This window comes from Quercus lobata, chromosome 12 (assembly GCF_001633185.2).
Source record: "Quercus lobata isolate SW786 chromosome 12, ValleyOak3.0 Primary Assembly, whole genome shotgun sequence".
NCBI lineage: Eukaryota > Viridiplantae > Streptophyta > Magnoliopsida > Fagales > Fagaceae > Quercus > Quercus lobata.
In genome coordinates this window covers 12,516,514-12,660,692 of record NC_044915.1, presented here as the reverse complement: position 1 = coordinate 12,660,692, position 144,179 = coordinate 12,516,514, and the positions used below count along the sequence as shown (strand labels likewise).

The 144,179-nt window shown below is 35.2% G+C and overlaps 7 protein-coding genes, 1 long non-coding RNA gene and 1 other non-coding gene across 13 annotated transcripts; 6 read left to right on the top strand and 3 right to left on the bottom strand.

Annotated features, from left to right (window-relative positions):
* Positions 1-35,921: 35,921 nt before the first annotated feature.
* Positions 35,922-42,930, top strand: LOC115971120 (scarecrow-like protein 22). Of its 4 annotated transcripts, none has more exons than XR_004087238.1 (3): positions 35,922-36,342; positions 36,445-38,923; positions 42,913-42,930. XR_004087238.1 is itself a non-coding variant. In XM_031090815.1 (3 exons), exons 1-3 carry the CDS (start codon positions 36,297-36,299, stop codon positions 38,862-38,864), a joined length of 2,250 nt encoding a protein of 749 aa, XP_030946675.1. In that variant the 5' UTR covers positions 35,926-36,296; the 3' UTR covers positions 38,865-39,268. The 4 variants fall into 4 exon arrangements, 2 of the variants coding, with proteins under 2 accessions (XP_030946674.1, XP_030946675.1); XR_004087237.1 differs by lacking the exon at positions 42,913-42,930 and adding an exon at positions 40,194-40,333; XM_031090815.1 differs by lacking the exon at positions 42,913-42,930 and having other exon boundaries at positions 35,926-36,342; positions 36,445-37,083; positions 37,300-39,268.
* Positions 42,931-88,384: 45,454 nt separating this feature from the next.
* Positions 88,385-88,891, top strand: LOC115972207. The gene has a single exon (XM_031092410.1). It carries the CDS (start codon positions 88,558-88,560, stop codon positions 88,726-88,728), a length of 171 nt encoding a protein of 56 aa, XP_030948270.1. The 5' UTR covers positions 88,385-88,557; the 3' UTR covers positions 88,729-88,891.
* A 2,713-nt stretch (positions 88,892-91,604) lies between these two features.
* LOC115971004 lies at positions 91,605-94,289 on the bottom strand. The gene has a single exon (XM_031090668.1). It carries the CDS (start codon positions 94,122-94,124, stop codon positions 91,860-91,862), a length of 2,265 nt encoding a protein of 754 aa, XP_030946528.1. The 5' UTR covers positions 94,125-94,289; the 3' UTR covers positions 91,605-91,859.
* Positions 94,290-103,747: 9,458 nt separating this feature from the next.
* Positions 103,748-111,135, top strand: LOC115971445. Its single transcript, XM_031091369.1, has 15 exons — positions 103,748-103,940; positions 104,046-104,226; positions 104,347-104,398; positions 104,487-104,526; positions 105,258-105,311; positions 105,615-105,727; positions 105,832-105,897; positions 105,983-106,125; positions 106,416-106,458; positions 106,594-106,655; positions 106,985-107,089; positions 107,647-107,722; positions 108,412-108,524; positions 110,015-110,074; positions 110,162-111,135. Exons 1-15 carry the CDS (start codon positions 103,781-103,783, stop codon positions 110,265-110,267), a joined length of 1,374 nt encoding a protein of 457 aa, XP_030947229.1. The 5' UTR covers positions 103,748-103,780; the 3' UTR covers positions 110,268-111,135.
* Positions 111,136-112,022: 887 nt separating this feature from the next.
* On the top strand, positions 112,023-116,749 carry LOC115971444 (leukocyte receptor cluster member 1). Its single transcript, XM_031091367.1, has 2 exons — positions 112,023-113,000; positions 116,256-116,749. The coding sequence occupies exons 1-2, from the start codon at positions 112,321-112,323 to the stop codon at positions 116,260-116,262; spliced, it is 687 nt and encodes a 228-aa protein (XP_030947227.1). The 5' UTR covers positions 112,023-112,320; the 3' UTR covers positions 116,263-116,749.
* A 1,502-nt stretch (positions 116,750-118,251) lies between these two features.
* LOC115969795 lies at positions 118,252-120,822 on the bottom strand. Its single transcript, XR_004087076.1, has 4 exons — positions 120,530-120,822; positions 120,096-120,163; positions 119,151-119,230; positions 118,252-118,542 (listed from the first exon to the last, which is right to left on the bottom strand). It is a non-coding gene; the product is annotated as an uncharacterized LOC115969795 (long non-coding RNA).
* Positions 120,823-124,244: 3,422 nt separating this feature from the next.
* LOC115970247 lies at positions 124,245-128,970 on the top strand. Its single transcript, XM_031089910.1, has 8 exons — positions 124,245-124,299; positions 124,391-124,459; positions 126,544-126,550; positions 126,634-126,853; positions 127,181-127,797; positions 127,986-128,129; positions 128,289-128,430; positions 128,491-128,970. The coding sequence occupies exons 1-8, from the start codon at positions 124,245-124,247 to the stop codon at positions 128,968-128,970; spliced, it is 1,734 nt and encodes a 577-aa protein (XP_030945770.1).
* A 2,263-nt stretch (positions 128,971-131,233) lies between these two features.
* On the top strand, positions 131,234-133,882 carry LOC115972162. 2 transcript variants are annotated; one of them, XM_031092343.1, is made up of 3 exons: positions 131,234-131,791; positions 132,230-132,305; positions 133,419-133,882. In XM_031092343.1, the coding sequence occupies exons 1-3, from the start codon at positions 131,732-131,734 to the stop codon at positions 133,607-133,609; spliced, it is 327 nt and encodes a 108-aa protein (XP_030948203.1). In that variant the 5' UTR covers positions 131,234-131,731; the 3' UTR covers positions 133,610-133,882. The 2 variants fall into 2 exon arrangements, with proteins under 2 accessions (XP_030948203.1, XP_030948201.1); XM_031092341.1 differs by having other exon boundaries at positions 131,240-131,791; positions 132,224-132,305.
* Positions 133,883-134,130: 248 nt separating this feature from the next.
* TRNAD-GUC lies at positions 134,131-134,202 on the bottom strand. The gene has a single exon. It is a non-coding gene; the product is annotated as a tRNA-Asp (tRNA).
* Between the last annotated feature and the right edge of the window lie 9,977 nt (positions 134,203-144,179).

The following is a 144,179-nucleotide window of genomic DNA, read 5'->3' as shown; positions in this document are numbered from 1 at the left end:
ACTTGGTTTCCCCATAGGCTTGAGTCCGAGGACCATGCAAGGCCTTGGTTCTGTCCCTGGGCCCATATGCTGAACGGGCCTGGGCCGCGAATTTACTGGGCCCATAAATTAAGAGGTATTTCCATAGTCTTTGATCACGCGGTACTTTTTGGCGTCCCAGTGTTCGAGGTGCGCTTTCTCGAGACTTCTTTAACCTCAAGGCTGCAGAAGGCGTTGGAAATCGAGCCTGAGACGTTTTGTCTGTAGCGTTCCTTGGGACGCTGCGTGAATTAAATGCCACCGGTTTATTTCTGGGTATAAATGGGATAGGGGGTCACTTCACTTGCACATGAACTCTCATGTTCCCTTCAGAACCATACTTCTTCCATATCCGCGATCTCTCTTTCTAGTGCCACTGCCTCAAAGCAAGATGTTTGAGGCGTGGATGGGGATGAAAGGTCTCCACCCGCTTCAGAGGCACCGAATCCTCAAGGTGATGTGGTATGGACAAGGATGGCACAGATCCAAGCCAGTCCTCCGCCTTGACAGGAGGAAGATAGTATTCCTCCTTCTTTTAGCCAAAATCCGAAGCAGGTTCTGGTCATGCCAGATTTTTGGTATGTCAGAAAAAAGAATTTCCGCCATCAGCGCCGTCTGCCTTGTAGCAGGCAAATTTTTGTGGGGGCTCCCCAACTTCCGGCTCCCTGCACCTTTCCTGTAGATGGTGTTAGCCTGAGGTCAGGTTCCCTGCACATTTTCTTCACCGGTGCAGGCCTCAAGTTGGGTTCTTTTGCTGCCTGAGTTATGGGCGCGCAGAAGCATTGAGGAGAAATAAGGTCTCGAGGCAGCAGTCAACCTCTCCTCTTTGCTACCTCCACGGCTTTATCTTCACTCTCTTGTATTTTTCGTTACTTACGTAGTTAGCTTCAATATAGGCTTTGTCTCGGCTTTTCATTGTACACTGTACTGTTCCTTTGTCTTAATAAAATATGTGTCTATTTCTCTATACATATCTTTCTTCTCCGTAACCACTACTTTGTGCATGAATGTTAAATATAAGCTTGCCCTTAATGACATTCTAGGCAGAAAAATGTCTTAACACAGATTCATACTAGTTTAAACTTACAAATATTATCAAGCATAACAAGGTTAATCATTAATAAATTAAACTCTTGGAACTAACCGGGATAACCGCTGAGTGCTGCGCGATGCATACTAGAGCGATGTCCGAGAACGATAAACTCTAAATCATTCGTCCGAGAGGGTAGCCGAGTATCGAGGGGCTTTGGTTGTGCTTTTGGGTAATATGTTGCGCCGTATCGCATCAACCCCTTTGATACTGGGGATCTGAGGGTAGACCGAGGAATCCGCGCAATCAAGGTATTAACCCATCTGTTAACGCGGAGTTCTCTTTGGATGGATTTCGAGATTTATGTGCCATAGTTTTTTTTTCTAGATAGTTGGTTCCTCATCCAGGTAGTTGGTTTCCCCATAGGCTTGAGTCCGAGGACTATGCAATGCCTTGGTTCTGTCCAAAACTTAGTTTTCCTCATCCAGGTAGTTGGTTTCCCCATAGGCTTGAGTCCGAGGACTATGCAATGCCTTGGTTCTGTCCAAAACCTAGTTTTCCTCATCCAGGTAGTTGGTTTCCCCATAGGCTTGAGTCCGAGGACTATGCAATGCCTTGGTTCTGTCCAAAACCTAGTTTTCCTCATCAGGTAGTTGGTTTCCCCATAGGCTTGAGTCCGAGGACTATGCAATGCCTTGGTTCTGTCCAAAACCTAGTTTTCCTCATCCAGGTAGTTGGTTTCCCCATAGGCTTGAGTCCGTGGACCATGCAATGCCTTGGTTCTGTCCAAAACCTAGTTTTCCTCATCTAGGTAGTTGGTTTCCCCATAGGCTTGAGTCCGAGGACTATACAATGCCTTGGTTCTGTCCAAAACCTAGTTTTCCTCATCCAGGTAGTTGGTTTCCCCATAGGCTTGAGTCCGAGGACCTATGCAATGCCCTGGTTCTGTCCAAAACCTAGTTTTCCTCATCCAGGTAGTTGGTTTCCCCATAGGCTTGAGTCCGTGGACCATGCAATGCCTTGGTTCTGTCCAAAACCTAGTTTTCCTCATCCAAGTAGTTGGTTTCCCCATAGGCTTGAGTCCGAGGACTATGCAATGCCCTGGTTCTGTCCAAAACCTAGTTTTCCTCATCCAGGTAGTTGGTTTCCCCATAGGCTTGAGTCCGAGGACCATGCAATGCCTTGGTTCTGTCCAAAACCTAGTTTTCCTCATCCAGGTAGTTGGTTTCCCCATAGGCTTGAGTCCGAGGACTATGCAATGCCTTGGTTCTGTCCAAAACCTAGTTTTCCTCATCCAGGTAGTTGGTTTCCCCATAGGCTTGAGTCCGTGGACCATGCAATGCCCTGGTTCTGTCCAAGACCTAGTTTTCCTCATCCAGGTAGTTGGTTTCCCCATAGGCTTGAGTCCGTGGACCATGCAATGCCCTGGTTCTGTCCAAAACCTAGTTTCCTCATCCAGGTAGTTGGTTTCCCCATAGGCTTGAGTCCGTGGACCATGCAATGCCCTGGTTCTGTCCAAAACCTAGTTTTCCTCATCCAGGTAGTTGGTTTCCCCATAGGCTTGAGTCCGTGGACCATGCAATGCCCTGGTTCTGTCCAAAACCTAGTTTTCCTCATCCAGGTAATTGGTTTCCCCATAGGCTTGAGTCCGTGGACCATACAATGCCCTGGTTCTGTCCAAAACCTAGTTTTCCACATCCAGGTAGTTGGTTTCCCCAGAGACTTGAGTCCGGTGGACTACGCAATGCCTTGGTTCTGTCCAAAACCTAGTTTTCTCTTTGTGTGGGATCTTGGCTTTAGGGGAGTTAGCTCCTCAGCCAAGCCCCTAGAGTTTATCCATACGGTTAACGTTACCAAGTGCCTAGTTTACTCTTTACGGGGGACCTTGGCTTTAAGGGAGTTAGCTCCTCAACCCAGCCCCTAGTCAAGAAACGCAGTCCCTAACAGAGCTTTATACTAGAACTCTATAACCAACGATTAGATATATCGAAGAGACTCTATCGACCCACCTCCTATACCAACACACAAGCCTTTCCCACAGACGGCGCCAATTGTAAGGACGCGATTTGGTGACGAACCTAAACAATGTCGGGTTCGCACGTGAAAAGACCCCTAACAATATCATTTGTAGAGCGTGGGTTTGGAAGGCTAGGCCTTGGTGGAAAGGCGGTGGGCTTTTTGTGGTATTCATACAAGTTTCGGTTTTCCTTCACCCCTGGAGTCTTTCTCCTAGAGGTGGGCTGGGAGGCTCTGGTTTTTGGCCATTTTTCCTAACCCTCCTTTTAGGTTACTTGTTTTTTCCTTTTATATTCGCCTGCGTTCATTGTCCTTCGTCCACGTATAGGGTCAACCTTTCCAAGATTGATACTTGTCCCATCAACCCATATTCAAAGTCGTTGGGGGTGGTTGTAAAAGCCAAAGAATGCGGCTCTGTCAGGTTCAGAGCATTGAATGGCAGTAAGGGCAGCTTTCCCTGGATATTTTAGATCTTTCTTCCTAGTTTCAGTCCTATACCGTTTTTACCCTTCTTTCAGGGGGGACTTTGGGTCTGCCGAGGACTGAGCTGTCCTCGGCGGTATCCATAGGCTATTTTGTCGAGCTTGGGCCGTAGCCCTCCTCGGCTTGGGCCTTCGGATTCTCCCCAGGTAGATGGGCCTGGCCCATAAATCATTTGGGCCCCACATAAATTTTTTAAAAGAAGTCTCACAAAAGAGATGAAAATATTCCAATTAACGTACTAAATTATATAAGAAGACTAGATTCTATTTCTGATGCATGTATCGCTTACAAAATATTACTAACAGTACATGTTATAGTTGTGTCTATAAAAAGGAGTTTTCCAAAATTAAGGTTGATAAAATTATATTTAAGATTGACTGTCTCAAAATAAAAATTAAGTGGATTACCTATATTACCAATTAAAAATGAAATTTTAATAGAACTTGTACAAAAAAAACCTAATTAGTAGTAATTTTCCCTCTCAAAAAGTAGGAAAGAAATATTTTTAAATGAAAAATATCAAAATATAAATATTATTCAATTAATATTTAAAAAATAAGAGAAGCCCCCACTTTAAATTGTCACCTTAGTCCTAAAATATATTGAATCAGTCCTAGATTCAACCTCAATAGTAAGCCCATGGTGGATTTGTTTAGTAGAATGGGGGATGTCTTCTGAGTGGCTGGATGTTTGCCACAGGCTTTGATTATTGTGTGTATTAGGGGATGCTTGCACCAAGCAGCAAAGCTCAATTCAGCCAAAGAGGACATATGTTGTTCCTTATATTTTTCTTAAAAACTTTTCTATCTGCTTGACCCTCCTTACCCTGCTTCATTCCATGCAAATTTCCCCCACCCCAAAGAGGAGATTGGACAATGATAAGTTTTGCTCCGCCCACCCTGAATATATATATATATATATATATATTTATATATAAATTTAAACTTTTCTATACATATCTAAGTTAAAATTTATTTTATACATATTCTATTACCATTTCTAAAATACTTGTCTCATAGTCATCATTTTTCCTTATGCTTCATTTTTATCTTATCACTCTCACTAGGATTAGTAATACATCTCCAACCTACTCCAAACTCGATATGTTCCACTCCTACCCTATGCAGGTTTTTCCCAACTCGAAGAAGAGATGGGGTGAGGACTAGGCATCCATGATCTGACCCACCCCACCCCATTGTCATCCTTTTGTGAACCTACTGACTTGAATATTTTCTGCAAATTGAAGTCTATACAAAGATAAACATGCTAACGCCCACCAAATCTCAGAGGGAACCATCTTCTTTCTGTTTAGAATGTCTAAAATTGTTAATTGTGAGCATCCAAGGAATATTTTGAGGACACGAAAAAATGAGCAGGTTGATAAAGTGTGGTTTTTAGCTATGATTTCTACATCTGTCGTCTTTCCAACCAAAACACAAACCACTTGTAGCTGTAGGCATACCATATATATAACGTTCAATTAAAAAAAATACAGGTATCTGATGCTCTAATTGAGTAATTGTAATTTTAGGCTTTTAGCAAAATCATCTTCTAAAATGACTTTCTTTTTAAATTGCACAAAATTAATTTAAGGCAAAAATGAATGTAAAGGAGAAGAGAAAGGCAAAAGTGTAACATATTTTATACTTTTATCACTTTAAGTTATGAAGTAATAAGGATATAAAAGTAATTTCATAAAAATAGTCCAAACTTTTTAAGAGTATGAGAGTAATTTTTAAGATTTGAAAGGAAAGTATAAAATAAAAAATTGGAGAGAGTTTTAAAAACATACATTCAGATAGTTAGATTAAACTAGAGTAGCATTTTTCTTCCCTCTTTCTTTCTCTCCTCATTTTCCTTTTAACCAAACAAAGGAATTTGAATCTATTCTCTTCCCTTCTCACTCAGAGCATCTCCAGCAACTTCTTTATATTTTTGTACTGTTTGGATAGTGAATAGTGATATTTACCTTTTACATACCTATTTTTTCAAATACATCTTCCAACAGATTCTCTATCATTTTTCTATCTCATTTAAATATTATTTCTTCATTCATTATTTATTCATATTTTAACACACATATTCCCCATACCCTATCCCCACTCCTTTCTTTGCTAATTTTTTATTCTGTTTTATTTTTTTGCTAATAAATAGTAACACATAAGGTTCGGAGAATGACTATTCATTAACAAATATTTTTTTTTGAGTTTTAAAGAAGCTGTTAAAGGACTATTTTTTGGCTTCATTCTCCATTATAGAGATTATTTTGCTTTTACATAGGTTATTGAAGATGCTCTCATGCCTTCTAACCAAACATAATATAAGAGAACAAATTATTGAGTAGAGCTTTATGAAATCAAGCATGAACAAACCGAGATGTTACATGTCAATCAACTTTTGAGAGCTCGTACATCTGCACGTGAAACTAACCATATCAGCCTACAAGGCCAAAACCACCCTACCTAGGTGAGTTGAATGGTAAGGTTAATATGTTTTTTTTTTTTTTTTGATAAGAAGGTTAATATGTTATAGTCAATGAAATTCCTAGTGACATAGTCGTACACCCACATGAGAGCATAGGATGATAATCTAACTGAGACCACTTTTACAAGCACATGATAAGACCAGTTACTTGATCTTGTCATTATGTGAATCATTCGTTGCCGCATTTGAAAGGAAAATCTCTCTCCACACCTTCAAATTTCTTTTATTTTTAATGGATTGTATTTTTTTTTATTATATCTTTCATATTTACAAAATTTCAAAAAAATAAAAAATCAATAGTTATGTCATCAATAAAATATTTAAATTTCAAGTTTTGTGATCTAAAATTATGCAAAAAATACAAGTTTATTGATTGAAAAGTAAATGATATATGTTTTGAACAAAATTTGAAATGCGTGTTAAAAACATAAAAAACATGAAATCCAATGATTAGATTTTCAAATTTTTCATCAAATAAAAAAAATATATGACGAGTTTGAAGAGTTTCTTTCCAAACTAGTTTAAAGAAAAACCTTGTCCCATTTGAAAGTAAGAACAACCGATGAATTTGAATATTAGAATGGCCGGCGAGGAGATTTAAACATTAAAGGGGTGTTTGTTTGAGGAAGCAAATACCCAGTAGAGTCCCTTTATCAGTATCAGAGTAGATTTGAAAAATAAGAGAAAATAGGGTAGAGAACATAATGGTACTGAAACCTTATGTGATACTGATACCTATTGTTTGAGGTTCCAATCTCACCCTCTATTCTCCCTACTATTTACCTAATTAGAAATTAAAAGAAAAAGTATAGATAGTAATTTTGCTTAAATCGTTCATGTTACATCTTTTACCTCAACAAATATATATCATCCAGATGGATCTAGTGCAACTAAACACTAGACCTAATCCTTAGTCCTTACCGAAAATTGATATATCAATTTTAAAAGGGAGGATCATAGACATAGTCACACCAAGGCCAAGGGAGTTGGGCCCACTAAGTTGCAAATTTTTTTTTCGTAAATATATTAGGGTCTAATTCAAATTGAGACGAGGGAAAATAAAATTTGATCCTCCTTTCACAAATCAATCCAAAAAAAATCACAAATTAGCCCAAGCGCCACATATCAACCCACATTTTATTTCAAAATTGACAAAAAATTCAAAAAGAAAAAAAAAATCAAATACCACATTGTACGGCCCCTAACATCCAAGTCCATTTGGGCCTTGGGCCATGGATCAATAGTATGGCCCAAGGGCCCAACCTCCGTTCCGCTTGGGATCCTGGCCCGAGCCCACAAAAACTACGAGCCTAAATTGGGTGTTGTTCAAATGCCTGATAAGCGAACAACGGATTCCAGCTCACATATTGCTCGGCAAGACATCCCCGAACAATATGCAAATGTTCGGTTACATTGCCCTATGAGTGCCCGGCAATGCCTTAGGAAACTTCGCTGCTAAGCACACTTACTGCAGTGGGAACCATTTTCAAAGCCACTCACACCTAAACATCCATTTAAAATTAACGACATTGGACCTCTCATTACACTAGTTTAAAGGTAATGATAATCCCCCCACTAATAATTGGCTATGAATAGGAGAAGCTAAAGAATGGAAGGGGGATGCAATTTTGTGGAGAGAAAAGAGAAAGAGAGAAAAGTGATCTCATTGAGTCTTAAAATCTAGAACAACCCAAAGTAGGATACCCAAACCCACCATAAAAATAAGTTGTAAGCCCAAGTGGAGTTTAGCCCAGTAACCCTGTCTTTGGTGCGCACACACATAATCGTTCAATTTTTGTTCATGCTAAATATATGCTTATTTCAGTTGGGGAAATGTTAACAAGATCGTAAGGTACTCGTTAAAGATGATTTATTGTGGGATCCACCTAATAAAAAAATTTTATAAATTGATAAGATGATTGAAAATAGTACTGAATTGACAAATGAAACTAAAAAAATCAACTTTATTGGCTCTACACCCTATAAAATTAGTAAAAATCTAACATAAAGCAAAATAAATTGACATAAAGGTCTTTCTCAACAGGCACCATTAACACTACCCTTTGAATTTTTATGATTTTATTTTATTTTTATACTTCAGTTCTCCTAACTCGAAATCCTAGTTTCGTTACGTGTCATTTGCTGCTAGTTTTTATCCAATGGCGGCGCCACCTTTGTTGGGACCACCTTGGCCTAAAAAAAAAATTATATATAATAATTTAAAATTTTATATTTATTTACCTTTAAAAAAAAATTGGGACCACCCTGAATTTTTTTTATGCCAATAAAATTAAATTTTGGTCCATAATTTGAGCAACTTAACAATATGTTGGGGTCTTTTAAGGAAAAAGGAAAAACTCAAAAAAAAAAAAAAAAAGAACTAAACTTTGAAAAAAAAATTATAATAAAACTACTACAGGCTGGACAGTGGCTTGATTCCTTCAACTAAGTACACTGCCCAATACAACACCATTTTCAACCTTTTATTATTTTTTATTACAGTATTATTTTTTCTCACTAGACATATATTACTTACTTCTCATTTTTAATTATTTTTTCTTGTTTATTCTTAACCACACATGTCTTCTGTCTCTTCGATTTTTACACTTCATATTTTTAAATTTTATCACATCTTCATCTACACTTTTACGTCTACGTTTTGCCTTCCTCATTGTTCGTAATTTCTGTGTCTTCTACCAGTAACAGTGCGACAATGTTTCTTCTCAAGTTTTGAGTCTCAAATTTCTCAATACGATTTTTTTTTAAGCTGTACACGTACCTTTGTTCATTTCTTTTCTTTTCATTTTTTTTCCTTTTGAGGTTTTTTGGTTTATCGAATGCAAATTTGTTTTGGTTTTAAGAACAAATTTTTTTTTTCAAGCACAAACTTCATGCCGATGGTATTTACTGAAACACCCAAAATAGACCAAAATGACTCGAAATTTTTTCTGAAGTAGAATAGGGTAGGTTACTGTTCCGGCTTGTTTACCGGCACAGTATTTCCGGCCATTACGGCCAAAATGGAATGAAATTAATAACATTAAATCAAACCTAATTATCTAAAGACTAAAAAAATAAGATTGTATAATTTATACTTTCTAAAAAACACTTTGAACAAAATTTCTGAAACCGTCACTGCTTTTATTCCATCAAAGCTAGTCCAACACGCCAATGCCGTCCAAAAGAAAAGAATGATCCATGACATAAATGAGATAGAAAATGGAGTGAGAAAATGGGAAACAAGACTCACACAAAGTGATAGTCTTTCTAGCTTTCAAAGTCTTCAACTCGGACATTTTGTCGCGTTGAAAAGCTACTGATTCTAACTACTAACAGCTTCGCAGAAAGCTCTTAAATACAGTATCTCTTCATGGGAGGTATGATCGGCTACTTCAATGTGAGATATATAAATCTCCAAAGTCCAATAAAGTAATAAAGTAATAAACTGCTTAGAGTTTTATTGCCTATACAAGGAAAATGGCTTCCTCAAGATAATATTATGTTTACTTTTCTTTTACATATTTTTTCTCAAAGTAAAGAAACTAATATCATAATTAAATAGTGATAAATAATAAAAGGTTGAAATTCAAGTATTTTGAAATATTTTTTATAAGTATAATACGAAAAACTTTTAATTGCTTAATAACAGAATATGTGTGTTTTTTAGAGTATTCTTGTTTTGTGCAGTAAAAGCATGTTTTATTAGAAACTATGTACGTACAATATATATATATATATATATATATATATGGTGTAGTACGCGTACTTTATTAACTATACTCAAAAGCAGAATAAGTATTAAATTCTAATACTTACAAAATAAAAAAATAAAAAAATAAAAACTTATAATGTATTACTATTTACTAATAATTTCGTAATATTCAACTCTCAATATTCTTCAAATAAAAATTTTTAAATAAAAAAAATCACATAAGGGAAGTATATAAATAAATAAATATATATATATATATTCTTTAAGGCAAAAATACTATTTTTGTTACTATATTTTGGACTTACTTTCAATTTGGTCCCTAAATTTTCTCAACATTTAATTTAGTCTTTAAATTTTCAAACTTGTAGTCAATTTTATTATTGTCATCATCTCACTTATGAAGGGGAAATTATTGTGTACTCCTGAAATACCATAAATGCATATTCTCTCCTCTCATATAAATGATAAGTCTCACTAATTAAATTTATGGTGAGACCCACCATTTATGTAAGAGGAGGGAGTACACAATTATGATACTTTGGGAGTATCTAATAATTTTCTCTTAAAAAAAGGGAGGAAAGGTATACCAAATTCATGATATATTTTCTCACAAACTAAACTACTAGCTTGCTCACTTCATATTAAAAGATTACACGTGATGTTGACTTGCCGAAATTTTAGTGGCCATACATTAGATGGTGAAAGAACACATCAACGTTTAAAAATATTTTTCTTTTTTCTTTTTTCAATTTTTTTTAGAAGTGATACTTTTACGATATTTTCACAACACTTTCATAACAAATTACAGGTAATTAGTTGTTATTCGTTATAATTTTAATCTACCACTTAAATGAAATTTCTTGCTCCACCAATAACAACTCATAACCAAGGGAGTCGATTTTGTACCGTACCGGCCGGTACAGTCAGAATATATCGTATCGGCCAGCAATCCGGTACGTTCGACCCCCCTGTTTCGTACTGGAAAAAATCCCGGCCATACCGGCCTCGTACCGGCCAATTTCTGGCAATACCGGCTGGTACCGGGCATATCAGCCGGTAAAGAAAAAAGTTTTTTTTTTTTTTAAATTTTTTTGTAATTTTTGAATTTTTGTTAGGGCAGAATGATAACTTATTAGTATTGTAGGGGCCCGATTTTTAACGGCCCATGAACGACATTTGGCTCGCATGTAAAAGGCCCCAACAATATGATTTGTAGAGAGTGAGCCTGAAAGGTATGACCTTGGGTACAGGTGAGTGGTTTAGTCGTAGTTCCTACGGGAATTACTGCATGGGCAGACTTGGCTTGACTAGCTAAACCCTCCATTAACAAGGGTTGTAAGACTTAAGCTTCACCGGCCTCCTCCTTTAGCTTTGTTTTCTTCTTTTTTTATACTGGTGTTCCCTTCCCCTTTTTGCGTCCACGTGTTAATTTTACTTGTTGGGGTGCAGGCCTGTCCAGTCAACCCATACCTAGAGTGGTTGGGGGTTGCTGGAAAAGCACAAGGGCATGGTTTTAAGTATGGGCTTGTCAGACGCAGAATTTCGTATTACTGTGTTGGCGGCTTTTTCCCTTGCCTTTCCCCTGTACCAAGTTTGCCTCTTTTTTCCGGGTGTTTTGGGAGGTGCTAAACGTAAGATTGTCCTCGGCCATGTCTTCGTGCCCTTCTTGGGTTTCATCAGGCGTCCTCGGAGACAGCTCTCCTCGGCCCGGGTCTTGGGCCCAAACGAGGAGTGGGCTTGGGCCACAAATTATCAGGCCCCACAAGTATTATTTGTTTTCTTAGTATGCAATGGTAACTTTTAAGCTTTCTATTTTTTATATTGTTTTTTTTTCTTTTAATTGATACTAAAGTCTAAAACCATGAATAATTAGTTCTGAATTGAGGAAATGTTTTATGGTAAACTTTTATATTTATTATAATATATATACACACACACACATACATATATATATAGATATATATATATTGTGGGGCCCGAAATTTGAGGTCCCAGCCCACTTTACATTCAAGACCCAAAGCCTAGGCCGAGGAGCCCTATTGCCGAGGACGTATGATGAAAGGCCCACAAAGGCCCAAGGATGTGGCCGAGGACGATCTCACGCTCAACACCTCACAAAACGCCTGAAAAAAAGGACAAACTCAGTACAGGGGCAGGATAAGAGAGAAAGCTGCCAACACCGCAGTATGGAGCCCTACATCTGACAGGCCCATACTCCAAACCATGCTATTTAACATTTCCCAACCACCCCCAACCACTCGGATGTATGGATTGATAGGACGAGTCTATACCTCAAAAAGCAAAACTTACACGTGGACACTAAATGGGAAGTAAACACTAGTATAAAAGGGAAAGAAAGCCAAGGGAGAGAGGGGAGGATAAAAAATCCTACGAAAAGGAGAATGGGAAGGATATGATGCTCCTCGGAAGAAGTCCGAGGACTCAAACCCTCCAAGCTACATCGATGTAAGGCTTAGCTATTCAGGCCAAACCTACCTTCGTATGAGCTTCCATAAAAATCACGTCCAGACCGCTGTCCGGCGACCAAGGTCCAGCCTTTCAAGCCCACTCTCTATAAATTATATTGTTCAAGCCCTTTACATACGAGCCCAATGTCATTCTTGGGTCGTTAAAAATCGTGTCCCTACATATATATATATATTTATAAATATAAAAAATAGCGGTAAACCCGAAACGGTGCACTGGTATTGACTGGTATCCGAAATATATCGTACCGCTGGCCAAACCGGTACAGCCTCCGGTACGATATTGACTTCCTTGCTCATAACAACCTGCCACTTAGGATTTGCTGTGAAAATATTGAGGACATAGCATTTTTTTTTTCTTTTTCATTTTCATTTTCATTTTTTAATTTTCTTATAGCTTCTTGGTAACCAAAAAGAAACCTAGATCAACTAATATACCCGCATCCAAACCTAGACCTACCACCACCAAACCCAAATCAACCAATATAAAAGAAGATTGGAGATTCACAACTTAGAAGGAGACAAATAAACAGACAATGAAAAACATGGAAGCATGATACCACAATGAAGTGCAAATCAAACCCCCTAAAACCTCATTTCCTCTACTAGAAACCCTAGACTCCTTCCTACTACCACCAAAACCAACCACCACCTCCTCCTCTCTCCAAAACCCTAATCCTAGATCAAAACCCCTCCAAAAAATTTTCCCTAAAATACCCTCGATGACAATTCATCTTTTTAGTCAATATCCCCAAACCTTTACTCTTAAAAAATGGCTTGACCAACAACTCCCACAGTGGCACTAGCACCATCGACAAGGACTACTCTATGGTGGAAAAGAAACCATTGGTCACCATAGTTGCAGCCGCAACCAATGGAACCCATAGCCCGATTCTAACAATAATAACAACATCGTAAAATAGAACAAAATGCAAAAGTAAAGACCCCTTATTTTCCATAAAACGTAATCTTGTGACCTTGAATAATATGAAAACAGAGCAATCTTTTTGAAACCCCGAAGAGGAGATGAGTTCTTTTGCATGAAACAAAAAACTCACTTAGTGAAAAAAGCATGGTTCAAGGAAAAGAGGCAGAACCTAAATGGTGAAATTGAAAAAGGAAGTCATTGGTCTTTCTTTCATACTTTGCTGAAAGCCAAAAATAGAGGATTAATTGTTTTCATGAGATAATGACAGAAGTTAAATTTACTGCAAGTTAAAAAATATAAGGTCTAAATTGAATTCTAAAAAATTTGAAGACCAAAATGAAAGTAGATCCAAAATATTGAGACAAAAAAGGTGAAGGAAAAAAGAAAAAAAGAAAAAAAAAAAAAAGAGAAAGAGGCTTCGCAATAATGTTTTTAAATAAAAAAATAATTTGTTTCCTATTAGTTGATTGATTAATTCAACAAATGTTTTATTTTATTTTATTTTATTTTAAGAATCAACAAATGTATTTTTAGTAACAAACTTATAAGGCCACTTTTTTTTTTTTTTTTGAGAGGTAAGGCCACTTTACATAGGTGCAATCATACCAACGCACTATATCTCATAAGACCTTATAAGGTTACATCAATGTCACTAGATTTCGATGTACACGTCAAAATCCATATTAATGATTAATCATAACTTGAGCAACAAGCTTTTCTTTTTTACCTTTTTGAAGTGAGCAACAGGCTTGAGTTAAAGCACTATAGGAACCACTGGGCTTAGTTTTTGAGCCACCGGATCCAAGCTGTAGTTAAGTGAATATTGCGCCTTGGGCCGAAAGACCCGGTAAGGGAGAACGAAACAAATTGAACTTAGAAAGAGCACTCCTTGTTTTCCGAAAATGACAAAAAAAGTTCACTGAAGTCTAAATCATCAGCTTTAAAAGTGAAAAAATAAATCGGTAAATCAACCTTCACCGTCGCCGCCATTTTTAGCTTAACAATGACCTGCATAAACCCACGCGCTCCAATCAGTAAGTAAGAAAATTGTTTAGTTTAAATTGCAATTTACCCCCTTCATCAACCAAATAAAAAAAAAATTGCAATTTACACCCTTATTTTTATTTTGTCTATTAAAATTTCAAAATTTGGATTTGTAGCTCTAATGTTACATATTGTTTGAATTTAAATTAAAGTGACATAATTTTTTGGATCCAAAATTTGAAATTTTAGAAGATAAAATCAAAATTTCTCCAAACTTCAAGTGTATAAATTGCAACTTAGTCAAAATGATTAATTAACATGGCTTTACTAGGGTTTAAAACAAACAACATAGTTTGAATGACAAAAACAATATTTTGAGCGTAATTAATACTTAGCGGACACTCCATCACACGTTGCATTAGTGGACGGATTTAAATTCAAATGATAAGTAATGTTAGGGTCATGTATCCAATTCTTGAAACTTCAAAGGAAAAAATCAAAATTTCCTAAATTTTAAAAATGAAAATTGTAATTTAGTCCAATACTTATTAAAAAATTCAGATCGACTTGGTTAGTATCAATAACTCAGTGAACCTTTATGTTTTATCTAAGCTAGTCCAATTATTTAATTGGGTAATTGAATCGATAAAATCCAGTAAATCCCAACAAACTTTTTATTACCACTTATGCAACTCCGATGAGTTGTTTTCACCCAACCATTTTTGTAATTATGATCAAAATTACATCTATAGGTCCATTACAAATACCATATTCTAAATGAGAAGCGAAAGGACAAAAAGAAGATTATTTAATGAGTTTGATGTAAGACTTTTCAATGAAAATAAAGTTTTAAGTTTTAGATAAGCTCGTAATACACGGGATTGGAGCTTAAAATTGAGCTTTATGCTATAATTCAGACAACAAAATACAGAAATAACTTATATAAGGGGAGGTGGAATTCAAAGATTATGTGAGGAATCTTATTGCCAAAAAGAAAAAAGACGAACATAAATGCATACCATTGGAATGTGTTACGTAAGTGCTTTAGGGAGGGTTGTACTCCATCTTTCTTATCAACTTTCAACTTTCCATTTTTGCTGAATCTTGTCAACTTTCAATTTTAACTGTAAGTTTTTATCTGGTTAATTTTCACAGCTATGAAAAGAGAAAAAGGTTTGGAAAGGAAAAAAACAGAAACAAACAGTCACAATAATATTACATTGGTGACATTCAAATCAACGTTAAACGTTTTTTCACGACGTAAACAAAAAGTGATTCACAAATGTTGCATCAATCTTGTATCTTTGACGTGATGAGTTGCTACTAAAATTCCACTTTTGAACTACTAATTCCCTCTTTAAGTTGATTAGATTACTGTCGGGTTTTTTTTTTTTTTTGGGGGGGGCCGGGGGTGAGATTACTGTCGTTTGTTACTTAGAAATGCTTTAATGTAAATTACAATTCGACCGCTTGTAGTTTGGCAGAAGATCAAGGAGTGTATTGATAATAATTTAAATTAATATTTACTCAATCTAATAACTTTTTATTGAATTTAAATATTGAAAATCAGGCAGTTGGATAATTGGATTACATGTTTATTATGTTTTAAACACATATGTCAAATTTCATGCTAATCAAACATTGTTTACTATTTTATCTATAAACTCATATTTTATACTTAGTGTGCGCTTGAATACAACTTATTTTGCTAAAAACTGAAAACTAAAAACAATAAAAAAATAATTTTTTTTACTGTTTATTATTGTTTGGGATTGTTCATTGGCCTAAATACATTGTTCATGGCCAATGAATAGTGCATAACACACTGGTTTAAAAAAAAAAAAAAAAGGCCTAAAACGCGAACACACAATACAAATAGACCTTTAGTTTTAAAAAACTTTAAATTTTAATATTTGTTAAATGACATAAATTTTTTTTTTATCATCTTGCAATTTTGAAAGTATAAAGAGTATAAGAAGAAAATGTAATCCAATGGTAGATTTGTCAAAATTCAAATCCAATAAAAAAATATTCAGTAATATAATATAGCTTAAAGTTTATGTGTTGAACAAAATTAAATACATTTGTTAAAATACCTGAAATACCAGTGTGCTTGAAATTTGGTTCTGGAAGAACCAAATATGTGTGTATACATGCCACATGGAATCCCAATGTTTAAACATTTGGATTCCAGTTATTTAATTTTTACATCTCTCCGTGTGGTGTCCAAATGTATGTGTTTGGATGACATGATTTGAGCATTTGGATTTAGATTTGAGTGATTAAAATCAAAACAATTTGTTTGGAAAGTTTAAAAAATGTCAAGAATTTGGATTTGAGAAATCCACCAAGGATTTTAAACCTTTGAAATGTTTGGATTTGAAATAACTCCCAAAATCTATGAATATGAAATCCCTTGATTTCAAGTCTATTAATTTCAGATCCAAATCCAAGTTCCCAAACGCAACCTACATTAATTTTAGAATGTTGTGGTTTTTATTTTTTTGAATTTTTGTTATATTCCAAACTTTATAAATTTGGGTTTGGCTTACCACCAGTACTTTTTTAAAAGGAATTTCTTTTTATTTTAATGAGAGACTACCACATCACCTACTAATTAAATAAAATGTGGAGATTAAAACCCACTAGTCCACTACCACTTGTCATTGTATATTTAAAACAAATTTCTCCCACCTTTCTCTCTTAAACATGGCGTGACATCATCATCGTCATTAATGACTTGCTAAAACTCTAGAATTTTAATTCTAGAAATTATTACTATTACACAAATCTAAAGATTTGACACCTTTTTTTTTTTTTTTTTGGTGTTTAAACAGAGACATTTTTTTCTAAATAAAGTCACTGCATATTTGCGCTTTGTTTGTTTCGATGTAAAATATTTGTAAATGTAAAATATTTTTTAGGCTGTGACATTTGTCACTAATTAAACTTCGCCACGTGTCGCTCACCCACCCCCAAACTTCTATAAATAGAAGCTTTCCTAAGACATTTAGAAGGAGGAAGCCATCTATAGTACAAGCAGCATCAGAGAAGATTCAGATGCACTCAGAAGTACAAAAACTCTGTAGGAATCAAGCCTCAAAGCCTTCAAGAACTTCAACCCTAAGATCGAAGAACATTTGAAGTAGAATCATCCAAACTACCTACCTAGATCCTAAAGTTTGCTGGAATCAAGCTCAAAAGCCTCCAGAAACTTGAACAAATCACAAATCAGTGAAGCTGTATGGATTCAAGCCTCTAAAACCCGAAGAACTTCCACCACAAACCTTCGAAGACGAAGAACACACGAAGAACGTGAAGAACAAAGGATTTCTAACAAGCTCATAGCCAGAGATTCATCGTAATTCCGTTTCAGAGATCTTCGATCCATTTCTCAGCCAAATTGAAGGATATCTTGTGTTCGGGTCAAAATCACATTACCACAATTCCAATCAATAAGTCTTGCAAGGAATCAGAGGGTCACTCTTTTGTAATTTCAGAGAATTATACCACATATTCATCAATACAAATTCGCATTTGTGAAACTATTTTACTTGTTTGAATTATTTCAAACTAGAAATTTAGTCGTCTATAGCAATGTACATGAAAATGCTATGTACAATATTTTCCAATGGTTGGCATAAAGTAAAATGAAAAAAAAAAAAAAAAAAAAAAAAAAAAGACGGACGAGAGATCACCAGAGCTAGTAAAAAAAAACTATTTTTTACTTAATTTTGAACAAACTTTCTACCAAGATCTATAAAAGTTTTTGCTCACTTTACAACAAACAAATTCATTTACTTTTCAAAGTAAAGCTGACATTAATTTCTTATTCAAAACGCTGGCAAGTAGCAATATGAAATTAGATTGTCTTCAAAAAGTTGGGCAAGTACTTTACTATGTAACACAAGAATAAGTATACGTTCATCCACCATCCCACGTACAATAAGATGTTCAAAAATCCCAAAATTGGTTTTATTTTCTACACCAAGCTAAGATGATAAATCGTTGACTGTTGCTCCATAATAATAGAGCCATCATGGTAACCTCATCTAGCTCAACATCACTCACTAGCATCAAATTAAAAAATTCCAATGCCTACTTCGAACAATTATGCACCAAATATCCATCAATCATTGAGGTCTAAGTAACCACATCTCTCACAAAACTTTGATCAAACACTTCACGGCGTTCACGCGCAAATCCAAACACCTACGTTCAGCATAAAAATGAACCAACCCATTTCGTACTACCAAATCTGAATCCAAAGATTCAAAATCCATCTTCCAAACCTAACAATGAATCGATACCCCCTCTAAAACTGCACAAAACTGCTCGCACGCCATGAGCGCAAAAATGAAGCTTCGGCGGTCCATTTCGATGCATTCTCGAGCCATTTGACGAAAAAATGAAAACCCAGGGTGAGAATTTAGGCTTTACAGTAGCCCCTAATCATAGTGTTCCACATATAAATATTGGGTCTTTCAATCTGAGAAAAAAGCACACGGGCATATTGAATGTCACCAGAATCAGCTAAAACACAAAATGCTAAGACACGGCGGTGCCTCATACTTGCCAGTGGTGTCTTAGACAATGGAGCCGGTGATTGGTGGGAGAGGGGACCAATGGTGGCTGGATTTTTGGAGAGAAATCTGAGAGGGAGAGTTTGAGCATGACAGTGACTGTGGGAGTGAAGGAGTGATAAGTATCGGGGTGTGAGAGAGTGAGCAAATGTTTTATGTTTTACCAAAATTTTAAGTGTAAAATATTTTACATAAATTTGGTTAGGTTGATTCAAAATGTTTTACTTTTGATTAAATATTTTATTGCAAAACAAATACCGTAAAATTGAAAAATATTTTTCTGAAAATATTTTACATGGAAACAAACGGAGCGTTGATTTCAGGCAGTTCATCAATGCCTTATTTAATGCTTCAGAAGTTCGGAGTAATGGATTGATAGATTATTTGACTTCGTAGATTAGGTATGGGCTTAGAAATGCGTCACTTAAGCAACTTTTTTTTTAAAGAAAATGCAAGTAACAATGAAAAATGTAGGCAGGTAAATAAAATTCTAAGTTATCAAGTGTTTGGATTGAATTCTAAGTTATTTCTAATTGTAGGGGCCTTTTGTGCGTATTGCGTTTTGGGCTGGGCTGCCTTCTGTGGTAATGGGCCCGAATGTTTCTGAGTAAGGGAGTTGGGGCCGGTCCAATTGTAACTCAACTTAAACCGGTTTGTGCACAAACTTATGCCTTGTCTACCAAGAGTAGGCTTACGGCAAGCAGAACTGTTTCAGATGAGTTACGGCAGACAGATATAATAATAATAACCAAAACAGAGTATTATGACTATTTAAATAAATGGCTATGTAATCCCTACTTATAAATCATGATTACAGTTGTGATAATGTCATTCACAGAGAAAGTAAAGGAGGAAAATAATATGAACTAAGCAAGAATGGGCATAAATCAAGTTTTAAATTTAGTCTGCTAAAGCAAAGCCAAAGAGGGGAGAACGCCTCTTTTCAATGCAAATAATCTCCCAGAAAAAGATTCTGCCGTGGAGATTAATGGCTTTGAGGGAGTCGGATCTGAATGGTTATTGCCCACAAAGAATCCTTATTACGTTTTGGAAGAGAGCATGATTTGAAGGGGGAGAGAGGGAAACCGATCTACTGGTGCATGCCCATTGAACTATCTCTCTTTTTTCCTTAGTTTCCTCTCTTTTCTTCTCTGTTTTCTTTCTTATCTTTTTTTCTTTTCTTTTTACTCTGTTTTTCTTTCTTACTCTGTGAATGCTCTGTTTTTTCGGTCCCCCTTTTTAAGGCACGGCAAGGGCTCTTTTATAGTGCCTGTCGTGACCAATGTTTTACCACTTTGCCCCTTAACCGCCTTTGTCTGGTCTGAGCGTACTTGCCGACCACCAAGTCTGTGCGACATTCACCCTTGCCAGACAAAGGTAGGTTTGTTTCGTTCCTCAATCTACCGTAACACTTCTTTCCTGCCACGGTATAAATGCTCTCTCTCTCTACTCTCAAGGCATGCACCCAACGATTCCTCCTCAAACTTGCCTCTTTTAGGTGGTCTGTCATCCTAGTATGACGTACCTCCCAAAAGGGCTTGGGCAGGAGCCGCAAAATAGATCTTTTCCCCTCTTCTTACCACCAAACCATACCCCCTTTACCTTTTACTTCTGGCCCATGGCCCCACCATGTCCTATATTGGCTGGGTACAGGCTAGTGGTGTCTGGGCCTTGCGCGTGCTTTCCTTTCAGATATGTCCAAGAGTCTGTCTGCTGCTCATGCATCTGCCATGATCTAGAGACTCTCCGTCTATGTTTTCTGACCTTTTATGTAGGCTTTTCTTTGGTTTCCCGCTCCATTCAAGAGCTGGGCTTTGTCTGATGATGGGCCTTACATTCCTTTGGTCTACTCTTGATTTTCTTTATTTCTTGCAACGTTGAATTGTTATTCCTGCCGTAACAACTTAATCCTGCTGGACCTCTTTTGGGCCAGCCGTTTATTCCTTCTCAGTGGCTTGTCATGGGCACTGTTTTGCTTTTACTTATGGGCTCCTATGTCCCTTTGGGCTTTCCTTTGGGCATCCACGGCCCGATCACTTTCTTTGGGTTTTCTCGGCCTGTTTGCTTAATTCCACACTCGCATGGGCTTTTTACTAACTTCATTAGGCTTCTCCTACCCAATAACCTTATTCTCATCCTTGGGGTTCATGGGACTGCCATAAACCCCTTACTCTCTTAGTTTGTATTGCCTTGAACCTGTGACGGCTCTTTCTCGCTTTTCTACCTCACACACTGCCCATGGGATGCTATTTCTTTCTTTCCTGACTTCTTTGAGCCCGCTTGCCTCTTCAAGACCCATTCGTTTGTTTGTTAGGCCTGTGATTCATTATTCCTGCCGCTTGGGCCTAATGATTTTTTGCTATCTATTTTATCAATTCTTTATTGCCCTTATTATTGGGCTTTCTTTCTGTCCGCCTGGGCTTTCACAAATGGCCCTCAACACTAATAACATTGGATCTCAAAGAAGTAAATTAGACCACAAAATTAGATTCAAAGTCTAATTCATCTAAACAATGAATGTTTTGAAGGTTCATAGGGAACAAATCAAATCCAATACCAAGTTTTTTTTTTTTTTTTTGAGAGATAATTACAACATGCTGCTAACTCTACAGCTCAAACCCTTTCTTTCCTAGATTCCCAAGCACTTTGTGCATGGAGAGGTGCCAATTCAACTACATGACCTTTGACAAATCCAACACCAAGTTGATTCAATGGAATCCATATTTTAGATTAAATGTGACTAACAACTAAGACTATTCTTGGTGTATTTCTCTTAAAACCAAGCCTCTTATTTATACCCAAGGTTTCAACGGTTACTATATAAGTTACTCCCTCCACTTTTTATTTTTTATTTTTTATTTTTTATTTTTTATCTGTGGGGCTTAAATGACACGTGTTGAATTAGAAGCAAGGTTTTGTAACTTCTCTTTAATAGCTTCGTTTTGAGTTAACGCAATTTGTTTTCATCACAGATGCTACTTTTGGTTTTAAAAACTGTCACAAAGATTACCGCATCAATTTTTTTATTATTTTTTTTTCACAATTGTACACTCCCTATTGCGACACTTTATTGTGCTCTCTTTATAAACCAAGAAAAGTTTAATTAATACCAATACATGCCCCTCGCATGTGATTGGCATAAATCTGGGTCAATCATGCCGTCAATTTTTCTTGGACATGATCAGTTTGACAATTAGGGCAGCATTTCAAAATAATAGCTTTGAGCTTTTGGCATTTATTCCTGACTTTATTTCTTTTTCACTGATATGCTTACGCTTGTCTTCTCGCGCCTCTATTTCCTCTTTAGATCAACATTCTTCTTGATTTGAACTTCGAATCGATGGCTCGAACCGAGAAAACCTCTGAGCAAACGGAAGACAATGACTATCATTTCTAGGCCTACTGTGCCATCAATGACCGAGAAGAAACCATGAACAACCTTAATAGCCTGGATTGTAAGCCTACAACCTTCAACCTTTATTTTGGTCACTGGCAAGAAATGATAAGTGTAGGCTTACAATCCAGCCAATTTATTAGTGATATAGTGATAAGTGTAGGCTTACAATCCAGCCAATTTATTAGTGATATAGTGATAAGTGTAGGCTTACAATCCAGAGCTTTCATGGTTTTCAATCCAGGGTTTTCATGGTCACTGGCAAAAAGTGACAAGTGTAGGCTTACTACAATCCAGAACTTTTTGTGACACTTATCACTTCCCAGAGGACTTTATGACTCCAACCCTTGAGGTTGTCTTATTGTTAATTTGCATATCTCCATATATGGCATTCTGGTTAATAGCAGGCTTTCTTGCTAATCAAAATTCGAATATGCAGCTCTTACGCTCCTTCAGCTCTGGGAGTTTTCTTGCCAATGAGAGGAAAACAAGGTTAGAATCCATTACCTTACCTTCCAAGAGGGGTGTTCCTTCTACTTATATTGGGTACGTAAATATCTGGTGAATGCTTCTTCGAGGAGGGTAGTCACACCTAAATTGGCTTTGCATTGTAAACCTCTTCAAAATTATTATTATTATTATTATTATTTGGGTTATCTATTTAATGTTGTCATTATGTGAGGCAAGAGCTAATTCATCTAAAATAATACATATAAAAATTCAGAGAATGAGTAATCCTAAAGACATATTTGTTTCAAATTCAGAAAAGCGTGTAGTGTAGTAAAGATTAAAGGCTAACTTACAAATCAAATCCTCTAACTTTGCCCAAAATTTAATTCAATCACAAAACTTTCAATTTGATCATTTCAATTTGCTAACTTTAACTTGTGTTTAATGTATCTCTCCATCCACTTCCTTAAGTTCCCCTAAAACAAGGTCATTTTTTTTTTTTAAATTCTTTGAAAAAATCAACAACCTAAATTCAACGAAAAATTCAAATCAATAAAAACTTATCTATACACAATTTTAATTCAACCAAATATACTGCCAAAAAATTCATTCAACCAAACATATGACCGAAATCTATTCAACCCAACCAAAAAAATTAAAACATTTGATCTAGGCCGCAATGGGTGAGTGGCAAGTTTGAACATTGAATTGTGAGTTGGGTTCAATGAAAATCACGATATCTTAGTTCAATGCTAGATCTATATTGAGATCTAAATCCTCTACGAAATCAAAATCCAAGCATGACTCGGCACAGAGAGAGAGAGAGAGAGAACCAAAACTCCTGTCAGTAACTCCAAGTCTAGCTACAACTACCATGGATTGTTAGTGGTAGAGTCACCGTGCAGTGGAGGGAAAGAGGGAATGGAATTGAAAGGAATCAATTTATTGATGACGCTAAATTAAGAGGAATCAATGTTAAATAAAGTGAAATTGAAAGGAGAGAGTGAGAAGAATCTGTGTTGATAATGTTGGCATTTAGGCGAATTGAATGAACCTGTTTTTTCTTTTCTTTTTTTGGTTATTGAAAAAGTTAATGGAATTTTTTTAAGTGTTCTTCCCTTAAGCATGACAAATCTCAGATCTCTCAAAACAATTGAGTGACTTGGAATCAGTTGAGGGACTTGAGAATATATTGTTGCATATATAATGCCTGATCATGTAGGAGTTGAATCATATTTGTTGCATCTAACTCAATAACAAAAAGTTTTAGTCCATCTCTACCACCAAAAACTTAATCCCCATGTTTAACCCAAGTGATTAGCTAATCTATATCTAAAAAAGCCCAAAGTTTGATGATGATGTAGATGTAGGACAAAATTTACTATTTATTTTTGTAATTTATTAATTTGATATTTTTATGTAATTTTCGTTATTTTAAGTTTATGGTATTTATTTCCTTTTTTTAGGTGCTTATAATGTCTTTTTAGGTCAAATTAGGTTCCTATTGTGTTTAGGTATTAATTATGATTTATTTTAGAATATATTTTATTGTCTATCCAGTTTTACAGAGCCTTTAAATAGGTCTCCAATTCTATAAATTGTTTAATAAAATTATAAAGTTTTCTCTATTATTTCTATGGTGGATTCCAAACTATCTTTTCTTGTGGATTTAAGGAACCCTCTTGGATTCAGGGTTATCTTTCATAAATAAATGTGTCATGTTTCTTGTTGCTTCCGCAACTGCATCACATTACCACTTATTAGTGACTTCAACAGCTCTAGAGAGAAATCCTTCAAACTCCTTATATATCTTTATATTGAGTGTGAATTTTGAAAATCTAATTGTTAGATTGCACATTCTTATTATTTCCTTCATGCTTGCAAATCAATTGCTATGTCATCAAGTAAATGTTAAAATTTCAAGTTTTTATGACCCTAAATTGTGTATAAAAAATAAGTTTATTGATCCAATAGTAAATAACATCCGATTTGAACGAAATTTGATATGCATGTTAAGAATATAGGGAACATGAAATTTAACGGTTAGATTTTCAAAATTTACACAAAAAAAAGAAATATATAAGAAGTTTGAAGAGTTTTTCTCCAAACTAGTTTAGAGAGAAATTTTGTTCCTCTAGAGAACCTATTGTTGATGCAGTGGCTATTAGAATCTCTATAATAAACATTTTACCACTAGCTCTCATTTTGGAGAGAAACTTTGTTCCTCTAGAGAACCCACTGTTGATGCAATGGCTATTAGAATCTCTATAATAAACATTTCACCACCAGCTCTCATGGGATTCCTAAGGAACTTGTTTGGCTAAAATCCTCTTTGTTATTCCTGTTCTCAAAATCCACCTACCCACAGTTTACATATTTATTGGTTACAAAGAAAAAGTCAATGGCCTTTTTTATATAAGAGAAGAAAGAGAAGAAATTCTATGTGCTGAAGTCTGTGCATAACATCTAAGCTAGCGATACATCTTGATTTTCAAATTGGTATCAGCACTGAGCCATGAAAAGGGTCATACATGGAGTTTAAAATAGTAAAGAAGTGCAATAATAAAGATAGGTTGGAATGTGGGGAGTAACTCTAGTCTCACATTTGGGAGTGATAATTGGATGAAAGGCAGCTCAGTAAGAGAGCTCATTAAGGGGCCTATAACCCAACATGAAGAAAAATCTAACTGTTGCTAAAGCTTCTCATGAAGGAATATGGGATTGGGGGAAAATCTCATTTGACTTACCAAAGGAGATCAAGGATAAGATTATGGCTATTCCCATACAAATCTTTGGGGAAAAAGAGGATAGTTTAATCTAGAAATTCTCTCGTGATGGGGAGTTTAACATAGCATCGGCCTACAACTTGACCAGACTTGAAGATGTCAATTCCCACACTTTCCTTAGCAACTACATCTGGAAAATTGATATCTTGCCAAAGAGTAAACATTTTTTGTGGCTATGTTTCCATAATAGTGTTCCTGTAAGACAAATAATCAAATCTAGGGGTATTATATGCGATACATTCTGCTCCTTGTGCAAAAATCAAGAGGAATCCATCCTACACCTCCTAAAGGACTGTCCAATCATGGTCAATTTCTGGAGAAGGGTTAGAACGCCTCAAACTTTTACCAATTTTATGCATCTGGACCTATTGGGCTGGCTGGAAGTTAACTGTCTTGGTAGCAACCAAATCCAAGCCAATGGTATCCCATGGAGCTCTCTTTTCCCTTTTGCCATTTGGGGTTTATGGAAACATAGGAACAATGTGGTGTTCCAAAATTCACCCATCAATCCAAGCCTCCATTCCTCATGCATCTAGTAGGCAAATGAGTTCTTCTTCTGTGTGGGGAAAATGGTAGAATTTCAAGAGACATATGGCCATCCTGGTATTTTGGCATAAACCACAGGTGGGGTGGTATAAATTAAACTTTGATGGAGCATCCCTAGGGAACCCCGGGGAAGCAAGTAGGGGTGGACTAATATGTGACTTTCACGGCAGATAGGTCAAGGGTTATATGAGATATATTGGCATTGCCACCAGTATCATTGTTGAATTCTAGGCTCTAAGAGATGGGCTTATCCTTGCCACCTAGTTAGGCATCACCCACTTGGCAGTAGTGCTAGATGCCAAGGTGATTGTTGATCTTGTCCTCTCCAATAAGTCCCTAAATAAATCATATTTCTCGCTTTTGAATGATTGCATGTACCTCTTAGGTTAGTTCCAACAGGTCAAGGTCAGCCATGTGTTCCGGGAGGCGAATAGAGGTGCTGACAATCTTGCTAAAGGAGCCTATTCCTTATCAACTGATTTTGCTATTTTAGATGTACCTCCCAATTCTAAACTAAATGTTATTGTGAACTCTAATGCTCATGGTCTGTATTCCCTAAGGCTTTCAACCATTGCTTCGTCTTTTATGGCTAGTTAATGTTGATGCTTTGTACTCGTTTGGATTGGGCTGAATCTCACGTCTGCGTTTGTGTTGCGTTTTTTTTTTTTTTTTTTGGTCAGCTGCAGCAAGGGACAGCGGCTACTGTTCATGAACAGTAGCCACACTTTTCCTACTTTTTCGTCACTTTTATCAATCCTGTGGGTCCGTGAACAGTATATAGGACCCACAAATATCACTTTTCAGCAATTTTTTCATTAAAAATGGGTCCCACAGCACTATTCACACATTTAAAAATTATTTTGTTACAGTGTTTTCAGTTTCAATTTTCAGTTTCAGCAAAAATAAGCTCAATCCAAACAGACCCTTTATTCTTTCAACCAAAAAAAAGGTAAATAATAATTGTAGGAGACTTGGGCCCGAATGTTTGATACCAGCCCACTAAGCTTAAGCCCGAGATCGGCTTAAGTAGTTAAGGTTAGCCCGGAGGGATTGAGGTTGGCCCGAACTTGTGGGAATGAGTCCAGCCCAACAATAAGTATGACAGGGACTAGACAGTAGTGTTCGGGAATACATTACGTGTTTGGGCAAATCTCGGCCCATTATTGACCTATAAGACAGTGGGAAATCAATGAAGAGATAGATAATTTCAGGTTGTCCCCAAGTACTAGTAGTGCCTTTGTGGAGTGTGTTACCAAATGCAATTTGGTGGCAGGAACAAGTTTCGAGAGAATCTTCAGAGGACATGATGTTTTCTAGGGATTATGGGTGAAAGTGGGAACACATGGGAATTGGTGAAAAATAATAATTTGAGTCCCACTAAGGAAAGTCTATATAAAGGAATGAGGGTAGATAGAGTGGGGGTGGGTTTTTTGGAGTGTAAGAAGAGGAGAGAGAAGGCAATGCAAAGAGAAGCTGAGAAAGACAGAGAGAGGAAGAAAGGAGAAAGAAAAGTGGTAAACACAAAAGGGAAGAAAGCATAAAGATAGTAGAGAAAGTAAGAAGGAGCATCAAAAGGGAAGAGGGTGTTGAGCTTGAAACCACAAGGATTCCAAAGGTTGGGTGGTCTAAGCTATGTTTGAAGCAAAACCTGTAGGATTGTAAGGAAACCCACCAACAAATAAATTGGGAGTCCAAATCCATTGTCCTAAAAAGTAATGTACATAGGTTTGGGGTACCACAATAATCGTTGGGTAAAGTTTAGTTACAAAACTGGTTGTAATCTAAGGTTACAATATAACTCAATAAAATAAACATTACTACATATTTTGAAAATCTAACCGTTAAATTGCATATTTTTTACATTCTTAATACACATGTCAAATTTCGTGTCAATTATATATTATTTACTATATAATCTATAAGCTTATATTTAATACATAATTTTAAATTACAAAAACTTGCAATTTAAACAATTTATTAATGACATAGCTATTAATCTTTAATTTTCTAGATATTTTACAAGTATGGATGATATAATAAGAAGATGTAATTCAATGGTGAATTTGTCAAAATTCACCTCCAATAAAAAAATATTGAATAAGGTTGTAATTTAAGGTTATAATCAATTTTGTAACTAAACTTTACCCATAAACATTGCCCTTTTTCTTTTTCTTAAATTTCCCTTAACACACAGGGAGTGGGATTGAAACCAACTCAAAACTCGTAACATTTGTTGCTTCCTTACAGTGAATATGCTTTAGGAAATTGTGCTTCTGCTTGTGAGGTCCTAATCCTGTATTGACAGCTCCTGCTTAAAGATACATACAGAGCAAACCAAAATCCTGATCCTGTACTAGTGAGAGTTCTAACTTGAAGGTACACGAGAAAATGCATGAGATTGTAGCTTCTTTTTCCAAGCAATTAAATTAGGTACTGCCTCACTATACAGTTTACAGCAATTCAAGATTGTGTATTTGATTTCCTCCAGCCCTTTGGAAATCTGGTTGTAGTAAAGGAATGCGTGCTGCGGGCAAAAACTTAAGTGTAATACCTTAAAAACTAATTAAACACAAGTAATGTTATCTTTTCTAAAAATAATTAAATTAGTGTAATCATATGTTTAGATTTAGGTAATGCCGAATAAAAACAAGTAATGTTAATTTTAAGAATAATGTTATGTCCATAACAATTTCACAACAATTTTATAATAATTTGTAAGTGGCAAACTGTTACTAATTCTAATCTACTCTTATTGCTGAAATTATTTGTTTGCCTACCAATAAAAATAAATAACAACTTGTTATTTAAGATTTTTTATAAAATTATTGAAAAAAAAAAGTTGTGGAAATTACTCAATATCTCAAATTAACAAAAATATCCTATTAAAGTCATACATATCACTATGTCATGCTTAAAGTTGATACGAAAAAAATTCACCAAAGGATAAAAATTGTCTATCACTAACTTGTAATACGATTGTTGTAGGGTTAAGGGCCCAGAATCATGCATTGGGCCTTGGATTTTGTCTGAGGATGTTGGATGATCCGAGGACGTTGGATGATCCGAGGAGAAACAAATAGTTATTAGAAATTCCAATTTAAAGTCTCGTGAATAAGAAACAAATGGAAGGTAGTCCGAGGAGGAACTCCTTCTCGAATATGATGAATGCAGCTCAAGTATGTATTCCAGTAATTAAAGTAACACTCCAAGAAGTTCCAATGATAGGGACATGCCTCATGAACATACGAGAAAGAAGGAAACCTAAAAATATCTAAGAGAAAGCTGCCACCACTGCATTAAATGCACTGCAGCTATTTTTCTGGCCGCATTTATGTGGAGAAGACCTCTGAACAGTACTGCCTTGGCTACCACAACTCACAGAAAACTAAAGAAAGTGTCTAATGGGACAGGTACTCAAATAAGGGCTTATATGATTAACAAGTGTAGGATGAAGATGGTCCAAAGGGAGATATATAATGTGAAAGACCCTCCATAAAAAAGGGATCAAAAAATAGAGAGAGAGAGAGAGAGAGAACACTGTATCAAGCTAAATTGTTCTTGTATTCAATTGTAACCAATTTATATAAGTTTGACCTCCTTGGACGGTGAAGTCGTTCAACTTTACCTTCTTTGTTCTTGCTTGATCATCTTCTGAATCCATACTAGCCGTTGTCAAATTTATTAGGGCCTAATTTTTCAAACCACTCTCTACAAATTTATTGTATTGGGCTCATTGGGCCAAAATCCCACACATTTTGGGCTTGGGCTGTAAACTGTGTCTCTACAATTGTCATCATGGAATTCTCTTTAAAATATGGATAAATTGTTTCCCTCAATCAATTTGGACAAATTTCTTTTAACTTATTGCATGACGATTTAAATGACCATCTATGAGACTATATGTATTATATCATATGATTTAGTCAATTATTTAAATAAGACACATGGTATTAAGAGACGGTAAAAAATCAACACAATCTTTTTTTAAATACGCAAAAACACATTTTTAGTCTCTAGCACTATTTTCAATTTGGCCCTCAGGTTTCACAGTTTTGATTTTGTTCCTTGTATTTTTAATTTTGTTGTCATTTTGGTCTATATTGTTATCTCTTTTACAAAAAAAAAAAAAAAAAAAAATGCATAATATTAAAAATTTAACTATTATTAGCCATTTAGGCATTTTCTATAAGTAAAATGACAATAGGGACCAAAATGACAACAAGTTTAAAAATAAAAGAACCAAAATATAATTTATGAAAACTTTAGAACCAGATTGAAAATAAAACCAAAATATAGAGACAAGAAAGGTTTTTTTTTTTTTTTTTAATTTTTTTTATTTCACAACTTTTTGTCCAAATTGATTGATGGAAATTTTTTGAAAATAGTAGTTAGACTTCACCAGATCATCCCATACAACCCATAAAACGGGTTTTTAGTTACGTATCTCTATCATATTTAAATTATATTTAAATTTTCAATATTATATTTTTGTTATTGAGTTGGATAATTAGATAAAGATAGAATAGATTGTTAGGCTAGTTTTTGAATAAATTTTATATTGTTACAATGGATAAAAATTTGATTTCTTTTCAATTTGAATATTACCTTACCTTGAAAAGTCATTTATATATATAGCTTGAAATTGATTAATAGAGCCGGTTGAAAAATAAATATTATTATTGAGTTTTCACTTTGGAAAATTTTAAACTCCCTTAAAGTTTTGGTTCCCTCGAAACAATCAAAAAATCAATAGGGTTTGGGTCCATTACAATTTCTATTTATATTTGTTTTTTAAAAAGATGCATGTTATTATCAGTTATTTGCACTTTTTCTTTAATAAGGGTGGTGTACCCATGGGCCTTGGCCCTTCCATATGAGCTTATCTTCGAAGGTACGTGGTTAAGTACAGACGAAACAAAAATATCGGACAGAAAATGAATGGACTGCAGAAAAAACATAAAGAACCTAGGAAGGTAAATAAAGAGATAGCTTGTGGGCATTTATGGAATTGTGTGTACAATAGTACAATTCCTTTTCGGCTTTCTGCTTTTAAAAATAGCCCGGTGAAATGGATGGTGTAAAAGGAGAAAAATATTAGTACTTCATAATAAATTTATTATTGATTTGGGCGCCTCCACTGGCCTACTCTTAGGTGTTAGGTCCACTGCCAACATTTTATAAATAGAACATTATAATATGTAATTTTTTTACGAAATGCAATAATATTTCCAACTTATAGTATTTTCTTGATTCTTCTTTATTATCCTATTAAAATATTAATTGATTTTTTTTTGTGTTGACAAAAAATTAATTGTATTAACGGGCACCATTAACAGTAACTTTTTGTTCATTTTTTTTTTTCAGTTTTATGTCATTTTTTTGGTAATTTTATAGACTATAGGGCCAACTTTATAGAGAAAAAAAAATTAAAATAGATTGTAAAACTAGTTTTATGTTTTTTTTAATATTTTATTTATCAATTTTTTTATTAGGTAAGACCTACATTAGTCCAACCTTAACAAACGTTGTACAGTGTTTATTAGCATTTGAGAAAACAATTCCTTATTGGGGTTAGAGATTCGTCCCTCCCACAACATTTACAAAAAATTAAACTCAAATTTTTTTTATTTAACAATAAAATATTTTACTAATTGAACTAACTCTTTTCTACGTGGAACAAAAAGGTCTTTGGGAACGTCCGTTGGAAATTAGCCAAAGTAAGACAAAAATTGGAGAAAGCTGAGGCTCGCTCCATGGTGGGGGTGGAAATGAGAGGCTGGCATCGTTGAATGAGGAGCTTCAGAATCTTATGGTTTTGGAGGAACGTATGTGGAGTCAACGAGCTAAATCAGATTGGTTGCGATATGGAGATCAAAATACTAAATATTTTCACTGTAGAGCTTTTGAGAGGAATAAAAGAAATTACATTTCTGGCATAGAGAATGCTATTGGTGCCTGGACAGAGGATGAGTCTCAGGTTGGGGACATTTTGCTCAGGTTCTATTCAAATCTGTTCTCATTAGCAAACCCTACTCATTTTTATTCCGTCCTATCTGGTGTGGAATCAAGGGTTATTGAAGCCATGAATTCTGACTTGGTGAAGCCTTTTGAAGTTAGTGAAATATATGTAGCCCCTCATCAGATGGACTCTAATACATCTCCTGGACCTGATGGTCTTCCCCTTTTGTTCTACAAACAATTTTGGAGTAAAGTGGGTGGTGAGGTTTTGGAAGCTGTTTTATCAGTCTTAAATTCAGGTATCATTCCTGATAAGCTTAACTATACTTTCCTAGCTCTAATTCCAAAGATTCATAGTCCGCAAAAGGTTTCTGATTTCAGACCTATTAGTTTGAGCAACGTCTTGTATAAGATTATTGCTAAAGTGCTGGCTAATCGGTTAAAACCTCTGCTTCCCCATCTGATCTCCGAGACTCAGGGTGCGTTCTTGTCTGAAAGAATTATTACTGATAATATTTTGATTGCTCATGAGAACCTGCATTATTTGAAACAAAAAAGAACTGGAGAGCTAGGATATATGGCGTTGAAGCTTGATATGAGTAAGACGTATGATCGGGTGGAGTGGGTGTTCTTGGAGAAGATCATGGTTAAAATGGGTTTCTGTAAAAAATGGGTGGACCTAGTTTCGGCTTGCATCAGATCTGTTACGTACTCAATCCTGCTTAATGGGCAACCCCACGGTCTCATCACTCCATCTCGTGGGCTTCACCAAGGTGATCCCCTCTCGCCTTATTTGTTTTTATTGGTCACCGAAGGACTACACGCCCTATTAAAGAAGGCTGAAGAGAATGAAAATATTAAGGGCGTCTCTTTATGTGTTGTTGGCCCTCGGGTGTCTCATCTCCTATTTGCGGATGATAGTTTGGTATTTTGTAAATCAACTATAGCTGAGTGTGTTCAAATCCAATCCTTTCTGTTTCTTTATGAACAAGCATCAGGTCATAGCATAAATAGAGGGAAAACCAGTATTTTTTTCAGCTCAAACACCCCCCACACTCTTCGGAATGCCATCTCTGTCTTTTTAGGTGTTCCAATGTCACAGTGATATGAGCATTACTTGGGCCTCCCATCTCTGGTAGGAAGGGACAAGAAAAGATCATTTAGCCTTATACAAGAGAGAATATGGAAAAAAACTAAAAGGCTGGAAGGAGAAGCTCTTCTCCCAAGCTGGTCGAGAGATTTTCATTAAGGCGGTGATTCAAGCAATCCCCACTTACGTATGTCTTGCTTCAAGCTCCCAAAAGGTTTGATCAAAGAAATTGAGTCTCTAGTTAGAAAATTTTGGTGGGGCTATAGAGGTGAGTAGCGAAAAATCCATTGGGTGAGTTGGGAGAAGATGTGCCATCCCAAGAATGAAGGTGGTTTGGGTTTTCGTGACTTATCCATTTTCAATGATTCTCTCTTAGCGAAGTAGGTCTGGCAACTTCAGACTTGTGAGAACTCTCTATTTTATAAAGTGTTCAAAGCTAAGTTATTCCCGAATTGTTCCATTATGGAATTGGCCTCCTTTAATAAGGGCTCATATGCTTGGAAAAGTATTCTTCAATCTCATCATGTTATAGATGTGGGCGCGGTTTGGAGAATAGGTGATGGTTGTTCAGTCCAGATTCGAGAAGATAAGTGGATTCCCTCTCTGCCTGCTGCAAAAATTATCTCTCCACCTGCGGTTCTCCCTTTGACATCAATGGTGAGCTCCCTCATTGATACCGATACCCACTCATGGAAAGTAGATTTAATAAAGCATGATTTTCTTCCTCATGAGGCTAATATGATTTTGGGCATTCCTCTAAGTGGCCGTGTTATCCCAGATAAGTTGATATGGCTCCCATCCACAAATGGTAGTTACACAACTCATAGTGCCTATAGATTAGTAGTTAGAGTGGTTAGGAATCTGCATCCCAGCTGCTCATCGCAGGACAAAAACCATGTCTTGTGGACTGGTATTTGGAAGTTACAAGTCCCTCATTGAGTTAAGCATTTTCTTGGGGCATCGCATAATGCTTTACCTACCTTGTGTAATCTGTGGAGGCGTAAGGTGATTTCTTTTTTTACCTGCTCTGGTTGTCTTAGCAATAATGAGGACACAATGCACGCACTTTGGTACTGTAGCTCTCTGTTGGTTATATGGAAGGATGATGCCCTGTTGATGAAGTTGTTTTGGTATAAAGTTCATAGTTTTGATGCCTTGTTGGGTCTGTTGTTTTCCATGAGAGACTGGATTAATTTAGACCGGTTAGCAATGATTTTTTGGTTGATTTGGCGTGATAGAAATTCTGCTAGACTTAAAAAACAGGGGGTGGGGCTGTTTCAGATCAAGGAGAAAGTTAAGGACCTACTCGTAGACTTCCTAGAAGCCCAAGTTCCTCAAGCCCGATCTATTATGCCCAGAAATAGTGTTATGCGTTGGTCTCCAGCTATTCGGCCTCTTGTCAAAATAAATTTTGATGCAGCTCTGTTCAAGGATATGTATTCTGCAAGCATTGGCATTGTGATCCGAAACTCTTTGGGTTCAGTCAAAGCTGCTATGTCTCAATGTGTCCCAATCCCTTTCTCTGCAGCTACGGTTGAAGCCTTAACTTGTTGAAGGGCTTTGGTGTTCGCTAAAGAAGTTTCTGCATTGGACTGTATCTTTGAAGGTGATGCTGAGGTCCTCATAAAAGCCATTTGTATGAAAGATGTCAGCAACCCCGAGTATGGTCATGTCATTGAGGATATTTTTGTGTTAGTTAGGGACTTTCATGTTAGTATTTTCAATCATGTTAAAAGATCAGGCAATCAAGTTGCCCATCATCTAGCTAGATGCTCTAAGTTCGGCAGTGAGCTACAGGTCTGGTTTGACACCATTCCTGAAGATATAACTCCTCTAGTTGTTTTTTTTTTTTTTTTTGGTTGCCTACCACGGTATCCGGGGCTTTGCCCCGACTAATCCGTTGGTCGACCCGGGTCGCACACCTGGCTGTGGTGGGTGAGTCTCCCAACGAGGATTTTCTGCATCCACAAGGTCTCGAAACCGAGATCTACTTAAGCGAGAACAAGCTGCTTACCACTTGATCCCAACCCCCGTTGGTAACTCCTCTAGTTGTTTATGATGCTATGTACTCTCCTTAGTTTTTTTAATATAGTTTTGCCTTAAGGGCGGTTATCTCACAAAAAAAAAAAAAAAAAAAAAACTCTTTTCTACAATAATATGTCATTTTTAATACTTGATACTATTTGCTAACTTAAAAAGAGTAAAAAGACCCGTACTTTTTTTTGCTGAATAAAAGACCAGTACTCTTATGTACTTATTATTTCTTAACACGTAAATACTAAACACATAAATACTAGTATGGATTGAGATCAGGTGTAAGGTATTGTACCTAATGCAATTACTATGAATGGTTGAGATTAATAATTGCAAAAAGCAACTTTTAACCTCAACCATTGATCAGAAAAAGTTAAAGAAAAAATTTATGAGAAGTAAAAAGTAAAAAATGAAAAAATTTTGAGACAAAATTAGTAAATTTCACAAATGAAAAAATTTTGAGATAAAATTAGTAAATTATACCCAATGTAATACCCCAAGTAGGAATTGCACTGGATCCTAATCTATACCAGTATACACTATACATATATCAACATTTATTTGGGCAGTTTGTTTAAGCGGTTAAGTGAGAGTTTGAAATTCAAGTTGGAGTCGTTAAACAAACCAAAGATTTAAAAGGGAGTTAACCTGATAAAGTAATTAACTCAGCTTTGAGCTGTACTTTCCTTTTTTGCTGTACTTTATTTACATGATGTGGCTTTGGTAAGAGACTGACAAGAAGGAGTGGAACGTAATTTAGCAGTGGCTGTCCCGCTATCAAAACGTGGGGCGCTCAGTTTGGCCTTGTAGAACTGAAAGAAGGACAATACAATACAGATACAGTATACCACTATGGAGGGTGACAGAAGAACCCAACAGTACTAGTAGAGAAAAAAAAGGTTAAAAAAAAAGCCAAAAAAATTGAGAATGGGAAAAAAAAATTAATAGAGAGAGAAAGAGATAGGGACTAGTGAGAGAGAGAGTGAGCACTTTATTACCTTTTTTATGATGCACGCATCCATAGTAGAACAGAGAAGGGTACACAGTACTGTAATGACATAAGAGGAGAAGAAGAGATTAGAAGCACAAGAACACTACCACCAAAACAGAAGGCATAAGTTCAGAGAAAGAGAGAGAGAGAGATAAGGAGCTCAAATGGATTTTTATTGAAGAGAAATAGATAATATGGAGCTGAAAAGACAGATAAGGAACAAGGATGTCAATAAGAGTAAGAGAAGCTATATCTGTGAAATGGGTTTCTTTTCTTTGCGTTAAAGGACACTTATGGCATGCAAGGAAAGATGGTGGGTCTGAATGAAGAAACATCAGAAGAAGAAATCTGAAAGCACCCCACTTGAGAGCTAAACCCTTATATTTCCATACTCATTGTTCTTTCTTCTTCTTCTTTAAAACTTTCTGGTCATTCTTGAATAACATTTTTGTTTGTTTTCTCTTCTTCTAGGTATGAGAGGGATGCCCTTTCAGCTTCAGGGGAAGGGTGTCTTTGAAATCGCTAGCTTTACTCCGATTTGTTCTTGGAATAGTAACAACAAAAAAGAAGAACTTCTTGACTTTGCAAACAACAACTTTAACAGCAACAACCATAACAACAACAACAACAACAACGAGCCCAGTTCTGTTCTTCATATGAGAAGAAGCCCGAGTCCACCCACGTCGGCATCCACACTGTCTTCGTCATTCGGCGGAGGAGGTTCCACCGACAACACCGCCGGAGGAGGAGGTGGCGTGGCGGCTACGCTACCCACTGTCCCATCTCCGGGACCCGACCCGACCCGGAAAGACGAATGGGCATCGGAGCTCCAACCGATTCCGAGCGGACTGACTGGCGGAGGAGAAAGGTGCGGTCTTGGAGGTTTGGAAGATTGGGAGACCATGTTGTCTGAAACGGCGGCGTCACCGAGTCAGGACCACTCGCTTCTGCGTTGGATCGCCGGGGATGTGGACGACTCGTCGTTTGGGCTCAAACAGCTTTTGCAGAGTGGGAGCAACAGCAATACCAATCCTCTGGATTTGGACGGCAATGCTGGACTGGGAATCGTGGATCAAGGGCCAGGAGTGTTCGACCCCATCATCGGCGGAGGTAATGTAAATGCAAGCATTAATAATCACAATCCTAATTTGGCTTATCCAGCTTCTGGGTTTTCAAATTACCACAACAATAGTAATGGGAGGATTGGTGGTGGTACAACAATTGTACCAAGCTCTTCTGGGGTCCTAAATTGCAAGGTTTCAAGTGTTGGGTTGAATAGCAACAACAATAATTGTTTTAGTACTAATAACAGTCTCCCTCTTCCAGTTACTTTGCCTCCTGGTGTGATTTATCAACAGCAACATCAACAGTTTGAAGTTCCAGATGAGAAGCCTCAGATTCTGAATCCACAGATGTTGATGAACCAACAGCAGCAGCAACAGTCTCAGCATCCTCAAAGTCCAAACTTTTTTCTGCCATTGTCTTTTGCTCAACAAGAACAGCACCTCCCACAGCCCCAACCAAAGCGTCAGAACTCAGGCGGGTTGGACCCCATCACTCAAATCCCAAAACCACCGTTTGTGGATCCTGGGCATGAGTTTTTGCTGCGAAAACATCAACAGCTACAGCCTCAACATATGGGGTTTTCTCCTGGAGTGCAATTTGTTCCTCAGCATCTTCAGCAAAAGCCATTGATGGTGCCCAAGCAAAAAATGGGACCGGGCGAAGAATTAGCCCAGCACCACCACCATCAGCAGCAGCAGCAGCAGCAGCAACAACAACAACAGCAGCTTGCTCTGCTTGACCAGCTCTATAAGGCAGCAGAGTGTATAGGGACTGGGAATTTCTCACACGCGCAAGGGATATTGGCGCGGCTCAATCACCAGCTCTCCCCTGTTGGAAAGCCCCTCCATAGGGCTGCTTTCTACTTCAAGGAGGCTTTGCAATTGCTCCTCCTTATGAACAACCCAGTCACCTCCCCTTCACCAAGGAGTCCAACCCCATTTGATGTTATCTTCAAGATGGGCGCTTATAAGGTCTTTTCCGAGGTCTCGCCCCTCATTCAGTTTGTTAATTTCACTTGCAACCAGGCCCTCCTTGAAGCTCTATCTGATGTTGATCGTATTCATATTGTGGATTTTGATATCGGGTTTGGTGCTCAGTGGGCTTCCTTTATGCAAGAGCTTCCAGTAAGGAATAGGGGTGCCCCATCATTGAAAATCACTGCCTTTGCCTCTCCTTCCACTCACCACCCTGTTGAGCTTGGGCTTATGCGGGAAAACTTAACCCAGTTTGCTAATGAGATTGGGATTAGTTTTGAGCTTGAAGTGGTTAACTTTGATTGTTTGGACCAAACCTCTTATACCCTGCCTATCTTGAGAGCAGCCGAGAATGAGGCAGTTGCTGTGAACTTTCCCATTTGGTCTTCTTCAAATCAACCTGCTGCACTTCCTTCTCTCCTCCGTTTTGTGAAGCAGCTATCGCCAAAAATTATGGTGTCTTTGGACCGAGGGTGTGATCGAACTGACCTTCCCTTCCCACAACATGTTCTCCAAGCCCTCCAGTCCTATATTAATCTCTTGGAGTCTTTGGATGCTGTGAATGTGACTTCTGATGCCGTGAACAAGATTGAGAGGTTCCTCCTTCAGCCTAAGATAGAAAGCACAGTATTGGGGCGTCTCCGAGGCCCGGACAAAATGCCTCTCTGGAAAACACTATTTGCCTCGGCTGGGTTCTCCCCTGTAATATTCAGCAACTTCACTGAAACTCAGGCAGAATGTGTGGTGAAGAGGACTCCGGTTAGGGGGTTTCATGTGGAGAAGCGCCAGTCATCACTTGTGCTCTGCTGGCAGCGCCGGGAGCTCATCTCAGCTTCAGCTTGGAGGTGCTGAGGAGCAGCTATTGGATGAGCAGGGAGGTTGGTTTTTGGGCAACTCACAATTTATCAGAGGTTCCAACTTACTTTTACTTGCTGTTAAGTCAATAAATATTGAATTCTGTTGGTGGCACCTCTATTGTGACTTAATTATGTGAAATATTATGTTTGTGAGTCTCCTTTGCTCATTATCTATCTAGTCCAGACGGAATTGTCTTCGCAAGTACCAAACATCTAACTGGAAAGTTAAGCAGAATCTTAATTATGTCCTTTAAACGTGGATGTTGCTGCTATGGTATTTTGATAATTCTATGGGGAGAGCATGCACCTCATTCTGCATAAGATGATTATAATTTGTTGTATTCTTGACAAGAAATGTGAACTAGTAATGAACAAAGTATTTACAAGAACTTAAAATTATTTTGGTGGGTTTCTGGGTAAGCTTTATGAAATTTAACTCGTAGGTGATGTTGGCTTCACATATTTTTTACATTGATGTGACACCTTTGGATCCACTGATTAAAATTTTTCATTGTAAATTATGTATTTTCTGTCCAAGTAACAGTTGTTCTTATGCATTGGTGAAATTTAGGTAAGTGATAGGTTTTCAAAATGTAGAGGATTTTGAGTCAGGACTAGTAACCAGGTAGAGTTTAGAGGTGGTCAACCAAGCAAGGTATTGGTGAAATGAGCGTCCACTGTGGAGGGCCTTATTTTGGCCTTCAACTCACCTAAGACCATGTATTATCCTAGTTTACTAGTAGATATAGATTTTGGATGCTAACTGTGATTCCGGAAATCAGCCTCTACCAAAAAATAAAATTAGGGGTAAGGTTGCCTACTATCACCTCTCCCAGGCTCCACAAAAGTGGGAGATTTGTGCATTGAGTACGACCTTATTTTTTATGCTAAGTTGCTAACTGTGTAGTAAAAAATAATGTCTCTTGGTAGCTACTTTTTCAAAATTAACTGACTGACCAATTTGTTGAAGTCCAATACCTCTGTAGTCTAGCTACTTGTAAATATGTTATACAAGCTCTACTTATAGTGATCATCAGGACAATGAACATCTCTACTCGATGGACTTGGTTTGCCTTCTCCAGAGTACTTGAAATTGATAACATAAATCATTACTCTCTTGTTCACTTTAATTGGGGATAGATTTCATGCCATGGCATAGGTCATGAGGTCTTTCTTACAGCCTGCACCCATGGTCTTCATGAGTTTCTTAGTCTTTGTAGTGCCTTCAGGTTGAGCAAAATTATGCTGTCCAATTTGGTGACTAAAACAAAGCAATAAGAGTGTTACATAATAAATGATTATCTTTGATCTTGTGCTTGTGTAGGTGCTATGCGTTGGTTTGTTTCAAGTGGACTTGTTCTAGTTGTTCTCAATGTGATTGAGGATTAAAATCTTCAAGTTGCCGAAGTTGCAAAGAGCAGCTTATCTCATAAATTATTGCGACTTTGTAACTTAAATAAGGATGGACCCTAATACTTCTATTTAAGTCAATAACTTGGTCCCCTAAATGTGACTGTTGATTGGTTTTGCATGATCTTACTTGTTTAAGACTTCTAATTAAGTCAATAACTTGGTCCCCTAAATGTGACTGTCGATTGGTTTTACATGATCTTACTTGTTTAAGAATCTTGGTGGTAGGTGCTCTTGATGCAGTACATAATTGGGGTAAAGAATTAAAGATGCTGACATAAAGTTAAAAATTTCTCATTTTTGGGCCCGTTTTAGTTGATGATAGCTTGAGTGTTAGCTAGGGGGTGTTGGACATCATCAAATATGCAATTAGTCTTTCTTTGGAATCTTAGACGGGTAATTACAAGATCCTGCTGTGTGAATGCAATAAATGGAATTACTACGATACAAACCTAACTTTTTGTTTGACAGTATTTTAGATAATCCAAAAATCTGCTTGGTAGGAACTAGAATCTTAAGGCCCGTTTGGTAACGTTGTTCTAATAACGTTTTTTAAGTGTTGTGGAAATACGTGTAGTTGAAAAAGTGTTGTGTAAATACGTGTTGTGTTGTTTACCTAACAAAAAATATTGTTTAAACAATTCAACTTTGAGAACTAGAATCTAGATACTCTTTTACAGGTCCTTGTTTGATAGAAGGGTTCATTTGATGTATTACGGGATGCATAAAGTGTGAGACTCTTATTTCATTATATTCTTGAAATCTAACCATACTAGGTTGAATTGTTGGTTCCAAATTCTGAGCCCAAGGTCTCAAATCTTTACTATATCACTTGGGTCCGTTTGGTTAGAGATTTATAGTATCGTTGTTTAAGTGTTGTAAAAATACGTATTTTAGTGTTCAAATACTGAAAACTATTGTTTAAACAACTGTACCAAACACCCCTAATTGCAAAGTTTCCATTGGAATATGGTAGAAAATGTACAAAGCTTGACAAGATTGATTGATTTAGTTATTGCTTCTCCTCTCAATTCCCTCTTCCACCCCTTTTCATTAAACGCACATGCAGAGGAAACACACATTCACGAGACAAGAAACCTTTTTATTAGCTAACCTGTGAAAAACAAGACTAAGAGAGACCCTTGTGATCCAGGAATAAAAAAACAGCATAGTTCAATATTTTCTTTTGAAATGTCTCTTAACAATCATACAGCCTAGTAAGCCTAAGTGCCTAACATAACACGGTTGTGTTGAATTTGTCATAACGTGTCTGAAAATTTTTCTCCTGCTGCATGTTTTTAATGCACCAAACACGTAACGCGTCATTCTCCTCACTCTTCCTTTAAAAGTAACACTCTTTATGTGTTTTTGTGCTACTTTTTATTGTTATAGGCATAGAACTTGCTTGTCTTAAGAGTACATTGAATTTGCTATTTTGTGATTAGTTTTTGGACATCACCTAATCAATCCACATGGGCCATGTTGATTGAACCTCCACTTGATTACTTTACTTATCTTTCTCCTAGTTTTCATTTCGAAGCCTTGTATTTTAATCCAATTTTTTATATAGATATTTGTATTTAAGTTATTTGAAAGCTAAGATTGTCCACGTCAAATGAATGAAATTCATTTTAGAGTATTATATAACTTTTTTTTAAAATTTTTTTTTGATAGATAGCATTATACAAATATAGTGACGTAAAGAAAGTCTTAAATCTATAAAATTCACGAGAACATGCGGAGTATGGACAGCGACAAAGATTAATCACAGCCTATTTGGTTTCCCAATTCTCTGCCTTGCAAATAAATAAAATAAAAAATAAATAAACAATACGAAACGTCGGTTTCGTTGAAAACGAACTCCTATAAAAATCCTTGCAAACAACCTCGATAATGCTTTGAGATTTAAAGTAAACTAATAATTAATTATTAAGTACTTTTATTATGGAGTAGTTATTTCTTTAAGTATATTATAGAACAAGGTGTCTCTAGATTTTGCAAATCTTCTTGCTAGCCTTCCGATTTGAGTAGATTATTATTGCTCATTTTTTTTTTTTTAATTAGTTAAAATTTTGACAAGCACAGCTCTCCTCTCATGAGTTCTTAATTAGACCTATTTGTTACTAACACTATAGGTTATAGAATAGGGCTCACGAAATTATGAGTGTTAACCATCTCAAAAGGCCATATTATGGAGGCGCATGTGAGGTCAAAATTTCAATTTATGAAAAATCTAGATTAATGCTTTTGGCCATATATGGATCCGTAATACTATAGTATGTTTTTAGCTAAAATTATAGATATGGTTTTTGTTTACTGTCCCGTGACATTAGATTTGCTGCAATCATAATATGTGTCTATTTTTGAACACATATCATGATCACAACGAATCTAATGGTGCTACGCCCAAAATTGTAATACGGAACTTGATTTATGTGTAGAAACTGTTTAAGTTACATTTACTTTATGTTTATCTAGTAATTTGCACACTGATTAGACACTTTATTACCGGGGAACAAAAGTGTAAAAGTTATACACTCCTTTCAAATCAAATGGGACACTTGAATTAATTCCTTTGTGATTGATATTAATGAGCTTATTAGTGTCTAAACTATTGTTTTTTTTTTTGACAGATGTCTAAACTATTGTTAAACGCGATTACATAGTGTGAAAAGAAAGATAATTAGACATCCTTTAGTGCGGAGAATAGGACGTCTATTATCTAAGTCTAGTCTACTCAGAAAAGGACAAAAACAAAAGGGAAATTTTTTTTTCTTTTATTATAATTAAATTTCTGAGGCCCAGGGCTCCAAGCCCATCCATGAACATAAACCAACAAAAATAAATAAAAATAAAGGCATGGTAATATACAGTATAGCTGTGAACTATTTGTTTTTTACTTGGGTGTACAAGTGGTCCAGTCGACCAGCCCAGCCACTGAAAAAGTATATCATGTCCAATTCAGCATCTGTATTGATATTTTTTATCTAATAAATGAGTGATATCTGTTTCAAAAAATCACATCAGATTACTTCAATAAATTAATTACAATCTTCTATACTATCGGGAAGATAAATTAATCATTTATTAGAGTAGTTTGATGTAGTTTTTTGAAACAGATGTTATTCATTTATTGGGTAGGAAATACCGAAACAGATGTTGAGTTGGTATTATCAAAACATGGTATACTTTCTACTAGCCACTTGAGAGAACAAGTTCTTGGTCTGTTGGATTATTGACACATGTCACCAAGCCAATGGAGAAAGCTTTTTTTTTTTTTTTTTTTTTTTTTGTCCAATCGTAGCTGTAAATTTTGGTTGTGCTTATGATTTTTTTTTTTTTTTGGAAAATCAAATTTGAGCTTATCACCGAATAAGATTATATATTTAATCTTAACTCATTTTCTTGTTGAAAATGTTTGAGCTTATTTGCTAATTATTTGATTAATTTTTTTATATATGATAAAATCATGACTATTTTTATTTTTATCCTTCACAAATGAAATCTATGAATATTTACAATAAATGGAATATTAGTACTATATAAAAAAATACAAATAATAATTTGATATCATATAAACATATTTACAAACTTGTATAGTTCAATCTTAAATCTATATAAGTATATTCAAACAAGTTAAAAAATTAACCTAGATTTAAGATATTTAAACAAGTCATTTGATTACTTAAAAGAAAATTTTAAAAATATAACAGAAGTATGAAAAGTATGATAAAATACTCCAAAATTTTAGAATATTATATGTATCTTGATTTCTTAAAGAGGTTGTATGATTATTTTATTTTTAAATTAACTTAAAATTATCAAAATCTATTTATTCTATCTTAGCTTTCATTTTCAACCATCATCAGGCGGGCTTATGCAAAAAACCTTAAGAAAAGAATTTATAAAATAAAAATATACAACAACAACAAATAAATTTGTTCACATTGATTAGGGGATGTAGTGATAGTATATAATTTCTACGCTATTCTACGGTTAATTTTTTTTCCCTTGATTACATTAGGATGTTTGAAATATATTTACAAATTAATATTAAAAAAATTTGAGATCTTTTTTAAAAAATCTCGATTTATTTTGAAGGGAATTTGTTTGGGTATGTCCACTATTCGAATTCTTATATCCTATTTTATATGTATATGAAACTAATTTTATAATTAGGTAAGTGTTTCTGTTATTTATAAAGAAATGATATGTCTATAATATTTATATAATAAATTCTAAGTGACAAGTTGTCCACTATTTAAATATATTTAAAATTTGTTGAAATAATATGTTGTGAAAGGTATAGTATTACTATTATTCTACACAAATTACAATATATCACCCTTACTATTGATAAAGAAATTATAATTTTAATGCAATTAACCTTTTAACCAAAAAATAAATAAAGAAATTATGAAATATTGTGTCAAACTGTGAACCAAATGAATTGGAAATTATAATTGGGTAATAGAAAAGGTGGGCCATGGTCAATTACATGATTACTTGTTTTGTTCCTAGATTTCAATCATAATTACTAAGAACATTGACGTGGATTAGAACTTAGAACTACACCAGCTTTTAATGGTTCATAAATCATTCCCATCAAAAAAAAAAAAAAAAGTTCATAAATCATTATGGTGAAAACCAAATATGACCTTGAACTATCATGAAATTCCAAATGTGTCCCATGAATAATTTTGCAAAGCCCCCTGGCCCTGAAACTGACCCTGGTCAGGTGATTGTGACAGGTCGCCTCATCTGCTGTACGGTGGAATGAAAATGACTAGAGATCTCTAGGCTGTTTAAGTGGGACCCATGAAAGGAATGGTTGCAATCATAACTAGCCACGTTTTAAGAGGATACAAAGCTACTCTGAGAGTACCCTCATCCATGTTAGGATGAGCTCCTCGTTTTTGCTTGCCACATATCAATTCATTACGGGCCATACCCCCATACATGATTGTTGTTACGTTTACATATAGATTTAAGGATAAGGATATTTTTTTTTTCTTTTCTCAAAAAAAAGATTTAAGGATAAGGATTGATTACCAAAAAATAAAGGATAAGGATCAGGTAAACTTAATTGGGTACTTTCGGGGAAAAAAAAAAGAAAAAAGCATACAGTTTTTTTGAAAAATCTTAAACGTGAGAACTGAATTTTATTGCATCCTTAATAATTTAAACAAATATCAAAATGGTGATGAGTAATATTAATTTAAATATTACTCAATTCCATTGGTGATTATTCCAATTGTTAAATTAGCCAATAAAGTTTAATTTTTGTTAATTCAATCATTATATATATATATATATATAAATGATTCAATTTAATCATTTTGTTTAAATTTGTTAGTGACAGATATTGGTTAATTTTTTTTTAGTTAAAAATTTGAATGAAAATAAGATATGCTATTTAATATATTTTGTTGTTCAATAAGTTTTATTTAAAAATGAAGTTCAAACAACTTCATTTGCTAACAGATAAGGATGAAAAGATCTGATTAATTCATTTTGATAAAGTGAGAAATTAAATTGACAAAACTTTAAACCTTAAGAACTAATTTGACAATTGAATTATAAGTTAAGAGACTAATTGAATTAATGTTAATGATGTGGTAAAATTACTACATCATGAACATTAAATTTGAAATATAATGAAGTCGAAACATGTTTAACTTGAATTCAAATTAGTTTTAAATTTGGATTCTTATTGTACAATATAGAAACTAATTTGAAATGTTTCAACTTAAATAAAAAATTCAATTTGGATTCTTATCTTGTTTCTCAATTTTATTTATTTATTTTTTTAAAAATGGTTTCATCTCTAAAATATTTATCATCATTTTCGTTTTAATATTAACATCTTTTTTTTTTTTCCCAAAACAATGGATAATGATGATTTGAATCTTAGTTGTATTCATTCTCAAAAAAAGAAAAAGAAAAAAGAATCTTAGTTGTACTCATAAAATTGAGGAGACAATATCATCAAGCTACAAGGTCCTTGAAAATATAATTTTCAAGATTTCAAAATACAAGGTATAGTGTCCACATTTGTACCAACAAATGTATTTAAAAAAAAAAAAATCAATTTATCTTCGTCATTTTTGTTTTCCTCAATACCTTTGTCATATATATAAACAAAAGGATGCCACAAATTTCTTGTAGTGACAACCAAGGACTTGATTGTGCATGTTGGAAATGTTTCCTAATGTGAATGTGTGTGTTTGGAAGAATAATGTCCAAACATAATATTTTTCACAATGATTGAGTAGGTAGATTTTTATTGGTTCTCATTTGGACCAATCACTAACATTATTTTATTATCTATACTATTAACAATTTGTCACTTTAATAGTTGTGAAATATTTTCTGAAAGTTCTTGTGATTCTAGACTAATTGCGCTTGGAATAGACACTAGTAGCTTGGCTCTTGATTTTTGACCTTTTTATTTCCATGAACAATAAAAGCATCTAATTCCAAACAATCCCACATGTGACAATGCCGATTACCTGAAGAACATTATATCTTAAAATTTGATTTCTTGCCTCTACGCAAATCTAAATAATTTTATTACTAAAAAAAAATATAGGCTAAAATGTAAAACCCACCCTTTAAGTTCACCATTTTTCATTTTAGTCTTCTAAGTTTACATTTTGTTATTTCAGTCCTTTAAGTTTCAATTATTTTCAATTTAGTCATCCGTTAAGAATCCGTCAATTGCTGCCGTTAACTTATTTAATATTTATTTCTTAATTTTAAAAAAAAATGTTAATTAAAAAGAATCATAAATTAAATACCTTAAACAAGATAGCTCCCCACATCTGAAGAACTCAAAATTGAAATCCCACCCATAATGAAATCATCATTATGTTTTCTCATAAAATAAAATGATGTATCTGTCATAATCTGTCATGAAAGGAAAGACAAAATTTAAAATAAATAAAATTTGGAAAATAAATAAATGACATTGCAAATCCCTGGAATCATTTGAAGGCTTGTTCGGTGTGGAAGGTGTCGTTCTTTCCTTTGATGCCTTGGCAGATGACGTGAGTGTTCTTGTCCAAGAAAACTACTGGCGGTGTGTTGCCGAGTCTGAGTCCATGAAGAAGAAGAAGCTCTAGAGATCGAGCCAATTAGCTTGGCAAAGGCTTGGCGACCCATCTAATTCTAATCTTTCTTTCACATTTTTTTATAGCAAAAATTCCATTCGTGTCTAGTGTCTGTCTTGCCTTCCTCTGCTACTGCTAGCTCTCTTTCTTTCCTAATATTTTGGTGGGTGGGGTTTCAATCTTGTGTTCTTCAGAAGTGGGGAGTGACGCTCTGTTGTTTTATTTTTTAATTAACATTTTTAAAAAAAATTAAGAAATAAATAAATATTAAATATTACATATTAAGTACATTTGGGTAAGTTAACAGTAGCAATTGACAAATTGTTAACACGGAAGACCAAATTGAGAATGATTGAAACTTAGAGAACTGAAATCACAAAAAACAAACTTAGAAGATTGAAATGAAAAGCGGTGAAATTTAGTGTGTAAGTTTTGCATTTTGGCCAAAAATATACTTGTGATTTTGTGAATATTTCCTTAATCCTACAATGGGTGCTAGTTAGGGTTATTGGGTAGCCTTTTAAAGCTGGCATGGGCACGACAAGCAGACCATACATGACCTGGAGTGTCCAAAAAAACCATTGTTATCGTGCAGTATTGTGTCTGGTTGCAGTTTATCTTGTTGGGACTTGGTACTAGAGCACTATGACATGCCAATCCAAATCTGTAAGACAAATTATATATTTTAGATTAGTGTTGAGTTGTCAATTCACACCTACAATTTTTTAAGTACATGTCTACTTAAGAAATTGGCTTATTTTACATTTCCCTAGTATGACTTGTTTGGTAATAAGTAAGCTGACTCCTAGAATTGTCAAGCACCAAACTATGAGTTGACTAAAAAAAAAACTATTTTACCTCCATGCAATGAAGCGAGAGTTCGGTGTAGGCGTGTAGCTTTGATAAACCAGTATTTTAATAAAGTGCACTGCTTTTAACCAAAACTCATGATTTTTTTGAGTCACTTTAAAACTCTTTTGGCATGTAAAATCTCAAAATTTCTTTCAAGCCCCTGCAATTCAATGAATTCTAATAATCATAGGAGTTGGTTTGTAGCTTGTAACCATTTTCCTTCATTCGATGTTGAAAATGGTTGTGATTTGGTGTTTAAAATGATAATAGTGGCACTGGAATATTGGAAATCTTTTGAAAATTGAATTTCTCCGACATACTCAAGCCAATCACAAAACACTAAATAAAATAACCCCAAGAAGCTTTTTTTGTGTTAGACCTAATTATCACATAATTTATACAATAAATTACTCGAATTTAAGATTTAGAGGAGACATGATGATCCTATAATTTAGAATTGAAAATAGTACCCTAATACTATTACTGTATTACACCAAGCAAGTGAATAATTTATTTGATTGACTTTGATTTCAAATTCAAAGTGCGTGTATTTATGTTACATACAAATCATTACTCATTATGGTGACGAACAAAATGAGAAAAAAAAAGTTGATTAGTTCTTATAGATACATCACCTTTCATGACCACATACTTCATCATTATCATCTGCATTTTTTTTATGTTAATGGTAAATTTCATCAATGGGAAACACATTACAAAAGCTCCTTTCTAGACACCCCCACAAAAACAAAAATCTCAGAGTTCATATTCCATGTGCTAAGCACTTGTCAAATACCATTTCATCCTAGCTGAACTTATCACTGTAGGAGAGTCAGAGAGAGATCAAACTCCACAGATTCTAGACATAAAAGCCAACACTTTTTTTTATAAAACCCTATAAAACTAAATGAATCCACCTTCCCCATGGAAAGTATAATGATAGATCACTTTCCATTGTAAGTGGGGAAAGTGCTCTTGTCATCGAGAAGGCTCCTAGGAGTGAGAGATTTTGTTCAGACAATATAGATGCTTTCATGAGAGACATGAACCAGAGCTTTTAGCTCTTCTAAAATCATCTAGGGGGCAAGGCAAATACCAGTGGGTCACCACCAACCAAGCCCTACTCAATTTGCACAACCATCTCACTTTTTTCTCTACTAGGCTAGCTACATCTGGTTCATAATTTCTAAACTTTCACCAACCTTCCTTAACTTTTTACACCAAAAATAATCATTGAGTAATGCTAGGTACACTTTTATTTATTTTTTTCATTGTTTTAGTTCAATAATGTTCATACTCTTTTGCATTTAAATAAAGTTATCATTTGAGTAACATTATTTTTATATAGTCTTATTAGTGACAATATTTTTATTAAGGGTCATATTAACGGGTGCCTTTAGGGTAACAGTTAACTATTCATTTTAGGCAAGTTTTGACACTATTTTTACGAGAAATGGAAAAAGTTGTCAAAATATTAATTATCTTTTTTTCTTTTCCCATAAAAATTTTCTTTAAATGAATTATTAACTATTACCCTAAGGGCATCTGTTTGCATTTCATTTTTATTAAAACCAATCACTATATGTCACCTTTGCAGATATAAAAAAGATTGTGATAATTTTTGTATGTGATTGATTATAATTATCCAGTTAATATATAAAACACATTTATTTCCTACTTTCCTAGTTAACAAAAAAAACTAAATAGATTAATAATTAATACATGAAAGGTGGTCTAGCCACAAGGAACCAATCTGACCAAGGGCCCCTGGGCCTTGTAGCCTAGTGGCACCCGGTGTCCCTGTATACGTTGAGCTCGGGTGTTCGAGGCCCCGCATTTACCTAGCGAAAAAAAAAAAAATTCTGACCAAGAAATCCCTTGTGAGGGCCAGGGCAACCAAATGAACATGGGCAGAGTGATATTTAAATTCTAAACTGAGACTAAACTATTAATCACAACACATTTTATATCTCTGCAAAAAGTCAAAGAATTTAGCCATAGCTCTGCATAAAAACAACCAAAAAAAACTGGGACATCTCAGTCCAGTGGGAGATTCATGATAGAAGGCTAAATTGTGATAAATAACGAGTCAAGTAGCTATAGCAAGTGGAAAGTGGAAACATCAAGCTCGGATGTAACAACTTCGATCTCCAAAAACATATGATCAAATAAAATAGTTTGTAGATCAGGCTAAGATAGATAGCAAGACCAACCACGTGGACATTTATAGACAAATGGCTAGAGCTTAGCTATAGAGTAAAAGAAAAGAGTGTAGGCCAAATTGGTGTTTGTGGATGCAAGAAAAGTTAGGGTAGTCATCACACTCGACCTTTTGCTTGTCTTTCATAGATGCTTTGCTTTGCCACTATCTTCTCCAATCCAATCTCTTTTCAAGTTTCATTCACTGTTTTTTCCAACTCTTTTTCATGTCTTTTAGCGAGCGTAAGAAAAACGCGTTTCTTAAATTTTTTTTCTTTCTTATATTATACCAAAACCCAAAAGTGAGCACTCATACATGTCAAAAAAGCCATTAAAAGGTAGGGCCCAAAAACACCTATATGTAACTCTCACTCTTTGATTAATCTCATTTTGCCAATTAAGGTCACAATTAGGTCCCAAGTCCCAACTGGTCCAATTTCCTTTTTCTTTGGACCTCACAAGACACAACTCAGTGGAACTCTGGCTCCACATTACGCTTATTTGGACAACTTGGGTGGCTTACAAATCCAACGCTTTCTTTCTTCTTTTTTATCATCACCTTCTCTGTTTTGTTTTGTTTTGTTTATCTTGTTTGTGCTTATATTATGGGACCTCATGGGAGGTCAACCAAGTATTTACGACTGATGTCTCTATCGTGGTTTTGTGATCTTTTCGTTTAAAACAAAACATCAAAATTTGAGTTGTCTTTCGCCCTCCAATATGTGTTCATCAATCATAGTCCATTCCAAACCCAAATAAATAATAACACTCAAAGACTATATGGAAGGACTCAATTTCATGTCATTTATTAACACAAGCCCTTGCCTTGCAGATACTCATGCGGTCCCGCTGCCTTGAAAAGTGAATTTTGAAAGTGACCATGAAACTTTAAAAGAACCGCCGTTTCACATGTTTTGCACTTTCTCAAGTAATTGATAAATTAATAAATTTGTAATTTTGTATAGTAAAAAGGAAAGATAATTTGCAAATTCTACCAATTATGAAACTGTAGTGAATTGCAATTAACTGCTAATTTGTAAAAGTTAGCCACATATTTGACAGATAAGACAATTTACTAATTACAATCAAGTAAACATCATCAACTTTACTCAAAAAAAGAAGAAGAAGTAAACATCATCAGCTTTACTCAAAAAAGAAGAAGTAAACATCATCAGCAAAACTTAGAAAGTTTGGTGGAATATTTTTTTTCCTTTTTCATTTAGGGTAACACAAGCATCCAATGGGTCTTTAACTCACAACTAGACCCTCTATGCTCTACTATGGGGAGAGGAGAATATCGCTTAAAACTGAAGCTAATTGGCAAAACAACTCACATTCAAATTCTTGTAAAATTCTTATATTTTAAGGTCCAAACCTAAAGGCAATGCTCCATTAAATCATCTCAACAGCGTCACATATCAATTATCAACTACCCATAAGTTTTATTCATTTTTATATGAGTAGTTTTTTTTAAGAATGAATATAACTTCATATGAGATAAGTTCAAGTTACATTTAATGTAACTCTCTAGAGTTACACTCTTTCTATACCGTTAGATTTAAGTAGATTTAACGGTAAAAAATATGAACCCATTAATGTTGATTACCATATCATTTATTATCCCTTATTTTTTGAATTCCCATATCTGTTTTTACTCCTAAAACATTTTCACATTATCTCTCTTCTCTTATTCTCCCACTCAATATAGTCATCACGAAAATAAGTAATTGAGTTTATAGTTTGAGTTATAAAGATTTGTTTTGTTTGTATAAGTGGCAAAATAAATTTAAAGTCCAGGACTTTTTTTTTTTTTTGCATGCTAAAGTCTGGCCGTCCAGACTTTGAGATCACAAAAGAAACCTTTGAATTGGTTTCAAGTCTTTGTATAACTTGGAGGAGAGGTGGTGTTTTCCTCTGAGGATGCAGTGACGCTGAATTTTTTTAATGTAGATTTGTAGGGAATTGGTACTAAAGTCTTTATCTAAGATTCAAAATTATTTTTTAAACTATTCCTAAGGGTCACGATATGAAAATTCAAAAAATATGGAAATAGAGACAATACATGAAAATAAAAAGTTTCAGGTATTTTGGTTGAGATGAATGTAAGCACATTTTGGGAATAGAGATAGATATAGAATTAAAAAAAATAAGGGATAATAAATGATATGGTAATCAACATTAATGGGTTCATATTTTTTACCGTTAGATCTACTTAAATCTAACGGTGTAAAAAGAATGTAACTCTAAAAAGTTACATCAAGTGTAATTTGAACCCACTAGATGTGGGATAGTTTCAAAATTGATCTAGTCATCGATCAAATAAATAAGGATTTCCCTCCAGTTCACAGAGCCATTACCCAGAAGACAAAGTCCCAGTCCAGCCTAGAATTTGTCTCAGTCGCTGGAAAATCTAGCAGAGAATTAAAAGATCTAGCAAACCAGTTGCTCCTCCAAGCTTCCTAGTTAGAAGAAAAGGAAAAGACTTCTTCTGCCTCTTCTGAAGCCTCTACCAGTCACCATCCGGTTGACTCTTTCCAGGATTCTCAAGATCCCTATGAGGGCCATAATTTGGATAGTCCCTAGTCTATTTTGGTAGCACCAGTCACTGCTCAGAATAGCTCCAAACAGCCAAAAAATTCTGTCACTATTCAGAATAGTACTAGAAAACAAAACACTATTCATAAACAGTACCAGCTAACATAATAAAACATAAACAATACCAGCCGACACTAAAAGATGAAAGTGAACAGTTCGCCGTGGGTCTTATCTTCTTTTGGGAAAAGCAATTTACCCTTTGGAGAAAAGGATTTTCCCCTTTCTTTCCAGAATTCAGGAATCTCCAGAGGCCACGAGGCTCCCTTGAAAGAATCCTAAGCTCTTAGGTTTCATAGGGAAACTTCTGTCATGGTGGAACCATTACCTAACATAAGAATCAAAGGATGAGATCAAAAGTGCAGTCCAAAAAGATGAGGACGGACGTCCGTTCTTTGATGAAACCATAGTTACAGGTGTTCTAGATGGAGTAAACACCCTAATTTACACCATTACAAGGCACTTCATCGATACCCCTAGCAACATTACAACCAAAATACACGACTAGTTAAGTAATCTTAGGTGTCCTACTCTTAGTGACTACAGATGGTATGAAGACGTTTTTACCACCAGAGTCATGCATAGAAGCGATAGTAACTCTTTGTTTTGGAAGGAGAATTTTATCAATGGCTTAATATATATATATATATATATATATGTCTACCTGTGTCATTTAAAAATAGAAACCAAAGGGAAAATCAATATGGAATGAGATCAAGGATTCAACTTGCGCACCTTTTGTATAGAAAGTTGACTAAAGCTGCTTGTTTTTGGGCTTTAAGGATAAGAAAAAGGCCTGTTCTGTTCAAGCCCCCAAGAAAAAATAAGTGATCCAATTATATTTCATTTACTTTTTTTTTTCTTTGGTCCAAAAAGGCAAAGGCCATTGGCAATCTATATTGTAATGTTAGACATTTATAACTATTTTTTGGTTGATGATCGACATTAGACATTTATAACTATTTTCTGTTAATGATCCCCTCTCAAGGAAAGGATCCTCTAATTGAATCCTCCAATTCCTATAATATTTAACCAAATGTGTGACACATAACATTTATTTGATTTCTAAATGCTACATGTCTTATGCCCAAAGCTTGCAATCGTATGCGAGTTCTAAAGTGCACAAAAGAGAAGACTAGAGATTCGAGCTTTGCTAATTTTTGTTTATGCTTAATAAGTCTAAAAAACTAGACCCATTGAGCCAACATTATTCATGTCGGTTACAAAGAGAAGCCTAATATAGAATAACCAAATAGGACTAGCCCAAGGCCTCCCCTACAAAAAAGTTCTCATCGTTTTAGAAAAGAGAAAAGACCTCCAAACCAACCCTAATTATGAAAAAGCCCAAAATATTTTTGGTAATAATTTTTTTTTTTTAAAGAGTGATGTTTGTGATACTACAAATTTTATTATATAAGACTTACAAATTGATATGTCATTGATCATACAAAAAAAAAAAAAAAAAAAAAAAAAAATTCAGTCTTTTATTAATTACATTTCATTATCATATCAATTTATAAATATTTTGTAGTAACTTTTAATTTTCCTTTTCTCTATGGGTGCGGTTCTGTGGTTCATGCTTTGTGAACATTGTTGAAATGTTCCAAGTCATTATTATATACGCCAACCAAAGAGGCTAATGAAGCTGAAATACGGTAGTAACTCATGTCTAAAGTTTATAGGAAATGCAGGAAAATCGTGTGAACTGTGAAGCATCATGCATCCACCTAGAGGTAAGTAATAGTTGCAGCATAACCAACGCACTTATTGTGCATCGCACAGTTCATGATGTAATTATTGAAAGCACAAACCTGATCCCCCAGAGTTTTTTTTTTTTTTTGAGAGAAGACTATCCCCCAGAGTTATGTAAGCATTCAATAAAATAATCTGCAGGAAACCATATTATAATATCCAAGATCTCCATGTGACATCTAAAGTTATTTCTTTATTGGTAAGTTCTTGATAAGTAACCAAGTATTTTTTTTATGGGTAAGTTATTTCAAAATCCAATGCATCCAATATATTTTGAACCTATGACCTCAACCCCACCCAATGTCATGGAAGGAAGTACAATTTGAGCAAGAGCTTATTGCCTACATCCAAGCCCCATTTACTTATCACCTCATTGCATTGGTTCTGAAAATGAACGACATATGCAAGCATTTTGTATAAAGCCTAATGGATTTTAGAACCCAACTTATAAAGCCAATCATCACAATCTGAACTTCTTAGGTATCGTTCTTCAAGCCTTGAGAGCTGAGGCTTTGAACATCTGTCATCTAGATGCATTCTCATATCACTTTTAAAGGCTAGTATGACAGATTATACCTCCTGCAAACATACTAATTTCTATTGCATTGTTTAAAAAACCTACAATATTCATCCACCAATAAAAGGTAATCACAGACCAGCGCAGTGGGATGCTGTGTTTCTGAAAATGAAGAAAAATTGATAATAACACATTCACGTTTTAAGCATAATCCTGTGAACAGACTGTATTTTATCCCAATAAGATAAAAGCATAAACCACCCAGCCCAGTCAACCCCAAAAACTACACTTTTTTTTTATTGGTTCTTCCTAGAATGTGTTGCACAATAATTAAGCATGTGGTTGAACAAGATTCTTCGGTGGGGACTAGAACAGTTAAATAAGCAATCTACATGATCATAAGATTCTGGCACTCAAGATACATGATTGTTTCCAGACCAAACAACACCCTATTGACAGCCATCTACCATTGTTGAACCAAAATAAACATGTGAGCCAAGTTATTTATTTTCTTGTCTTTTTGGGGTTATCAAACAAAATTTGACAGTGAACTGCCCTTGCCACTAAGCTACAATGAATTTGGCCATCTGAAGTGTTTCTGTTTGGAATTTTGTCAGAGCATTTCTTCTTTCAGATTATATGCAGGGATTGAAACAATTTGAGAAGCTTACATCTCCAAAGCCAGCACACTTACCTTTCCATTAAACACCCAACTGAAACTCCATATAGAACACAAATTCTGATTCTCGCACCTTGATTGACACATATAAGTTTTGCAATCTTTTAGATTCATCTAGCTCAATTAGCAGCAAAAGGCACAAATACATGCATAACAAAATATTATCTAAATAAATATTAAACAATTGATGGGCCTAACAGCCTATTGCATGGAAATGCTAACCGACAAGTTACTAATACTCTGATTGAATTTAAAAAAAAGTGTTCATTAAAAAAAAAAAAAAAAAAAGGGGAGAGAGAGAGGAGTATCTGGACACCACAAAAACATACTATTGTAGCTTTGCTTAAACTTTAGAGACTCCCTTTTTCATCTAACCTGTAGAATTTGAAGAAATAAAAAAGTATACACATCCAATATAACTATTCCAAATTTGACTCTTAAACAAAGATCTATGCTATGAAAAATATAATTATTATCTATCTGAGAAAGAAAAATATGATTATTGAGTGGAAGCTGACACAACACAAGTCTAGAAATAAGAGGTCTGACGAGGATCAAAACTACAATTGCCTTTGAAACATTCATCAAAGTCATATCCCCAATTTGCATTTATGTTTATATTTTGTACAACAATTAATTTTTTTTAATTAACATATTTTTCCTAGTGAACAAAGGAGATGAGTGGATGGGTGTATGAGGCTTAAATTTTTGTTTATTTATTTTGTTGTTTAAATTAGCTCAATAATAAAAATCCTCTAGAAATCAGTTTCACCAATAAAACTCTTTAACTAATAACTTTTGCAGGCAATTCAATGATTTTGGAGTATCCAATCAATATTTTTTGTAAATCTCCAAGTTCATATTAGAAGCCAGACCTGCACAAAACATCTAAATCTTTTATCTCACATAAAATAAACATATTATTTGGATCAAAGAATAAAAAGAAGTATATCATGCATTGGTATTTGATAACTTAATACCCAATTTGTCTTGGTTCCTATCTTTCCAAAAAGACAACTTCAAATTGCACCTAGAATTTGAACTAGACCACCAAAGAGTCTTTTGATGTAGTCCTTTTATTTTCCTTTTTTTTTTTCTTTTTTAAATCCAAGAAAAAAAAAAAAAAGCCATTGTACTTGATAATCTTAAGGACTTTGTTGAAGCATTGAGTTAAGCTTGGTTGTTCTTTTTCTTTTCCTTTTTTCTCCCTTGATAATTTGGAACTGCATTTATGTTTGTAATGATTTCCATTTTCTGAATGCACTTTACCACTTTCTTGAAGAGACTAATTTTGCTTTTACACATACACGCAAAGAGAATGGTGGAAAACCTTGACATTTGATTATTACTGTTCACAATTTTCAACATCGAAGCCGAATCTTTCAGAGTCTATCTTAAAGGGCTAAAGATGTAATCTTCTTAAGCAAGAAACATTCAAGGTGAGATAAATTAGAATCAATGATGAAAAAATCCATGGTCTGGAGATTCTATTTGATATCACTTTAGAAGGCTAAACTCCATTTCACAAGATAGGTCAGTGGACAGTGGTTAGGCTCATGCTTCCAGAAAGAAGATATCATGTTGGATGGATGATGTAGGACAAATTGAGGAATTTGAATATGTGTGGTCATGGTGGGTTTAGGGTTAGGAAAATTTGAGGATTTAGCGTGTAGAATTGTTGACGAAAAATTAGGGTTCAAGAATGAGTATCGTTGTAGTAGAAAAGAGAAAAGAATTGATTTAGGGTTAGGGGGAAAATCGATATTTTTTAACAATTTGTGAACAGTGCAAGTGATAGTTTTGTGAATGGTACCACAAGAATGAAAAGAAGAGTAGACAATAAGGCCAACGAGCCACAATACTCAAAGCACTCAATATTTCATTGATTGACTTTTAACCTTACAATAACACAACTATATAGACATTAAATCTTGACTTCTCTTGGTCACTATAACTTCTGCTTAGACTAGTAAACAAAACCCTAATTTAATTGAACCAAAGCCCACACATAAGAGTTTGAAAAGATACATATCTAGAATTAAAGGGCCAAAGGAAGAGCAAAGTTAAAGTGAAGATTACCTTATTCTCTGTAACCATGTATTTAATTACAAAATCACATGCTTGGAAGAGAGAAGCCCATTTACCATGCCAGAAGGTTAAATTCCTTTGAGAGTTAATGTATCTGAGAGGCTCATGTTCAGAATATAACACAAAGTTCTTCGGAATGAGACAGTAACGCCAATAGCAAAGTGCTTGAAGTACAAGTCTACAACATACAACTCCTTATCATAGGTAGAGTACTTTTTCCTAGCATCATTGAGCTTCCTGAGAAGTAGTGTACCCCCAAGGTTAGGAAAATTTGAAAACTCTCTAGCAAGGCTCTTCAGCAATTAGAAGTCCCAAATTCCCAATACGTTTGAAACAATGGCAAAATTATCTAAGTCAACAAACTAGGATCCAAAGAACCCACAAAATGACCCATCATGACAGATAAACAAAATTTTGAAACCTACTAAGCAGCTGCAGAGACCAAAGCTTACAAGACAACATAACCGTGAAGAGCAGAATTTCAAAAATGCTAACTACTCCAGAGTCTTTTATAGATAATTTAAAATTTTCCATAGTCTTGAAAGTACAACATCATCCGCTAAACTTCACTTTAGTTATCCTTTTTTTATGGAAATTCTGCATCAGTTACCATTTTGGCTATAGGCAATTGGGCATCATCCTTATATTTGAAAAAAGTAAGTGTTCAAGCCTTATTGAACATATTCATAAATTTATTGAAATATTAACGTGTACCATCCTTGTCATTTCTTAGAGTTTCTTATTAGTGTCTTTGAAATTTATAACTAATGCTTGCTTCAACTGTTGATACGAACCATGTAGCACTGGCAGTTGAGATTTTGTCTGCACTAACCATGCTATTGAATCAATATAGATAAGCACGTCATAAAACAAAGCATGTGGGGAATTTAAAATGTGTAGGGATAGAAGTTAAGAAAGAATGACAGAGTGCAGTGGCTAAAACAATGCAGTTCTTTAACATAATCTCTAAAGAACTGTCCTTTAACATAATCAGTCCAGGCTCACCTAATACAATAAGGTTGCCATAAGGTGCTACTCGCACCATGCCTCTTGCTTGTACGTTATAGAATGTGTCAAGAGGGTTTGCAAATGAGTAAAGCAAACCCATCTCAGCAAAAAAAAAAAAAAAAAAAAAAAAACATTAGCAAACCCAAAATGGAGAGATCCCAAATCCATAATCTAATGGGTAATCAATGATGGGATTTTTGATTAATTTTGGCAAGTAAAGAAATGCAATCTTTACAGATAGGGATAGGGGAGAAGGAAACGAAACCAATTGTGCAGTTCTCGATTTGGTTGTTGGTTTGGGCTTGCAGTGCATCCTAAGTAAAGCTCGGGCCTTACCTTGCGAGTTGCGGCTTCAATTTTGGTTTTGGATACGAAGCGAAGAAGGGACAGTGACAGTGTAGTACTCGCTTCATCACAGAATTTTACAAATTTTGGCTTAATTATACCTTCGCCAATATTGATTGAGATTCTTTTTACATTGATCATTTAAGTTTAAAATTTTTCATCTTAGTCCCCCAATTAGTTTTAATTTTGGATATCAATATGTACTTGTGCGTTTGGCTCAAAATTTAAAAAATCAGCTTATTTTACTATTCAACTTATTTTTGTTACTATTTATGAGCTTCACTGTACTTTTTAGTATTATTCATGGGTCCCATTATATTATTTCAGCTAACTTTTACTTTTATAATTTTCAATTTTAGCAAAATAAGCAGATCTCAAATAGACACAATTCATACCAAAAAAAAAGAAAGAAGAAAAGATTATCTTCTTTCAAATCTTGTCCATTGCCCATATTAGATTTTTTAAATTCAAAATTATACAAATTACTATGTCAATTTAATTTTAAAATGTGTTTGTACAGTTTTAAATCCTAAAATTTTAAGCTAAACCATTAAGTGTGCATTTGACTCCAAATTAAAAAAGCTAGCTTATTTTACTATTAAGCTTATTTTTGTTACTATTCATGGGTCCTATTACACTTTTTGATACCATTTATGAGTCTCATTGTACTATTTCAGCTAATTTTTATTTTTATCTACAGTACTTTTTGTAAAAAGTTTACAGTTTTAACAAAATAAACTGATCTCAAACAGGCCCTAAGTGAATGAAATAAATCAAATTTTAATTTGAGATGATCTTCTTTCGTCGTGTTCATTTATTTATCCAATTGATTTTGGAAAAAAAAAAAAAAAGTTCATTTATCAAATTATGTCTTTTAAAAAAAATCGTAAGTACTACTGTATATTATAAGGATTCCATCCAAGGAGCCTTGCAAACACTATTGTGATGGCAGATCGTACTAAGATCGTTGCTCTCTTGCTCATTTGCAATCTCCTAAACAATCCGAAGAAGTATGACTTTGGCAATGATGTAGTGAATGTGAAGGAACAAGAGGATTTCACCAAAAAAATAAATAAAAAGGGAACAAGAGGATTGTCAAGTCGAAACTAGTATCAAATCTTGCAAGCTCGATTTGATTTGATTGTATATTTTCCTATGTAAAATATAATTTAACTTAATTGGCCAAGAGACTTGTAACTCAATTGACGCTTCTTGATATTTCAACAAATAAATCAAATGTTTAAATCTCCCTCACTCCCAACTATCAATGTATATATAAAAAATAAAACAATAAATAAATAATTGACTTAATTTGAATTCAATATGTGGAAATTCTCTCCCAAAAAAAAAAAAAAATTGGTTTCCTTCCATGTGTTGACATAATCTTTTGACATTATGCATAAAAAAAAAAAAAAAAAAAAAAAAAAAAAAAAAAAAAAAAAAACTTTGACAATATGCCCTTGTGTAAATTTTATGTAATGCAAATAAATGTATGATTAGGATATGGCTTCTCTAATAATTTCCTTATTTAAAAAAATAAAACTTAGGTACACTACTTAAATTTTGTTCATTAGATTCCTCTTTTAAAATTCAATTATGTGACTTTTTTCTCATAAGATGAAAGTGTATTTTTCGTTAAGTACAATCATATAGCTAAACTTTAAGAGGGAAAACTAAGTAACAGCATCTAAATATTGTAATCAAATTTTGCCCATTTAAAAATGGCCTAACAACACTAGTGGAAACCAACCCACTCAATTGGGCGGGCTTGGGTGATTATTACATTTCGAAGTCTATCATAATTCTAGACTTATAATTTGTTTTGTTATACATTTGCATTAAGACCCAACTTCTTCCTATACCTTAATTAGGTAGTAACTCCCAAATCTTCATCCTCGTCCACTTGACGCTGGCATACCCATAAGCCCACGTCTAGGATGGGTCCACATTTGCCTACTAAAATTCCCCACCCAATTCCTTTCACCTTTAGTCTTACACTCCTCCCAACATGACAACCACAACCCTCTAACTTTTATAGTTACTTTTACTAACTTCTAGTCATGAATTTTACTATTAACTTCCTTTAGAAGCTTCATTCAATTTTTCCCAAAAGAAAAATGCTAAAACAATTACAAAATATTTACAAATTGATGTTACAATAAATGTGATTTGTGAATTTCAACAACTTGATTAATAAATTTTTGAATTACTTTATTGTGATTGATCACGCGTGCGTTTGGGATGAGCTGAATTTTTCAGCTTATCTCAACTTTCAGCTTATTTTTGCTATTATTCATAGTTCTACTGCACTTTTTGATACTATTCATAAGTCTCACTCAGCTTATTTTTTAACATTTTTTCTACACTTTTAGCAAAAAGTTTTCAGTTTGAGCTAAATAAGTTGTTCCAAATGGACACTACATATCAGTCTGTAAGAGCACTAGCATCCGAGGTTGTATAAAAGTTGCTATTTTACAACTTAAAAAGTTAATTTATCTGTTATACTATTCCACTTTATAATACACCTAAAATCCCAGTTTTTATTTTTTCATACAACACAATAAAATAATATAAGTCAACACAACAAAATAATATAATTACTCCATAAAATATTATAAAATAATGCTTTACTAGCAACCAGAAGAGAGAGAGATGAGTGAATAAAATAATGTCTTTTAAGTTTATATCCAAGTGAATAGTAGGTTGTAAATTAAGCAACTACTTGTAGCTGAGTTGTATATTTTTTTAGATATACAACCCTAGATGTGGCATGTTTTGGGACACAAAGGATGTAAAATAGCTACTTGGCGGGTTTTACACCCCCCAATGCTAATGCTCTAAGTTTTATTATAGTTAAATTTGTAATATGACTAACAACACTCTTTTCCAAAACTTTTACAGTACCCTTCCACTTTCCAACCACCCAAAAGATTATCCTTATCCCCCAATGCTCTTACGCTTCAATTTCTCTTAATTAACTCTTCCTTACAATGCTCTCACATTCTCATTGGTGTCTTATAGGCTGTTTGGTTTAAAAAAAACCATTACTCATCACTCCTCACTCAATTTTCGTCACTCATCACTCAAAATACCCCAATTTTCTAAACCCCACACGTTTGGCACACTATTTTCAGCTTCTCATCACTCAAATATTTCTACTTTTTGTGGGAACCATACCTAAGCACTGGTCAAAGCCTTCTATTAGCCTACCTGTGGAACCCTCATTTCTCACCATTTTCTTCATTCCTTATTTCCCCTTTACCCCTTCAGCCCTGTTACTCTCCCAAAACACAAACCCGAACCCAGCTAAAATAGAATAAGCTCGGATGTCGATCTCCACCGTCACGGACGATCTATCTCCTCTGGCATGTAGTGGCGGCGCGATCTCCTCCATCATGACTCAGCGGCGTCGACAAAGTGTGAAGACACGTGACCCATTTCCCCAATTCGTCATGGACGATCTCCTTCGACCCAAAATAGTGCTAGTTCATCCCTTTTTGTACTCTCTCAGCTTGTACGCATTTGATTTATGCTTTTGGCATTTGGGTTTTGAGAAAACTATTGGATTTTAGCTTAAAATTGTGTTTGCCTTCGTTCTTCCCTGTTGTTTGGTTGGTGAGAAAATGGTGCTACTTCCCTGTTGTTTTTGGCATTTGGGTTTTGAGAAAACGGTGCTACTTCCCTGTTTTTCGTTACTTCCCTGTTGTTATGCTTACCCATTGTTTTTCATTTTTCCTTGTTCTTATGAGACAAACCATTAATGGTGCCGATGGTGGACTCAGGACGGATGGAGAACAAAAACACCAAACGCCTCACACATCCTAGCAAGCACGAAGCCCTCAAGAACTTCTCAAAACCCCAACCTGAAGAAACGAAAACCCAAACATTAAAAAAAGAAAAAAAAAAAAAACAGAGAAGCAAACACCCAACCATTAATCACCCCTTATGGGTTGAAATAGATCTAAACCATGCGAAATCCCACCCTATTACCAACAAATTAGATGTATAAATCAAGCTCAAATGTATAAAATACCTTCGGAGTGGTGAAAAAGTTGAGAAAGAGGTCGAGGGGGAAGATTGGTGTAGTGGCGCGAGAAGGGTGTTTCCGAGGTTGGGGCAGCGCGGGTTGGCTGAGCACCGATTAGTGATTGCGTGTGTGAGGAGGTGAGGGCAAGACAAAGGCAAGCTCGGACTTGTGGTGGTATGAATATGGAGTTGTGATATGGTAGTGTGAAGTGTGAAGAGAGCTGTTGAAGAGAGCCATCAAAAGACGCGCTAATGTGACTTGGCTCTGACTGTGGGTCCCACCCATGTGTGTTTATTTACCAAAATACCATGGAAACTCAGTTTTGATAACTTGAAAACACCTAAAATGTGTTTTCAATTTCCATAATTCATCATTCAAAAATTAAAGAATTGAGTGATGGAAACAAAAACTGAAAACAAATCCAAACAAGTTCTTCTGCCATGGGACCCATCAGTTTTGAGTTATAAGTGATGGAAACAGAGTTATGGGTGATGGAAAACAGCAAATCCAAACAGCCCCCTTATATTGTAGAAGTTTGAACCTCGCCTCCCACTCCCCCACTATCTAATTATAAAATAATAATAACAACAACAACAACAACAACTAGTCTCTGAGCACACGCTCACTCGTGTGCTTAGAGGCCGTGTGCTCAGAGGCTCTTCTATTTTTTTTGGTAAAAGTTAATTATCTGCATCCATTATAATTTGAAATTACTACATTTTCCAATCACAAAAATACCTAGGGGTGTTATGAAAAAATTATTTTATCCAAAAAGTGTAACACTCATCACACCCTAGGTATTTTTGTGATTGGAAAATGTAGTAATTCAAAATTATAATGAATGCAAATTATTAACCTTTACTAAAAAAAATAGAAGAGTCTCTAAGTACGCGCGTGAGCACATGCTCAAAGGCTAGTATTTCGTAATTATTATAATTTTTTGGCAATTTTGTTAATGCAATGATCAATATTTTGATAATTGGAAGATAATGTTATAATTTTTCGCATAGCTTATAAATAGGAAAAAAAAATCAAGATAAATATAGCACCACTGATCTACAATGGTTCGTCTTTCACTCTATTTGTTGATATATTTGATTAAAATTCATCTGTTCATAATAAGGTAATGAAGGCATCCACATACAATAGATTAAAAAAAAAAAAAACCCTCTGCATTCCAGATCAACAATGAATCTCTTGGCTTATGGATAAATGTATTTGATGATAGATGGTGCTAACTATTTTTGGTTTTTGCTGAAGGTGGTTACTCAGCAAGTTCATCAGATACCTATGATGATGATCTAAAGGCGCATGATCTCCATAATGGCGAATGATCTCCATAATTTTTGAAGTCCAAACTGTTGATTGAAGACCGTGAAGTGCAGATTCAAAGTCCCATCGAAGATTGAAGTGTAGGGGTGAGGGGATAAAGCTCATCATCATAGGTATCTGATGAACTTGCTGAGTAACCACCTTCAGCAAAAACCAAAAATAGTTAGCAACCTAACAGTCGAATAAAATATTTCCGCCCAAAAAAAAAAAAACGAAAAAACCATCAATTAAAAAGACTACTTTTAGCGTTTTTTGTTTATTTATTATACAAATCATGAGTTCTGGACCTTTTGGTTTGTCCGGGTGCAGAGACCAAGAGACAAAAATTAATGCATTCTCTAGAATCTCTTCCACTACATGAGTGAATGAAGCTTCAGTAAAAAAAAAAAAAAAAAAACATGAGTGAATGAAGTACTTCTCAAACAAAAAATGTCTTAGTAGAGAAGGATCTCAACCTCACCACCCAACTTTCTCCAACAAATTCATCTGTTCCTTCGCAATCTTACTGGACTTCCTCAACTCGCGGTGTTTGTTTAAGGAATCTTTATTTCACCCATCATAAACAACACTTTATGCACACTTCTATGTCTATGCAAATCAAAAAGAGATGATAATAAAAGACCTTATTTATTATTTTATAAGAAAAATAAAAGAAAGCCCAAGAACAAATTATTACTTTAAACGTGACAAAGGCACATAACCTATAACGCATGAAAGTGGAAAAAGTTAATAAAAGGCATTGAAAAAAAAAATTAATTGCAAATGAGGATTGTGGATGAGTATTTCTTGCCTGGGATGAGGAGGGAAAATAATCAAAATATTATTGTCAATGGATAAGGAAGAGAAATTGAATAGATGAGGTAGTAACTATTTGCAAGTTTTGTAATTTCCTGAAAGTAATGGTAGTGGGTGGTTTCTAAAGTTGCAAAAGACATGAAGAGTGCAGGTTTTTTTTTTTTTTTTGCTGAATAACTATTTTATTTATGACTTACAGAGTACAAAAGACGGGAGGGCCTGAAACCATCTCTCTCCACAGCCTCAGAAACTAGGAGAGGGACCTTAGAGATGGGAACTGGCCTTACCCAATTAACAAAAGCCGCTCATTGGGCTAAAAGATGGGCTGGAACATTGCCCTCTCTGTATACAAAAGAAAATACAATAGCATCAAAACACTTTACAAAATACAAAATATCTGTAACCACCTCTACAATACTCCAACGAGGTGTCTTTCCTGCATTACTCAAAGGATCTATCACATTCCAAGCATCACCTTCCACTATGATTTTAGAAAATCCATTTTCAGTGGCTCTCTTAATGGCACAAAGTGCTGCCTTAGCTTCACCCACCAGAGGACGTTCAATTTGTTCTACCCACGCAAACAACAGTTCTCCTTTATCATCCCTACCCACTATAGCTAGAGAAGTTTTTTCTTCTCTTACAGCTGCATCAAAATTTCATTTAACCCACCCATATGGAGGGGGCTTCCATATCTCTTTCCTTATAGGGCTGTGAAGATTATCTTTCCAAGCTTGTTTATGTTCTTCATATGATCTTAGAATTTGTCTAGAAAGCTCCAAAGGATTGGAACTCTTTCCTTCAAACCTGGTTTTGTTCCTTGTCATCCAAATTTGGTCTAGGACTATTAGAGCTTATAGCTGAAAATACTTTACATCACAATCATCTAGACCAAGCAGACCTTTTATCCAGACAAAGATGGAAATGTTACCCATATTTTGAAGATTGAGAGGCCATGGAGCAAGGAGCCAGATTTGGGATGCCTAGTCACATTGAAGGAATATGTGATCAAGAGTTTCCGGGGCATTTTTGCACAAACAACAATCAATAGAGGGAATGGAGAACCTGTTGTTTATAACTACACAAGTTGGAAGAACTCCCCAAGCTATTTTACACAACAAATGTTTGAGTCTTGCATTTGCTTTGAGCTTCCAAATATCTTTCCGGTCTTTACTACTTAGATGTTGATGGGGGGCTTGAGCTACTGATCTTAGAATATTGTAGGCTGATTTAACTGTAAATTCCCTAGATGGAGAGAGGCACCAAAATATTTGATCTTGGGAGGCTCGGTGTGATAGATGAATTCCAAGAATCCTATTAATTGATTCTGGAATAAAGAGTTCAGCTAACTTACCACTATCCCATTGGCGACTATCTTGGTCTATGAGGTTGGCCACCAAATGCTCAGTTGGAACAACACCACTTTTAACTTTTGGAGTGAAATCTGATTCTTCAGGGACCCAAGGATCATCCAAAATCCAAGTATTCCACCCACTCCCAATTTTATGACAAAGCCCTTTTTTTACCACATCTCTGCAGCCAAAGATACTCTGAGATGACCAAGAGATGGATTTGGGCATAGGCATCTTCATGAAATTCTTACCCTTCACATATTTCTTTTGAAACATCTTTACCCAAAGTTTCTCTACATTACTAGCCACCTCCCAAGTTAATTTAGCTACAAGAGCATGGTTCATGTCCTCAGTTTTCATTATCCCAAGACCACCCAATGCTTTTGGAGTGCATATAGAGTCCCAAATTTTAAGATAGAACCCATGATTTTTCTCATCACTACAACCCCACCAAAAATTCCTGTTAAGGGCGTCAAGTTTTTCACATACCTTTTTGGGGAGGAGTAGAGACGAGGCTTGATAGGAGGGCATAGCTGCAGCAACAGAAGATATAAGGGTGGTTCTTCCCGCTTGGGAAAGAGTTTTCATTTTCCAACCTTGAAGCCTCTGTTTCACCTTTTCTATGATTTCCTCTACTGCAGCCTTCTTTTCTCTACCCGAAACCATTGGAAGGCCAAGATACTTCTCTTTTTTGTTTGAGACATTTATGCCCGTCAAATTAGCCAACCGCCTCTTGTAAGCTTGAGACATATTTTTGCTGAAAATAATTACAGATTTGAAGAAATTTACTTTTTGTCCAGACCACTTTTCAAAAGTGTCTAGACAGACTTTTATCTGGTTCATATTCTCCTCATTTGCTTGGGCAAAGATGAATAGATCATCTGTAAATTGCAGGTGGGTAATAGGGGCCAAGTCTCTTGCCAATTTAAACCCATTGATTTTGTTGGAAGCAACCTCCCTTTCTATAAGTTTTGATAGCACCTCAGATGCAAGAACAAAAAGGAAAGGTGAAAGAGGATCACCTTGTCTCAGTCCTCTTTGTGGTTTGAAATGCCCGAATGGACTCCCATTGATTAAAACAGAGAAAGAAGTAGTGGTAACACACTGCATCACCCATTGAATCCAGATTTGAGGAAAGCCAAAGTTTGTCATCACCATCCTAAGAAAAGACCACTCTATTCTGTCATATGCCTTCTCCATATCAATTTTAAGTCCCATCCAACCTGATTTCCCTTTTTTCTTCTTCATCTCATGGATAATTTCTTGAGCCAAGAAAGTGTTTTCTTGTATTTTCCTCCCAGGAACAAAGGCCGTTTGCCAAGGGGAGATCAATTTGTGCAAAACTTTTTTGAGTCGATTTGCTAAAAGCTTTGAATAATCTTATAAATAACATTGCACAAACTTATTGGCCGGAATTGGTTCACCGATGCTGCATTACTACCTTTAGGGATCAATGCTATAAAAGTGTGGTTGATTTCCTTAAGAATATATCCCTTACTAAAGAAACTGTTTACTGCTTCTACAATTTCACCCCCTATAACATTCCAAAAACATTTATAAAAAAGAGTTGACATACCATTAGGGCCTGGGGCCTTATGAGAGCCTAGGCTGAAAAGAGCATTCTTAATTTCTTCTGCTAATGGCATACAAGCTAACATCTCCACCTCCTCTTTTGACAGACTTGGAGAGATGAGATTTTCCAAATCATTTGGAACAGGGGGGGGGGGTTAGAAGTAGAGAACAAGTTGATAAAATAATCCACAAAGCACTGGCCAATTTCTTCTCTCCCTGTTATCCATCGGCCTTGTTGGTTTTTGAGGAAATCAATGGCATTCCTTCTTCTTCTGATAATTGTGGACAAGTGAAAATATTTAGTGTTTAGATCAGTTGTAGTAAGCCATTTATTCCTAGATTTATTCTTCCACAATAACTCCTCCCTTCTAAGCCATTATTGGAGGTCTGCACAAACACTAGCTTTAGCTCTCAAGTTTTCTTCAGTGGGCTTAGCATTTTGAAATTCTTTTAATTGATCCCAACATTCACGTATTCTGGTTTGTATATTATAAACCATTCACGATTCCACCTTTTGAATTCTTCTTTTGTCTCCTTGATCTTTCTACAGACTTTATACATTGGGGTTCCCTGTTGGCCTTTCCTCCAAGCCTTCTCTACCACAAAAAAATTGCTTTTATCACGAGTCCAGGCTTCCTCAAATTTGAAAGGTCTTTTGAGATTCTTTTGCTCTCCTTCAGTAAATAATATTATCGGCGAATGATCTGAAGTTGAGGCAGGAAAGTGATAGACAGTCGCTCTTGGGAACAAAAATCTCCATCTGTCATTTGCAAAGGCTCTATCTAGTCTCTCTTTGATATTAGCTAGACCCGCCCTCTTATTTGACCACGTAAATGGATTACCTGAGAACATCATATCAATGAGCCCATTTTCCTCTATTACTGACCAAGGGCCTCCACTAGAAGAATCAGCAACTGGCCTTCCTCCTAATTTATCAGCTTGTGACCAGACTTGATTAAAATCACCCATACAAAGCCAAGCTCCATTAAAAACCTCCCCCATTTTGCTTATTGATTCCAGAACTGACATTTTTCACTATAAATTGGGGGCCTATACACTAGAGAAAGAAGTCATGGTTCATTTACTGGGTCCGAAAAAACAAGACTGTTGATTAAGTTCTTGCTTTTTGACGTCACTTCCATATCCACTCCTAATTTCTAGCCCACAATCAATCCACCTTTTTTTCCTTTTGGATCCACAAAATCCAGATTATAGAATCCCATACTCCCCAAAAATTTTCTAGCATTACTAGTAGGAATTTTTGTTTCAGACAAGAAAATCACATCTGGGCAAATATCCCTTATTATAGCTCTTAAAGATCTTTTTGTCGAGGCCCGAGCCAAACCTCGACAATTCCATGCTAAGACAATCATGGCTGGGGTGGGGGCATGGTAAGGCTTGCCTCCTCAGCCATTTTGGATTCAAGGGTGGAAATAGAATACACACTAACATTATCAAGAGATCTTACCTCCTATGTCATGCTATGATTGTCTCTGTCATATCTTTCTCTAGCCAGCGCCTTGAGCTTTTTCTTTCTTATTGGTTTGACATTTCCATAGGATCTTGGAGGTTGAGAGTGAGAATTGATTTTAAGTAGGCCAGATCCTACTTTGACTAGTTTCATTGGCTTCTCCAAAAATGGGCCTTCTTCAATATCCAATTTCCTTTTGTTTCCACTATTTTTACGTATTTGGCTACATTCCAGCCCATTAATAGCTTCACTAACCTTTTGTGGCTTTTTTTCCATTGGGCCTTCACTAGTCCTTTCATTATAGTATGCTACCTAAGACAACATGTTATTATGGGCTTTAGACAGCCCATGTAAAAGAGTAGGGTCCACTTTGTCCGATTCAGGCATTGGTTCATCTAAGGCTTGGGATATTAGTGAAGTGGGATTGGTTTTTTCTAGATTATTACAAGGAGACTGTTGGGTTTTGGTAACAATGGTAAGAGTTTTTTCTTTGGGATACACAGTTGTCAGAGGGTTGGTTGAGTCTTGTGGATATTGGTTATGGTTAGGTTCCATTTCCATTGGGGTTATGGTATTTATGGCAGTAACTTTTAGGACTTGGTTGAGTGGAGTCTAGTTTTTGTGACTAGAGAGCACTTTTGGTTGAGATTGAGAAGGAAGTTTATGAAATTTATCTAGAGAAATCTTCTTGGATGTAACATGTTCTGATAGCTTTTGAAAGTCAGTAGGGAGATTTCTCGAGACTTCCACCAGTGGACCTACCTTGTTAGAGCTTTCTTCACTTCTTGGACTCTCATTTGCGTGAAACTCACGCGTCACCATTCCTGGACCCTCAGCCTTTTGGATTTTTGCACTTCTTTCCTCTGTTTTCTGGTCATCCTCAGAGATAAACTCCACCCATCTTGAAGCTCTTTTTGTTAATGGATCTGCCTTCAGCCATGGGCCATATCCAAATGGGTCATGCATTAAAGCTTTCTCTGAATTTGCTCCCATATATATACATTTGGCCTTTAAATGCCCCAACCTTCCACATTTATAACAGAAATCTACAATCCTTTCATATTTAAACTTGACCCATAATTCTGGATGAGGACTTCTATCCAAGTAAAAGCCACTTTTCAATGGTTTTGCAACTTCAAACTCTACCTTCACCCTTAAAAATTGACTCATACATACTTTCCCATCACCTGTGAAATCAACTTCCACTACCTTCCCCACTAGAGCACCTATTTCCTTAGCATTTTCCTTTGACATATATTCAATTGGAAGACCATGTATCTGAACCCATATATGGAGGCTTGAGAAATCTACATCTTCAGCTGTTTGATTTTGATTCCATTGCTTCAATATTAGTGGGTACCCTTCAATATTCCATGGCCCCAGCTCTAGAATTCTTCTACGATCTCCGTCACTGGCGAATTTAAACAGAAAAATATTCTCTTTCAGATCAATTATTTGCACCCCTCTACTAGTCCTCCGCGCTTTAAGAATTATTGCCCTTACCACATTCTTGTTAACACTTCTATCCGCCAGTAACTTGCCCACCAATCCTGTATTGAACAACTCCAAAACCACCTTTTCACTTGCTTTAAGTCTAATGGGTTTACTAGGACAACACAGTTTCTCGGTCTCAGCACTTAGTGCTTCCACCAGATCTGTGTTTTGGTTCATGGCTTCAAAGATAGAGGGTTAGATCAACCCTCTTCCTGAGGTTAAACAAATTTGATTGAAGAGTATAAGACTATGGGATAAGAGAAAGATAAAGGAAAAAAAGGAGTTTAAGGGTGGGAAGGAAGAAGGTCTTGGGACAAGAAAGCTTATAACTTCTAGGGATTATAGTAGATTAATTCAAAAGAGCGAGTGGGTACTTAGGGAAGTTGGATAATGAAAGTCAGAAATGAGACAGGAATGGAAGAAAGAAAGTACATAAAGAAATATATCAAAAACCTCGAGTCAAAGGACTCAGGTCGGAGAACCTTGAGAGAAACTAAAGAGAGAGAAGTTGCCTTAGCAACGAGACATGAAGAGTGGAGTTATTCAAATTAGTTTTTGGGTATGAAATATTTTATATACCCTTCTCTCAAATTTTAGAAGTGAAATAAGGTAAAATATATTGAAGGGTTATGGGTGTCATTTCATGAAAAATTACTTTATACCCTTATTGCTTTGTATTGTGATGAGATAATATATTAGGGGTATTTTAGGAAGTGAAAAAGATGATAACTAACTTTTTGAATCATCTTAATATATAAAGAAGAGATAATAGGAAAACTCATAGTAAAAAAATGATCTAAAGATACTCAATTGGTTGTTGAGATATTGTAGTATGTTGAGTGCTGATAAGAATTAGGAGTAATTACATTCCCCTCCCTTGATATTTGGGGGAATGACACTCCATCCCAAAGCTAAAGGAAAAAAACACTCCCTCCTTTGAGGCTTGAAGAAATTAACACTCCTCTCTTTTGTTTATATTAGTAATGAAATAATCTAAATTTTTATAAGAATCTATTTACAAAAGTTTAATAATGGTTAGTAAAAAAATAACTAATAAATTTAGAATAAAAATGCAAAATTTATTAATTACCAAAACACTTGTAATGACAAATCTCTCCATAACTCATTAAAAAAATTACCAAGCAAAACTCACTTAATATTTTAAAATACATTTTAATTAAAATTTAAAACAATGAATTTTAATTACGAAATAAAATAATTTTGGGAACCTATCCTTGAGCAAAGGATAGGTTAATACGCAACATTTTTAATATTAATTTAACGCAAGTTTGGTCAATTGGATGACAAGAGGAAAAAGTGTTTTTTTCCTTCAAATTTGGGGCGGATTGTCATTTCCCAAAATCTCAAAGAAGGAAAGTATAATTACCTCGAAAAATAATAGTGATTAAATTTTTTTAACAATAATCATGTGCTACTATATATATATATATATATATATATATGAGTTATGGATTAGTTTGGATTTAAGACTTTGTTTAAAGTAATGTACGAAGGCATTTAAAAAAAAAATTACAAATGCATGAAGATACAACACACACATGCTTTGTTTTTTTTTTTTTTTTTTTTTTGAACATAGAATTAATATGAGGAAATTCAAATCCTAGTTTTCCTTATAAAGAATAATAATAGCACCATTGATCTATAAGACTCTTGGGGGTAAGTGTTTTATTTATACATGAAAAATAATAATTTTCTAATATATATTGCCTAAACCACTGTCAATCCATTTGCGAATATAATTTATCCAATCTAACATGCAATTAGTCATTTAGTCCAAATGCTTGAGGTAATATGTGTATGTTGAAGATGCATGGAGGCTTTGAATCAAAATTGTTTCCTCAAATTTGAAATTTTAAGGGCATGGTTGGTAGGCTGTAATAGGTATATAATAGTTACGGCAAGACTTAAGTACAGCGCTTATGTGCTGTTCTTTAGGTTCTCCTCTTAAGATTCTGCCATGTAAATTTTTTCTTATGAGATGAAAATTTATTTTTTAGTTAAGTAGCCACATGGTTAAATTTTAAGAGGGGAACCTAAGATATATTATGAATGTGATGTTTTCCAAGTTGGTTGGCATTTTCTGATACGATCCTGGGATTTCCTAACATTGTGGGGAATGCTAGATACCTGGCACAATGTGTTGGAAGCCTCCCAAAAGTTGTGACAGACTTACAATTGGACTAACTAATATATATTATGAATGAGCTATTAAGTTATTTTGAATTTATAAGAAAAGTTTGATGGTAAGAAGGTACGTTGAATGTATGATAAGTTTGATGGAAAGTTTATGATAAAATGTTTTATAGTCTATTTAAAGATAAGGTTACTGGATTATGTTAAAGTTCATTATTATATCCTTTTATTATTATAAGGAAGGAAAATGATGTATTTTCATATGAAAGTTCATAAGTTATTTTAAGAATAGTATGAATATTATTGAAGAATGATTTTATGTAATGAAATAAAAAGGAATATGAGGAATGATTTTCGATAAGCACCTTAATGTAGGAGCATAACCAAAAGCTATTTCAATATTTCATTTTAGATTGTCCGTGGATAATTTCATATTGTAGCCTAGTTATTTGTTTAGTTTGGATTGATATTTGAGTTTGGTTAGGATTAGTTGTTCATCATTATCCTTTGTTTAGGATTATTGGATTAGTATTTGAAATTGTTTAGGATTATCAAATTAGTATTTGAAATTGTTTAGGAGAGTTTATCCTTATCTTTGTGATTCTTGGAAATTGCATATAAAGTTTCGGATGATTTCTTTTGTATCCATAGACTATGATTATTATTACTGAGATTATTTGCAGAGATTGCATTGTGTTTGTTTGGTGGTGAATCCAAACACCTTAGGTGGGAAGCCTAAGGTCTACGGTGGGACTAATCTAGGTGGGAAGCCTAGGTTGTCTTGCATCAACTTGGTATCAGAGTTCAACCTGATTACCCCCTTTTAGCAACCTAAAACCACGTCTAACCAGCCTAGACCCACACCAAACAGCAGTACAACCCACGATCATCAACACTCCAAGCATGTCTCACAAGATCTTTGCAATTACCACCAATCAAGCCATCTCTGCTCAGAAACAAAGAACCCAAATTCCACCATAAAACCCATAAAACCTGTAATCCCACCATTCTTCCCAATGCAAGGCTCTGAAACTTAGAACCCTATTCCCTTAAAAAAAAAATCAATAACTCGTCACTGCAACTCTCACACCCAAAACCCATTTTCGATCCAATCCATACAAAACCATAGATTCAGATATGCAAAACCCACACTGCCAAGTCCAAAATACAAGAAGCCATCACTGATCTCTCCATGCCATTACTCGCAAGCATCGATCTCCATCTTTGAGTGCTGATGATAGCCATCGCCCATGAGTCCATGCCGCCTCTTCTTTGATGAATCCATCGCTGCTCTCTATGATATTTTTTCTCTGTGTTACTTGTTTGGTTTCCTCTGAAGCCTTTGTTTCTTTTAGCTTAATTTTCCGTCTCTAGTGTTTTAAGTTGTAGTTGTTCTTGAATATTGTTATTTAAAAAAAAGAAAAAAAAAAGAAAAAGGAAGAAGTCAAAAGCAAAATAGCAGATACATAGTCCATCGCTTTTGCTTCAGCCAAGTGACCCATGTCCAGGGCAGCACCAGGTCACTAAACCAGCCCAATCAAGGTCCAATACTTATTGCTCTAACTGTGGGAATCATGTCCACTAAATGTTCATTCAAATTGTTGAAAATCTATTCCTGTGAATCATGGTAGTCTTAGAAGCGCCAATATTTAATGGATGTCCAAATCCATGGACCCTCATCAATTGGCTAGATGAGATGGATCAACTCTTTGTGATAGGCCACAAACTGAATGACAACTTGTGATAGAAATTAATTAATTAATTAATTAGCCAAGTTATTAATTAATTAATTTATCATGCAAACGCGTGGTAGCACAAACAAATCACCAATAAACTAATTATGTAGCAGAAAATAAAAAACACGGTGATTTATTTACGAATGGGGAAAACCTAACGGCAAAAAACCCCACTAGGTGATTTTCAGGTCACCACTCCTGAAACTCTACTATTATCACGACAAGCGGTTACAAAGTAAAGGAATCCCAAGTACCTTACCAACCTACAGTTGAACCCTTACCCCAATACCCATTGGACTTGTTCTGTAGTGACAGTTCCCCTTTCTGATGCACGACTCCCAAGTACGTGACTAACCAATTGCGCGGATCCCAGTACACGACTTCAATCACCAACTAAGAAGGTTGTTGGTTGCAAAGTTCTTCAGTTTATCCACACGATGAATATCAAGAAGATGTTTGGTTACAAAACCCTACGGTGCATATACACAGCAACTTCTTCAAGAAAAAGAGATGAACTAGGGCAAGAACTTCATCTCCGGTCACAATTTGCTTGAACAAAGTTTGCTCAATGCTTGTGCAATTTATGAATTGATTGACGGCCCTTAAAACAATCTTTTTATATGTCTAGGGTTAGTAGAAAAGAAAGCCCAAAGACATATTCACGGATCCCAAGAAAATCAGATCAGAATTCTGAAATTCTTAAACCTCGACAGATAGTAGGTGTCGAGAAGCTGTCAAGTAGGTGTTGAGCACACAGGGTTTGAACAGCTTTCTTAAACTCCATAGATGCAGCTGTCGAGATTTAATGAATTCGCACTTTCAACTTGTTTTCTTGGACAGACTTGAAGGCTTCAACACTTGATCTTAAACCATAGTTTCTTGAAGTATTTAAACACATCCTAAATCTACCCAAATACAAGTAAAGTGCATTTTGTCAAAGGATAAGCCAATTACATAAAATAGTGACATATGTTCCTAACAAGTGAAACACATATGTCCTAACACTTTGATCAAATATGTCTGCCATATGCTAATAAGGTTAGGTTTGCCAGGTTGAAATTGAGAAATAGAGTTAGAGACTTTTGGCATAGTATCAAGAATCATTGCAAAGGAAGGAGCAAGCCTACCATAACTGATTGGAATGAAATAAAACAAATACTTCAAGAGAAATATGTTCCCCAATGCTATCAGGAAAATTATCAACCTCAATCCTCTCATGGGAATTTTCTACACCACAAAGACAGTATTCAGCAAGAAAACACCTCATCTTTCCATCAAGAACTCACCGCCATACCTCAAGACTTAAGGAAAATAATAAAGGTTTTGCTAGACTTTTCTACTCAGAAAAAGGATGCTTAGGTTCCACCAAAGCCTAATGTTGAAATAGAGGTACAAGTGCAAATAGGTGATGTTTCAACACTCATGCAGCAAGAAGAACCTATTATAGAGTCTACACAAGAAGAGAAATTTCAACAAGTGAGCGAAGATTTAGAGGGTGCACTTGATGTGGAGGTTGATTCTGATGAAAGTGCTACTAAGCCCTTCAGGCCTTCATGATCCATGAGGTTGATGAAGTCCAAAAGGTTGATATTGTACCCGTTTGGTTTAAGCTGAAAGTGGCGTCCACGTTTTGCGTTTTCAGTTTTTTTTTCCCTGCGCGTGAACAGTAAAATCACATGATTTTACTGTGCAAGGGACAAAAAACACTGTTCATACACTGTTCACACAATGTTTATGTACTGTTCATGCACTGTTCACGGGCCCCACACATTATTCATACATTTGAAAATTATTTTGCTACAATGTTTTCAGTTTTTAGTTTTCAGTTTTCAGTTTTCAGTTTCAGCAACAATAAGTTCAATCCAAACGGACCCATTATGGTTTAAGATAAAATTGTTCCTATTCAACACATTGATTTTATGTTTCCAGAGGAGTTCTATGGTGTTATGGAATTGAAGGTTATTCTACTCTCAGTGCTTCCTAGGGTGATTTCTAATATGAAGGAAGTAGTATGCATCAAAGTCCTAATTCTTCATCACTACAAAACTCAAGGTCGAGTTTTCTTAAACCAGGGTAGTATAATGCAGGAGCATAACCAAAAGTTATTTCAATATTTCATTTTAGATTTTCTGTGGATAATTTCATATTGTAACCTAGTTATTTGTTTAGTTTGGATTGATATTTGAGTTCAGTTAGGATTAGTTGTTCATCATTATCCTTTGTTTAGGATTATCAGATTAGTATTTAAAATTTTTTATAATTATCAGATTAGTATTTGAAATTGTTTAGGATTTGTTTAGGATAGTTGATCCTTATCTTTATGATTCCTAGAAGTTGCATATGAAGCTCTAGATGATTTCTTTTGTATTCACAGACTATAATTATGATTATTAAGATGATTTGCAGAGATTGCATTGTGTTTGTTTGGTGGTGAATCCAAACACCTTAGGTGGGAAACCTAAGGTCTATGGTGGGACTAATCTAGGTGGGAAGCCTAGGTTGTCCTGTATCACACCTTCAATTTTAGTTGGTTCGTGTTAGTATTGAGTTAAACTTGATATTAACATGCCGGTCATGCTCTAAATTCTGAAGTACAGGTTTGTGTCGTGACATATACGATTGCATCAATGATACACTAGCTGCTCACTCAATTGTGGGGACTTTGATATATGGTCTTATGCTACCGAAAGTGAAATTGACTCAAGGCCTTTCATGTAAGTTAGATACCTTTACTTGTGGGATAATCCTGCTTAGCAACGAACATAATATCACACAGCATAGGATGAAAATCGTCAAAAAAAACAGTATTGATATGGTCTTCCACCAATAGGTAAAGAAATAACAAACACAATGACCTTACGATGATCCCTAACAACACCATCAGTTTTTGACTGATTCTATTCACCAAATACTCTAATATTAAAATCATATTCTCCCAAAAGTCTTTGAACCATAACACGGAAACAATGGAGTTCTCTCCAAAGTTCAACTTTCATTGTGCCTCCATTTGGATGCCAATGAAAAATGAAAATTATTTTACTATACAACTTATTTTTGCTAATATTCATGGGTCCCACTGTACTATTTCAATTAACTATTACGTTTATCTATAGTACTTTCAGCAATACGTTTTCGGTTTCAGCAAAATAGACGGTATCCAAACAGACCCTGTATATCATTAGCAAAATAGGGCACTAAATTTGTTGCTCTAGATGCAGTCATTACAATGACTACAATGAACAATGATGTCCATGCCCTGAAATGAAAACAACTAAAGAATATGGCCATGTGAGGGTGGTAGGGGTATGTAGGGTTTAGGATGATCTGCTTTGCAAAATGGTTAATTACGTAAAATTCTCTTTTAATCTCCTAAGTGGCTTGCACGTCAAGTAAAGCTTCTTTTTTAATTTTTTTTTTTTTTTTATTAAAAGAAAAGACAAATCATGTGATTCTTAGTCAACAATTGAAATGAACAGTTTATGGTTACTTTTAATTTGAAAATGGGGTGGTGGGAAGGAGGATCATAGGTTCAAGCTCCATGGGGAGCATTATAGGGTAGATTCAATGGATTAGGATTTCTAACTCAGCTTAAAAAAAAAAAAAAAAAAAAAAAAAAAAAAAAAAAAAAAAACTGTAAATAATTACATGATAATTGTATGTGCTTTCCTCAAACAATGAAGAGCCAATTTTGGAACACCTTTAGAAATACATGCATAAACATATGTTTATTGATATGTTTTACTAATATTAATCTTGTTTTGTTGTGATCGTTAATGATTTGAAAATGTAATTGCACTTGATTATTTTAAAAACTATTGTTTGATTGTTAAGAAACTCAAAATCAATTATAATATATTAGTGCTCTTGCATTGACACTTAAAATCAATTGTAATTATATTAATGTACTTGCAATCAACTCCTTGGTAAGCAAATTTGTTTCTTTTTTCTTCTCCCCACTGGAGGAGCGTTTCTTCTCACCTATAGAGTGTGAGTGTTTCTTTCTTTCTTGTCTTCTAGGGTAGCCTAAGAGATAAGAGAGCCGGTGCCACAAGAGTGTCCATTTTGCTGTCATGAGCAGCATTATGGATGCAGACTTTTTAGAAAAGATCCAACAACTGCAGCTTACCACAGAAGAAGACGAAACTATAACCATACGTCCAGTGAGGAGAAAAGAGATTCTGGATGAATACTCTCTAAGTTTAGTCGGGAAGTTTCTAACCAAAAAACCGATTAACTTAAGAGCAGCAAAGAACCTAATACGATCTATGTGGAAGATGGGGGATGACCTGAAGATAGTCGAGGTAGGCGATGGATTATTACAATTTAAATTTACACTGGAAAGCCAACTACTATGGGTGTGGAACAATGGTCCATGGTGTTTTGATAACCATATGTTGGCTGTAAAGCGATGGGAGAAAGGCATGACAAGTAGATCAGTCACATTCACGCACCTTCCTTTTTGGGTCCAAGTGTGGGGCCTCCCCTTTGATCTAATGACTGAAGAAGCAGGTCACGATATCGGGAGGGGACTCGGAAAAGTCATTGAAGTAGATAGTAAGGCATTCAAAGCTGACCAAGCCCGTTTCTTGAGAGTACGTGCTGAAATACCATTAGACAAACCACTACGACGGGGTGGTCCAGTGGTTAGCCCGGAGGGAGATGAAGTACGTGTGGCATTTCGCTACGAGCGCTTGGTTGGGTGGTGCTTCGCATGTGGCAGAATTGGGCATGATGAGAAGGAATGTAGCATGGGCGGAGGGGAAGACACAGGAAACCGAACATATGGGGAATGGATGAAAGCCGGTACTCGCATCCGTGCCGATGATCAGAGGAACAAACAATACAGTCCACGCCGTCGCCGGACTGAACCAGCCACCCAAACTGACCACAACCAGAACACAGCTAGCCCGACCACGCCCATTAATGCAGAAACGGAGAAGCCGAAAAACAAGGAAACCGATACGGTGAGCCCCACCCATACGTTACGCACGTTAACGCAATCAATACCCCAGCAATTACTCCATGATACGGTACAGGTGGATGCGAATATTTCAGGAAATATCGTTAATGCACATTCACGCTCGACCAATATGGAAACTGAAAACGGTGATCATGGCCTTTATTACGTGCCAATCAGTTACGGGGAATCAAATGCAAGTCACATGCCGTCTACTAAGGAGTCACGTGCCACTATTGATGAAGCAAAAACACCACGCACAGCTACTTGGAAGAAGATACCAAGACAGGGGACGAACAAAAGCAAAACAGAGGAGGAAGACCGTGTACCAGTGGGGAAGAAGAGACAATCTGAAACTAGAGAGCTTGACGATGGACAGAATAACACAACCAGCAACAAACGGCTTAAGGGTGTGGCCGGATCAACACAACCTACATCTCCAACGGTGGTGGCTGCGTCACAGCCCCGCCGATCGCAATGATCGTCCTAAGCTGGAACTGCCGAGGGCTCGGGAACCGCTCGGCAGTGGAGGTTCTTGCTGCATTGGTGAGAACACAAGTTCCCACAATTTTGTTTCTCATGGAAACAAAATTGACCGTGCGTGAGATGGAACCGATTAAGTCGGAGTTGGGATTCTCTTCTATGTTGGCTGTCTCAAGTGAAGGAAGAAAGGGCGGCCTGGCTATGTTGTGGAAGCCCGACGTAGTGATTGACACACAGACATACTCCCCACATCATATAGACGTTCAAGTGCTTGTCCCGTCCACTCAACCATGGAGAATAACGGGTGTCTACGGTTACTCGGAGGAGCAGATGAAGCCTGAAACTTGGAGATTAATAAGGCACTTAAAAAACAGATCCAATCTACCGTGGTTATGCATAGGCGACTACAATGAGATACTACATTCTGAGGAAAAAAATGGAAGGCACCCTAGGCCATTGCCACCGATGGCTGCATTCCAGAGCACCTTGTTGGCTTGCGGACTAATAGACTTGGGATACAGTGGGTATATGTACACATGGCGGAATGGAAGAGAAGGAGAAGCTTTCGTTGAGGAAAGGCTGGATAGAGCGTGTGCCTCCCTGGAATGGTCTGACTTGTACCCGGCGGCCAAGGTGAAACACTTGACAGCATCATACTCTGACCATGACCCAATCATAATTGACACAAGACCCATGAACCATCAGCAAGTACGCAGGAAACAAAAGCTCCACCGGTTTGAAGAAAAATGGGTTGCTCACCCGGAGTGCGAAGGGGTAATCCGAGATTCATGGACCCATACTCAACCATCGGGCAGCCCTATGTACTGCCTTTTTGAGAAGATTAAAAGCTGCAGAGCACGCCTGGTAGCATGGAGCAAGTCAGCTTTCGGAAACACAAAAGCTCGCCTAACAGAAAAACAAAAGGAACTTGCGGAGATAGTGCAACAGGGATATGCACCAAATCTTGAACGTATAAAAATATTGAGAAGGGAGATCAATGAATTGATACACCATGAGGAAGTGTTTTGGAGGCAGCGGTCTAGGTCCTTATGGCTTCCGGCGGGCGACAAAAATACTAGCTTCTTCCACCAAAGGGCTAGCCAAAGAAAGAAGAAAAATACTATTGAGGGGCTGTATGATGAAAATGGGGTGTGGCAAACAGATGAGGGAAGAATCTCTGCTATAGCCGAAAGATACTATGCTGACTTGTTCAAAGCTCAAAGTCATACAAATATGGATAGGGTGCTGGAGGATGTGGACAAGGTAGTCACGGATGAAATGGTGGGCTCTTTAAACCAACCATACTCAGAGGAGGAAGTAAGGAGGGCTCTTTTTAGCATGCACCCATCAAAATCACCCGGACCGGATGGTATGTCTCCTTTCTTTTTCCAAAAATTTTGGCACATTGTAGGGCCGGATGTTGTCATGGCTGTGTTATCCGTCTTACATTCGGGTAAATATTTGAGGAAAATGAATTTCACACATATTGTACTCATACCAAAAAAGAATGACCCACAAAATATCACGGAGTTCCGCCCCATAAGTTTGGGAAATGTTGTATCCCGTATTGTATCAAAAGTACTCGCAAATCGGGTGAAATCTATTCTACCCAATATTATATCTGACGCCCAAAGTGCTTTTATTCCTGATAGACTTATCACAGACAATACTACAGTTGCGTATGAAATGCTTCATAGAATGCGCAATCGGAGAAGAGGAAAGACAGGTCACATGGCGATAAAGCTTGATATAAGCAAGGCGTACGATAGAGTCGAATGGGGTTTCCTCCGACGGATTATGCTCAAGATGGGACTACCGGATCAGTGGGTGAATTTGGCTATGGAAACCGTGAGCACAGTCTCCTACTCCATACTCATCAATGGAGAACCAAAAGGCCTCATAACACCAACCCGTGGAATAAAGCAAGGTGATCCTTTATCCCCTTACCTCTTCTTATTTTGTGCTGAGGGGCTATCTTCTATGATCAGGAAGGCAGTGACTACCAATAAATTAAAAGGCATTCAAAGTTGCCGGGATGGTGTCCGTATCTCCCACCTCCTCTTTGCAGACGATAGCCTGTTGTTTTGTGAGGCTAAGAGAGGCGAATGTCAGCAGCTCCTTGAAATCCTTACACAATATGAGGAGGCATCCGGACAAGCAATCAACAAACAAAAGACCACAATTTTCTTTAGCAAAAACACTGTCCCAAGTGTTAAGGAGGAAATTCAGATTTTGTTTGGTGCACAGGTTATGACGAACTGTGAAAAATACCTTGGCCTTCCTATGGTGGGGGGAAAATCTAAGGTGAAAACCTTTAAGGACCTGCAGGAGCGGATAACAAAAAGGGTGATGGGGTGGAAGGAAAAAACAATCTCTAAGGCGGGAAGGGAGGTGTTGATAAAGACGGTGGCCCAAGCAATACCCACATACTCTATGAGTATTTTTAAGCTCCCTAAGAAGGTGTGTGACGATATTAACTCGGTGTTGGCTAAGTATTGGTGGGGCCAAACTCGCAATGAGAAAAAGATACATTGGATAAACTGGAATAAATTGTGTAATCCAAAGAATAAGGGAGGAATGGGTTTCCGAAACATCCACGCCTTCAACCTAGCTATGTTAGCCAAGCAGGCTTGGCAGCTGGTCACAGGGGCACAATCTCTATTTTATAGAGTGTATAAAGCTAGATATTTTCCCCGGTGTTCATTCTTGGAGGCTGAGTTGGGTCCTAATCCATCTTTTGTATGGCGTAGCTTGTGTGCTGCTAGAGAGCTCATCATTGAGGGGTCACAATGGCAGATTGGGAATGGGCAAAGCATCACCATAAGCAACCAAAAGTGGCTGCCTCGTCCACCCCTTTTCAAACCGGGGGCTGACACATCTTTGAAAGTCGGTGACCTTATTGACACACACACCATGCAGTGGGATAGGCCAAGGGTACAAGACATCTTCATGCCACCCACACAACAGGATGTACTCAATATCAGGCTCGGTGACCTCCAAACACAAGACAGAATTTATTGGAAGGAAAATAAGGCCAACCGCTTCACAGTCCGGTCTGCCTACTTTGTTGCCCTTCGCTTGAACCAAGGAGGCGTGGTTGAACATTCTAGAGCACACGAGGATAAGAGGTTGTGGAATAAAATATGGAGATTGCGAGTACCACCGAAGGTGCGAAACTTCCTTTGGCGAGCTTGCTCAGACATCCTTCCAACTCGAGCTAATATTGTGAAACGAAGACTCCCTATTGATCCTAGCTGTGCAATCTGTGGTCAGGCAGAAGAATCAGTTTGTCATGCACTATGGGAGTGTCCGTTAGCCACCAATGTTTGGGCGTTGGTTAAAGGAAAGTTGCAGAAAAGCTCGGCGGTAGTGCAGGATTTCCATTCTCTCGCCAGACAAATGGAAGACAAGCTCACGGGTAAGGAAATGGAGGTTTGGGCAATGGTTGCTTGGTCTATTTGGAATGCCAGAAATCGTTTCTACTTTGAGAAGAAACAGTCCCAACCTGGCGACATACTCCACAGCGCCATGTCCTTGTTACAAGATTACCAACGTCTGAATCAGCACCTAGCCGGACAGAACCACCCAACGTGAGACCTCATGGGTTGACATAATGTAACTTCTTTTATGTTTTAGTGGACAAAGAAAATGTAAGCCAATATGGGGTGTCCCCTGTTTTTTTATTAATGAAATTCCTATCTTCAGTGTCAAAAAAAAAACTCCTTGGTAAGCCTTTTCCTAGTCAATAGGTTAGGCAAAAGACACCTAATCCTAATATTGCTTTTGCATTAGTATATGTGTCTTGCTCTTTGGAGTCCAACAATCTTGTATTAATTGGCATACATAAATAAACATAATGTTTTTGTTCATTATGTTACATATGTTCGTTGAAGTATTCTAAACATGTGGTAAGTTGGAAGCATTAATGTAGGTTATTAGTGGCTTGTTTGATACTCTCATGTCAAGAAAGTGAGATTCTATATTTTTTTTAATAATAAACTAGCAACGAACATAATATAATTTTAAAAAAATTAGACAAAAATATGACAAATGAATAATAAAATTTTCACAAATAGTTAATAAAAAAACTAGATAAAAAAATCTACAAATGAACAATAAATTCATAAAAAATGCATCTAAACAAATTAGAAGGATAAATTTAAGTTAAAAATATAATTTAATTAAATTTTAATATATATATTGTTAGGGACATATTTGATGTAATTGGCTAATCCTTTGACAAAATGCACTTTACTTGTAATTGGGTAGATTTAGAATGAGTTTAATACTTCAAGAAACAAGTGTTCAAGTCAAGTGTTAAAGCCGAGAAGATCTGACCAAGAAACAAGTGAAGAAAATGTTGTTCATTAAAGCTTGATAACAATCTCGATAGAAAGGACTTCTATCAAGATTTAAAGTGGAAGCTCGACAAAAGCTCGATACATACTGAATCTGTCGAGACTATGGGGTTCAGAATATAGCTAGAAAAGTTTTATTCTATAAAGGTTATTTGTTTATGGGTTTGTATAATCTTTATTGGACCAGAAAAGTCCAAAGTTTGTGTAAACCTATTTGGAGTAGGAGAGCCCTTTAAGCTTCTATTTAAAGGAGGTAGTAGAAAAAGAAAAACCTAATCCTAGAGAGCTTCATAAGGTTTTCTTTTTGAAACCCTGGCCTCCTCCTACAGAAAAAAGAGTTCTTGCTGCGTTTCTTATACCATCATTGAAGATCTTATTTGTGTTTCTATGTGAAGCTGTTACAAATCAACTACATCAATCAAAGGGTTGCTGTGGAGTTAGTCACGTACTGGGATCCGTGCATCATTGGTTAGTCACATACTGGGATTCGTGCATTGAATGGAGAGATTACCGCTATAATACAAGTTCAATTGGGTATTGGGGTAAGGTTCAACTGTAGGTTGGTATTTTAAGATACGTTTAAGGGTTTGGTAAGATTCCTTATACTTGTAACCGCTTGTAATTGATAATAGTGGATTCTCGGGAGTGGTGACTTTAAATTCACTTTGTGGGGTTTTGCCTCGGTGGTTTTCCCCATTTATAAACAAATCACCCATGTCAAATTTATTTTTTTCGCTGCATTTAGTATAATTGGTGATTTATTTGTACTACCACGCTATTACATGTAATTGAACTTAATTAATTAACTTGGGTAATTAATTAATTAATTGCAAGGGGTCAATTCATTTTAATCCAGCATATATAGGCTCCAATTTAAATGTTGTGCGACCCTGAGAAATAAAAAGCCCACGTTGTCTATTTTCCACTAACATCAACATCAATAATAATAATAAACAAATAAAAAACAAAAAAAAGCATTAAACGCATATACCATATTTAAATAACCAGATAATGTGAGACTTGGTTATGATAAACCACACATGGCTTAGTAATGTATTGCCACTTAAATATGGCCAAGTTCTTTTGATCATATTAAAAAGAAAAGAAAAATGAAATTCATAGTCAAATCACGAGACAAACATTTAATCAAACATGTAAAAGACTCACAAATAATTTGCGAAATCAATTAAACCAAACAGAAAATTATTGTAGAGTCTCGATTTATAGTCCAGGCCCAAAACGTATGGGATATTGGCCCAATGAGCCCAATACAATAAATTTGTAGAGAGTGGGTCAAAGAACTAGGCCCTAATGAATTGAACAACAGCTAGTATTGATTTGAATAACAGTCAAACACAAGTAAGAGATTTTGATCTTAATATACTTTCAGTTCGAGGATGTCCCCCTTGTATAAATTAATCATAGATAGATACAAAGATAATTTAGATAGCTACAGTGCTCTATCTCTCTTTTTCTGATCTCCCTCTCATGGAGGGTCTTTCACCTTATATAGCTCCCTTTGGGTCATCTTGGTCTTACACTTGTTGATCATCTGAACTCCTACTTGAGTACCCATCCCATTAAACACCCTCTTTAGCTTTCTGTGAGTTGTGGTGACTAAGGCAGCACTGTTCGGAGGTCTTCTTCACATAAATGCGGCCAGAAAAGTAGCTGCAATGCATTTAATGCGGTGGTGGCAGTTTTCCCTTAGATATTTTAGGGCTTCTTTCTTTCTAGTATGTTCGTAAGACACATTCCTATCATGGGAGCTTCTTGGAGGGTCACTCTAATTGCCGGAATGCATATTTGAGCTGCATTCATCATATCCGAGGAGGAGTTCCTTCTTGGATCACCCTCCATTCGTCTCCTACCTATGAGACTTTAATTGGGAACTCTTAATAGCTGTTTGTGCCTCCTTGGACCTATCAATATGCTTGGACAAAACCCAAGACCCAAGATCATATCCCTACAATTATAATACTAAAAAATAATAAATTTATTAAATATTAAACTAAATTTCAAAATCAATCTTAATTTTTTTTAGTAAAAAATAATACTTATTAAAATACACATAAAAATAATAATAATAGTGTTTTATACCAAATTTATAATACAATAGCCAGCCCACACTTGGGGTCTGGTTTCTAAAAAAAAAAAAAAATTTATAATACGTTACATAATTACAACTGCCAAATAGGGGTGTCCACGGGTCGGTCTAGGTCGGGTTTATGCCCAACCCGCAACCGACCCGCTTCCATCGGGTGAACGGCTGAACGACCCGCCGCCGACCGCAGACGACCTCGGGTCGAGTCGAATCGGACTCCGGTGGACAACGGTCGGGTCGGTCGGCCTTGTACTGACTTACAATCACCGGATTTTCGCCGGATCGAAGCTGAAAATCAACCCATCAAACCCAGATTTGAGCGAAAATCACGGATCTAAGCAAAAATTGAAGCAAAAACATCACATGAAGCTCAGATTTGAGCGAAAAATTTATCTCTATCGCCGGATCTAAGTGAAAATCGAAGCACAAGCACCAAATCTTCGCCGGATCGAAGCTCAAAATCACCACATTAAATCCAGATTTGAGCGAAAATCACTAGATCTAAGCAAAAATCGAAGCAAAAACCACATCAAGCTCAGATTTGAGCGAAAAAATCATCTCTATCTTTGGATCTAAAGTGAAAATCGAAGCACAATCTTCATCTCACCGCCGGATCTAAGGAATAAAACCTAGATCTTCACCGGATCAACCCAAAAACTACCAAACCTTCACCGGAATATTGATGAATCTGAACGGATCTACATAACTCCGACATTCTTTCATGGGTTTCCTCGGTCGGATCGGGTGTATCGGGTTTTGAAGAAGACAACCCGCCATCCGACCTGCGTCAGTCGGTTTTTAGGGGCGGAGACCCGTCTCCGACCATCACCGATGTCGGGTCGGCCGGTTTTCGGATCGGTCCAGACGATTTGGGCGGGTGGGTCGGTTTACGGGTTGCCGTGGACACCCCTACTGCCAAACGTTGATCACCAAAATGAGCAAGGGCGGAAAAATGTGACAAAGATCAAGGGGCGAATTACTATAAAACCCCAAAAAAAAAAAAAAAAAAATGGTTTTGATACTGCCTTGTCAGCAGAACGTACCCCACCAAAACTGTGGACCAATTGGCAATTGGTGTCTGGGTTTGTGCTTGGGAAAGGGGTCAACTTAGAAGAAGCGTGCGGAGCACGAGAAAAAGAGTATTAGCTCTTCAATAAATTCACCTCCCTTTTATAATCTCAAGCTAAACACTCGTACAGTCTCTCACTCCGATAAAAAATCCCTACCCTATTCAATCCTTGAAAGCTATTTCCTTTTTTTCTTTTGCTATTTTTCTGAACGCAAAATTCGCAACCCAAAATGGGTTTTATCAGGAGTAGCTTCTCCTTCATAGCTGGCACAGTGTTCGGAGTCTACGTGGCCCAAAACTACGCCGTTCCGAATATCAAGAAGCTCGCCGACACTGGCCTTATCATCGCGAAGCATCTCGAAGAGTCCTATCGGAAGCCGAAGAAGAGGGACGATGATTAGTTTACCTTATACGACCCGTCGTTTAGGACCCAGGTTTTGTTTTGTTTTTTGGGAGAGAACCCTTTGTTAGGGTTCATGAGAATTGATGGAATTGTCAGTTTGGATTTCTAGTTATTTCAATTTTGATTTGTCAATGAAAACCTGAGCAAATTTTTTTGCTTTATAGTTCCAATTCTATCGCAATTTTGTATTTTTATTTTATGATTCCAATTGGTTGGTGAAATTAATATACAAAAAGTTCACATTTTTATTAGTAATTTCAGTTATCTATGTAACGATTTATTTTAATGCCTTGTGGATTGACTGATCTGTTTTCCCCCAAAAATTGTTGTGGCATTGTGTTGATTTCTCAAGTTCAAGTATTTATTCATATGTTTAGTGTTTTATTTAGTTAAGCCATGAAATCCAAGTTCTACGATTTGTTTCCGGGCTAATTTTCTCATGTTGTCCTGAATTATGAGTGATGGTTTCGGCTGTGTTTCCAATCCCTGATGAGGGAAATGTAATGCTGTTTATTCAAGTCATTGTACAGGGAGCAAAATATTGCTGTCGGGCTTGAGTATAATGTTAATTGCCCCTAAGGAATTCAATACGGATTTCAGGTCCACTGTATTTCTTTTTATGGTTGAGTTAGACGCACACTCACTGGGTCTCGAAGCCATGATATCACCCTCCATCCCATTATTATGGGAGAGGAGGAAGTTTCAGTTGAGCTATATAGCTCATTGACATTTCGGTTCCCCTCTATTATATATGTTGAACAGTTTGTAGTCAGTTGTAACAAAACTTTGCAGGAAAGAATGCAATTGAAGGAAAGCAGTTGTTAAATAAGCATACTAATCATACAAGATTGGTGATGCTGCTGAAACAACCTGTGCAGTCGATTGTTGATACCATCAAAAAAATAAACATTGGCATATCTATCAAAGAAAATATTTGGTTAATTAGACCATGGAAGGATTGGTGTGAGTAAAGATAATGATAGGGTTGATTATTATTCCATTGCACCTTGTTTGTAGATAGTAGTTTTAGGTGCCATCAATTTTTTGTGTTCTCTCTCTCTCTCTCTCTCTTGTGTGTGTGTGTGTGTGTGAGAGAGAGAGAGAGAGGCATTGGTTCCTAGAAGTAACTGGAAGTTGGATTTGGCAGATGAAAGATACAGTCTTAAAGGTCAAGCCTGAGGATCAATGGAAGGCTGCAATTTTAACCTGTGATTTACAAATTTCTTATCAAAATATTTAAATTAATAGTCTTTCTGTTTTTGAAGTTTCATATATGTGCCAGTGTGTTTGGAAGGAGGGGGAGTAAAGTTTCAAGGATGAGTAGAAATTGGAATTTGGTGGCTCTTAATGTTAAAAGCAATAATTCATTTGAAGGCTGTCAGTGAATCCTAGATTTTTATTTTTGAACTGATATGTCCAATGATTTTATTATTTATCATATGTCATTGAGTTTTATCTGTGCTTCTGGTTCATATAAGCTTTTCAGTTTTGTTTTACAGTTTTTCTTTCTTAAAATATGTTTGTTCTGTGAGAGCATGTTCGTTTGGGATGGTAGAAGGTTAGTTCCCAGAAGTTCCAATGACTTCGGTAGGAGTTCAAATGTATGGCCCAGAAGCTTTAAGAATCACTAGATTTCATTTTGATAATGATATTAATTATTACAACTTTTGTGTTACTTTTCATAAAAGTTGTGTGCTAGAGGTTGTTTATTGCCATTTTTTAAATTATACCACACACATGGTTTAAAAGGCTTTCATGTCATTGCAAAGTGATAATTTTCTCATTGCTTAGAAATCTTGCTAAGTTGGTGTGCTCATATTTGAGTTTATGTTTTGACGTTAACCTGTGTCTACATGTTCACAAATCTGAATTTCAAATCATTATAAATAGCCTCCCCCTTATTTTTTTTTTCTATAGGTATATAAATATTAATTCAAGGGAAATCCTAACTTTAATAACATTGTCTACACATAAATATTCACCTAAAATATTTAATCCAGTTCTGTTCTAGAATTTTGCAAGGCTCAACTTATCTCTGACTTCTACATTTTTTAAATAGGTTTAATTGGGATTCAATATTTTATTTTGGCATGAGACTAATGTTCATCCATATAATTTCAATTAGGAATTGATTTGAATTTTACACACTCCCTAGTATCAACTTCGTGGTTCTTATTTTACCAAAAAAAAAAAAACTTTGTGGTTCTTATGTTTGTTTTAGTTTGCATGTTAATGGTGTACAACTTTGTTAATAGTATGATGCACACTACAAAAAGGTTTGCCACAATTTGGTACGGATGGTAGATATACCTTTCTTTTTTTAATGAAAAATTATTCTTTTGGGTTTCCTGCTTGTCTCGTTATGGTATTCAGTGCCTTGAATAAAGGGGCGATGTTAATCACGCTCTTCACTTGGTAGTATCACATCATGCGTGAGCTTCCTTGTAAGTAATGAGTGATTAAGAAAATAAACTAATGAGGTACTTGAAATTAGAATGGTGATCTTAACCATTTTGTATGCTGTAGCATAATGATCCTTATAATATCTCATTACTTTTGACTCATAGTCAATCAAAGCCTTCTCCTTCTCTGTTGTCTTCATCCCATGGAAGATTAACATCTACTCCATAGCAATTGGGCAAGAAGATTTTGAAGCAGTACTTGCAATCCCACGTTATGGATTTAACATTTGACTAAGCAATGAATTTCTTTATCATTGAAATTTGATTCATTGTGATTTTGTTTAGTATAGATGAAATTCCTTAGTCACTTAAGAATCCATTCAACCAATTGTGCACTAGGAAATCCTTTTTTTTTTATGCATGCCTTATAAATCACAACCTTATGTGGTTAGTGGTTCATAGTAGCTTTGCGATTAGTACATCTATAACTGGTCGGTACTTTGTCCTCACAAAATCTGCCAGTGAAAAAAAAAACAACAACAACAACAACAGCAGCAACAGCATAAGATATATACAATGAAGTTTCCACTTTTACAACAAAACTATATTACATAATGGGAGTAGTTGGAAGCGTTTGCGTGATCATCATGTGGGTAGGAAAAGACAATTTTCTGCATGAACATGAAAATTATAATCTGTCTCTGTTTTTGACTCCAGGCTTGTCATTCTAACCAATGGATAGGAACAAGTCACTTGAATTGTTAGAAGCTTTCTCACTCTCCAATGAAGAGGGAAAGAAGGGCGAGGGCTTCTTCTGCATGTGTAATGAACGCCAATCATCAAAGTATGCCATTTGATGAGGCTCTAAACTGGGAGGCTCTCTCTGTTCTAGAATTTTCAGAATTTTTTCAGTTTTACCAAGAATGTAAACTGCATGCCTCACGCCTCTCTGCCTCTCTTCAATGGTGCTGCTCAAACACTTAAGGGGTATAAGATGTTGTAAGTTAGTGAGGCAAGCGCCCAGTATGTCAGAGATCATGACAACCACTGCTGCAAATAACTTCTCACCCATCTGGTCATTTATGCTTTCACAATTTAGCAGAATGGTTTGACTTATTCTATACATGGAATTGGCAGCCAAGACTTTGATGGGCCACTTTGAAGGACTTTGCTTTAAACATTGATTCATTTGTTTCTTGTGAAACTCCACAGACCTGTTCTTTGCAGTATCGGCAAGTTCTTGAAGTATTTCCTTTGGGCTTTTTCCTTGAAGGGACAGTTTATGGAGGTCCACATCCAACCACTTGTGATAGAGTTCAACACCTAACCAAACCACCTCTGCTGTCTTCCTGATGTTGGACAAATCTCTTCCATCCAGGTATTCTTCTATAAGTCTTACATACTCCAGGCCTTGATTCACACCGCATATCAACTGTCTAATCGATTTAGGGCCGACATTTGGAATTGCTACAGCAATACTTGTCAGTGTCACCACAGGAAGCACCCAACAATTTGGTGGCTCCTCAGAATCTAGAGAAGGAACTTGGTTACTGTCACACTCGCCCACTGCCTTGAATCCTTGTGAAAATGTTGATGTCTCCAACAGGTTTATGAGGTATTTAGGCTCTTTTTTCCGTCCCATCCGTATCCAATGGTCAGTGGGGTCACATTTACATTTCATCATCAACCCAACCATAACATCCTCACCTTCAAGATGCAAAACAAAACGGCTAAGATCCATTCTTGAGGAAAGCTGTGATTCCAAAGTTGATTCAGTATATGAAACACTGTTCTTGAATTTGAACTTCTTCTTCAACTCTTCACAGAAATTGCAGCAAAGAAAGATCTGGCTTACAATGAAAACGGAAACGAGGCGAATCACTTTGCTTGTTATCACAATCCCAGTTTGCACTCCGATGCACAAGTGTAAGAATTGAATTTTTGCATCATGGGCAAGTTTCCTGAAGTGCCGGTTACGGATTTGTAAAGTTAATGGGCATTCTTTCATCTCTACTAGCCTCTGTATCCAGTAGTGCTCTACTTTAAAATGTTTTGTGTGGATTGTATTTCCTCTTTTTGGGCAACTGAAATTGATGGCTGTGAACCATCGACACGCTGGGCCAAGAGTACCGACTCCTACTGCAATAGTCTGTATAACAAGAACTATAGTGGTTGACCACTTATAGTCAGACTCTCCGCTGCAAAATTTAAATGACCTGGGAAAGAAGTATGATCTAAATATGGCTTCTGCTAAAGTTGCAGCACTCAGGAGACAGAATGCCCCAGAAGCGGTGCATGTCACTGAACGCCCCATTACAAATTGAGGGTTACAGGTATGAGCCATCATCCAATATTTCATAAGATCCTCTCTAAGTTTGTCGACAACCGTTTTACCAGTTTCTTTTGAGCTTTCTTTGAGAGCTAATTCGTGTTTTTTATTATACTTGTATTCTAAATACTGCTTGGTAGTTGGAACAGTTAAGGCAGAAAAAGTCAAGAATAGAAGCAAAACAAGCATGATAAACATGATGAAAGCATGTTCTTTCCAGAAAACATAGATTACCCCAGTACCTAATTGGATGCAGATATTCACAATAACAGTAATAACAAGTATTCCCAAAGCAATAATGTTCATAGCCATTTCTTTATTCTCCATGGTTCCAATAGAAGGCATAGAATTACCCATTACTGTACAGATGAAGACGGTACTGCTAAGTTTTGCAAGCTGATCCTGGCGGCGAGGCATCGGGGTATTTAGATCCACTGCCAGCTTGATTGCTGTGGCGATCAAGGTCAGGGAAGTAGCGTTGAGAGAGAAGAATCTGCAGGGGAACCAGATTTTTCGATAGCGGATTCCATTGATGCCATCCACAGCCATTGCAATGAGACAGGCTAGTGATGCTGCAGCCACATAGAGGCCAATCCATGGCAGTGGCTCACTGAACTTTGCAGCATCCAGGTTCCCATCAATGTTGCAGCCGAGTTTACCCATCTTCTTCTTCTTCTTCTTCTTCTGCTGTTCCTGTTTTTTTTTTTTTTTGGGTCCAAATAACTAGGAGGGCAGAGGGTTTGACTCTGCTTGCTCTATTGAGGAATGTGATATAGAATGTCAGGTTCACTTTTGGAAAATACTAAATAAATAGAGAGAGTTGCATTTTGGTCATGATTGGTATATTCTTTGTTGGACCTCTGTTACAGTTAATTACTATTTGGGTCAGGAGTACAGAGGACTGTTGGATGAATTTCGTCTTTTAGCTTATAGATAAGCAACCAAGGATATGCTTTGTTTTTTCTTCTCGGGGGCAGGTTAAACTTTCTTGTCTTTTTCTTTTTAAGCTGAGATTGGGCTTTCTTGTCTTGTTATTATTAAAGTCGGTATTATTAGTATTATTATTCTCATATAAAAAAAAGAGTCGGTATTATTGTGTAGACTTGAGAGGGACTGATTGTGGAGTCGGTATAATCTAGAGAGAGATTCAGAAAGTCTGTGTGGGGCCTGTGGGCACTCTATCAATTTATTCAAGTTGAATCGTTGATGTTATATCCATCCAAGGCTCTGGGACCCCAAGATTTATCATTTCAGATTCAAATTGGAACAAAAGTCATGCTGAATGGTTAATTGTGTATGTTGGTTTTGACCTATTCAGCAAATTTTTTAAATAGCCGCTGCTGATGCATGAAGATTTTGTTAGTTCAACTTTGATTATGATGGGGATCTAAAATGTTGCAGTATAGAGAGTAGAGACATGTTTAGGTAGGAAAGAAAGATAGTGAGCACACGCCTTTATGATATTTGATTTAGGATTGCTTACCTATTATTCTCAAGAAATGCTATGATATATAAAAATGCACAATTTTGTGTCATAACTTGTCATGTGGTAAGTTGTGATTGGTAGATGTGTGATGGTAAGCTATATGGGGACACACTTTTACCAGTTACAACTCACTGTGTGGCAAATTTTGTACAAAATTATGCATTTTTATATGTTCCTAACATTACTCACTATTCTAATTTTTACTGCTAGCATATTTGATGAGGTCACTTTGGAATTGATAAATTATATATATATATATATATATATATATATATATTTTCTAGATTGTCATGGATAAATTATATTCTATTCCTAAGATAAAGATTGTTATCATCTGGTATCACTTATGAGAGAGCCCAGGAATTTAGGTTTGGTTCCTAATTAAATCTCGTATTTTTAGAAGATACAATTCAAATGTTACCCCCTTTTATTATTATTATTTTTATTTTATAAGAGTGTAAATTCAATATCTCCAATCCTAACATGTACATATCAGCATTTCAAAAATTAATTAATAGTGCTACACGCAATCAGTTCTTAGAATTTCCATTAACTTTGGTAGAAGTTCAAATGTATGGACCAGAAGCTTTAAGAATCACTAGATTTCATTTTGATAATGATATTACTTATTACAACTTTTGTGTTACTTTTCATGAAAGTTGTGTGCTAGAGGTTGTTTATTGCCATTTTTTAAATTATACCACACACATGGTTTAAACGGCTTTCATGTCATTGCAAAGTGATAATTTTCTCATTGCTTAGAAATCTTGCTAAGATGGTGTGCTCATATTTGAGTTTATGTTTTGACGTTAACCTGTGTCTACATGTTCACAAATCTGAATTTCAAATCATTATAAAAAGCCTCCCCCTTATTTTTTTTTTCTATAGGTATATAAATATTAATTCAAGGGAAATCCTAACTTTAACAACATTGTCTACACATAAATATTCACCTAAAATATCTAACCCAGTTCTGTTCTAGAATTCTGCAAAGGCTCAACTTATCTCAGACTTCTACATTTTTTAAATTGGTTTACTTAGGATTCAATATCCTATTTTGGCATGAGACTAATGTTCATCCATATACTTTCAATTAGGAATTGATTTTTATTTACATACTCCCTAATATCAACTTTGTGGTTCTTATATTTGTTTTAGCTTTCATGTTAATGTTGTACAACTTTGTTGAAAGTATGATGCACACTACAAAAAGGTTTGCCACAATTTGGTATGGATGGTATATACCTTTCTCTTTTTAATGAAAATTTATTCTTATAGGTTTCTTGCTTGTCTCATTATGGTATTTAGTGATGGGAATATGTACGAAATTCCCAGATCTATGAGATGCAAAAATAGAGAAAAAATATACGTCAAAGAAAAATAATTACACATTGATGTTTTAGGCGCAGAAAGCAAAAAACCCTTCCTTCCTCACCAAGCATAGAAAATCATGATCAAAATCCGAAACCTCCATTGATTCCATATTACCAGAAAGTCCTCCCCCAAATATCAAAATACCAATCCTTTTCTACCTGCCAAGCCTAAAAGCAGAACCCTTTACCTTGTTATATGTTTGACCATACTTCAACTTCCTACTCACAGAATTTTCCTCCTCTTGAAAGTTTTGATCATCCCCAAGCCAACACAAAACATGTTTGGAAAATCAAAAATCCTATTGGAACCAATCCAGATGGAACCAAGAAACAGGTCTCTTCAGCAGAAGCAGCTTTAAACTGGCAAGCAGAAAATGCTGCGGCACAAAACCAAGTCCTTTCAAAGATTCTTGATAATCAACAAAAGATGGCTGAGGTTGTTACTCATACCTTCTTATCCTCAAATTCTCTTATTGAAGATTTGAAGAAGAAAATCAAGATGGTTGAACAGGAATTAGCAATAATTGCTTCCACAGTTAAAGACTTGTCTATTTATTTTCCCTTATTGGACAAAAAGAAAAAGAAAGAAAACAATTGTTACTGCAACTTCAATCCATGAAAGGTTCACAGAAGGAAGCCATTCAAATTCTCTCGATGCATGTTCATACACCCTACCAGCCTCAACAATTACTATATAATGACTTGTCCATGCCCTTAGCCTCACCGTTTTCACCAACTTCTTCCTATCAAAACCTACAACCATTAGCAATGACACATCCTAATCATAATCCTTTTAAACCAAGTGGAGTTTTTCCTGGCATAACACATTCAGTTCCACCTCAACCAGAACCACAAACTAACCCTCAAAATGACTCTCCTCCAATGAAAAAAGATAAAGAACCAATATACCAACCCCCCGATCCAACTATTGGTGCTTCTTCAAGATCTCCAGATATGAATATGTTGGCTGTGGACACTGACCCCCCAAACCCAATTTTATCATTTCTTAAAACCCTCACCCTTGAAGATTAAAGAGAACCTTTTGTGCTCCCAGTAATTGATGATTCGGACATAGATTTCTCTGACCTTGGGTTAGAAGAGGTGTTTATGACGAATAATGAGCCAAAAGTAGAAGAAGAGGATGATGTTCTTTGCCCTAAAAATTCTCCACCTCCACCACCACCAATCTTTCCTCCACCACTTTTTATTCCAGAATATCAAACAAGATTGACCTATTCACCAACCACAGACTTAAAACATTTGTTCACTCTTGATAATGTTCCTCCTTCCAGATGGCATGATGAGATCTTTAGCATGTATTCCTGGTGCATAACTGAACTCGAAGCTCTAAATGCCACTGTTTCCCAGATTATTGCCAAATTTGTTGCAAGGATCACAGGAAGATTAAGAGAATGGTGGATCAATCTAGGAGAATATAGGCAAAGACAGGCAGCCCAATGCAACACACTAGAAGACTTCTTCACAATCGTCCATAATGAATTTCTTGGCTTGGTGACCCATTAAATGGAAGTAGCATGAGAAGAATTTTTGTTGATGAAATGCTGCTCATTTGACAGAAACATACCTTTTGACAGAATGTCAAGGAGATACTACTCTTTTAATAGTATGGATAGTGTTAATGCCAAGCATACCTTTCTCAACTCCCTCCTAGAACCATTGGGAGATGAAACACTCCGTATGATGAATCTCCAAAAAAAACTCTGCAGCAAGCTTTCTTGGGAGAAATTTATTAGCATGTGCTCATTGCCTTAGAAAAACTCTGTAATCAGAGAAAATTTCTTTCAGAAATTGATAAGATCCATATCAACACTTAAAGACAATTGCAAGAGGAAAGACTTGCAAATAAAGAGCTATGAGAAAAATTGTGCCTATCCAACAAAGAGAAGAGATCATTTCAAAAAGTATTCTTGGAAGAAAAGACATTATGCGGGACAAAATAAAAGAACTTTCAGGAAGAAAAAATGGAAGTTTCTTAGAAGAAAGTAGTTTAAAGGAAAAACTCCAAAAGTCTGCCTTGTATGTAGAAGACCAGGTCATTTTGCGAAAATTGTCCAAAAAAGGAAAAAGCAGCAAAACTTCTTGAACAAGCTTAGATCCATGTAGATGATATTCCCTTCTCAGATGTGGAATCACTCTTTTCACAAGATGATGACTACTCTTCTTAGGCTTTGGTAGTTTTGGCCTATTCTACTTCAGAAGATAATTCAGACTCAGACCCAGAGATCCAAACAATTTATACATCCCAGCCTATTATAGCCCCTCTAACCAGTCCTACTCATATAGCTCAAGTACATATCATTCTAGACGCTTACTCCAAACCCATCCCAATAATAGCCTTGTTTGACACAGGAGTAGCAACAACAATTCTCCATCCTAAGATTCTACCTGCAGAATTCCGGTTGCCTCATAATCAGATGTTCAAAGTGGCAAATGGAGAAACATTCCTTATTATCCTAAAAGGTAAGCATCTCTTTATCAGAATCTTTCCAACACTTACCATTAAACATCAAGTCCTTGGATCCCCTCTTACAGGCAAAGACCTTTTCATAGGATTTGATCTCCTTCATCAAATACCTAGCCTTAGATGGTCTTCAAAAGGACTTCTGCACAAACAACACCTTCTCACTAGGACCCAAGTATCCCATCTATTTACAGTTGACCCCTTTGACTATTTGAGACTTCAGATTATTAATGATTGTTGTGCAAACAACGATTTTGAATCCTTAAAAACCCAAATCCTTTGTGGAAAAACCCAAAATTTTTCATATACCTTCCCTTTAAGAAGAATGAAGATGTCAACCCCACAAAAGCTAGTCATAGAGGAATGAATCCGGACCATTTGGCCTTGGCCACTCAAGAACTATCTACCCTCCTCTTAGAAGGCCTCATTGAACCTACAACCTCTCCCTAGGCATGTGAAGCTTTCTATGTCAACAAGCATGCTGAGCAAGTTCGAGGCAAACTTAGATTGGTAATCAACTACCAGGATCTTAATCATTTTCTTGCAAATGATAAATTCCCTTTGCCAAATAAGAGTGCTCTCTTTCAACATCTTTCAAATGCAAAAGTATTCTTATAGTTTGATCTTAAAGCAGGATTTTGGCAAGTAGGAATCCATCTAGAAGAAAGATACAAGACAGCGTTTTGCATCCCCGACCACCATTACCAATGGACTGTTATGCTTTTTGGTCTAAAAAATGCTCCATCTCAATTCAGAAAAGCAATCGTAACGTTGTTCCAACCACTCTTGACCAATGCATTAATTTATGTAGATGACATCCTCTTGTTCTCAAAAGATGAAGAATCCCATGCCAAGTTACTCACTGAATTCTATAATTTAGTGAAATCTCAAGGGATAATGCTTTCAGAAAAGAAAATGGTCATAGGACAGTCTTCCATAGAATTTCTAGGGGTAAATATCTCGGATGGAAAGTATACTTTGTAGCCTCATATAGCTACCTCTCTTGGTGAATTTCCAGACAAGCTCACAAGTGCTAAACAGATACAACAGTTCCTTGGAATTGTAAATTACATGTCAGACTTCATTCCAAAAGTCTCCAGATACAAGAATTGTCTAGCTCAGTTGTTGAAAAAATCTCCTCCAGAATGGAATTTTGTTCACACAGAAGCAGTCCAACAATTGAAAAAATTATTAGAAAAGCTACCCCCTTTACAGATTCCAGAACTAGGTAAACGGATATTGAAGACAAATGCAAGTGGTGAATACTGGGAGGCAGCTTTTTTTAAAGAAGTTGATGGCAAAAGAAGTATTTGTGGCTATAAAAGTGGTGCATTCAAGCCCTCAAAACTTCACTACCACTCTACCTTCAAAGAAAGCCTTGCAGTCAAACATGGAATTGAAAAATTTCAGTTCCATCTCCTTGGACATAATTTTTTGGTAGAAATGGACGTCTTCCTTTCCTAAGATGCTCCAGTTCAAAAGGAAAGTGCTCCCACATCCTCAGTTACTCAAATGGGCAAATTGGTTTTCATAATGGACTTTTCAGGTCAAGCACATTAAAGGAAAAGATAACCTTATTATTGATTACCTTTCCAGAAAACCTCCAGTCCTAAACACTACAATCATTCCTCCACCCCTATGTGTATGCTTTGTTACAGATCCATCCTCCTCTTCATGATCTTCTTCTGTAAATCCTGATGATATCCTTAAAATGATAGAAAGCCTTCCCCCAGAAATTAAAGATCAAATAAAGACCTTGACCCTAGAAGCCAGATTAAAAAGAATCATTAGAATCTTTCATAATTATCTCCAAGACCACCACAGACTCTTCCTAGTTGTTTTCCCTGATATAGACCAATCATGGAAAACCCCTTTTGCCTTTTGGATAACTCAATGGACTGTTGCACATTATCTCTACATGTGATATTTATTCAATGAGTATTACTTGTGTCTTCATTTTGAGCCAGAATTTTACAGATATATTTTCCCGTGTGGAATTTTGGCTTGAAATTTTGAAAAATGATGCTCATGAAGGAGAATGGATACAGTATCCTAAAGCAGAACATCCAAGATTTGGTTGTAAAATTACCTCAACTTGGAACAAAAGTCATGCAGAATGGTTAATTAATTGTGTATGTTGGTTAACTTAAATAGCCGCTGCTGATGCATGAAGATTTTGTTTAGTTCAACTTTGATTATGATGGGGATCCAAAATTTGGATTGTAATATGAGGGATTTTTGCTAAATGTCGCAGTATAAAGACATGTTTAGGTAGGAAAGAAAAATATATTACATGCCTTTATGATATTTGATTTATGACTGCTTACCTATTATTCTCTCTCACTGCTAGCGTATTTGATGAGGTTACTTCGGAATTGATAAATTATATTTTATTCCTTGAAGTTTTTTCTTTCTTTCATAAAACCATTGTCATCATGGATGAATTATATTTTATTCCTGAGAGAAAGATTGTCAAGGGTTTTTTTTAGATTTGTGGGTTTTCATCACTTATCACCCAAAATAAGTGGGTTCCATGGAAAAGGTGCTTGTTTGGATGGATTTTGGGGTTTTGTTTCCATCACTTAGTTCTCAACAAACCGAGTAATGAATTACCGAAAACAAAAACAAGTTTTAGGTATTTTTGAGTTACAAAAACAGAGTAACAGGTGGCAATTTTGTAAATACCCTCACATCAGCAGGCTCCACGATTAGAGAAGAGTTAAATTTGCAGTTCTTTTTTGTACTCCCCACCAATGGCTTTAATGTGAATTTCAAATTATAAAAGGATTAAACTATAGTTTATTTCATGGTTTAGATTAAATTTTACAAACCTAAAAGTTAACATTTTTTTTTGGTTACAATTTTTGTTTTTTAAAAATAATTTAAAACCAACTTAGGACATGCTGACAATTGCTTTGTCCATGAATAAACATTTGGGTTCTCTATCTCTTATAGACCGGATCATCGGATGCATACAAGAAACCAACAAATAAAAGGGAATAGAATAACCATTTCTTAAATAAAAAAAGACAAGTTTAGTTACAAAATTAGTTGTAATTTAAGGCTACAACTTTATTTAATAAAATAAATATTACTACATATTTTGAAAATTTAACTATTGAATTGCATATTTTTTACGCTCTTAATACATATGTCAAGTTTTGTATCAATTGAATATTATTTACTATATGATTTATAAGCTTATATTTTATGTATAATTTTAAATTATAAAAACTTGCAATTTAAATAATTTATTAATGACATAGTTATTGATTTTTAATTTTTTAGAAAATTTGCAAGAATGAAGGATAAGAATAAGATGTAATCCAATGGTAGATTTGTCAAAATTCACCTCCAATAAAAAGATATTACATAAGGTTGTAACCTAAGACTATAACCAATTTTGTAGCTAAATTTTGTTCATATGTCCATAAAAAGAAAGGAGGGAGAGAGAGAGAGAGAGAGAGAGAGAGAGAATAACCATCTAAGTATGTTTAATTGTGAGAAGGGCATTTCTATTATTTAACCGTTGAGGGCCATTTTCTTCTCTTCTTCTTCTAACAAAAAAAAAAAAAAAACCCCACCGGTTGAGGGCCATTAAATTTAACTTCCAGTTGAATGGTAGGGTGATGTGAAACCAATTTCTTTATTGATTTCTTCAAAGAAACCAAAACCTCTAAATTGATAATTGGATTATTTTATATATATGAGATATCTTTGATAATAATGACTTATACCACATGGGTTTTTTTTTTTTTTTTTTTTTTTTTGTATTTTCTTTTTTATAATTTGATAGTTAAAATAGGAAGAATTTAAACTATAAATATCTCATTTTGAAACCGTGTCACAATTACAAAGTTCTTGGTGCATTTGACACTACACAAAATATGAAAATATTTCATATCAAAAACAAAGTTATTTAATACTACACACAAAATATGAAAATAGTTCATATCAAACGCAATGTTATTGTAGTTTGAAGATATTGGGTGTGTTTGGATAGAACTTATTTTGCTGAAACTGAAAACTGAAAACACTGTAGCAAAATAATTTTTAAATGTGTGAATAGTACCGTGGGACCCATTTTTAATGAAAAAGTTGCTGAAAAGTGTAATTTGTGGGTCTGTGAACAGTGCATATATACACTGTTCACAGTCAAAAGTTGCGGCTACTGTTCATAACAGTGATTAACAGTAGCGTTTTAGAGTAAAAAAAAAAAAAAAAGGGTTGAAACGTAAACGTAAACGCAGCAACTTCTCAGTGAATCCAAACATACACATTATACTTATAAAATTCTATTATGACTTATTGTGGTGACAAAAAATCCAACTTAACAAACTGAAAATACTGCCTCGGAAACATATTTTCAAGACGACTTTTATATAACCTATGCGTTTCTAAATGTTATTATGGTTGGATTGAGATCAGGTGTAATACCTAGGGTATTGCACCTGATACAGTTCCTATAAATGATTGAGATTGATAGTTGCAAAAAGCAACTTTCAATCTCAACTATTGATTCAAAAAAATTAAGAAAAGACAAAAAATCGGACTTAACAAGCTAAAAATATTGCCTCAAAAACATATTTTCAAGATGACTTAACTTATGCGTTTTTAAATGTTATTACTATTGGATTGAGATCAGGTGCAATATCCTAGGTATTACACCTGATGCAATTCCTATAAATGATTGAGATTGATAGTTGTAAAAAGCAACTATCAATCTCAACTATTGATTCAAAAAGGTTAAGAAAAAAAATTAAGAGAAGTAAAAAGTAAAAGTAAAAAAAAAAAAAAAAAAAAAAGTATGTGGATGAATTGAACCTGATGAATTGCACCGGATCTTACTCCATTACTGTTAAGACGAAAACGCCGCCTTAAGAAAAATTGTAAACGACTCTACGGAATCAGGGAAAAACGAAACGACAGACGATCCTTGTCTACCTTTATTAATATTTTCCCCGGAACGCACCGTTTCATGACCTTCTCTACCAAAATAAACGTTCAGACCTTCTCTCAATTCCTCTGGCTCGTGAATTTGTATCACACAATGGGGACACGGTCGAATTTCTACAAGAACCCTTCCTTAGCGTACAAGAAAGACTTCAGTCTCTCCTCTGTACTTCAAAACCTTAGAGGTATCATATTGAATCCCTACTTATTAGCTGTTTTACTAAGAAAATTTCAATTAGCTACCAAACACTGTTTTGTTTGTTAATTCAGTAATTCTTCAAAATCTTCAGCTTACAACATCGCCACTGGAAATGCTCCTCTCACTGAACAACAACCACCACCACCACAGCGTGACGAGAAAAAGCCGTGCCAAAAACGACGCCGTAATCCCAAACCACCGCCTGATCGGAAACTTGAAATTGAAGATAACGATGGACCTATGTCTCACCAGGATTACATTGCAAAAAGAAGGTTAACAAAATTCAATTCACTGAATTTGACATTTTGAGCTGTAATTAATGCAATCGTTGTCCAGTTTGTAATTTTGTTACTTTTCCAGTTATGTTAAACTTTCAGTTTTTTTATGACCAGGAAGGAAGTTAGTTCGGTCCGGGTTTACGAGGAATTAACTGCGGACGTTTTGGTAATTCAAATTGTTGGCAGTTTGATTTATCTTATGTTTAGTTAGATTTTACTTTATGATTGAGTTTTCGGTTATTGTTTCTTTGCAGAAAACTTCTAATTCGGGTGCAAATTTAGTAGGATATGAAAGTAAGTTCCTCCCACTCTCAATGTTAATTCATTTTATCTTATTGATATTTAGTGTTTCTAGAAATATTAAGTATATTTGGGATTGAATTGCAAATTGGATGAGAGTTTCAATATCAAAAAATGAAGTTGGCAGTGATATCTTTTCAATGTTATAAGGTGTTTTTGTGATCACATTATAAGAAATCTTTATATGATCACATTATATACATGTGGAAATCATGTGTCTTATGATCAAATTATAAGAAATCTTAATCAAAATTTTAATTATATAGCTTATCGTATGATGATTTTATATTTCTTATTTGTCTGAATTTAGTACTGAAGCTTGGGAAATGGTCTCTAGTTTGAAGTATTCATCCTCTCTTGTCTCAGCATTGACTAAGAAGTTGGAGTGGTTTGAGTAGATGGGCATCCATAATATGTTATGTATTGAAGTCCAGTTATGCTTAAAATTGGTGTAGAATAAGATTTTTTCACCAGTCGCTAATGAGCTATAGCTCAATTGGCACTTCCTCCTCCTATAATAATGGGGTGGAGGGTGAGGTTGTATGTTTAAGATCCACTGGGTGCATGTGTAACTAACCAATTCAAAAAAAAAAAAAAATGTCACCAGCCATGGATGCCTTCATAGACATTTTCATGATTTGGATAATAACTATGATGTACTTGAATTGGTATTTTGCAGTGGAATTAGGCTCATATTAATTTGTAACACTGTTCACTAACTCCAGGTGATGAAAGTAATTCTTCAGAATGTGAAGAAAAGCAAGATCCTCCAACTTCTGGTTTGTTTCTGAGCCTCTATCTGTTTTGCTGCCAGTTTATAGTCATATATAAAAATTCGACGATTAGTTATGATTAACATTACTAGATCTGAAAGTAGTTAGTCCTTGTAATTTACTTATTGGTGAAAAATAGTTCCTCTAATTATAGTGTTGATTTGACTTGGTTGATAAATGACAAACATTTCCATTTAGTGAAAGGTTCTAATCTGTAAAGTAATAATTATCAATCTTCATAACTTTTTAGGTGGGGAAGTCATGGATGTTTCTTTGATTATGCTAGCTTTCTTTATATACTTCTTTTAGGTTCCATAAATGAATTCGATCGCATCAAGAACAGAAGTGAGCAACGTTTTCCTGATCCAGGAGAGCCTGTTTGTGTAGTATGTGGGAGATATGGAGAATATATATGCAATGAGGTGAGATATGTGAGCTGCATATTTTCTTTTTCAAACTTCCGCTCACCTACTCTGCTTTCTCCCTGCCCACTCACCTTTTGAACATTGTGTTTCTGTGCTGATAGACCGACGATGATATTTGCAGCATGGAATGCAAAGCTGAGCTTTTGCAAATTCTTAAACTTGACAAGGTGTTTATCTGTTTACAAATTTATTTTGATATCTTAGAATATACTGCTTCCTGAATTCTTAATCTTTCCATTTAAAAATTTTCAGGGGTCCTCAAGTGACCGAATTTCAGATGTCTCCACATCTGGAGTTAAAGGTGCCTTACCGTTGCCTGAGTTTGGGGAGGACACCTGGGATTATAACCGCCATCGCTGGTCCAAAAAGAGATCTAGTCTTTGTACTTATGAATGGTACATTTCTTGCTTAACATTTTGATCATGGATCATATATATAAATGTGTTACTCAGGCCAAATAATTGCATTACTGCTGAACCCATTCTAGGGTAAATTACAATTGGCGAGCATTAGTAACTTCTTTCTGCTATTTAATTATATCACTCTAGTGTACAATGTCAACACTCTAAATGAGATACTGTGAAGGGAGGAATCATTGCTTCCTGCTTGAGTAACTGCAGAGATATACTTCTGACACTTCGGTTTGGGCCTATATTTACTTGTGATTGTGAATTTTTTATTGTAGTTGGAAATGTCAGAGGCCTGGACACCTTGCTGAAGACTGTTTGGTAATGACTTATAACCAAGTTTGTTATAATTCTTTAACCACTTCTATAAAACACCTGCATGTTTTGGTGATATGACTTACCTATTTCGTGAGTTTGACATTATTTTAAAATTTTAAAGTTATCTTTTATGTCTAGGTTGCAGAGGGGCAAAATAAGTCAGGTTCAATATCCAGAGATCTTCTTGGACTGTACAGAAGGTTCGAAAATACTCTTTCCTCATCTTGTATCATTTTATCACTACTGTAATTCATGAATGGGAAAGATAAATGGGGAGATGGGCCTAGTCATAGGGCTAAGTGCATAAAAGGATTCATGGAGCAGGCCTCAATTAGTTGGGATTAAGGTTTGGCTGAGTTGAGTTGAGCTATAAGAAACTTGTGCTACTGTTCACAACCCCTCTTGGCATATATTATAAAGAATCTTATTGACATATATTTCTCATCTTTCTGTTTGAGATCGCATAACATGCAAATGTGGATTATTAAATAATTTTAACATTCATTTTGGATTATTTTTGTATCTGCAGATGCCACCAGATAGGAAAAAACTTGTCAGCTGCAAATTGCAATGCATGCCGCAGTTCATTAACTTTGGCTACATGCCTTGACTGTAGTAATATCCTTTGTGACAAGTAAGCAGTAGAACCAAGCCTAGGGTTCAAGTTTTTTATTGAATTGAATTGAATTTTTCGTAGTTGTGCCTATTGACTTTATGTGGATGCTTTATTTTGCATTTGAAACAACTTATGCTGCTCTTGTGCGGATAATATGTCAAATGTCTCACTTTATATTGTGATGTCTCTAAGATTGCTTCTACTGGATAGGAGCAGGGTTTTAATGTTAATGGTTGGGGAAGGTTGTTACATTGTGTTATATCAAGTAAGAGGAGGGGTGGTCTCCATGCTGTTTGTTTGTGTTATAATGTAAGGTGGAGAATAATGGGACATAAATTTAATGCAATATTGAGTTTTGGTGCACTTGCTAAAGAGAAGATATTATTGAAAGAGTGTTGACAAATACTGAGAAAACCAGGGGGAAGAAAAAAAAGAAAGGGGAGGGAGAAGAGGGGGGGGGGGGGGGAGTCTGAATGCCTTTTTGGCCCCCTTCTTCATGGTATGATATTTCTTGATGGTGTTTACATATGTTTGACGTCTGATCTCTGAGATAGAATGTATTTTCTAATTTATAGTGCAGGCCATTTGAAGGAGCATATCAGGATGCATCCATCCCATCAACATTATTACTCTCACAAACTCAAGCGTCTGGTGAGTATTTACTTTGCTTCACAGTGTAGTTCACATCTAGAGAAGAAAATGCTGCTGTTTCACTTTAAATATGTATAATAGTTGAGTTGAGAGGTTCTGGTTGAAAGTTGACATGTTAATAGTGTCTGTATAAATGTTTATTCAATTATTACAGTAAAAAAAAAAACTATAATAAGATTTGTGCATGTTGCTAGTTTGGAATAACGATATGAATACCAAACCTTATATTTCTGCAAACTCATCTTGACCAAGAACCTGCTTTATGTGACCAAATCTGTATAAAGAAGTCATTCAGTTTTTCTGTCTGCATATTTATTTCACGCTTTTTCTGTGTTATCTGCATTTTTTATTTTCCTTCCTCTTAGAAGTCTTCTTGTCAATATTTTTTCTCGTATGCTTCAAAAGTCTGATCAAATTAGTGTATAATATACAAAGTAAAATAAAAAATGTGGATAGAATCTTTTGGTTGCCTCAGAAAATAGAGGCTTTTTGTGTTTTGTGTTTTGTTTGTTGTTCTTTTTTTCCCCTTCTCAATTGAGCTGCCTTATGATAGAAACAGAAAAAAGACGACAAAATGTGTCTCCTAGGAGAAGTCTCTATGTGCTTACCAATTTCTGGATATATGGTGCTTATTTTGCAGTGACTGTTTCCTATGACGCTAAATAATGTTAAAATGTGATTGGCTTTAGGTAAAATGCTGCAAATCAACATGCAGTGTGACTGATATCAGGGATCTTTTGGTTTGTCACTACTGTTTGGATAAAGCCTTTGACAAATTCTATGATATGTACTCTGCAACTTGGTACGCAATCTATATTTACAAAAGCATTTTTTTAACCTCTTTTTGTTCATATCCTGACTGTTTTAGGGTAAAGGATTATGGATATCTGAAAGTACATGTGAAACTCAAGTTTTCTATTGTACATATGGTGAAATGTCTTTTTAGATCTCTGGAACATTGCATAAGTCTAACCAACATAACTTAGGAAAAAAAAGGTCTAAATAATTTAATGGTCTAGAATATAAATATAATAGGGGGTTTCTTTGTCTTTTTACTTTTTCCCCCACTCTCAAGGTTAATTTCTTTTTTAGTATCAGTTGTCATCAATAACTTAATATCGTGATTTCATAAACCAGACTAGACTGGCCAGCCCAACCAACTTAACCACGAACCGGCCACCAGTCTGGTTTTTATAACCCAAAAAACCAGGGGGGAAAAAACTGCGAGCTGTTAGAACTACAGTCGGATGCTGTTCATGGGTTTTACAGTTCGAGCCAATCTTGCTGCCAATTTCACATTGATTTCAGTGCCACAAGATCTGACTGGCAACTGTTGAGCAAGGCCTTGCTCTGCGTGTTGATGTTGCTGCAACTGCAGATCTCTCTCTCCACATTCTCATCACCTTATCTTTTCTAGCTCATCCCTTGTTGCCATTGTCTTGGCAGCTGTAGATCCACATCCGCCAGGCTGATATTTAGATTGGCAAAGGCGGAAGTCCTTCTTGGTCGTGTTCCTTGTAGAGAATCAAGTCTCTTCTCTTTGGTTGTCCAAATATTTAAGTTAATCTTATCTCCATAGCATGACTGGGCTTCACGTTGGGCACTTGGGCCCTTCTACCTATCAACCACCTAAACATTAATGCCAAATAGCCTTATATATATTTTTTTTTTTTATTTTTTTTTTATTTTTTTTAATACATCTTAAGTGGGGAAGAGGGATTCAAACCTTGGATATCTCCGTTGGAAATACCAGAAAGTGCTAGTTGACCTAAAGGGTAGATAGTTTTAACTTGAATGATTTTATTTTCAATTTCATTGCACACCTCCTCGTTACTTGATGGGTTGTCTAGTTTTCTTTTCCTTGAAAATTTACAATTAATTTAACCTTTTAGTATTTACAGTAGATATTTATATGTCTCAAAAGAATTATCAATAAAATTTCTATTACTTATTAAAAAAAAAAAGTCTTAAAATAATTATACAATATAAATATCTATGTCTTAAAACAATAAAAATATTTTCTAGTCTATTACTAATTTTGAATTTTGAAATATTTATTTATTTTTATATTAATTAATTATGACATTATCATGGTTGGACCTCTGTTCCAATCCCTGCTTGTCCTCAAAACCTTGAACTTGTCATTTTTCTTATTTTTTAACAGTTCTGTTTTTAAAATATTAGTTAACACTTTTCCTTCATCTCTTTCAAACAAAGTTGCAATGTACCATGGGTTACACCCTTTGATTTGTCTAGGAATTTTGAATATGTAGCTGTGTTTGTTGAGTGCAGGAAAGGAACTGGACTTTCTATCATCTGGGGTTCTGTTTGCTGTGAAGATCACTTTGCTTGGTTAGTGCCATGGAAACAAATTTTTTTTTTTTTTTCTCTACTATGAATTGGGTGAGTCTCTCTGCTCATGGTCTGTCAATTGTACAGGCACAGGATGAATTGTTTGAGTGCAGGCATGGAAGACAGCGCATATATTATCAGTAGGAATGCCCAGAAAGACAATTGTGTTCAGCTTAGTGACTTCATTTTTTGATGTGATCATGAAGGCAAGTAACACTTCAATTGCTCATAACTCTCATATTCTCCCAGCAATACTTACTCTTGGCTGTTTGAGTACGCTAGCAATATAAGAAAGTGTTCAGCTTAGTGACTTCATTTTTTGATGGGGTCATGAAGGCAAATGACACTTCAGTTGCTCATAACTCTCATATCCTCCCTGTAATACTTACTGTTAGCTGTTTAAGTGTGATAGCAATAGAAGCAAGTTTGCAACTCGATGTCAAGTTGTCTACATCTGGTAGAAAGCCATGCTGTCTAATGAATCTAAAAGTTAGTGGTACTCTATCATAGGTGTTTCTGCAATTATAGTAGTATGATTTGATGAGAGAAGCGTTCCGTATTTATGCTCGTGGGTTTCTGTAATGTGGACTATGTCTCTGTCAGTTTACATCTGTCATATGGATTGGAATCTCAGGCCGGCACCACCACCTCAATGACTATCTGTAGTATAGGTTTTTGCAGATGTACCTTTAGTTTTTATTTATTGGTGGATGGAGGGGGAGGGCAGGGGAGGAGGTGAGGGAAAGATCTCCAATATCTTGTTAACCTTTAATGGCAAGAATTCAGACTTTGAAATGTTTATTTGCAGTCTCGTAAGCCTGTGATCTTCCTTGAATAGGCATGATTTTGATCATGTCCATGCTTGCAGGTTCATGCAATGTCTCTCTCTCTCTCTCTCTCTCTCTCTCTCTCTCTCTCTCTCTCTTTTAAGGTCTTTTGCCGCATGAGTTGCTCTGTTTGTGAAATGTGATATGAGATCAAGTTAAATTTCTAGACATGTGGTACTCCTGGATCTCTTGGGTTGGTATATTGTCCATACCCATAAATTCTTTGCCTTACTATTTTTGTTGGTTTCTGTTTGGCTAGTTTATTTTTTGTCAATTTATTTTACTATTCAGCTTATTTTTGTTATTATTCATGGGTCTCACTGCACTTTTTAGTACTATTCATGGGTTCTACTGTACTATTCCAACTAACATTTACCTTTATCTACAGTACTTTCAGCAAAAAATTTTCAATTTAAGCAAAATAAATGGATTCCAAACAGATCCTAAGAGTTTTCTTCCTTTTTATTTTTTGGGATTGCCTCTATGAGTCTCATAACTTAGTTAATACTTTTTCACATTTTCAATAAAGACATTTAGGATTTAAATCTCATTCTTCCTAACTATCAGATTATTATTTTTTTTAAAATTTATTGCTTTGCTAATATGGGCAATGCATGAAAAGCGTTAATATTTATGTAAAACACATATTTAAATAATAAGTTGATGAAAATGTTTTTACGTAATTTAATTAGAGTTCTTATAGAAAAGATTAAATATAATTCAATTAGAACTTGTTTAGTGTTGTGTTGTTATAGTTTGATTGTTTAGCGAATTTAATTGGAATGCCCAATATGATTTTCCCCCAATTTTAAGTAAAATGGTTAAAAATATATTTGATTGATAATAAAACTAATAAGCGAATTAATTTGAAAAATCTATTTAGTGAGAACTAAATTTGATTTTTCAAATTTTGATGACTAGGCCGGTAGAGATATACATAACACAGCTAAAACGGGCTACACATTCGCAGCCCATTTTTAATAAAATTCGAAAGCCCAATCTTTAATACACCAGCAACCCTTGTATCCGGTACGTTTTCCCCGCTGTTAATAAACTATAAAGTGTGAAATGACGACGGTGCCACTACCCATGCCGACGTGGCGAAAATCAATTCGCGTATATAATACGCTTAGGTGGAAGGAAAAACAATTCCCAGAACAAATTTAACCCGAACTCCAAACAAGACCTCCTTAATCCGCAGAGTTCCATCACCGACCTTTGAATTTTGATCATATTACGGCATACTGTTCTTGATTCTCAATATATATATCTACACTCTACTTTAATTTGTTCGTATACAATTATTTTTCGAAGCACACACAAACAAACAATCACCAAAGCTAAACCCTAATTCGCATTATTTTTGGGAAATCCATTACCATCTGTGTACTGTAGGTAGGATTGGTAAATAGAGTAGTAATGGGAGGTCATGGAGGTCTGAATATTCTGCCACAGAAGCGGTGGAATGTGTACAATTTCGATAACCGAGAGAAAGTCCGCCGCGACGAGGAGGCTGCGGTGAAGGAGGAGCAGCTCAAGCGCGAGCAAGCCAGGAAGCGCGACACCGAGTTCCGCATCGAGCGCCTCCGTACTGCTCGTGGCTTGGCTCCCACTGTGCCTGTGCCTGTGCCAGAGCCAGAGCCAGAGCCAGAACCAGCACCAGAACCAGAACCAGAGCCTGCTGAATCGGAGCCAAAGACTGGCCACATTAACCTCTTTGAAGGAATCAGGATTTTTGATCCAATCAAAGTATCAGAGAACAAGAGAGGTAGTGAAAAAGATGAGTTCAAGAAGAATAAGAAGATGAAGAAAGAGGAGGCGCCGAGAGTTGTGGGGCCGGAAGATGAGAAGTATAGGTTAGGGTATGGAGTTGCCGGGAAAGGAGTTAAGTTGCCGTGGTACCTTGAAAGGCGGAGCGATGATGGGAATGGTGAGAGTGGTGGAGATGGTGAGGTGAAGAAGGAGGAAGGGAAAAAGAGTGGGAAGAAGACATTGGAGGAGTTGAGGGAGGAGCGGTTCAAAAGAGAGAGGCGCGAGAAGGAAAGGGAACGGGCTTTGATGGCCGAGAAGAGTCGAAGAGATAAAGGGTTTTCCAGGAGGTGAGCTTGCACCATATGCATCATTCTTGATATTATGTATTTTGTTGTATCTGTAAGATCAACTCTTTGTGTGCGTTTATGAATGTTAAATTGATGAATGGATGGATGGCAAAGAAAGTTTTTTATTCTACATATTAGTAGTATTTGATTTGGCAATGACACAAATTGGTATTCTGTATTAAGAATTATGTGTAGTACTCCATTTGTGTTATGTTTTGGTGCAAGTCAAATGATTTCAGAGTCTAATAATATAGTGTTATAGTACTGTAATTTACAGAAGAATTGTCTATTCTAGTTTAGTCTAAGTATGACTATAGAGATTTACAATCAGGTGGTTTGCAGTCAGCTCGTATTAGTAAATATATAGCATAGCAGAGGAAAAATGGTGGACATAAAAAGAACTACCAAGGAGTAATTATCTTTGACTTCTAGGACTTTGTTGTGGGCTTTTTAGCAGTGTCAATAGCCATTAGGCTTGCATCTCTTAGATCTTTTTAAAGAGACTCTAATACCAAGTTTGCCTCTCTATGTGCACTTTTTGATTTTTGAAGCCCACAGTTGAATTATACATGCATTTTTTCACGGGTCCGGCTCCCCTTCCATTTTTATCAGGATGGAGGACGTGTGTCAAATAAAATATCTAAAGGCAGAAAACAAGCCACCCAAAAAACAAATTTATTTTTCTCTCAACTAAAATTTTCAGCAACCTCCATTGTCAAACCCACCGGACCACCAGCAACTTCCGGTGGCAGACCCACTGCCTCCATACATCAACATTGTTACAGTCTGCTGCCAAGACTGCAAACAGATTCTTGATGTTTGCCTTAAAAAAGAAAAAGAGTTCTATAATTTACAGCGGACAAATCCTTCAGACACCCAGCATACAAACCCATGATTCTTTGTTTCTCTCTTCATCCATTTTGTCCTCCTTCTCTTTGATCGTTTCACTTTCTGTTACTTTTTTCATAACTGCACCCAGCTTTCATCCTGTACTCTTTCTTGTCTTTTTATTCTAATTTAGTAAAAACCCAAAAATAAAGCAATTGAAGGTAAAGAGAATGTGAGTCGCAAAGACAAACCAAGTGAACCCAAAACAATTTTAAAGCTTAAGAAAACACAATAGAAAATTTTGAGAAATGGGAAAAAAAGAGGAGAAAATTATCTAGAGAAAGCAAATCTTGAGAATCTGAGGTCATTCTGGTTCTAGGGATTGTCCTTGAAAGTGGCGAAGTAGTCTTTGGCTGTGTTGGTGTATGGGCGGCAGTGGGTCTGCTACTAGAAGTTGCTGGTGGTCCGATGGGTTTGCTTAAGGGAGGTTGGTTGCTGAAAGCTTTGGTTGAGAGAGAAATTCATTGGGTTTTAAGGTGGCTTGTTTTCTGCCTTTGTATATTTTATTTAACACATGTCACATGTCCTCCATCTGGATAAAAATGGGAGGAAATGGGAGGATTTCCAATGGGAGGGGAGCCTTGCCCTTTTTTCACTATTCATTTCATCTATGATTTCTTATTTGTCATATATGTTTTCGCCCATGTTTTTTGGTCTTCTACTCATGATGGTTTGTATATTTCACAGACTTTGAGTTAACTTTAAGTTGTAGTCACTGTGGTATGGATGCTCAGAAGTATCTATCTTTGGTATAGGTGGAACTTAAGATGATGGTATTACTTCTGCAAGGGTAGTTAAAAGTGTGCACTTAGTGCTAGTGTTATTGCAAGGGAGTGGCATCCTGAATTCAGTTAACCATTGTTGTAATTGCTAAAGGGCCTCATTGCTGGTCTTTTTATTCTCCTTTCCCTTTCTATGGATTAAGTTGGATTAACATTTTTAGTTTTCTGGAGAACAATTCAAATTTCATCATTAAAGGAGTCCATTAATAAAGAGAAGAGTCCCGTCAGAATTTTAGAGCCCTCTATAGTTGCAATATCAGATAAAGAGCAATAATCAAGAATTAATCTCCTTGTTCTATTGTTATTCATTTTTTTATCTATGGCAGCTTGTAAGTGTGAACATATAATTAGCATCTGTACTTGTTATGGTTTAATGCTTCTTCCCTTGCTTTAAACAATCAATTCTACCATTTAATATCCGGAGAAAAATTAAAAAGAATAGAAGAAGATAATGAAGAAGAGGTGATTTGTTTCTGTCATAACTGAGTGAGAAGTATGAGTTAATGCATTTTTAAAGATCCTAAGCTTGGTTATGGTTTTTATTATTGTCCATCTATGCCAGTGAGCTTCTTGCTCAAATGGCACACCCCTCGTTCATAAAAAATGGATGGGTTCAAGGAACCATTTGGTGAGTGTGTAATTCTTGCCAATCATAAAAGAAAATTATTGTTCATCTATTAATCTACATAGAAAGTTGTTCTTATATAAAAGTAAAACTATGGCAACAGTACTTGCATCAGCTAATGGTACACCAAAGTGGGAGGCGGGGTTGGGGGGATTTAAAAATCTTTATTGTCTAAATCTCTCCTTTGCCAATCCTGACTTCTGATCCTAAACTTGCCTAAATTTTTTGAGGTAGTTTTAAATTTCTTTACCTTTAGAAAGTAGCTAGTTAGTGTTGAATATTGAAGGAACTAGAGATGGTTTAGTTATGGTAGAAATTACTGATTGGTGTTCATGTTCTTCAAAATGGATGTGATGGTTGTAGCCAGATGTATTGAGTCAAGCTGAATAGGTTTGGGCCGTGACTAATTTTTTCTTCAATGTCATATGAACTAATTTAGTCTCAGGATATCCAAGTAAAAAAGCTACATGCCCTTGTGTTTTGGATATGTTTTGTTTCCAAAACATGCTTTGCTTTACTTCCATGGTTGTATGATTTTACAGTGAAGTGCCTAACCAACAGCACCGGCATAATAACAAGGTGAACTCAAATATCACTTTCTTTTGACGTTCACAATATTTGTGTAAACATTGAAGAGGAATGGATTGAGCACAGAGAATTTAATGAGGTTTTAAGAATTGCATGAAATGGGCCAGTGGTTGAAATGTTGTGTGTGTGTTTGGGAACGGAATATAAGCCAGCTTTTTGATTTTTAGCTTTTATGTTTAGCTTTTTATAACCTCACTTTTTCTCACTTTTTCAAAGTACAAGTGTCAAGTATACTTTAGAATACTTTCAGCAAAAAGCTAAAGAAGTTATTCCCCAAATTTATGCACATGTTTGGGCATTTTGCTTTGTTTTTCTTTTGATTTTTAGTTTGCAGATGTAGTATGTGAATGTGTATTTTTTTTTTGTGTGCAGGGGATGATCAAGGCAAGTGAACAGGATTTTCAGAATATTTAACTCTCTCTGGTTCACCTTGTGTTGTTAATCATATCAGGATTTGGGTTGTTATGAGCTTTTTGGAATTCACAAAAAAAGAAAAAATAAAAAAAAAAGTATAAAGGCAATGCATTTTCAATGTCTCTCTTTAGAATTTTAATTCCGTGTGAAGTTCTATTGCATACTTTATTGTCAATGAGTTCTGGAGAAAGTTGCCCTTGCTTGTGCTTGGAATTGGTCCTTTGAGTGTAAAGTGCAGTAGTTACTTGTCAATGAAGAAGAATGAATCTTTGTACATATCATAGTTTTTGGAGAAAATCGCCCTTGCTTGTGCTTAAAATTGCTTCTTGAGAGGAAAGTGCAGTAGTTACTTGTAAAGGAAGAATGAATCTTTGTACTTTGTCAATAAGGAATCTACCTGGGCTAATATATTTTGCAGAGGATGAAATTGAATTGATTTTATCCTGTTATCATTTTAGGTTCTGTTTGGCAGAGGATCATGGTTCTGATTGTCTGAGGATCACGTCTGCTAACTGACTGCTAGAAATTATTCCATTAGTTGAAAATTTTTTTCTCCTTATTTTATCTGGTGTGATCTATTAAAATTTTAAGTTGATAATCATGTTGAAGATGAGAAATTTCAGTGTCGTAATAGACGTTGAAAGTGGATTTTTGCCTTCTTTAATCTTACAGAAGATCGCATCTACCACAGCTACATTGTATTCCTCATTCGTTGTAAAATTGTTTAGGTATGTCCTCTCTCTCTCCCCATAAAACTTGAACTGAACTGATATATACCATATATAGGGTGTCGGTAGCAAAAGTAGTTTCAGCATTTTGTTATTTGATTGTACTGGTTTTATGAGTATCTATATTATTATTTAAGGAACTTTTCCTCTTTGGACCAGATTTTTTTTTTTTGTTTCAAAATACCTCTACAGCCTATGTTTAACTAGGGTAAAACTAGGTAAAAATGATTATTAACTTTTACGTAAAACACTATCTACAAAATAAGACCATGCTCTCAGTACACTCACGTTGATTTTCAAACTCAAATTGCTTCAGTTCTTTAATTCTCTCAATTTTGTGTTTTCAAACTCCTTTCATCTACCTCTTTGCTTCAGATTTCACTACAAACAATAACAACAATGGTTTCTCCAAAAAAAAAAAAAAAAAAAAAAAAAAAAAAAAAAAAAAACAATAACAACAATAGACAGATTTGAGGTAAGTTCTTTCTTAGATCAAATCTCAGCCCTCCTCTCTCTCTCTCTCTCTCTCACTTTTTTATTTCTACATTTCTCAGTTCAATTTGTCTCTCTATTTGGCCATGTTTTGCTTATTGTTATTTTGAGACTTGTTGGATATTTTATGATCTATTGTTTTACAGACCTTCACAAGATGCTATTAAAAGATGTTTCTTTTTTTATGACTCTTCACTAATGTGTAGGCTTTGAGGTTAGTACTATTGGGCTTCGTTCTTCTCTACATTATTTGTTGTAATAACAATGCCATTAACAAGACGCTAAAGAAGAATTACCATACTGATGTGTTGGCAAAGGAGATTACCGTGAGAAGGAGAAAGAGTAAACTAATTTTGGGTGCAAGGGATTCTCTCAAAAAGTCACGTTTCAGGTTAGGAAAAAGCTCAAAACGAGCGTGTCTTCTATTTCCCTCAGGGCCACATTGAATAGGTTTGTTTTTAACTCTTAAGTCTTATTTTTTGTTTTGTTTTGTTTTGTCTTTCAAATTTTTTTTTTTTGGAGGAAGATCTTTCAATTTTTATAATTACTAGTCGCTAACCCATGCGATGCACGGGATAGCTAAATAAAAATTAAATATATTTATTTTTTTCAAGATATTGACTTGAAAATATATGAAAATAAAAAAATTTATTCAAAATAAAAGTTCACATAAAAATAAAAATAAACACAAACTTGTAGAAACCTAAAACAACATAATTTCAAAAGATCGCAAAAGTAATACATGTAAAATTTCATAAACATAGAAGAGTAGGTGTTTTTAATGCTAGTTGAATGTTACTTTATGAACACCACCACAAGTTGAATAAGCAAATCTATCATTGTACATAGACATTGGTCAATTTACATAGTCCATATTTATATGGTTTATGAACTGGTTCTGCAACTGTGTATGTGAAACTCATGAGATGTTTGTCTTCTTGTCCTCATTTCCTCCATGAAAGCAGGATCATAATTGAATTGAGTTATCTACATTTTGTTGATGCTAAATCAAACCTTTCATACCTCTAGGAAATATCGACAACCCCTTCAATTAGAAAAACAGTCCCAGTAATTTAAAGCAAAATCATCAACACCCTTTTAAAATGATTGGAATGTGTAAACCACTTTAAAATTAGAATCTATATTTGCTTAAAGGATTAGACAATGGTGTTTTTTCTCCAAAAAGTTGTTACATATTTTCAAAAAGTCAATTCTCAATGCATATGATGTTGTCAAGAGTCACCACATATGTTAGTAGTTCAGTGTAAAATTTTGAGAGAATGACCATAAGGGATCCCATGCATGCAATCTAATAATGTTGTAAAAATTTAAATATTTTTGCTTTCTTTCACTGATGATGTAATTTATTTGAGATTCTAATTTGAACTTGATTTCCTTCAGCAACCAAATAGAATTCTTCTTTTTTTTTTTTTGGGGGGGGGGGGGGAAGAAAAAAACAAAGCCCAAACAGCTATATAAAGAAGATGCCCAAATCCCAACCAAACTAAATAAAAGCCTAAAACTATATGTATTCTATTACTACACTTTCTTAGTAACCAAACAGAAATCATTATTAAAAAAAATTGCAATGACACAAAAAGAGAGAAGGTTTAAAAGAAACCTCATATAATACCTGAAGGTACTCATTAGAATCCACTAGCAGCCCATGTAGAGAATACTTGTAGTCAACAACATTGCAAGGCTGCAAGCAATCTGCTATACAGATTAAGATCATTCCCCAAGAAAATTTTATCTAAAATGAGTGAGAGAGGAATGGGAAGAGACATAAATCATAAATTTGAACATCTTGTTTGGACTACATGATCTATATTATTAATTTAAAATTTCAAAGTTTCCTGGGTTTCATATGAAAGGTTGATAGAGCCACACATCAAGAAAGTTAGGATTTTGAACTTAATAAAGAATTGTATCAATGTACTAAATAGTTCATCATCATTGTGTAGAAAAACCATCAAATTTAAAAGGGATTAATTCTAAAACTATTGTATCAACATACCATCCACCTACCATATTTTGGGTTATCATCTCTAATCACCCTTTAAAATTTTGTGGTTGCCTATGCTTCTAGCCAACAAAAAATTATGTTTCCCACCATTAAACAATATTCTCAATTTTGCAAATATTCTTAAACCTACCAATTTCATTGAAGAAACCACAATAGACTCTCAATAGTTCCATCACTATAAACAATAAAACAAATTGAGCTATACAAAATCTTGATAACACAAATCTCATAAATGATGTAATGGCATATTACCGGAGGTAAAAAACAACAAATTTTTAATCCAAATGGATAGTCTATCTATAAGTTGGAGTATGTATATCTATAAGCCTATCCTATTTCAATTGAAAAGGAATCTAAAATTTGGTGGAGGGCTCCTGAGTTGAACAATTGTATAGGATAAAACAGGAGAGAAAAGAAAATAAAAATAATGAGACAAAGTTTAGAAGAAAAAAAAAACCTTTATATATAATACATTTTTAATTGATAAATAGTCATAAGAATCAAACACAACTTACCTTGATTAAATCAACAATAGAGCATCATATTTCTTACCTATCTTCCTCCTTACGACTCTCCATGTATTATGGCTTCTAGAACTCATAGGAAATTTCATCAAACACCTTGTGTACATGTAAAAGAAACAACACTTAATGAAAGTGAACATTATTAAAAATGTCTATACTCAACTTTAAAATAGTGGCATAATAGTTATAAATCATTACAAAACTACAAATGTAACAAAAAAATTTCAGAAGAGAGGAATGAAAGATACAAATTTTTAGCCGTGAGTTGCATGGTAACAAATAATCCCTAAAAAAACATTATTTATAATATAACATAGGGTTATGGATTCCTAATCAAATTTGGTTAGGGTTATGGATTCCTAATCAAAATATTATGAAATACCCAGATCAGAAAATTAAACATTTACATTTATTGGGAAAATTATAAAAATAAAATATGTTAATGGTATAAAAATTATTTACCAGCAGTGGCGGTGCCTGATTTGATTTTCTCTTCAAGCTCTGTTGTGGTCCCATCGTCACCTTCGCTTCCGAAAAAACTCTCCGAAGGACCAAACCATATGGTTGGTGATGCCTTCTTTCTATCTCGGACCTAACCGTGTGGGGATGGCTTCTTGGCAGGATTGATTTTCAGTGTTGGGTTTTGGGGATGGAGACGGTAGAGAAATAGAGAAGAGAAAGGAACGGCAGAGGATTCTTTTTGCGATATGTTTTTTTATTTTTTGGTGAGAAGAGAGAGGAACGGCAGAGGCTTCTTTTGGCATTATGTTTTTTTATTTTTTGGTTTTTATCGGGTGTTTTTATTAGGTTTTAGAAAAGGTCTTTTTTTTGTTGTGCTTACTTTTTTTTTTTTTTTTGAATTTTTTTTAATACTGTGCTGACGTGGAAAATTGTGGAAGTTCCAAAAGCTTCGGTTTTATATATATATATATATATATTGATTATGGTTTTGTTCTATTTTGGGCATGACAATTGTGAAAGGTTGAGGAGATCACTGTCAAAACGAGCGTATCTTCTATTTCCCTCAGGGCCACATCAAACAAGTTCGTTTTTAACTCTTAAGTCTTATTTATTTATTTATTTTTTTTTGGAGGAAAATCTTTCAATTTTTATAATTATTATGGTTTTGTTCTATTTTGGACGTGACAGCTGTGAAAGGTTGAGTTTTTTTTTTGATAGTTTTAAGCTTTTGTTTTTGGCTTTTGTTGTTCAAACTTCAAAGTGGCTAATAAGTAATAAGTAATGATTTTTTTTTTTGGTTAAGTCTTGGATTATCGTTTAGCAAAAAAAAGTCTTGGACTATTAGATTGTGTTAATCTTCTTCTCCATGTGTTGGTTTACCAATGAGAAATTATTCCGTGCTTTCTTGATTCTTAATACAAGTTGCAGCAAGTACGTAATATATTAAGTCTTGGATTATCGTTTAGCAAAAAAGAGTCTTGGATTATTAGATTATGTGTTAATTTTCTTCTCCACGTGTTGGTTTACCAATGAGAAATTAAATTTATGTGGTAGATTTTTGGAATAGGATAATTATTGCTTAATTTGTAAAAAGGGGTTGTTTTATCTCCAACAAAAACTTATAATTTTATCATGATTTAGATTCTAAAAAAAAAAAAATCCACGTAAAATAATACCTACAAAATAGGACTACACTTTGTTATCATTATTCTTTCCATATTATTATCTCATCTTATCTTATCTTTTTTTTTTTTTTTTCTTTTTTTAAATTTATTTGGTAAGTTTGATGGGTGTTTAAGTATTTTCTCCAATTAATTACTATTTTTTAAAGAATAGGAATGATATATATTGATTTTTTTTTTTTTGGTGGTTATCCAGTTTCACTCATTATTTTAGTGTATGTCTTCTAAGTGGTGCCCTCTCTTCCTCTTATTATTTTTGTTTGTTGTTTTTCTTACATTTAAGCCTTACTTTCTATTTTTTTAGGGTGATATATCAACAATTTGGTTAGATTGCATAGAAGACACATTAGATGAATTCGGATGAGCGAAGTGGTAGTCAATCTATCAAATAGTTGTTAAAAAACTTTTTTTTTTTTTTTGGTAAATACCCTACCTTATGAAATTTAATATTGTTATTTTTTGTGCCTTTCATTGCACATTTGATAATTCTGTAAGTGATTGCCATATATGCAAATTTGCTAAAGCAAGAATGATACTGGAGAAGTTATCTTTAAAGATAAAATTTAAAAATTGTGGTGGAAATTGCTTCTAAATAATAGACTAACTTTTAGGGGTAAAAACCTACACCCTTAAATATATCTTATATTTAATAGTTTAAAATGTTATGTATTTAAAATTTTAAAAATTAGTAAAATTTAATCTGATCCAAAATAACTTACCAAAAGACAAAAAGACTCCAAACAAACAATGCCTTTTGAATTTGCATTAAGTGTTACGTGTCCTCAGTTAATAAATTGTGAGTCCTTCAACATTTTTTTTTTTTTTTTTTTGAGGGTGGTGAGTCCTTCAATGTTGGTTTCCTAGTTTTTTACAACTTCAAGCAAAAAAAATCCCAATGTTTTAGGTATTTTATTAATATGCCAGTATTGTTTTACATTTATTTATTTTTTTGAATGTTTTAAGTTTTTTTATTCCTAAAATTTTGCCTATTATTTAGATATTATTTAGAAGTAATTCTTTCCATGATTTTATAATTTTATATTTAAAGAAAAGAGGAAAAAAATAAAATAAAAACCCACGTTTTATAGATTTTTACCTAGGTACTTTTATTTATTAAACTTTTGGGCTTGGGTTCAAAAAAATAATACATGCACCAAAAAAGATTACATCACTTGATATTAAACTTAGAGAATAGGTGGACTCCTCAAATGGTATTTATTTATATAAATAAATTAATTAATTAATTAAAAAGAAAAGAGAAAAGAGGCTCACCTAGAGATTCCAATGTTGCACAATATCTAGAAGCAATTAATTGGTAATCACATTTAAGATCCTCGTGTCATTTGTTCACATTGCAGAGTGGTGCAAGCAAGAGAGAAGTGTGAATCACTTGGCATATTTCATTGGGAAATTAATGATCTATTAGTCTAGGGATGACTATTTGAAATGCTTTGGATGAATTTTCAAAATCCAAAACCAAAACAACAGTGTATATTTTTGGTGTTATTCTAAATTCAAATGCCCATCTTAGCCTTTTTTTTAGTTATTTTTATGGATATTTTTACTAAGTGACTATCTTTTAAGATTATAATAACTTCATATATAACTCCCATTAATTAAAAAATTATTAAGAAAAATAAATTAATAACATGAAGCCTTTTCTGGACAATTTTTTTTTTCAATACCCTTCAATAGTTGGGGGAGGGAAATTTCAACCAATTGAGCTATTATTTAAAAAAAAAAACATTATATTTTGCCTAAAATATTGTGTTTACATATTTTTAGTGTCAGACCATTGCAACTCAAAAATAAGGGTGAAATATTATTTAGCAAAACTTTTATATAACAAAAATTTATAATTTACTCCAATGTTTACAGGTTTAAATACACCCTATTTGGACTAGGGAATAATTATTGCGCTAAATATGTATATATGTGCAACTAACTTTTTTTTGATAGGTGTATATATGCGCAACTAACACGATTATTTTTGTCTATTTTAATGCAGAAATGAGTTCGAAAAATACACTTATGACTCATAGTAATGACATAGAACGTCATCGATAACTACAAAGATATTATGATTGACGTAGTAGACAAATAGAAGACAATGAAAGCAGACAAATCCGATTGGCAAGACGTCATGCCAATTATGCAAGACGAAGACAACAAACTTTGGGTGGTGATATTACTTTAGTGGGAAGTCCAGCAAATTTAAATGAAGACGTTGTGCATTCTAATTCAACATCATCATGTGTATCACTAATACCACCTAATCGCGAGGCTACACCAAGTTGTAGTCTTACGCATATTCGTAACTTGGCGCGAAATATGCCAGTTGAGTGAAATGCTATGCAAGAAACTAATGGTGAGATCATAATTTTGTACATTTTAAAAAATATTCATTGATTGGACTATGATTATTTTGGGGAAAAATATAAATTTTGGCATGTTAGTTTTATGTCAAAATCAAGAACAATACTAACTTAATGTTTATAATAATTTTAGGTTTACCTCCAATAAATCCAATTATAATGCTAAATGATTTTGAGGCTGGACCAAGTCATATAAATTCTGATGTTAATGATGGTAAATTTTATGTCAAATATTTATAAACTTTGCACCATTATAAATTTTTTTATTTATTTTTAAATTAGCGTTTTTTATAATTACATTGCAGATGTAGAAAGAATTGAAGAAGTTGAAAATATGTATGATCAAAATCATGGGGATGGCTACAGAGAACAAGGTTTGTTACTCAATGTCTTCATTTTTATTTCAATTTACATGTTTATTATTATCAATTTTATTATTTGTTCACATGCTGCATATTTGAAACATTATTAATATTTTGCTTATTTTACAACATAATATTTGATACAATTTTTAATATTTTCTTTTACAACTATCATTACACTCTTTATCTCTAATTTTTTCCTCAAAAATTAAAATTAGGTGTTGACAACACACACATGTAACAAATTGTATGCAAGGTAGATACAATTGTGCCAAAGATTTTAAAGAAGGTAGAGAGACCATTAGGCACCAACTACCACAACCAAAGACTTGTCGATTTTGTAATGTCCGTTTGTTCCATCGAGAGACATCCTTGATGTGTTGCAAGGATAGAAAAATATCCTTACCCAACATACTGATTTGTCCTGATTTTATGGAGCTCATTTGTGAGCAAACACCACGAGGCAGACATTTCAGGAAATATATATAGTTTTACAACAATATGTTTGCATTTACCTCAATGGTTGTGCACGTGGATGAAAGCGTGACCACGAATAGTTGAGGAATATATACATTCCATGCCCAAGGTGCCATCGATCATAGAATTGGTAGTCTTTTACCACATACACCTCTAAGTATGCGGCATCTACAATTGTATATCTACGACACCAATCTTGAAATACAACGCAGAATGTCTCAATCTATAGAAGCTCACGAAGATATTGTGCGACTTATTCAAAGGATCTTAGACATGCATAACCCATTTGTGGAGAAATTTCGTCAAATATCTCGAAGTCCAAATTTACATCAATGTAAACTCCTTATTAAAGAACAACCTCTAAATTATCCTCAATATTGCCTTCCTAGTGCTTCCCAAGTGGCAGCTATTATTGTAGGAGGTGAAGAAGCTGGAAGTTTAAGTGATAGAGAAATTTTGGTTTAAACGTTTGTTGGTAATTTGATCAATGTTCAAGATACATCAGGATATTATAATCCATTGCAGTACCCAATACTTTTTCCATTTGGAACATATGGATGGGATATCAACACACACAACGCTAATAGAAATAAAGTGTCATGTTGCGATTATTATGCACATGTCCTTCAGGTAACAGTTTTATTATTTTCAATCTATTACTTCAAAATGCCACTTGCACTATGAAATAACTGAACCTAAATCTTTTTTTACTATTGTCGAAGATTCGCCACAATGATCTATCAATGATCTAGTATGGAGGACGCCTTTCACAACAGTATGTTGTTGATAATTATGTAAAAATTGAAACACACAAGCTTAGGTGGTTTGAGCACAATCAAGATTCTATTAGGGTGGATCTGTACCAAGGCCTACAAGATGCTTTCCATGAAGGAGAGAGGGATACTGGTAATGTAAACTTCACACTTGAAATTTATGGCGAATTAGTATCAATATTCATTAATGGCCCAACTTTTTCATCTTATATTTAGGAATTGTTGGACATAGAACCATTCTACCATCATCATTTGTGGAAAGCTCACGCGATATGATCAAATGATTTCAAGATGCAATGTCATTGGTTCAAAAGTTTGGGAAGCCAGATTTATTCATCATAATGACGTGCAATCCAGGATGGGAAGAAATCCAAAATGAGCTTTTACTAGCACAAACCGCACAAGATCGTCCAAACTTGCTTGCAAGAGTTTTCAAATCAAAATTTGAAGAATTGAAAGATGATATCATGGTCAAGAGGGTTCTCGAAAGAGTTATTGTATATGTGCAGGTCTTTGAGTTCCAAAAAAGAGGTTTACCACATGCGCACATGCTTATAATTCTCGATGAAGATGAAAAATTGCATAATCTAGAGGATTAGGATCGGATTGTTAAAGTAGAAATATCGTGTAAGGAGGAATAACCTCAGTTACATAAAGTTGTATGAAGCATGTGATACATGGTCCTTGCTGAATACAAAATCCAAGATCACCGTGCATGAAAAATGGGCGATGTAAAAAAGGATACCCAAAGCCTTTCTCACCAGAAACCTACCAAGGCAATGACTCATATTTTGTTTACAAATGATATGATATTAATAATCCTGTGCCATTGAATGATCATTGCAGGATTATGGTAGATAACACTTGGGTTGTTCCATATAATCCTTGGTTACTACTGAAATATAATTGTCATATTAATTTTGAAATATGTTGTAGTATCAAGAGTGTAAAATACCTATATAAATATGTGCATAAAGGTCCAGATCGTGTCTCTATGGAAGTTAGACCAGACCCAAATTATGATGATGTCCAACAGTACATTGATGCAAGATGGGTATGTGCTCTAGAGGCAAGTTGGAAGATATTTGCTTTTCCTATGTATCAAATGTACCCTGCTATTTTTCGTTTGCAAATTCATCTTCCAGATAGACAACAGGTACGCTTTAGACCACATGAAACTATTGCTAATGTTTTGGAGTGAAGTAAAAAGACAATGCTCACTATATTTTTTCATATGAATATGATTGATCATGATGCACGAAATTATCTATATAGAGAGTTTCCTAAGCATTATTGTTGGGATTATAAAAACAAAACATGGACACAAATAAGATCTCATAAAAAAGTAGTGGGCAAGATATATACTGTCTCACCATTTGATGGAGAGAATTTCAATTTGCGTATTCTTCTTAATCATGTCAAGGGGCCAACATGATTTTACGATTTATTAACTGTCAATGGGATAACCTATCCAACTTTTAAGCAAGTAGCTGAACAAAGGGGTTTACTAGGGAATGATAACAGCATACGACAGTGTCTGCTTGAGGCAAGAGACATTCGAATGCTGTTAGCTTTAAGAAGATTGTTTGCAACAATATTGATATTTTGTCTACCAACTAGAGTAAGAGAATTGTGGAATGAGTTCTACCCATATATGGTAGAAGATTACCCATCAACATTTGTTACAATAGGGACACGTTGTACAAATAAATTTCTCAATGATTTAAAGGCATTGCTCTTGCAACATGGAAAGCATATCACAGAGTATGATTTGCCGATTTCAACTGGAGAATGTGACAATGATTTAGCTGTACCAAGACTCATACAAGATGAGCTAACTGTTCCTAATGTAGATGAAGAACTTACTTTAATTGAGAAATTGAATAATGACCAGAAATTTGCATATGAGACAATCATGATAGTTATTGATCTTAAGAAAAGCATGATATTCTTTGTCGATGGGCCAGGGGGAACTGGGAAAACATTTTTGTATCGTACAGTATTAGCAACCTTGAGAAAAGCCGGTCACATTGCAATTGCCACAGCTACATCTGGCATAACAGCAACATTACTCCCTGGTGGAAGAACAGTGCATTCCAGGTTTAAGATTCTTTAACTCCCGATGCTTCATCTACTTGCTCAATAAGTAAACAATTAGACTTAGCTGAACTTATTAGATGTGGCACCATAATTATTTGGGATGAAGCCTTATTAGTAAATCAACGTGCATTTGAATCTTTAGATAGAATATTTAAAGATATTATGGAAGTAAATTTACCTTTTGGTAGGAAGGTGCTAATTTTGAGTGGAGATTTTTATCAAGTACTTCCAGTTGTTCCAAAGGGTACAAAGGCAGAAATGATTGATGCATGCATAGTCAAGTCCCCATTATGGAAAGATGTCAAAGTGTTACATTTGAAGCAGAATATGAGGTCTGTCAACGATGAAGAGTTTGCTGAGTATATATAACGCATTGGTGATGGGAATGAACCATTTATAATAGATGCTTTGATTAAACTATCTCCTTCAATGGTAATGCAATGGGAGGGTTAGCATTCTATATACAACTTGATTGATCAAGTTTTTCCAAGTTTGCAAGAACATGCCAATGATGCAAGATATATGGTTGATAGGGCTTTGCTAACACTTATAAATGATGATGTTGAACTGCTTAATGCAAAGATAATTTCTCAGTTCCTAGGAGATGAGTTTACATTACATTCTTTTGATGAGGTAGAAGGAGATACACAACATCTATATTAACAAGAATTCCTAAATTCTATATCTCCAAAGGGTTTACCACCATATATATTAAGGCTGAAAAAGGGTGCTCCAATTATGTTGTTGCGTAATATAGATCCAAAAGCTGGATTATGTAATGGTACAAGATTGATATACTGTGGAAGTTTTAACAACGTAATAGATGCTGAAATTTTGACTAGACAATATGTGGGTACACGTGTTTTCTTGTCAAGAATCCCTTTGAAGACAAAAGAAAATGTACACCTACAATTTGTAATGATTAGACGACAATTTCTTGTACGTTTGAGTTTTGCAATTACAATAAACAAAGTGCAAGGTCAGACAATTCCAACTGTTGGAATTTATCTTCCTGATCATGACTTTAGCAATGGCCAATTATATGTGGCGTTGTCAAGGGGAGTCTCCCAATCCACCACAAAACTATTGGTGCAAAAAGGAACAATACCTAAGGAGGAAGGTGTTCACACAAGAAATATTGTGTATAAAGATGTTTTGTTCCCTTCATCATAGGTATTAATTAAAAATTGGAAAGAACTGTCTTACATATAGATTTATTTTAATAATTTACAAATTTTAATGGTTATGTGGTCTACGTTTTAATATTTTATTTCTTGATATTTTTTATGTATACAATTAGTAACAAGAAGGATGCCCAACTCAAATATGAGGATCGAGTCCACTATGCTAAATAATGGAGTGCATGTTGTTCCTACTGCTCAATGGGAGAATTGGAAGGATGATAAATCAATATTGAACATGGACGCCATTAATAACAAGGTATATTTCTTTTTAATGATATCTTTAATTAGCATCCCTTTCTATTGTTTTATCAAAATTAATATTAAAAATGTCATGCTGCATATGGGTTGGGTTCGAAAATTGCAAAATTATTCTCCTGGTTAGGGATTCACTATTCGAGCTGACAAGAAAGAGCTTTGGAAGGAAGTGAAACGAGTTTTAGAGTCACAAGAATTGGAAAGGTGTGTTACACTATTTTTTAAAATAGGACAATAACTAATTGATAATCTTAATATACAAACAATTTTTTTTTTCTTCATTTTGAAGTTTTAAGAACAAAGACAAACAACAAATCATTGTCAAGAATAATGAGGTTTCCAGCATCCATAAGAATAAAGACAAAGGAAAAATGAAGGACGATGTGATCTCTAACACTCATGCCAACAAAGACAAATGGAGAATTAAAATAAAGGACAATGTGGTTTCCAACATCCATGAGAAAAAAAAGAAACGAACAAAAAAAACCAAGGACGATGCAATTTTCAACATGTGGAACAATAAAGACAAACATGAAAAGAGAGTGAAGGACGATGCAATAATAAAGCAAGTACAAATCATTACCACATCTACTTAAAAAAAAAAAAAAAAAAAACTTAATTACATAGTTTGGATATAATTTTTTTTTTTTTTTTTTTAATTTTGGTAATTAAATAATAGTTCTTCAAGTCCCAAGCTGAAGTAGACCATTTCACATACATGGAGCTATGCAATATCATCACAAGGTTAGTTCAAATATTTCATTTCACAAGTTTATGCTTGATGTTTATTGTACTTATCATTATTGTGTACGTTTTAAGGTCTCTATTAAGAACACAAACACACACATTTTGTATCATAGGTTCATGGCAAATGTTGCTGGAAAGCAATTAGAATGTGGAACAAATAACATTGCTCCAACAACTTCTCCACCGTAGCCGGCATAATATTAATAAGTTCACATATTCCATGTTTCAGATGTAGTGATTTATTTTACAGTTTTACCTGATGTAAATATTTTACTTTTCTACATTGATCCATCAACTTCTCATAATAGCTTTTGTAAAGGTCACCACATGTATTTTGTAAGTAGTTTTATTGTTACGATTTCATTATGCATTTTCATTATATGCACTATTTATAAGATTTATTCAATGGATCTTTTTTTCCTCCGCCTATAGGTTAATACTAAATTTAGCATCATCTTCCAATTAATAACATGTTGATTACTAGATAAACAAAATTGGCAAAAATGGATAATAATTACGGAATACTAGCCTCTGAGCATGCGCGTCAAAGGCTTTTCTATTTTTTGGATAAGGGTTAATTTAGAGCATCCATTATAATTTTGGATCACTACATTTTCCAATAACCAAAAAAAAAAAAAAAAAAACCTAATGGTATGATGAAAAATTATTTCACCACACATAATTCTCATCACACCCCTAGGTTTTTTTTTTTTTTGTTATTGGAAAATGTAGTGATCCGAAATTATAATGGATGCTCTAAATTAACCCTTACCCAAAAAATAGAAGAGTCTGAGTGCGCACTCAGAGACTAGTTATAAATGAAAGTCCTGTGATTGTTTTTTTAAATTCTGGAATTCTCTATTCCTAAGGGGGTGTGATTGGCATTGGCAGGGCCATAAATAAATTGCTCATGGGTATTGGGTGGAATGATACATTAGTGCTTTTCTTTACTAGGATTAGATAAAATAAAATAAAAAACGTTTGTGTGCTCTTCAGGCTAAAGCACATATATCTGATTTATATTTTAATTGCTTGTCATTGTTAAAGAATAAATTGTCTATACGACAGAATGTCTTGCACGCTATATAGAGTGGTTGAATGGGTGACCACAAGTCACTTGGTGGATAATGGTGGCCTATGTAACTAGTTTTGGGGTAGATGGATGGGATAACCTTTTTGTTATTTGCTGGTAAGCTGGGTCCGAAATTCTTTTACTTGTTGCGGCAGGCTAACGACAAAGTCCTAAGCCAAAAAATTCTTATACTGTTTTATCTGTTATCGGAACTTTAGAATCATTTTTCCCATACCTACTTTGGTGGGAGATCGATTTTAGACCACCAAATTTCTAAAATGTTAACTAGCTCTTTGATTCCGATCTTATCTTCACTTATAATATAAAAATACACGTGCAAGCAAGACAAGGACTTATTAGAACATGAAGCCCAAAGTCGGTCATATTAGGAATCTTTGGGTGCAAGAGCAGCCAGCTTATTAATGTGGTGGGCTTGACCATGCCTAATCCGCTATAACAGCTCCCTTTTCAATAGCAATGTCAATAGAGAGCCTGGAAGATCGTTGAAATCAGTTGTGATGTTGATGGTGACAAAGTTGAATTCAGTTTTGCATGCGGGAATCTCGTGCACAGATATATACAAATAGAGTTGACCAAGCAAAGGAGAAGACCAATTAAGCTCATCGTTATTCATTACCACATAAAAGAAACAGGGAGAGAGCTCTCCGGCAACGCTATGATGCCAATACTAAACGAGAAATCACTCTTACACACGGAGAATTTGACACCCCCTTCGGTAAGATTCATCTTTCTCTTTTATTCTCATGTTGAATTCGTAATGAAATTTCTTTTTGATGTTCTACATGTTCAATTCTCGTGGCTCCAGTGTTATTCTTGTGTGGCTACTACAATGACTCTGGTTTTTGTAAATTGAATTTCTCATCACATGTTTCTCTGTCCCCGCTTGTTAATCAATTTATATTGAGAGACAAAAATTGTTTCGAAGTGGTAGTGATTCCCCTTGTGCATCTTAAGTTCCTTTGAATTTGAGCAACTGATTGGCTGCACAGTAATAGCCAATTCTTCTTTCTGGTTGTACAGCCACTCTATTTTCCTTTGTGCTTTTTGGAGATGGCCAACTTAGCAATTAAATACCCAATTTTATTGTACACATAGCATAGCTGTGTTTATGCTTTTTCATTAGAGATGTTCTAATTTCTATCTATAGTTTCAGGTTGTAGTGCTGACTGCAAACATGGGATGTAAACGTTGTCGGCAAAGAGTCTCCCAAGTTGCTTCTAAAATGACCGGTAAGAAATTTCGTTAATGTTTTATCACATCACATGTCCTGATGTCCAAGGCAAGAAACCAATAAAAGACAACAATTAGTGAGGGATGATGATTTGGCTCCGTCTTGTGGACACCCTGTCCCATTTGTTGGTACAGAGCGTGGGATGATTCTTCAATCTGAACTGGATTTAAATATAATAAAAGTATATAAAAATATATTTAATTTTTTCTAATTTTATAAATTTTATATTTATGTTTTATGACTAGAATGTTTTTTTTTTTTTTTTTTTGAATGATTCTCTTCTTATTTTATTGTTTATTGAACTGGCGGCTTGTAGTGTTGCAACTTGATTTGTAGTATATAATATTTAACGGCTTGTAATAAGATTAATTCTTAATTTGTTTATTAAATAATAGAAAACTGAAAAAGTAGAAAATTATTGGTCTACTCGAGTCGACCTAAGAATATTGGTAGCTACTACTAGCTTGTAGTGTTGAAACTTGATATGCAGTGTATTATGTTTAATAACTTTTTTTTTTTTTTGAGAAATTATGTTTAATAACTTGTAATAAGATTAATTCTTAATTTGTTTATTAAATAATAGTAAAAGACTATAAGTATGGAAAATTACTGGTCTACTCAAATCCACGAGAAAAAAGAATTTTGGTGGATGGGTGAAGTAATTCCAAGCATTTGAAAATCTTAAGTGACAAGATTAAGGTAAAGAAATCCCATCCGAAATCGGGTTGAATAAAAATGAGGAGATTTCGGATATACGCATTATTTCTCTTATAGCATATGGATATATTGATTCTATACGATTGTGTACCTCACAAATATTGTGAGAATGAATACACATATATCTGATATATGAGATAATTATTGGCAAGACTAGATCTCCTGAAAAATATATTTAATTATTGCCCTTCCAATTAATGTTATACAATGAAATTAGTACATTTCTTTGATCAATACAATATCTATATAGTTAGCCACTAAATAGGGGGGAAAAAAAAAAACAAAAAAAAAAGAGATGTACACATGCTACATATAACAGTAGAAATTTCATTATCAGATATTTAGTTTGAACACTCGCTATGGAGTTTAATGTTTGTTATACACTAATATGCAGGATTAAAAGAGTATACAGTTGATGTGCACAATAGACAGGTGATTATGAAGGCAGATTTGGGACTTCATTGGAAAGTGGAAAATGATCCCCTTAATAAGAGAGAGATGAACCAAGAGTGTCGTCCATTAACTTACCTTCTCAAAACTTTCAGATCAACTTGCTTTGGCAACCATTTGGCTGATCAAACATAAACGTGTATAGTGTATAGTCTATCATCTAGGTACCATATGCTGAAGAATTTAATTTGTTACACTATCTGATGGCCATCATAATCTACACCAGAAGCGGTATATGTCAAACTTTTTTTAATTCGAAGTTGGAAACTTGGAACTTGTAATTTGGTTTTGTAAAATGACTTCAATTAGAGTGAAAAATGACACAATGCATTAAAAGGCTAATGAGCTTTTGCGTGGTTGGGCTGGAAAGTTATTTTATTATTTTCAGCTTCAATAAGCCCATGTACATACCTGATTTTATACAATTTTTCATAACTTGCAATAGGTGATAAAAGTTTTTTTTTTCTCACACATTTTAGTATAAAAACTAGTAATGTGTTTCACAAGCACCACAATTGTTGGGTTTAGAGAGAATTTTGAGACGACAACATTACATAACGTTGTGGACAGGTGGCCCAGTTTTAATAAGATCATAACAAAACAAGGCAAAAGAAATGGACAAACAGGCGCATAATTGCAAAAGCCAAAAAAAGTATCGCCGTTGCCGGGGATCGAAACCGGGTCACCCGCGTGACAGGCGGGAATACTCACCACTATACTACAACGACCCGTTGGTGTCTTAACTGATTCTGCTTAGAATATTATAGAGAAAGGAAAAGAGTTATAAATTGGGTAAGGACTTTAGACTTTATGCAGAATCAGTAAAATAAACACTAGAGGCTACTAGAGCAACTGAAACGATAAAGGAGCTCTTGAATTAAAAAAAATTATATTTTAGTTCCCAAATTTGTAAATTATCATATTCAAATTTAAAGTTTTTTTTAAAGAAAAATTTAATTTTTTATTTTGTACTAAGTGAATTATTGAGTATAAAAATCGAAGAGTCTAAATCCAATTAGATTATAAATTGGATTTCAATTGGAATCTAAATTTTCACAACGTATTCATCTAAATTTTTTATTTTTGTGGCAATTGAATTATTAGGTGCAAAAACCGAAAAATTTAAAACCAATTAAATTCTAAATCATATATATAAGAAACCATTAATTTTTTTTAGAAATGTATGGTTTAAAAAAATGTAAACTGTTGCCATGTATAATTTGAACCTCTTCTAAAATTTTTAATCCTACCCATATATATGCATGAGGCTACACACTAGTATTTCTTAATAAATGCATACTCTCTCTTCTTATATGAATAGTAAAACTTACCTTGATATTATATGAGAGAATGAAATAAACATTTATTATGATTCGGAAATATTCTATAGTTATCCTTAAACTTTTAAACCTAAGACCAATTTAATAAATATAATAGTAAAATAATGAAACCGAAAAAGTAGTGTGGGGCCAGAGAATTTGTGACCCCGGCCCACTTTACATTAGGGCTCAAGGCCCGAGCCGAGGAGAGACATTGTCGAGAACATACAACGAAAGTCCAAATGGCCTAGAGATATAGCCGAGGACGATTCTGTCCTCGGCATCCCAAAGCGCTCCTAGAAGAAAGGACGAGTACTGTATAGGAGCGGTTCATGGAAAAGCTAAACACCCTCGCATTGATGGGGAAAGGACCCCTGAACAGTGTGGCGATAAAGGACAAGGGAAAGGCTACCATTATTGCAATTAAGTATTCTACGCTTGACAGAGTAATGTTTTTCAACTTTTACAACCACTCCTAACCACTTTGGGTATGGGCTCATAGGACAAGTATCAGCCCTAGAAAACTGAACCTACACGTGGACGTTGAAGGGAGGGTAAAGGCTAGTATAAAAAGGAGAAGGAAGCAATCCAGAAGAGGGGACTGGGACGAGGGCCAAGAACTAGAGCCTCCTAGGCCGTGCCGAGGAGAAAACCTTTTTGGGCAAGCACGGTTCACCCTTGTGCAATTATCATGAACACCATGACTAACCACTGTTTGGTGACTAAGACCTAGCCTTTTAGCCCACTCTCTACAAATTTATTATTTGGGCTTTTAACGTTCGAACCCAATAAACCAATTTGGGGTCGTTACAAATTGAGTCCTTACAAGTAGAAACTCTAAATTTTATTAAGAAGACAAGGATGAAATCTATTAAAACTGAAATTAAAGAGAATCCTAAAAATACTATTACTATTCTTATGTAATTTCTTCAATATCTTGTAGGTTAAGTGATATTAAGAGAGACAAATTAAGTTCAAATTTACTTTCTTTCATTTTGTGCAAGTTTTTTTTATTTTTTATTTTTTATTTTTATTTTAAAAAATGTATATTTCCTTATCATTTATAAAAATAAAATAAAATCCAATTGAATCTACCTAAATTGGACTTTTGACATAAATTATCTAAACAAAGCTGGACAACAAATTTTTTAGGGTTTGGTTTACCTCCATTACTTTTTTAACTAGACATGTCCTTTTGTTTAAATATACAATCGAAAATGGTAGTAAGTTTTAATTTCTACCCTTTATTTAGTTAGTAGGTAATGTGACAGTCTTTTATTAAAATAAAAGGAGATTAATTTTTTAAAAGTACTGGAGATAAGCCAAATCCAATTTTTTAACTCAAAATGTAGTAATACTTTCAAAATCACAACAATATGTAATATAAAATACAACAAAGTGCGTAAATTCACATCCAAACATTCAGAGATACAAACATGTTCCTAGCCAATTTATGTCCAATGACTTTGGGCTTTCAGCGTCAAACAAAAGGGTAAAGTAATTGATCGTCATATCCACAAGCCTAGAACTTCCGGTGTCATTGCATCTTATATGCCCAAATATTTATCATCCTCAACAGATTGTTACGAAACTTATACAACCCAGAAATAAACTTAGGGGGACCCTCAAATCTACCAACAAAAACAAAATGTCGGTTAAAAATTCTATGATTTGGATAGTTAATAGGATTCTTAAGAGGCCATTACAATGATCCACGACTTAATTTGGACATTCTTCCTCAAAAACAAAAGGGTAAGTTAATTGATCATCATAGCTACAACATCCAATGATGTTAAAGCTCTTTGTAAACACGAAAATTTTCAATTGAGAAAAATCAAACAACTGAAAAAAAATTGCTTTGCAAATATAAATTTGTATTGATGAATAATGAGTATAATCTCTATTTCAATTCTTTTACAAAATAATACCTTTTGATTCTATCTTCTTTGAGAATTGAATGGTCTTCACAACAAATCTCTAGTTTTGAGCTTATTAGAGATTTATTATTCTTCAACTCTTCTATGCCCTCTATTTATAGTGGTTTCAAAGGATAAGTCCCACTTGGAATTGACCTCCTTGTAGATAATTATCTTAATAGTGATAATGATTAACTATTATCGTTCCAATTTAATTAAGATATTTATTTCTATTTAATTAGAATAATTATCATCAAGATATTCTTCTCTATTTAATTAGGATAAATATCATATTAAATGACACATGTCAACACTTGATTTATCTAATTTAACGACATATTAATTCAGAATTTGTCACTAAATTTTGATATGGCATTTTATGATTGGCTTAAAATTTTTTCCTCTTACAAATGCCCCCTCAAGACTTGACCATAATTTTGAGTGTGGAAAGTGGTCAAGTCTCAACAGATTTCATGCTTCGATGCAATTAATTTCAACACCTTTCATATATACATACCTTTTTGCCCCATATCACAATGATCCCACTGTTGGTTCACTGCCCAAGTAGAGATTGTCTAATGTAATAGTAGCCACGTTCACATCCATTGGCCGATGTATTTCAAGACTTAAAAGAGTTCTAATGTTACTCATTCATAGAGTTCCAATAGAACTAATGGCCTGTTTGGATGGAGGGGGAAGGAGGGGGAGTGGAGGGGAGTAGAGTAGAGTTGGCTAAAAATAAGCTAATTTTGTGCTAAATCTACTATACTTTACTCTACTCTCCCTCCATCTCCCTCAATCCAAACATAACATTAATTTTGGATAAGTACCTTTCACCACTTCAGATCTTTACTCTAAATGGGACACTAACTTAGAGCATTCATAGCAGTGGAGCTAAAATTTTAGCTATTTGACACTATAAAAAGTAATTTTATCTATTTTACCTACTCACATGTTGCAGCAGTAGATTTATTTTAGCTTTCAACACAAAAAAATAATATAAACATCACAATAAAATAATATATCTACTATAATAATATAATATATCCACTACAATAAAATAATATGTCCACTACAATAAATAACAATCACAATCACTGCAACCGCTACTGCTGCCACTACCGCTGCCGCCGCTATCGACTCTTCCACCATTGCCGCCACCACTACTGCAATGATATTTTTTTACCACTTCAAAAATTTTTTTTGAGAAAATTTACCACTTCAATTAAATATCCCTTCTTTATTTTTTCTTTATTATTTTTTATTATCTCTTTCTCTCTCTTCCTCTCTGTCTCTTTCTCTTTCTCTGAACCAAGATGAACCAACAAATGATCAAACTTCCACTCTTTCTTCTCAACTTAGCAAACCTACTACCACCTAAACCCCTACATCACAACCCAGCCATAGCCACCTCCAAATCGTTGAGACCCACGTCTTGGCTGAGTCGCACTGTGCGGTCTGCAAGGAATAGTTCCAACTCGGATTCGAGGCTCGCGAAATGCCTTGCCTGGTTTGTCGGCACAAGTTGCCAAGGGAGCGAGAGCGAAGCTGAAACAAGAGGAAGGCTGAGATTGCGATTGAGGCGGAGGAGACGGTGGGATTGACAATTTGGAGGTTACTAGGAGGTGGGTTTGTGGGTTGTGCTCTGGGTTTGTGATCTTTCTCTCTACTCTAATCGATCTGCCATGGGTTTGTGATCTTTCTCTCTACTCTAACCAATCTACCATGGGTTTGTGTTCTGTGGTGGTTGTATGGAATTTGGACCAGCGTTGCTTCGATCTTTCTCTCTACTCTATCTCTGTGGGTTTGTGTTTGTGTTTTGTGGTGTTTTGTGATGTGGGTTTAGTGGATCAGCGTTGTTGGTGGTTCGATCTGGTGTTTTTCTGGTGGCTGGGTGTCTGATTCGGTGGGTTTTATATGGATTTTATGAGCACCACCGTTGGCGAGCTAGTCGGTGAAGTAGAGAGGAGATGAGGGATGCCGGAGAGAGAGAAAGAAAGAAAAAGAGAAAATATTATTTTAATGAGAGAAGAGAGAGAAGTTTAATATAATATATATATATATATATATATATTTTTTTTTTTTAGCTTCTTGCTATAGTGCACAGCCATAAATAGTTGTGCACGGTAGCAAGAAACTAAAAATTTTTACCTTTAGCTCCACTGCTGTAGTGTGGATTTTTGTGTTTTGGTGGAGCTAAAATTACTATATAACTATTTAGCTCCACTGCTGTGAGTGCTCTTATAATGCTTTATAGAGTAATGACTCCTCACAACAATGAACAACATGGATTGCTAGATTCCATGATCAGATAAGGGAGAAATCTCTTGATAATTTCGATTTCCTTTCCTAGCTAAATTGGTATTTGACTAGATATCATCAAACATTCTCATGCCAATATGACTCCACGAAGAGGACTTCTTTTCCTAGTCAAACTATGACTAGATGACTTCGAAAAGGTCTTAGAGAGAACTTTAAAAAGCTTAATATCAATCAGCCAACGTCCCAGCTATATAAGGACTAAGACTCTATCCTTTGGAGAAGGCCCAACTTGCAATGATGATTATTTTTAAATTCTTATCTTCGTATCTTTTTATGACAAGTAGGAGTTAATGTCTGTTGCAACTAAAAATTACTTAAAGAGTTTAATTCCAAGTAGGACAGTGGAACTCACAATGCCTTATCCCTTCCATCAGATACAAGAATTCTCCTTCATTCTGACTTCTTTTCCTGGCCAATCCGGTCTTGACTAGATGAGTTTTAGTTGCAATTAAACTCTCTCTGACCAGCACTATAAAAGGGCAGCCCCAGCCGCAACTAGTTCACAATTTTCCTCGCATAGTGCATATGTTCGGACATCTCAAGAAAAAAAAATCTTGAAGAAGGCATAGGATTTTTTTTTCTTCCTTTCTCAGTCAGGTAGCAAGGTATGATCTCTTTCTTTTCTTTTTTTATTTTTTTTATTTTTTTTTTATTTTTTATTTTTTATATTTATTTTTATTTTTATTGTAACCTTGTGTATATTTTTTGTAAACCGTGCTCATGACTTGTTTTCTTCTTGTAGTATCCGGCTTCACAATTTTCATTGTTTCTAAAGAACCTTGCACCAAGTTTCACAAGACCATCAATCGCAACTGTGTCAAATTTTGTACAAGCTCGATTATGGAACACCTCTTCGAGAGGTACATTCTTGTACTCAGTCTTTTTATTTATTTATTTATTTTTTTTGTAATATTTTCTTTTTGCATGTTTATGACTTTCTCTTGACATACTTACTTGAGATGCAGGGTTTGGTGGTTTATCCATCTCTCTCAAGTATTAAGATTTGAAAGTACTCACTTGAGATGCGGGACTTGGTTTATCCATCTCTCTCAAGTGTGTAATTTTTTTTTTTTGGTTTCTTTAGAAATAATTGTGAAAACTGACTTTTGCTTCTTTTCCTCTTGTTTTTTAGCATGTCCAAACCTTTTTCTTCGAAGATTCATATATTGGCGAAGAGCCGACCCTATTCATTTATTTGGAGAAAGACAACAAAGAAGTGAAGCCTACAACTCTAATCACCCATCCTCCCATTATTGGGGATTTTTCACCAAAATGGGATTGTGATATAAGTCCACCTAACTTGCCGCATTTGTCACAAGCTGCTCCCCAAAATATTGATGCAAGTGCGACACTTCTACACGCTTCCCACCACACAAACATTGCGAGTAAGAGACCATACCCATCTCTAGGACGAGAAATAATTGCAAGTCGAACCAACTGGGAGTACTCCTTTAACGTGAATGGAAGAATTTCCTTTATTCCATTATATTGGGAAAGGTTGGAAGACATACTCAGTCGATGCAAGGGACTCCTTAATGATGCCAACCTTAGTGAAGCTGTTTTCACTTCCTTATTCATGTATGATTACAATGAACATCTTGTGAAAGCATTTTGTGAATGTTGGAGTCCAATGACAAATACTTTGCATACTTTGGTTGGAGAAATTTCTATTACAATGTGGGATTTGCATAAGCTTGGTGGGCTTCCAATTAGAGGACTTTTTTATGATGAAGTGCTCCTCACTGCAAAGAAGAATGAGCAACAAAATATTTGTCATTGGACTCCAACATTCACAAAATGCTTTCACAAGATGTTCATTGTAATCATATGTGAACAAGGGAGTGAAAATAGCTTCACTAAGGTTGGCATCATTAAGGAGTCCCTTGCATTGACTAAGCACATCTTCCAACCATTCCTAATATAATGGAATAAAGGAAATTCCTCCATTCACGTTAAAGAGTACTCCCAATTGGTTCGACCCGCGATTATTTCTCGTCCCAGAGATGGGTATGGTCTCGTACTCGCAATGTTTGTGTGGTGGGAAGCGAGTAGAAGTGTTGCACTTGCATCAATATTTTGGGGAGAAGCTTGTGACCATTGCAGCAAGTTAGGTGGACATATATCATAGTACCATTTTGGTGAAAACTTCCCAATAATGGGAGGATGGGTGATTATAGTTGTGGGCTTCGCTTCTTTGTTGTCTTTCTCTGAATAAATGAATAGGGTCGGTTCATCACCAATATATGAATCTTCGAAGAAAAAGGTTTGGACACGCTAAAAAAAGAAGAGGAAAAGAAGCGAAAGTCAGTTTTCACAATTATTTCTATAAAAAAATAAAAAAAATAAAAAGAAAAAAGAAGAAGAAGAAAAAATCTACACACTTGAGAGAGATGGATAAACCAAATTCCACATCTCAAGTAAGTACTTTAAAAAAAAATCACACACTTGAGAGAGATGGATAAACTAAATCCCACATCTCAAGTGAGCACTTTCAAAAAATACTAAGTTGCCTACGTACCCCTTGAAAGGGATTAAGTTACCACATAGTTCAAAGGGTTTTTTTGGTTTGAGACGTGACTGAACTTAGTACAAAATACTAAGCTGCCTACGTACCCCTTGAAAGGGATCCACTCATCACGTAGTTCAAAGGGTTTTTTGGTTTAAGGCGTGACTGAACTTAGTACAAAATACTAAGCTACCTATGTACCCCTTGAGAGGGATCAAGTCACCATGTAGTTTAAAGGTTTTTTTTTTGCTCTAACTTTTGTCTAGGCTGCATTTTTAAAGGTTTTCAATCTAACGAGCTTTTAATACCCTAACTTTTGCCTAGGTTTCCTTTTAAAAGGTTTTCAACCTAGCAGGCTTTTTTTAGGGGGGAAAAAAAAATTATGAACACTTTCAAAAGTAATGGGAGAACATCATGTACTTTTTAAGTGTTGAAGTAGGTAGTTTTAGGCTCTTACCAAGGAGTATTTCAAACTTCAAGCATAGTAACGTTTCAAGAATTTGTCGTTCATAGGGCCAATTCTCAAACCATCTTCAGCAACCAACTTGTATGTGCCATTTGTATAGGCTTCTTGAACAACATATGGTTCATCCTATTTTGACACAAACTTATTCTTGGTGCGATGAGTGATGATGATGGGTCTTCGCACAGCAAGAACCAAATCTCCAACTTGGAAAGATCAAGGACGAACTTTTTTATTGAAAGTCCTAGAAATGCGAGCTTGATAACACTCAAGGCATTGTTGTGCCTCAAGCATTTTTTTCATCAAAAGCTTCTAATTCTTCAAGTTGTAGACGAACATTGTCCTCATTAGAGAGGCCTTCTTGAATGGCAATTCTTAATGAAGGGATTTGGCATTCAAGTGGTAAAACAGCTTCTACCCCATAAACAAAAAGAGTAGGGTGTGTCTTGGGTAGGTGTTCAATATGTTGTGCGATACGCCCACAAAGCTTTTTCAACTATTTCATGCCAATCTCTTTTTGACTTCCCTACAACTTTCTTGAGTAGATTGCATAGAGTTTTGTTAAAGGCTTTTGCAAGACCATTAGCTGGAGCATTATACATAGAGAAGTTATGTTGCTTAAAACCAAAGTAATTGCAAAGCTTGTCCATCGACTTGTTGTAGAATTCTTTCCTACTATAAGTGATTATGTAACAAGGTACACCATATTTGAAGATGATGTTTCTTTTGATGAAGTTCACAACAATTTCTTTCTTCACTTCTCGAAATACAATAGCTTCAGCCCATTTGAATAAATAATCTATTGCAGACAGGATATATGAATGTCCACCAGAGGACTTTGGAGTCAATGGTCCAACCACATCTAATCCCCAAGCATCAAATGGCCATGAAGCTACAGTAGGATGCAAGGGTTTTGGAGGTTGATAAATGAAATTTGCATGAAATTGACATGCTGAATATCCTTTTGCATAATCCATACAACCTTTGATCATAGTGGGCCAATAATAACCCTTCCACTTAATTTGAAAATGATATTTGGGACCAGATTAGTGAACACTACAAATCCTTGAATGAACTTCTTCAAGTGCCTTGGTAGCTTCTTTATCATCCAAGTAACGAAGGGGAAGGCCATCAAGTCTTTGAAGGAGAAGGCCATCAAGTCTTTGAAGGTGCAGGGAGGTACCACCAAGTCTTTGAACATGAAAGGCAGCACTACTTAGACTTTAAAGATGAGAGAGAAAGCACATTTTAGAGACGCCAAGTAACATTCTCACATTGATGTTTGCTTTCATGGTGACTTTGCATTCCTTTTGGTAGCAATGTCTTACAGTGATGTTTGTCTTCATACGGTAGCATTGTCTTCTTATAGCAATTTTCTCGTAGTGACATTCACCCAAAACTGTGATTGTATTTAGTGTGAGATACCAAGTTACTTGTGTACCACTTACGAGAGATTGAATCATCACGTGGTTCAAGAATTATTATTATTTATTTTTACATGTGATTGAACTTAGCTTAGAATACCAAGCTGCCTATGTACCCTTTGAGAGGAATCAAGTCATCACATAGTTCAAGAATTATTATTATTTTTGACATGTGAACACTTTCAAGAGTAACGGGAAAACATCATGTACCCTTTAAGTGTTGAGGTAGGCAATTTAGGCTCTTACTAAGGAGTGTTTCAAACTTCAAGCATAGTAATGCTTCAAGAACTTCTCGTTGATAAGGCCAATTCTCAAAATGTCTTCAGTTGTATCAGTGTTGATTTCCTCAATTCATCAACTGTAACTTGTATGCCTTTTTCAAATATGGGTGGAGCATCCTCAACATTGTCTTGAATAGGGGGCTCCTCTGTTGTGTCTTCAACGATTGTTACATGATTCATTGAAGTAACAAAATCATCTTCGACTTCTTGATTTGTGATCACTATTGTATACCTTTTTGCAATTAGGGCTTCTCTAGTATTTACTTTCCAAATGGTTCTACATTTCATACGAGAGGGAATGGAGCTTTGAATCTCATTTGAATCGTGATCAACAATAAGTGTGTCGTTAGCATCTCTAGGGAGGAAATTTGTCCTCTTGTTCTACTCTCTCTTTGCCTTCAAATCTTTTGAGAGTTGAGAAGAGATTGAATGATTGAGCTTTGTGAGAACTGAACCTTGAGTGCCAACTTGAGA

Excerpts from the sequence above, each read along its gene's own strand:
- LOC115971120 (XM_031090814.1), top strand. The coding sequence starts at position 36,297 with ATGAAGAAACATCAGAAGAAGAAATCTGAAAGCACCCCACTTGAGA. Across the intron at positions 36,343-36,444 it reads TGAAAGCACCCCACTTGAGA|GTATGAGAGGGATGCCCTTT; the intron begins GCTAAACCCTTA and ends CTCTTCTTCTAG.
- LOC115972207 (XM_031092410.1), top strand. The coding sequence starts at position 88,558 with ATGGGTTTTATCAGGAGTAGCTTCTCCTTCATAGCTGGCACAGTGTTC.
- LOC115971004 (XM_031090668.1), bottom strand. The coding sequence starts at position 94,124 with ATGGGTAAACTCGGCTGCAACATTGATGGGAACCTGGATGCTGCAAAG.
- LOC115971445 (XM_031091369.1), top strand. The coding sequence starts at position 103,781 with ATGACCTTCTCTACCAAAATAAACGTTCAGACCTTCTCTCAATTCCTC. Across the intron at positions 106,126-106,415 it reads AGTCTTTGTACTTATGAATG|TTGGAAATGTCAGAGGCCTG; the intron begins GTACATTTCTTG and ends TTTTTATTGTAG. Across the intron at positions 107,090-107,646 it reads AGTAATATCCTTTGTGACAA|TGCAGGCCATTTGAAGGAGC; the intron begins GTAAGCAGTAGA and ends TCTAATTTATAG.
- LOC115971444 (XM_031091367.1), top strand. The coding sequence starts at position 112,321 with ATGGGAGGTCATGGAGGTCTGAATATTCTGCCACAGAAGCGGTGGAAT.
- LOC115970247 (XM_031089910.1), top strand. The coding sequence starts at position 124,245 with ATGCTAAATGATTTTGAGGCTGGACCAAGTCATATAAATTCTGATGTT. Across the intron at positions 127,798-127,985 it reads GGAAGAACAGTGCATTCCAG|GAAGGTGCTAATTTTGAGTG; the intron begins GTTTAAGATTCT and ends ACCTTTTGGTAG. Across the intron at positions 128,431-128,490 it reads CATTACATTCTTTTGATGAG|GGTTTACCACCATATATATT; the intron begins GTAGAAGGAGAT and ends ATATCTCCAAAG.
- LOC115972162 (XM_031092341.1), top strand. The coding sequence starts at position 131,732 with ATGATGCCAATACTAAACGAGAAATCACTCTTACACACGGAGAATTTG. Across the intron at positions 131,792-132,223 it reads AGAATTTGACACCCCCTTCG|TTTCAGGTTGTAGTGCTGAC; the intron begins GTAAGATTCATC and ends TTCTATCTATAG. Across the intron at positions 132,306-133,418 it reads AGTTGCTTCTAAAATGACCG|GATTAAAAGAGTATACAGTT; the intron begins GTAAGAAATTTC and ends ACTAATATGCAG.